This window comes from Diabrotica undecimpunctata, chromosome 7 (genome assembly GCF_040954645.1).
Source record: "Diabrotica undecimpunctata isolate CICGRU chromosome 7, icDiaUnde3, whole genome shotgun sequence".
Lineage (NCBI taxonomy): Eukaryota > Metazoa > Arthropoda > Insecta > Coleoptera > Chrysomelidae > Diabrotica > Diabrotica undecimpunctata.
In genome coordinates this window covers 149,417,748-149,561,926 of record NC_092809.1, presented here as the reverse complement: position 1 = coordinate 149,561,926, position 144,179 = coordinate 149,417,748, and the positions used below count along the sequence as shown (strand labels likewise).

Sequence of the window (144,179 nt, the reverse complement as noted above, 5' to 3'; positions counted from 1 at the left end):
GTGGAGATCCAGGAATTAATCCATTAGACGCAGCTTGCAAACGACACGATATCGCTTATTCGCAGCATTCATCTCTCGAAGAACGTCACAAGGCCGATAAAGAATTGGAAGATAGAGCTTGGGAGCGCTTCAAGTCAAAAGACGCTAGCATTGGTGAAAAAAGTGCTGCTTTAATTGTAACTGGCGGAATGAAAACGAAAAGAAAGTTGGGGATGGGATGCTCTCGTCGTGGAAGACGAGGACGTTACTCTTTTAATCGAGATGTTGTCTCAAAAATTGCAAAGTCCATAAAAAGAGGAGCATCGTTAACAGATACTGCTTTGACGGCTGTACGAATAGCAAAATCTATAATCAAAAGACTTGGTGGTCGTAAAGAAGTTGATGTTCCTCGAGTACTACCACTAAAATCTGGAGGTTTTCTACCTCTCATACCTCTATTTGCTGGCCTTTCCGCTTTAGGGGCTTTAGCGGGGGGTGCAGCTGGGGTGGCGAAGACAGTAGTCGACGCTAAGAATGCTCAAAAGAAATTGGAGGAGGATATTCGCCATAACAGGGCAATGGAACACATCGGTTCGGGTCTGTACCTACGTAAGAAACCGAGAGGTGGATTCGGCTTGTATTTGAAAAAAAACTTCCAATAAAGCTACCCAATCGTCCGCTATATGATGTGGAGATTGCACATTATGCGAAGATCCTTAAAATACCACATTTTCGGGGTGTTTTCATGAATGACGCTCTGCCTAGAGACGGTCCTCGACAACGAGAATGTGCAATAGTAAACTTGGATGTGTCCACACATAACGGAACACATTGGGTAGCATACAGAAAGATAAACAACAACGTAGAGTATTTCGATTCATTTGGTCATTTGAAGCCGACCAAAGAACTTGTTAAGTATCTGGGTGGTGCACGTGCCAACATTTCCTATAATAACCATCAGTATCAAACCTACAATCAAATTATTTGTGGACATTTATGCTTAAAGTTTTTATATAATGGAGCCTACTAAAAGTACAGAACTGCTTATGGACCATATGTTTCACAAAAAATGCTTTACAGAATTCAGTGAAGAGGAACTAAAATACATACCGCTAGATTATATTATACGAACTGTAGGAACTACAGAATTGTTAAAAATATGGCATAAATTGCCTGAAACATATCGAAGAGAATTTAACCTGAAGATACGACTTCCCTGCTTCGTACATTATAACAGACCGGATTGGAGGACTCACTGGGATGGACCACCTGATTCTCAAGCTTCATGTTATTTTTGTAAACTTGCTTTGGACCAAATAAAACTATTAAAGTAAATATTGTTGTTTTTCTAATATAATAACCTATTAATAGATTGACGTGAGTCAGTCATCATGTCGCAGTTGTTGAGAGTAGACAGCACCAATTACATATTCTCATTTCAACCTCCCACACCGATCGTGTTGGATCCGAATAAAGATTATGAGATAGCTCTTCGATTTTTCCATTCCTACAATAGTATACCAAACATTGAAAATACCAAGTTTTATTACTACAACGACAAAAACAAATTGCAGCAATTTGATATCCCAGATGGATGTTATGAAATTGCCGATATTGAAGAATACATACAACAGAAATTGGGTGCTGATAATGTGCTTAAACCAGAAACGATATTTAGTCTAAAACCTAACCATAACACGTTGCAGTGTCAAATTTTCAGCAAATATAAGATTTCGTTTAAGCAACCTGACAGTCTTGGTGCAGTATTGGGATTTTCTCCTGCAATACTAAATCCTGGACAGACACATTCTTCAGATCGACCTGTTAGGATTATTAAAGTATCTAGCATACGCTTTGAATGCAACATTAGTACCGGAGCCTTCGATGGTAACAGACCTGCTCACACGATCTACGAATTTGTCATACAATCAAATCCTGGGTACGCAATTGACGAAACTCCACACAATTTGTTGTATTTACCTGTTGTACCGCAACGAGAAATTACCAATATCACAGTGTTGGCTGTAGATCAAGAAGGACGACCAGTAAACTTTAGAGGAGAACAGAGCACATTGGTGTTGGAACTTAGATCAAGAGGGAAATGGGATTATTAATAAGACAATCTACTGCCCATAGTACACCATTAGTTGTGCAGCCGTCTAAGCGACAACATCTTACGTCCTCGTCTAAGCGGCAACATCTTACGTTTGCAAACAAATTGTTTTTACAATCACTTGGTTTTAAACTGAAAACATGACAACTATGTATGGAAAACGATCACGTTCAAACAGCATAATGCCTCCAATATTTGATATTTATCGTAAGCCAACGTTTGACGAGTCGATTCGAAAGGCTGAATACCGAACATATGCACCATTCATTAAATCATTCAACTGCAATGACATTGTAGAATTTAGCATCAATCAAGTTGACTCGTTCTTTGCAATGAGCGAAACCTTGTTATGCATTAAAGGATCACTCGCAATAAACGGAACTGGCGATGTCAAGCTAGCAAATAATGTGGGTGCTTTTCTTTTCGATTCGTGTACGTACAGCGAAAGCGCAAGGGAGATGGAAACAGTGCGGGATCCTGGTATCATAAGTGCTGTACGTGCCATGACATGTTACACTCAAGAAGATTCCAATTATATGGTTATGGCAGGCTGGAATTACCCTAAAGATCCCATTCTAAACGCTGCAGATCATTCATTCAACATACAGATACCTCTTAAACATATATTCAACATTTTCAATGATTACCCAATGATTACGTGCGGCCGTCAAACAATAAGACTAGTTCGAGCTCGAAACGACAACGATTGCATAGTTGTCAAAGAAAAAACTCAAGGCCAAGTTACAACTGTTAAGATTAACATCACTAACATTGAGCTTAGAGTCAAGCACATATTTCCCAATGATGATATTAAATTGGAGCTTATGAAATCCATTCAACAAGATCAACCTATAGTTATTCCATTTAGAAAGTGGGAATTACATGAATTACCTGCCATTACCAAAGGCGCTAGACGTGAAGTTTGGGCCGTTAAAACTAGCACATCAGTTGAAAGACCTCGTTATGTCATTGTTTTCTTTCAAACCAACAAACGTGACAAGAATTCAGCCGATCCCACCTTATTTGACAATGTTGATATTCAAAGTATCAGATTATCCTTAAATGGAGAATATTGGCCGAACGAGAGAATGCAGTTGGATTTTAGCAAAACTGACTACAATGAGGCCTATTTCAATTATACTGAATTCTATCCTAGCTACATACATTCCCAACAAAAGCGTCCTCTGCTCGATTTCTCAGCTTTCAAGAATCATGCATTGTTCGTCATCGATTGTTCAAAACAAGAAGAAAGCATGAAAGCATCCACTGTTGACGTAAAACTCGATATTGAAGCGAATAATGGTTTTCCTGAAAATACCAAAGTCTACTGCATTATAATTCACGATTGCGTAATGGAGTACTTCCCTCTCAGCGAAATTGTAAAAAGTCTAAATTAGATGCATAAAGTGTCAGTAGTACAAGAGCAGTCATCATGAGAGTAGCATTCGTAGACATTCAGGGATTCAATGTGGACGGATGGTTTGTTCCCAAAGAACTTACCATTGAAATAGGTTTTAAACGAAGCCATTACATCTTTTTGCCTCAGAAACCATTTAATGCGCTAAGTAATGAGGATAAAAAGACTGCATCATATGTGGAGAAAAAACTGCTTGGAATTCGATACTCTGATGGACAAGTAGAATTGTCCAAAATCAATGAAATACTAGAAACCAAGTTGTTGTATTCAGCAGATTACATCTACGTTAGAGGAGAACAAAAAGCAGAATATTTGGATAAGAAACGTCACGTTTTTGGAGTTTTTCCCCCTATTATTGATGTTTGCAAGTTTGATGGTACGTCTCGTGCTACTGGAAACGTTGGTCCTACTGCAAACCCATGTCATGCCACTGGATTATTTTCATGTACCGAAAGAAATGTGGATCGTCTACGTCACTGGTTTGCCAATAACATAATACCACTGTAATTTTTTATATGTATAAATAAATATATTAGAAAATTAAACGCTTTTTATTTAAAACACTTTATTGATCGAGTCTTATATTACATGAAGATTCTAATTTTCTCTTTACAATTTTAAAAATAATTTTTAAAATTAAGATAAATACAGATGCTAATATTACACAAGACATTGCATAGACATTGTCTATTTCACTTTTCATATGCTCGCTGGTGTTGTTGTTGACACCCATGGTGTTGGTTGAATACGTCTTAATGGATATGTAGCTGGTGGTAGTTTTCTACATGCGTAAATCCAGGTGTCTTGATGCTGCTGTAGATTCACCTCTCCCAGTTTCCACGTTTTGTTGTCAATATGCAGGATATCTAATTGTCTTGTAATTTGTTTAAAATCCTCATACGATTTAATGTGTTTTTTTAATTGATTAAGTCTTCTTTGAAATTCCATTACTCTATGTATGTACTCGAGGGGATTCATATTACTACTGAATATGTCCTATGTCGAATATCACGTTTTATGTCAAGCGACGCCTTGCGTTGCCATGTCCTGCGTCGAATTTGACATTTCACGTCGAATGTCAGGCCATTCACGTTATTTCACGTGGAATGTCACGTCATTTCACGTGACATTTTACGCCGAATGTCACATTCTGCGTCGACTGTCACGTCCTGCGTCGAATGTCATGTTCTGTTAGGCACTATACGGGAAAGAAGACGAATTGCAAGTTACTATTAAACTTTGGCAGAAGAATTCTCTGTGCCACCAACGCTTTCATTGACGTCTGTTAAACAGCCGCGCCCTTCATATCTACGAGATCCCAATGCAACGCGTGAAAAATTAAGGTACCGACCGCACATCTGGTTCGCGCACCGTACGACCCACCTAAAAATAGGATCGCGCACCGCGCTCGGACGTCACGAAATGCGACGTCTCTCTCTAACACATTGCTTTCCCTATGCTGATAGTCATGGCCGTCACGAACTGACGTCTCTCTCTAACACATTGTTTTCCCTATGCTGATAGTCGTGGCCGTGTTGTTCATCTACTGATAACATTTTTCTGCTTTATGTCCATATTTATGACAAACAGTGCACTTTGAAATGGTTAAGTTAATTGGTGGATTTATCGATTGATTTGTTGAACCGGGATCAGAAAATGTTTTTTGCGTACCTGCAGTACTTGAAAAAATTTCATTGTCATTATTTATAATTAACTTAGAAAAATTGTCATTTGTTTGTTTGAAATATTGTTGGTTTTCATAATCGTTTAAAATTTGCTTAATTTGAATTAACGAATTAGGATTTAAAGAGCGAAGCATTTGACACAAAGGTTCTTTTATGCCCGTAATAGCGGTCAGAATTGCAGTCTTACTGTGAAAATTATTTAAACATTTTTTCTCAACATTGTTCAAATTTGAATCGTATTTGATAACTGTATTGATTCTTATTAATTGTTTTTCAATTCTATCAACGAAATTTGTAGGTTTTTCATTAGAACGTTGTTTAAAATGACATAACTCAAAATTTAGACACTGCAAATCCAAATTTTCACCAAACTGAGAAAGGAGAGCATTTTTTATCTCTTGCCATGTCGAAAATTCTTTCGAGCCAATGAAATCAAGAGCTTTTCCCTCTAACCTGCTTTTTACAATAAAAGGAAAAATTTGCAATTCCGCTGGGTCAAATTTTGCAAAAATGAAATCAACAGAATCTATAAAATAATGTAATTTTGAAGAGGACCCATCAAAAACATTTATAAGCTTGATAGCTTTGTCACAATTAATATAATTATTAGAAGTGGTAGCGGAAATTATTGGCGTAGTTGCTGTTACGTCGTTAGTTGCCATTGTATTATCAAAAATAAATTAAACAATTAAAAAAAATGCAAATACTAGATATGATAGCTTAAAAGTTTGAAAATTGCGAAACAGAGTAAATAAAAAAATGAAAACAAATAAAAAATTAATATAATTCGACTAACCTCAAGTATTTCCGTGAGAACGTGGCTTTACACCGGAACTGGTCGAAAACGTTGCAGCGTCTCAGATCAAGTGGATTTACACTGGAACGGGTAGAGAAGGGGTAAGGAACGTTGTACCTTCTGGATCAACTGGGTTTACACTGGAACTGGTCGAAATTCTAAATTGTATGTAGTCGGAATGGTAGCCAAGATGTTGCTTCTTCTGTGGAAATACTTCACCGTTTCCAGGGTCGAGTGGCTTTTCACCAAAGCTGGTTGAGAAGATTTCACGAAGTTGCTAGTTGCGCCTCCCCAGAACTTCCGAATTACTTTGTGGCTTTACACAACAAGTGGCCTTACACTTGGAATTCTTCGAAGTTGCTTACGGGTTCATTCAGTTTTCCTTCCTCGTGGCCTTACACTCGGAACTCAAATACTAAGTCACTAATTCTCCAATTTTCCAATTAACGATAAAAATCGATTAAAAAAGGCTTTACTTTTTCTAATTGGAAATTCTACTGACTGCGCTACTTTTATTCTCTATAAAATGATGTGTGTTCGTTGGAGAATTAAATAACGTAACTCTGAATGAAATGCACAAATTTATTTAGATGTTAACAAGTTTAGGGTATAAAACTATACTAACTTAAGAATTACAAACTATCCTAAAAACCTCTCATAGTTCTTGATAATATCGTAAACACCTCGAGATACTCATCGTGGATGTTTATCATCTTCTAAGTAGTCTGAATATTGAGATAAAACACACACACACACAGTGGCGTGCTCGCCATAACATAAATCTACTAAACACCGCACTTAAGCTTACCACAAAAGTCCTAACCAACAAAATCGAAAATAACAACTTTATCAGATGAACAACATTCAGACCCGGAAGATGCTGAGTAGACGCCGTATTTTGTGCTAAGGTAAATCACAGAAAAGGCCATCGAGTATAATAAACTAGCATATATGTTTTATAGACCTGACAAAGGCTTTCGATCTCATCAAAGTCGAAGACATCTACACCTACTGTATATAATATAACCGATCTGCTAAATCGTGAGAACCTGTATAATGGTCAAACGACATCTTTGTTTCAGGGATTTCACGATGGTAAAGATAGTAATAGGAGGAAATATGAAGGAGATAATTCTCGAATAAGTATGCCTCTATTATGATGATCTCGAACAACTACCACTAAGGAAGTTGATTGGAAAACGGCTGATAAAATATTTCAGCAAAAATGGACTGCATTGATCATTGAATATAATGCGAATGTTACAAGGACAATCTGTCGAAAAGGAATATACGAAACGAGCTGCAGATGGATAGACAGCATACGAAGTAGCTGTGTAATATACACAATGGTACTGGGAGATACTGTCTGCACAATTAGCCAGAGGCTTTTCGGAGGGAGGAACCTGATCTCGTCTCTTTTGGAACCTGGTCATAGATGGTTGGTAGCTAGATTTAGCAACAAGAGGCAGGTAACTACATTAATGGTAGCCAGATTAACGTAGTCATTAAACAACCTAGGGGTAAAGAAAGCATTAAGGAAATTAAAAAACAGAAAATCACCCGAAGAGGACAAAATACCGAAAGAAAACCTAGTAGAACCAAGTATAGAAGACCAGATCTCACGAAACAACCACTAAAACTAATCCAAAAAATAACAGAAGAAAACAGAATTCTTCAAGAATGGAGATTAAGCATCCTAATACTTCTTTCCAAAAAGGGAGACAAATCAGACCTATAAAAGTAAAGATGAATTAATTTATTAAACACAACACTAAAATTATTAAAAACAACCAAAGTGATAATAAATAAAGTAAATAAAATTATAACACTAGCAGAAGAACAACAAGGTTTTAGGTCGGAAAGATCATACACCGACGCCATAGTTATAATGAGGCAAGTGCAAGAAAAATCATTAGAACAAAACAAACTGGCACAAATCATACACCGACGCCATAGTTATAATGAGGCAAGTGCAAGAAAAATCATTAGAACAAAACAAACTGGCACAAATCATTTGTCAAATTAAAAGACCCTTTCCACTTATTGTACGCAAGGAAGATACATTCAGGAATATGAAAACAATCGAAAATATCTACCAAAACAACACAATAAAAGTAAAAGTAGAAGACCTAACTGACCCTATTAAAGCTGGCAATGTGATAAAATAGGGCGATTCCCTGGTTCTTACAGCAGCAATACTAGTTTGCTCAATGAATGCTTATCGATTCGTTTTTTATCGAGTATATTGTCAGCCGTGATATTTTTAAAGCAGCGGCAACTCTCTTAAAAAATAATTATTTAATAGTAACTGATTAACAAACATGCATTTATAATTTTACCTCTTGAACATATGTAAGAGGCTCCAGGCATATCTAAAAAATATTACTAATAAATAATCTCAAAAATTGTAACGAAAATATTTTACCTACCATAGGGTAAGATTATGAGGGGTAGAATATTGGGGATAGAAATTACTGGGGGCGAAGACAGGGCAATTAAAACAAATCGAAACTTATGCGGACGGCACTCAGGGTTTGTTAGGGGAGCTAAGGTCATGGATAAGTAAATGACAAGGGGTTTGGAATGGGACAACTACAAAAATATGAAACAAAACGTCATGAATCGCTTGGGACAAATAAAACAAAACACATAAAGGAAACAGGAAACACCTCTAGTAATTTAAAAAGGACGCCACTTCGAGACATGTGTCCTAGCCGTTTACAAACTCTGTTGCTACAAAACTTACAAAATTGCTTGGAGGTTAACCTTGTTTAAAAATAAAACAAACTTTTAAAGTAAAAAAAAATAATAAAGCGAGCTGTCCTATGTTAACATTAAATTTAAAACAGAAAAATTAAAATGACAGCTAAAGTCAAATCCTAAAATTTACAATTTTGAATATTACAATTTTTTATCTTGTATGAAAGCAATTATTGTTATTTAAAAAAAATGTCTACATTACGTTGAAATTTATACACAAAAAGTTACCTGGATTTCACTTTATAACTTTAAGTTCTGAGGTTGGAAACTGGAGTTGAACTCTCTGGACACGAACACACGAACAGAAGGACTGCATCTCACACTGCGAATTGGATCGACCGTTTGAGGCCGAAGCCGACACTGAACACAAAACTTTGGACTCTGCCTCTTAAAAAACAGGAACAGGTAGAATTAGACTGCATACACATTAAATTGCTACTATTAACTGCTAATAAAATTATTTTCCATAACGTAAGACGAAGATTTCTATGAAAAGGGGCAAAAACAGAAAACTTTACAAATTAGATGAATAAATTTGGATCCACACCTAAGCGGACTGTCTTTTACAGCGACTCAAGTAAGAATGACGAAATTATCTTTAAAATTCATTCGCACAATCTTAGCATAAACAAAACATATAAACTGGAATATTTATTTGAAACGCAGAATATCCTAAAAGCGGTTTCGATCAAGGAAAATAATACACAAGAAATATAAACAACTCTAAAAATGGTTTACATTAACTTCGGCGACGTAAAGATGAATTGGAAAAATTCGGTGTTTTAATACGTACGAATGGGAAATGAAATTCACTAAGATTATTCTTTGATACTTTATCAAATACAGGGGGATTTCAATACATATCCAAAGAATTTAGAAATGCTACAAAATATACAAATACGTTTCCGTTCGACTGAACTATAGCCAGACTCATGTAGTATACAGGGTGAGTCATAACTATTGGGACATAGACTAAGGACAGGTTATTTGCACCAAAATATGGCTATTGGGCAAAATATGCCTTAATAAAATGTTGCTGAGAAAAGTTAATTTTTGTTTTTCGTTTTTTGCTAATAGTTTCCCTGTATATTTATAAATTGCTATCAAAATTGGCACAGAGGCATAATCTTAGACAAGAAATAGTATTTTATTTACAATTTTATGTTTTGTCATAGAGGTCGCCACGTGGATCATTCCTAATGAACAAATTGAGTCTAAACTTTTTCTGGTGAAACTTTTTAGTAATTTTTATTAGAAAATATGACGTAAACATCATTTTTACGTAAAATTGGTACTCTTGTTTAAACATGATAATTTCAACCGTTTTCGATAAAAACGCAGTCAAACTGCTTAGAGTCTTAAAAAAGGATTTCAAATATTATTTTATTTATAAAAAGTATGCTTTGAACTGTCAGATAATTGTTGTTGGTAAATGTCATTTGTTCAGAGTAAATTATTTTTGTTGTGACAGTGTAGTGTAATGTTGCATTTTTTAAAAGTAATCGTTACTTTTTTTGATTGAAATGCCTCGTCACAATCATTTTACTAATGAAGAAATGCGAGATATGATTTGCGTATACGCACAAGAAAATTTTTGCGGTCGATCAGCAGCCAGAAGTTATGGAATGTTATACGCAAACAGAAGGCAATCAAATTACAAAACTTTTGAAAGATTATATCGTAGTTTAGGTGAAACTGGGTCATTTCACACTAAAAATCGGGGTGGTCGACCGAAACAAATCACACCTAATCAAGAAGATGAACTTTTGGTTTCAGATAAATGAAAATCCTGAAATAAGTTCACGACATCTATCAGCAGTAACAGGAGTAAGTCAGTCGTCTATTGTTAGAATTCTAAAAAAAGAGAACCTCCATCCTTACCACTTCACTCCTGTTCAAAATTTACTTCCAACAGATCTTCCACGACGGTTACAGTTTTGCCAACGTATTCTGAATAAACATCGCAATGACAGACACTTTATTAAGAATATTATGTTCACCGACGAAGCAACTTTTACCAGACGAGGGGTTTTTAATTGGCGAAATAGTCATTATTGGGAAGAAGAAAACCTGCATGCTATTAAAGCTAGACATTTTCAGCATGAGTTTAAATTGAATATTTGGTGTGGCATTATAGGCGACCAACTACTAGGGCCTTATGTTCTTCCTCCGAATTTAAATGGAGATTCTTATTTACTCTTTTTGTAAAATACTCTTAGTGATATTTTAGATGATCTGTCACTGGATGTAAGAAGAAAAATGTGGTTTATGCAGGATGGAGCGCCACCTCATTTTTCATTAGCTGTTAGAAATCATGTTAATGACGTATTTCCTCGAGTATGGATTGGCAGAGTCAGTGATTTTCAATGGCCACACTCAAGTCTTGAGTACAACCCGCTAGATTTTTATTTTTGGGGACATATGAAGTCCTTAGTTTATGTTAATGAAATTAATACACGAGACGAACTTTGGAGATACATTCAAAATGCAGCTAATCTTATAAGGAGACAGAATAATATTTTTTTAGCGTCCGAAAATCCTTTATAAAAAGAATTAGAAAAGGCATAGAAATCGGAGGAGACCATAGAACATCTAGTCGTAGAACATTTAGTTTGAGTTTTTGTGAGTTTTTTTAAGTTAAAGTGTGTTTAGTTTTGATTTATCGTCAAAACGGAAACCTTACGTTAGTTGCAACTTTGTTTATTAGTTTGGTATTTGATAGTGAAATTGTAAATAAAATACTATTTCTTGTCTAAGATTATGCCTCTGTGCCAATGTTGATAGCAATTTATAAATATACAGGCAAACTATTAGCAAAAAACGAAAAACAAAAATTAACTTTAACACCCTGTATCTTTTTTCTCAGCAACATTTTATTTAGGCATATTTGGCCCAATAGCCATATTTTGGTCCAAATAACCTGTCATTAGTATATGACCCAATAGTTATGACTCACCCTGTAATGACAATTTTTAGATTAGAAAATATTACTTTTCTCTTTAACTTAAAAATAAATACTTACCGGAAGTAATCAAATTAAGAGGTATACTGCAAGGTACTTCGCTTCACGCCATATTATTTTGGGCCTTTGTAAAACATCAAACTGAACGAGAAGAAGTAATAACTTCAAAAATTGGGAACATCTTTATTTTTACCCGAGTATTTATATCTAATAAAATATAATACTTCTTATTACTTATTCAGATCTAGTAAAAAACATATTAACTACATAATCTCTGTTTTTAGGCTCTACTGGTGATTCATTAGTCAGATTGAGGCAACCAGGGAAACAGTGGCTGTTGGAGGGTATTAATTATTTTGGACCAACTGGCTGTAGTAAAGATATACCAATTGTCTTTACTAGAGTGGAACCGTACTTACGATGGATACACCAGACCATCAAAAATTAGTAAATGCCACTCTATTAAACGCTTAGTTGCAAACAATTTTTTGCTGTGCCCAGTTGTATTAAAATGAAGAAAGAATCAAAAAAGAAAGAACTGTTTTATAGAGTTAACACAGTAAAATACTAAATTTTATAATTTAAGCAGGCAAATACCGGTTTTCGGTTTTTTTAATCCAATAGGTTACAAAGTTACATTTACAATGCACTTTGGTTTGCGATACTTCATTCGACTCGATATCAATATGATCAAAATTAGAAGGTACTATAGGAAGAACATCAATATCAATATAAATAAAACCCAATTTTTAATAAAACCATTTTATTCTATTAATTATTATATTTATTTATTATTTTATTATTATTATATATTTATTGATTATTATTAAATATAATATAGCGTAATATTAATATATTATACATATTGCAATAATATACAATAAAAGTATAATATAAGTATAAAGAATGAAGTAATATTTTAAGTAAAAAAGCATTTAGCATTGTGTTGGCCAGTATTTTTTATGAAGCCTATTGAGAAAAACTCGTTCATATTATATGTTGATCGGTTAAGCGGCTTCTCTCATCTGACACAATATCATTCAATGATGCCACCAAACTTCCCAACAACGACATTTTTTTAGCTATATGTAAAAGCCAAGCCTGGCATACAGGTTCTGTTCTGCTCCCAGAATGAAAACGGATCACTTAATCTCGGCAGCAAAGGCTGCTGCAGATATAGAGTCAGTTTATTTGGAAAAGAACTTTGAATTCGTGTGTCCTGAGAACTTGAACTTGAATCACTGAAGACCAAAGACGGTTTGATTTTAAACTCACTTTGGCTTCTTCATTCTGGAAGGAGAAAGTTTTCCGATTTCAGTAAGGTACGTCCTAACTTCCGAGCCTAAATTGGATATAAATTGATATAAGGTTGAATGCTCAAATAAATTAACTTTGATAAAATGAAAGGCAGATATAGAGCACAGTTTTATTAATTAAATCTTGCCCAAGTACTTTCGCCTCCTAGAGCATCTTCAGGGGCATTTCGTCAAATTTGGGCTATCCAACAATCGTAGAATGTCGTAAACATAAAATTAAACATAAAATTGTACATAACACTACACTAAACAAGGACAAACAGTTTATAGTCGGTAACAGGAGAGAGATTCTCTCCTGTTTCCCTGTTTCCTGTTACCCTAACCATTTTAACTTATAAAAAATTTCCCAGATTCTTTCAAATGGGATTTAAAAAAAATAATATCAACATAAATATTTTACTTAAAAATAAATTGGATAATGCAATTCATCTTTTATTTTTACTACCATCAAAAAAAAAATTATCATGTATTACTTTTAACACGTTTGTATATTTGTATAATAGGTACATTTTAACTCATTTAATACTTCCTGTATGGGTGTATCTTTTGAAAACCTAAGGAAATCCTTGGAGATTCGTATTCGTAATCGGTACCTAATTCGATATTCATAGTCAAAACATTACTTTTGGTAATCAGAGAAACCCATTCACTCACTTTCAATGTCAAGAGTCAAGTGTAAAAAATAGATGATGTACCAGATCACTTCTTATGTAAATATTATGATTACAAATACCTTTTCAACGAAATATTATAAAAGTATTAATAAAATAAAATAAAATTTGAATTATGGTTTTGTTTTTAATAATTACTTAAGAATAATAATTATGATTGGGATCCAAAATAATACCTAACCTAATCCTAATCACCGTAAAAACCTAATAACCGGTTTTTACTTTAAAAATAAAAAACCGGTTAAAACTGGGACAAAAAACAACCGATAAAACCGGTTATTGCGATGTAAAAAAACCGGTTTTCGGTTAAAACCGGTAGGTTTTTCCCATCCCTAAGTAGTAGTTTGCTGGTACTAAAGAAACTTTCTGTATTTTCTGAATATACAAACACAACTACCTAAATTACGTTTTGCTTTTAACGTAAGCTCCTTGTTCCTTGTAAGTTATTTAGTTGTATAAATATAAATTTAAGTCTAATATTAAAGATTGTAAACAATATTGTATTAATATAATAAATTCAAACTATTAAATAAACTAAGAAGAAATTTAAGTATGAGGTGTATTTGTTCGATCCTATCCATTTCTTTTCTTCGATTTTACCGTTGAGAATTAGCCGAAGGAACTCATATCTTGGTCCTCTGATCATATGTCCAAGATATTCTAGTTTACGCCTCTTAATAATATTTAATAGAGTTCGTTGATGTCCCATTCTTCGAAGAACTTCTTCGTTTCTAGTTCTGCTAGTCCATGGAATTTTTAGTATCCTTCGATACAACCACATCTCAAACGCCTCGATTTTATTCATAATATCGGCGTTTAAAGTCCAAGTTTCACATCCATACAAAAGTACAGACCACACGTAACATCTTGTAAACTTTTCACGGATTTCCAAATTTAATGAATTATTGGATAATAGAGGCTTGCATTTTTGAAATGAGTTTCTTGCCTGTTCAATTCCATATCGAATTTCGAAGGATGGATCCAGATTTTGGGTAATCCAACATCCAAGGTATTTGAATCTCTGAACTCTCTGCAGCAGTTGTTGGTTTAATATTAGTTGGGTTGCGCCGATATCCACTTTACTGGTCACTATGTATTTAGTTTTATCGATATTTATCGACAGTCCCCAATTTGTGCATTCCATGTCAACTCTATTAATTAGCTCCTGCAGATCGTCGATGTTTTCAGCTAGAATCATAGTATCATCGGCGTACCGTATATCGTTAATTATTTCTCCTCCTATGATAATTTCTTTTTGATCTTTTAAAGCTTCCCTAAATAGATTCTCAGAATACACGTTAAAGAGGGTGGGAGACAGTACACAACCCTGTCTTACGCCTCGTTTAATACTGATTGGCTTTGATTCTCTGTTGTTGGTATTAATAATGGCTGCTTGGTTCCAGTAAAGTTTGGCAATAAGTTCGATGTCTTTCTCATCTAGTTTGATGCTCTGCAAGGCGGTAATTAGTCTGGTATGCTGAACGCGATCAAATGCCTTTTCAAAATCAATGAAGCAGATATATACGGGTTTTCTTACCTCCCAACATCGTTGAAGGAGTGTTTGCATAGAAAATAGTGCTTCTCTAGTTCCAAGGCATCTCCGGAACCCGAACTGCTCTTGACTATAATATAATATATTATTAAACTACTAATATAATATTAGTTAACAATAATTACCTTAAGTAAATAATATATAAACTTGGGTGATATGGGTTTTTCCATTCTAATTTAGTATAAAAGAGGATGGACCCTGTGTAAGGCAATTTGATTATGGAACCAACCAATACAAGAAAAAAAAGACAAACCATAGCAATGACTGGTATAAACGTCCCTAAGAACGATATACTAAAAAAAGATGTATCTACATTATTGTATGAAAAATGGACAAACAACAATGGGAGTCTAGATTAAGTTTAGACTGAATTTTTAAAAGAATTAAAATGGTATCGATAAAAAACGAAAACTAAAAATTAAATTCAATAAGTGTCTACAGACTCGAGAACTTTGAGTCAAAAGAAGACATACCGCAATTTTACGAAGATTTACAAATAGCAGTAGAAACAATAGCAAAAAATACTGCATTAATATTGGGAAGCTGTGATTTTGAGTGATTATCATTTGTACCGAAAACACAATATCATTTACAAGAATCTAATGAAATTAGACGGTGTGAAAATAAACAAGAGATGCCCAAAAATTAAAAGAGCTCGCCAGAAACAACCCAAAATAACTATCCCAAAGTTTAGAAGACATTTTATTATGTTTTTGGAAGTAAGTCACAATTTAAGTTCAAAATAAGTTTATTTGACGCTTTGATTTCCTTTTCAGAAATCGTTCTAAATAAAATTTAAAACCTACAGTATGGTAGAGATATGTAAATAATCTACTTTAAATATGGTCTCACGGATCACAGTTGTTGGACACATTTCTGAATGATATAAACGATAAAGAAGAGGCAATAACATTTACCATGTACAAGGAATATGATAACACACTACCTTTCCTGGATGTTTTAATCTCAAAAAGTGATACTGGATATGAGATTGACTCTAACAAAAATTCGATCTTAGAAGAAAGACATTTTCAGAATGAAACTGAATTCCTGTAGTTGGCTGTATACCGTGTATCACAAATTTTTTTTTTTTTTAATTTCTCGATAAAGGGTATACTAATTGAAAACCCTATTGGGCTACATCACAGTATGTTTACATCAACGTTTTCAGAATAACTATCATCAGTGCTATTCTAAAATAAGTATTACCACTTTCATTATAGCTAACGTGAAAGTTAAAATTGTGACCAAGGTTATTACAAGAATGTGGTTTATTACTAACTAGATTTACATGTTTGAAACCACTTAATATGTGGTTAAAATACTTTAAATGTAGTTGGAATACCTTTTAATTACAGTGTGATTTACCCTGAAAGTTTGTTGGAAAAAATGTGAACTAGGTACTATTGTGGGTGGATTAAAGATTGATAAAAGTTATGACTGTAGGTAGGCAGCCATATCTATACACATATCTGATTTAATGGTGTAATCAAATAATCAAATTTTAACATATTTAATCATACATAATTTTGGCTACAGTCACATTTAGGCACAGATCTTCGGCAACATTGATTGCTTTATTCAGACTTCCGTCCTAATATGTCATTTTAATCAGTTTCTATTAACAAGTCCTAGTCCTCACAGACACTTCATCTAAGGACCAGCAACCCCAGTGTAGTCCTAAATTACCATGTGGCCAATTCCGATTATAACTTAAACATCCCAGTTTTTTAATATCAAAGATTTAATTCAAAGTTATTCTAACTATATTTAAGGGGTCCATAGTAGAGTATACTCTGTATATAGCAAAATCTTTTTCATTTTCACGAAGTTTGCACGTGCTTTTTCAATTCTGACTCTTATTTCTGCAGTATAATCGTTATTTTCTGTGAATATCGTTCCCAAGTAAGTATATCTTTTTACTCTCTCAATCTACTGGCCGCCTACCCTTAATATTTAATTTGTGTTATTGTTTTTGCTAATTTTCATGAATTTGGTTTTTTTATGTTAAGAGAGAGTCCGTATTATCCACTATATCTTAATATTTTGTTCATTATTCTTCCAAGTCTTCCAAGTTGTTGGCTATTATGACTGTATCGTCGGTGTACCTATGTTGTTAATTGAACTTCCGTTCACTTTTATGCCGACTGTCTCGTTTACCAAAAGCTCCCTGTATGATTTCTTCAGAATAAGCATTAAACAATAACGGCAACAGTATTCAACCTTGCCTGACCCCTCTCCTTATCTCCACTTCTTCTAACACTTCTCTTCCAATTTTCACATTTGATCGTTGGCTGTAGTATAAATTTGATATCAATGTAACAACCCTCACATCCAGATTCTTGTTTTTTAGTACTTCTATAAATTGGTCATGTTTTACCTTATCGAATCCATTGTTGTAGTCTGTCAAGCATACATAAAGATCTCGATTAACATCCAAACATTTTTGGGTCAGCACGTTAAGAGAAAATAGTGCCTCTCTTGTGACCACTACATTCTGAAATCCAAACTGGGAATCACTAATATTTATCTCCAGCTTAGCGTGTATTCTATTATGGATGATTTTTAGCAGGGTTTTTAAGGTATGTGACATTAGACTGATCGTTCGATAATCACTACAATCTTTGGCATTTACTTTCTTTGGTAGACAAATAGATGTTGATGTCAGAATTTCACGTGAAATGATTCCTGTGGAATAGATTGTGTTCAGTAATAAGACTAAAAGATCTTTATTTTTTTCATTGACCAGTTTTAGCAATTAACTTGATATTTTATCTGGACCAGCAGCTTTATTATTTTTCATGGACATTACTGCATGCAAAAATTCTGACTTTGTTATTTTGGGTCCCTCGTCTTTACTCTAAATATCTTCATATATATTTTCCTGTCTCTGGTCATGGAATAATTCATCTATGTATTCTTTCCCTCTTCCTAATTTTTGTTGTCTCCACTAAAATGCTTCCTTGTTTGTCCAATAGTATGCTTGAGGTTTTTTGTTTTCTTGGCATTTTATAGCGAAATAAGTCTGTTTAGCTTCTCTCATTTTTCTTCTTATTTGATTATGCAGCTGTTGGTACTGAGTTATGTTGATATTCGTTTGCCTTCTTCTGTCCTTCATCATTTCGAAGATTTCTTCTATCATCCAATCTCCTTTCTTGCATCTGGTTGTTGTGAGTTCTCCGCGACTTGATTCGATAATTGCATTTTTAAAGAATTGCCACTGTTGTTCTACATCACCATCAATAATTGATTCCGGTGTGGATTCTAGATTTGCATTAATGCTTGTTTCAGTTTTTCTTTGACGTCTTCTGATTCTCATTTTTATATGTTTAGTAAAGGTATGGTTTTAGTAAGACGCAACTCCAGCTCTTATTGGTGTAAATGTTCGGCATTATTTCGATCAGACATTTCCCTGACGATGGCGATGGTTGACGATGAGGCGTTTCTAGTCTTATGTTTAAGATGTTTCATACTAAACAAAATCGAAAGTATTTTATACAGTTGAACTTGTATTAAAGTGTAGATTTTATTAAAGTTGGAATATACAGGATGTTGTATTTAAAATACCTAAAATGACTAATGATATCGAAGAAATGGTAAATACGGCAACGTTAGAACCATTAAATTTCAAATATTCGTGTTGCAAAATAGACATCTCTGTGTTTTTATTTAATTCGGACAATCCATTGAAGAGATAATTAAGCGTTTTCAGTCTTTTGGTTCACCCTGTATATATATATTATGTTAATTAAAGTGGATGATTCTCTTATTTATTTTAGAAACTAATAACAATCTTTTATATATAATCCGCTAAAATTTCCTAATTTCCTCAAAATATTTTTGGAAAAAATTACTAGTCTACATGTATATGATTCTGATTAGTTTTTAATTTCTTTCCTAATTATAGATTAACATAAATTATTTCTAATTATTAGTATTAACGAGTCACTTTTATTTTTATGAATTATTTTTTCTTGATACTTAATGTTTTGAAACTCACCGTTTCATATCGGCTCCTTCTTTAGCTTTTGAGTTTCTTAGAAGAAGAAATATCAGCTTAAAATTATGGAGAAAATTTATATCACTTGTAATTGGAAAATAAAACTGTATATGGAAAATATATGGCCACTAAAAAAATAAAAAAATGTGAAGTTTTGTATACAAAAATAAGTTGTCAAATGAGATTTCAAACAGTTGTCAAATATATATTAAGTAATTAAGACTTCCATCCATACATCCAATGGCACTACAGCCCAAATCGGGCCTTGGCCTCCTTCAACAAGCTTCTCCAATCATTTCGATTTACCACTGTCCTTTTCCATGGACGCGTTCCCAGGCAGTTCCTGGCATCCTCATCGACTTCATCTTCCCATCTCTTTTTAGGTCTTCCAACAGGTCTTTTTCCCTGCATTCTTGCATTTAGTAGTTTTCTGGGGATGCTATTCTCATGTATGTGGATCACGTGCCCTGCCCACTGTAATCTCAGCAGTTTAGTGTATTGTGCTAGAGTTGGTTCGCTATATGGCTCGTATATTTCTCTATTATACCTAATTCGCCAGTTGTTATTTTCATTTATTGGGCCCAGTATTTTACGTAATATTTTTCTTTCAAACACATCTAATGCATGTTTCACAACCATAACTTACTATGGGCTTGATTCTTGTTTTATAGACCTGGAGATTTGTTTTCAAAGATTGCGGCCAGATCTATTCCTAGGTATGTGAATCTATTCACATGTTCTATATCGTCAATAAAGTATTGTTGCGCCGGTATATCTGATCTGGTTTGTATGAGTAATTTTGTTTTATTTGTATTTATTGCTAGCCCTACTGTTTCTGCACTCTGTTTCAACTCAACGTAGGTTTCTTCTGCTGCATTCATTGTTCTGCTCATTATGTTTATATGATCTGAATATGCATCTAATTGGGTAGATTTGTTTGTAAGTATGATATTTCCGCTTACCGTCAACCGTCTTATTACATATTCAAGAACAAGATTAGAGAGCGTTGAAGCCAGTCCGTCGCCTTGTTTCAATCCTTGTGTTATCGTAAACTCATCAGTGATCTGTCCCTGAATTCATACCTGTGCTTCTGTTTCTGTCATTCTTATTTGCACTAGTCGTATTAATTTTGATAGTATGACGTCCATGTCATATTCCCATGCTTTGGCTAGTATTTGTTTAACTGTAAATAGTTGGTCAATGGTAGATCTCTTTTGCCTAAACTCTGCTTGATATTCCCCTATTATTTTTTCCGTGAGAGGTTGGAGTCTTCGATTAATGATGTTTGTGAGTATTTTGTATCCCTAACAAAGTAAAGAGATGCCTCTATAATTCTGACACAACAGTTTGTCTCCTTTTTTATAAATAGGGCAGATTATACAGTAATTAAGACTTATGATAAACTTATAGAGTATTACATCGAACTCTGAGCACATAACAGCCAAATATTTTTTGTGCAATTTGGACATTTGACTTATATACAAATTTCAATGTTTTTACGTAGAACCTAATGAGCTGAGACTGATCTATAGGTTATTAACGATATTTATGGTATTTGTATAAATAGTGGATGGCCTTTAGATCTAGGAGTTAGCTGATATATCAGATAAACAGTCCCCGACCAAACAGCGGCGATACAGGAGGGTGTCGTGGATATATCTAGGAAAGTATATCGTAAAAATTCTACAAAATCCAGAGAAAGTACCGTGAAATAGCGAGCACTGCCACGCTTAAATAAGCATAGATAAAACCTGAAAGCGTCTTACCATGTGCGGGTGCCAGTACGGGTGACTTCAAAAAGCTTCGGTCTCAAAATGGATCACTTAATCTACACTCAATCTAATTATCTAAAAAAAGGTAAAAGTAAAAGTAGTAATTAGAAAATAAAAAATTATTTAACTGCGATTTTTAACCATCTAAGTTATTATTGTAAAGTGGAGAGCTAGAATCTGGTTGTTTGTGATCGCACAAATGACATTAAACTCCCATTGCTCCTGAAAACTACGTACTCGTGTTAAATGTTGATTTACTTCGCTCCGGTAAGGCGAATTGTGCCTATTAAACATATCGTTTTTTGTAAATTTTGATTTTTGGCACCATATCTTGATTTTTTATCGTTACAAATTCAGCAAATCCTTTTCTTTAAACTTAGAACTAGGTACAAAACTAGGGATTAAATTTATGTGTTTAAAAATTTGCCAAATATATAGCATTCGTATACCTAAATCTTGGGATTAGCAGCATAGTAACCAAGAAAATTATTTGTATGATCATTATTATCAACAATAGACTCACTTCACGTTGTTAACCTTTTGTTGACAAGAACCAAAATGTATTAAAAGTAAATTTTTGTAAACTTTGTCTTCGGTTAAAAGTAAATTTTTGTAAACTTTGTTGTTAAATTCTAAACAAGTCCTTTCTATTACTATACCAGTAACCAAAGGTATTTGACAATTATGACATCTTCATACACGGTCTGCTAAAATAAAACAATACCAAAATATACTACATTCAACTTTAAACCACAATGTTTAAAAATATTAACTTTAGGTATAGCTAAAGTAAACAGCCAATATTAAAGTGGATAACCAATTGACAGAGGTAGTCTCCATAGATAGAGGAGTGAGGCAAGGATGCATTCTGTCCCCGGTGTTATTTAATATATACTCTGAATATATCTTCGAGCAAGCGCTAGGCGAACTACAAGAAGGCGTATTAGTCAACGGAATACGTCTAAACAACATTAGATATGCCGACGACGCAGTAGTTTTTGCAGATAGTCTGGACGGTTTGCAAAGAATAATGTCGCGTATATCAGATATAAGTAGAGAACACGGACTTGATCTTAATACGAAGAAAACAAAGTACATGGTAGTCAGTAAGCGCGAAATATTAAATATACAGCTTTTGGTTAACCAACATCCAATTGACAGAGTGGACAGCTACACATACCTTGGTACCAACATTACCATCCAATGGGATCACTCCAGTAAAATAAAACAACGCATAGGAAAAGCTAGATCGGCGTTCATAATGATGAAGTTTCTTTTCAGAAGTCACGATTTATCACTTGCTACCAAAATCTCTCTCTTTAGATGCTATGTATTTTCTACGTTATTATACGGAGTAGAGGCCTGGACACTTTCCGAAGCTTCTTAGGGAAAAATCAAGGTATTCGAGATGTGGTGTTACAGACGTATTTTAAGAATTTCATGGGTGGATCGTGTTACTAATGTTGAGGTCCTAATTAGAATAGGCAAGGAATGCGAGATTATTAACACCATCAAAGAGCGCAAACTAGAATATCTTGGCCATGTTATGAGGAATGAACAGAGATACGGCTTGTTGCAACTCATTCTTCAGGGCAAGGTATTTGGAAAGAGAGGACCAGGGAGAAGAAGAATATCTTGCCTTCAAAACCTGAGAAAGTGGTTTAATACATCGACAACCGGACTATTCAGAATAGCAGTAAGCAAAGTTGGGATAGCCATGTTGATCGCCAACATCCGGAACGGATAGGCATCGTAAGAAGAAGAAGAAGGTATAGCTATATAGATCACAATATGTCTGGTTTTGTTCATCTACAGGGTGGTTTCTGGATATCTAGTGTCCACTTTCAGCAATGCCGTGGATCTGGCAATGTCCTGTTGAATTTGGCGTTTGAGCTGCTTATCTCATAGTCTACATACCATCCACGTGTCAAATCGAAGGGCTAGAGCGAACTCCGCTAGTCCCAACACGTCCGGAATCGATATATTTCCTCTACCTTTTTATGTACTAGCTGTGCTGCCTTCACTGTTGCCTATTTGGTTTATAAATATCTGTTCTTCGTTTTCCTTATTTTGACTGTTTCCCATCATTGAAATCACTGGCTATGGTCTAAAGGACTGGCAGAGTCGCCATGAGAGGTTCGTTTCTCTATGCGAAAATCGACAAAGCTTTAATTTAACAATATTCACCAAGAAAAATACAGCTATTTCTATTTGCACTTTATTACGGTTTTAATGTATTTACATTGGTGGGTTGTGAAGCATGGGTAACAAAACCTCCGTGGTCAGCAATTCGTTCTTTCTACGGTTCTCTTTCCTTTCAAAAGCGATATGGTTTTTATATTATCCAAAACGGTGACTATTTTTTTGAGCCCTTCTCTCTATTCGGATTGGATTGCCGAATATAGACCTCTCCTAATTCTCGCCATTTATCTCTGTTGTTGTAAGACTTTTTCACATTGGTCCTGCAGTTATTTTAATATAGTCGCTCCAGCGCATTTGCGGTCTTCCTCGTGGTCTTTTGTCTTCATATGGCCGCTAATTCCCGATTTCTTTATTCCATCGCCCATCCTTAAGACGTTCGTTATGTCCAGCCTATTTCTATTTTAGTTTTACACAACACAACATTACAAGGCATGAGTGTGTCATGCCTAAACAGTATTATAAAATTACGAATGTACCAACGCGCGTCACACTCGTATCGACTCTCTCTATCTCTCTCTCTTTCTGTCTCTCTCTCTCTCTCTCTCTCTCTGTCTCTCTCTCTCTCTCTCTTCAATCCTGACCCGCTGGAAGAAGTGGAATGGTCTCCAAAGATCTCTGTATCCGGTCACTTCTATTAACTCATGTATAGGTCTTTTGCCTATTCCTGTAATTTGATGGATCCATCTTGTTGGGGATCTTCCTCGTGCTCTTCTGCCGTCTTACTTTCCTTGGATAAATAAGGTTTTTTATATTTTCTGTGTCTGCTCTCATATCATGTACAAAGTATTTTAATTGTTAAAGATTAACTTCGCTGAATAGCTGTTTGCTGACTTTTATCTCATTTAAAATTAAAATATTTGTCATGTATTTCCATGGAATTTGTAACATTCTTCTTCAACAGAACATTACAGTGGTGTCTATCTTTTCTTTCTGCTTATCGTAGGGTACAAGATTCACATCAGTATGTCACTATTGGGAATATTAATAAGTTGATCACCCTCACTTTTAGACTTCATGAAATTTGAGAATCCTTTCATATATCTTTTCTACGCCAACTTTTATCTTTGTTATCGACTTACTGTAGTTAAAGTTTTTAACTCTTTGTGAAAAAGTTTAATGTATGTTTGTAAATGAATGAGGTATTAACTTTAAAATATTTGTCCCAATCTGTCAAAATTTTTGAAAAAAAGATTAATAAATCAAAAAATGTAAAAGTATGACCTATAGTACCAAATACAAATATTGTTTCTAATCTTACTCAAACTTTAAAAATACAATAATATATAGGATATTCTATCTAAAATGGCAAAGTTGCTGTTCACTTCTGGTATAACCGAAAGTGGCATGCCTGTCAAAATATTTTTTTAAGTTAAAACTCGTAAACAACCTATATATTATGTATATTTTGTATGATTTATTAGATATTTTGTTTATCAGACCAATTGTTGCCATAATCATAATCGCAAAATGATGGCTTATTAATGAGAGGCAAAATCAGGATTCACAATTTCTGCTGTCTAGTATTTAATTCATTTCACTGTAAAAATGGAACGAATGTGTACATTTACTTGTTTTCTTTTAATATTTTTTTATCGCTGCATATCTGGTAAGTTAATTATGGTATTAGATATTTATTTATATTTTTTTTAAGTTCATATTACTATGTATAATTAATGCTTTAAATTCAGGATTTATAGATTCTTTACCAATATTGGCAAATTCCATTAATAACTCTATATAGTTATTAATGATACGTGATAATATAATGTGTAAATAATGGTTTGCCTCTTTTTCTTCTTCTTTTTATGTAGATATGACTCTGTCTGTCTTTCAATGTGCCTCCAGTAATTTGTCGTTCCATCGTTTTCGTGGTCTTCCTATTGGGTCATAACAAAACTAATCTCCTAAACTAATATTTTTCTCCTACTCCTCCCTTCCACTTCTTCAAGTGCCATCTCCGCGGCGGAGGTCGGCAATCATCATAGCTATTCGGACTTTTGAGACGGCTGCTCTAAAAAGTTTATTTGATGTACATCCATATCACTCTCTCAGGTTGCGCAGCCATGACATTCTATGTCTCCCTCTTTCCTTGGATCTTTCCCTGCATAATCAGTCGGAGCAAGGTGTATTTTTCTTCACGTGTAATATGTCCGAGATATTCCAATTTTCTGGTTTTAATTGTATTTAAAATTTCTATTTTTTTATTCATCCTTCTCAGAACCTCTTTGTTTGTGACGTGTTCTGTCCACGATATTCTCAGAATTCTTCTATACACCCACAGCTTGAATGATTCCAGTTTTTTTATTGATGTCGCATTCAAGGTCCAAGATTCCATTCCATAAAACAAGGTCGAAAAAATATAGCACCTCGCCAACCAAACTTTTAGTTTCAATTTTAAATTTCTTGTACATAGCACTTTTCTCTTTTGTTAAAATTTGCTCTAGACTTTTCTCTTCTGATTTTGATCTCCTGAATGTAATCATTTGTGGAGTTAATCATTGTTCCCAGATATGCATATTTGTCCACTTGTTCGACTGGTTCCGTTTATTAGATGATTCTCGGTATTTCCTTGAGTTTTCGATATTCTCATAAATTTCGTCTTCTTGATGTTGATTGTTAGACCGAACTCTTTTCCATACTCTGCTATTCTGGTCACCAGTCTCTGAAGATTTCAGCTGGTTGACCCTCAGGAGCGTTTTTCAAGATCTCTTCGGAGTAGGCATTAAAAAGAATTGGCGGCAATACACATCGCTCCCTCACTTCAGTACTCTCCCTACTCCTCCCAGTATTTTGCAAATCAACAATTCTTTATATTTTGTGAATAATTTTTTGACAATGAACATGCCCGAACTATTTTAACATATGCTCTCTTATTTTCGTATTAATTTGTGCCACATCTAGATTTTGCCACTTCACTCGTATCTACAATGATTCTCATTTCTGCCATATGCATTCGATATTTCTCTCTCTTTTTACCTGCTTTATATTGGGTTCCATACATTTTGTTAGTCTTATGGAATAATGGGTCTTTAATTTGGTTTCATTAAAATTTTTATTTCATACGACAGAACACTAGCTTTCTTTCATTTCATCCATCTGACTCTATTTCTACTAAATGCATCCTTATCTATTTCCTCGTTACTCTGGATCACCGTTCCTAGGTACCTAAAGCTTTTACTTTTCTCGACCATTTCACAATCCAAGGTTATCATTTTATTTTTAGTAACTCCAACTCCAACTCCTTTAATAACTATTTCCTGAAGAGTGAATCTCCACTATTTCACTTTAGTTGTAACTCCATTTTAGTATTTCCTATTACACTATATTATCAGTATGTATTCAGCATTGGGAAATGTTACCCTGTAGTTTTAAATTTCATAAGAATAAATAAGAACTAAGCAAGGACCCACATCTATCTATCTATCAGTCTCTCCCACATCTATCCTAATACCTGTTTATCACAATCTTTACATGTTCACCACGAACTCTTTCCTTATTGAGCTACCACAATTTTCTCGAGAGCTATTTTCACGTAAACGTCTACCACTAATTCTCCCCCATTTTTTTTAAATTGTGAATAAATAGATTTTTGGAATCATAGTTTATGAATTGTTATCTCCCGTGTTTTTGTAAACAGGTAGTAACTTACTGCTTATCCATTTATCTAGCATTTGTCTTACTTCTGTAATTATATCCAAAAAATACATAAACAAATGCCTGTAAACAGGCATTTGTTCTCTATGATCAAGTAACTGTTGAAGATCAGCTGGTAGCTTTTAGAGAAAAGTGCCTATTCATACAGTGTATAAGCTTAAAGCCTGCAAGTTATGGTGTTAAGATTTGGTCACTAGTAGATGTGGAAACAATTTGGCCCTTAGCAGATGTGAATAATTTGTAAAGTTACACTTGCAAGCAACCAGGACCACAACCTGAGAAAAATATTTCCAAAAAATTACCTGTTTTCTTGTCTGAGTTTGCCTTTTCGAAAAAATTTTCCTTGGTATCTTATGTACCAAAGAAAAACTAACTTGTCCATGTCCTGTCTACACAACATCAGGATAAGTCTGTTTCTGATAAAGAAATTAGAAAACTAAAAATGGTATTATTATACCAAATATTATTACTATAATTCCACCAAAGAGGCAATTGATAATGCCGATAAAATGATTCGGGAATACAAATGTGCTCAACGCCCTTCTCGCTGGCCTTATTGCGATATATATCTAAGTATCCAGCTAGCTATACCCAATATGCAACGGAGACTGGCAGATATAAAGAGAAATCCTCGCATTTATAGAGCAATTGTTGCATGTGGAATAAAAACTCCAGAACAGGAAAATCAAGCCAAAAGAGTCATTAAATCTAAAGAAACGGGGAAGATGGACTTTGTATCCTCGTTCACTTGATAAAAAATGAACTTTAAATCTGCTAACCGTAGAAAATTTATCTGCTTAAAACATTGAAGCAGTGTCAAGCATATTAAGTGTAATCCGCATTGTACTGAAGACAATCACTTTTGTTTCATTTTAATCGTTTGAATTTTTTTGTTTTTATTTTTTTTTCATTTTAACCCATTAACCGTCAAGGTATGAAATATGTAAATTGTTTATAAAAATAATATAAGGGTTAGTTATTTATGGTGTTTTAAAGACAAAACTGGATATAATTTTTTTTTAGGTTACAGGGTGTTCTAAAAAAATAATGTTGCGTTTTCGCATCAATGGCGGAATCTGTTAAGAAATTAATGAAATACACTTTTATGGATTATGAGATTTATTTCAAAATTAAAGATACAAAAGTAGTAAAACTAAATAAAATATTTGTAAAAAAACTATAAAACCTAATATTACAATTTATGGAAGCTGTCAAAACATGTAGAGTGTAAATGTACATTGCACTTCTGACACATATATATAGTTTGGCTTTTACATTGTCTGCATCTTTTTCTTGACTTTTCAGGGTGGCGTATTACGATGTGGTTCACTTTGTCAGTTTTCATTTCTTTCGGTATTTCTGACTTTGTTGGCCTTCCTCGTCCTTTGTATTTAGGAGCTGATGTACCCTCATCGTCGCTGGCTGATAATGAATTACTTTCTTCTGATTTTATTAGCGCCATAACAATATAAGAGCGAAACTCTAATTGCGATATTGTAGAGTCATTTGCCAATTTATAAATTTTCTATGCATTGACGATTGTACTGTCTATAGTATTTATAAAAAGAGGCCACCAACATTTCTTTCCTCTTGCTCTTATACGATAATTGGCTATGCCGTTATCGTGTAAATCAACACCCCCCATATTTTTGTTGTATTCTTTTATTAGAAATGGCTGGTCTACACTTACTTCTTTTCGTTGTTTTCTATCATACCGTTTTACTTGCTGAATTGGATTTATTGGTATATTATTTGACATCATAATAACGATTGAATTATCATTCCATTTAACTACACAAATTTTGGATTTTAAATCATATCTAAAATCGAAAGCACCTCTGCCCCCTTTTTTTTTAATCATTTGGGCTATTACAAGGAAATTTTTGGATTCTGTTTTCCCGCACAGTTCCTGTGGCGTATATGTTATTTTCAGTAAGATTTTGAAATAGTTTAAAAGACGAAAAAAAATTGTCAAAAAATATTCTGTGTTGAGAAGGAAATTCAAGAACTTTTAATAGATCTATAACAACATCTGCTCTCAGTCCCATATCACTTTTATGTTCTCGTGCTCCAGCGTATGGACTTAACTGAAACAAATATCCATCTTGAGAACAAAGACACCAAATTTTAAAACCGAAGCGAACAGGCTTCCCTTTGATGAACATTTTAGCGGAGTGTCTACCAAAATAAGGAACCATTTCCTCATCGACTGATAAATTTTGTGAAAATACACCAAACTGCAGATTTCTTTTGTATATTTTGTCAAATAATGGGCGCAATTTAGCAAACTTATCTTGCTTGTCAAGTTGAGCATTATCACATACATGTATATATTTTTTTATATTGCGAAACTTATTTCGACTCATGCAATTTTTAATTAATGGTACTCCCTTGTCCTCATCTCTGCTCCAATACATCTCCATTTGTGGCAACGTGTGATATCCTGACAAGATCAAAATAGCAATAAATTTCTTTAAATCAGACACTGTCATTGAAAAATCATGTCTATTGTTGTCCTTGGCATATTTTAAAGTGTATTTTAAAATCATGTCTAATAATTCCTTGTCAAAAAAATTATAAAATACTTCAACTGGTGATTTACCATAAAGCATGTCCTTTATACGTTGTTTTTGAATGTGCTCCTGCGATTCCGGAAAATTACTGTATACGGGGTCCCTTTTGCTCCAGTTTAGATTATATTGAACAGATTTTGCTCTCTTTGAAGTAGCCTGGCTTGTAGAAGGTTCATTATAATTATCTTCAAATTCATTTGTGTTGTCCTCAGCCATCAATTCGAATGTCCCAGCAGTGTCTTGAGGCTTATCATGGCCTATAAGTAATAAAAAAATAAAAGTTACATAACAGTATCTTATATAATTATACCGTATAATACCTTCCAATAAATCGTCATCTATTTCCTCTTCATCAGTAAGCTCATCGACATCTGGTGGTATTATAACAGCATTAATTTCGGTCTTATTTTGAATTTCTTCAATAGCAGCTTCCAATTCTTGAATAGTAAGAGGGCTATTCCGATCATAATTATCTTTCCACTTATTTTTGCCAGAACTCATTATATATGTTTTATCCGCAACAATACAGAGAAACACAATTATTGCTGTATATGCTTATACTAAAACGCTCTAGACAAGACTGAACTAGTCAAATACGGTTACACTCGATTTGTCACGTAGCGTAGGTGGTATTACCTAGAGACAGCACATTCCGCCGTTGATGCGAAAACGCAACAATAAGTTTGAATGCATGTAACTTTTTCTTGATAAAATTATTTAATTTTTTTGTATGGTTATTGCTAAATCTGTAGTTTATGCTTTATAAAAATCATATAAACCATTATATTATAAGCAAAGTGAAAATTCTACAAGAAGATTATATAGTCATGACGAATCATGTAAAAAACTGCTGAAGAAATTAATTTATAATAGATAAACAATTAATTATATTTGTTCTATAAAATATATTTCAATATCATCAAGCCTTTAGGAATTAAAACATATAAAGAATTTTCTAAAAACAAAATATTTAGTTGTATAAAAAAAATTCCTTTTAAAATGTTGCGTTTTCGCATCAACGGCGCTTAATGGGTTAATTAAGTTCCCAGATATATGTAAAAAGTTTTTTATTTATTTCTTTCTTAAAACATACCAACATTTACCTAGTAAAAATTACACATTTTCGTAACAAAATGGTAGGGTCACTAAAGGACCCCGCATATTACTTTACCTAACAAAATTCAACTTCGTTGTTAAAGGGTTAATTGTGACCAATTGGCATTGTCCCTTTTTTAAGTTTATCTATCAATACACTATTAATACAGCGAAAGTATTATTTCGCTCCAGCATACATTTTTTACAGGCCAAAATCACTACTGAAACATACAAGAAAACATTTCTCGTTTAAAATTGTATTTAATTATATAAATTTTTGTTACAGTTGTTATAGCTGAACCAAATCAAATAATTCCTGATACACAATGTGGATTTTCGGTAAGGAAACATATTTTTACAAAATAAATCTTTAAGTACTCGAATCGCACCGGAGTAGCGCCCAGCGGTTTTTAATTTGCAATTCCTTTTTTATTTATTTTATTATCGTAGGCTACGACGGATCGGTCGATCACACTGAGGTCTGAACAAAATAAAACCGACACAAAAAACTGTAACGACTGTAACGACACATTACTACGCGCGACCACACACTTTATGGAGTAGTAAAGGCCGTGCCATTCGGGTTTATTAATAAAATAAAATAAAATTTAATAAAATAAAATAAAAAATAATTCCATCAAAAATTGTTTGATGGAAATAAGCCACAATTTAAATGTAAAATAAATTTATTCTTGCATATTTTATAAAATAAAATAAAACACAATCTAATCGAATCGAATCGTATCGAATCGTATCAAATCGAATCAAATGGAAATTAACATAGATTCTAATCGATGATAGAATTAAATCAATTATCGAATTATATCGATTATCGAATCAAATCGAATCGATTCTTAAGTCTAATCGAACAGAATCGATTATGGAATCAAATTAATCAGATCTAATCTATTATCGAATCGATTATCGAATCGGTTATCGAATCGATTGTCGAATTGATTATCGAATAGAATCGATTATCAAATCGAATATTCAGAATTTCAAATCAGTAGTGTGCAACAAGAACGCTTAACTAGAATATTCTAGGTTAATTAGGTCTTCACTAACACTAATCTTGGAAACCCATTTTCTTAAAGATAATAGAGCAGGTAGGGGATAATGCAAAGAATCTTTTAAATAGAGGTAACTTTTCTTACTGTACTACCTCAAAGTAAAAGCTCTAGATATTTCTTTTGTAGTTCAACAAATTCTCTTCTTCTTTTCAGAGTGAAGTGTAATTTGGTTTGTGGTTAACACTTTATTTAATGAATTTTCAGCTATTTCAAATTTTTTGATTTTTTCTGAATATTCATATTTTTTGCTTTCTAGAGCCTCGACTGACTTGTTAAACTTTTTATTTTCATTTGACTCTTTTTCTTCAAATTAGTATGATCAACTATTAATTTTTCATAGTTGTTTAATAATTCCTTGTATTTTTCTATAAAATCTACTTCAGGCATTGAATCTATACTGTCACCAGTTTGTTCAAAAATTATTTCAGATTCATTAATAGTATATTGATTAGATGCAAGATGCAACAAAGTGTTGGAACTGCAGTTTTCTTTAAAAGGCATTTAGTAGGTAAATCAAAAATAAGTTACATTCAAAAATTATTATAGTCATTTTATTGCTTTTTTTGTTTTACCTAATAATTCATTTTGAAGATCTCTTTCACAGTCATTGTTTGTAAAAAGAACAGAGCATATTCTACTAAAATCAGGATTTAAACTATCGGCTCTTTTGCATCGATTAACCCATTCAGCTCTTACACTTTTCGACAATAAATCCTTTCCTTTTGACATGTCCTTAGTTTTTACAGTCTTAACATTAATATCAAAACCATATATGGCAAATCTTACCACCCATATTTTTAGACAAGTATATCGGAATATAAAACAATAAACAATAATTAAATAGGTTTATGAGACCGTTAAATCGCTAGTACAACAAAAAAATCGGCATCACGCAGAACTATTCTATAGAAAACAATAAGAAACGTCAACCACGAGTCCCTATGCCTACGCCACACTAAACACAGCGCATTTCTTACATTAGCTTTACAGTAACTCATTACTTTACATTACATAGGACAAAATCTATCCTTCCAGTTAAGCGTTCTTGCACAGTGCATAATCACTACAAGAAAAAGATCATTGACAGCATACATACGACATTATACATAACATATTATTGTACTTTCTTTTAAAAATATAAACACAAATGAAAAGATGTATGAGTTCCAGAGGAGTCATGCGACTAATTCTGATGGCATAAACTATCACTGGGACATGATCTGATTGGAAATTTTCGTTTCGTATGTTGTAATTCTGGGATTATAACATCTTCTTCTTCTTTTACTTCTTGGAGATCTTTTGATCTGTTTAATTCCGAAGCTGCCTCTGGTTAATTTCCTGGGAGGTAGATTGCCAACTATCCCTCCATCTTTTAGGTGGTCTTCCGGGAGGTCTTGAACTGGGCGGGTTGTTTTCTAGGGCAATTTTTGGAAGTCTATTCTCATCCATTCGTCTTACATGATTGTACCATATACTCTTACGCTGCATTCCCCATCCTACAATATCTTGAGTTTTGCCCTGCTCTCTGACGTTTGTATTTCTTACCCTGTCTCTTCTTGTTTTGCCCACTATTGTTCTTAGGGTTTTCATTTCGGCAACCCTTAGCACCTGTTTCGTTTTGTTGGTATCTTTGCGCACTTCTATGCCATATGTCTTGATCGGTCGTATGCAAGTCTTGTAGATTCTATCTATCTACTATCTGTGCGCATATACGGATTTGATCAGACTATCTCCCGCAGACATCCCGACAATGTGGATGCTTTGTTGATCTGACTCCTTAGATCCTTTACTGGGTCATGTGTGCTTGATATATCTATGCCCTGATATATGAATTGCATCACCTGTTCTATGAGGTTGTTCTCAACCACTAACTTACATCTGAGCGGATCTTTTGCTATTGTCATACATTTTGTTGTGTTGGTAGAAATCGTCATAATTAGTTGGCAGCTTATTTAAAAGAACTGAAAGAGCTGTCTCTAAAGATCATCTTCTGATTCGGCAATAATTGCTACATCATCTGCGTAACACACCATACCAATTCTTTTGTTGCCCATTCTATATCCGAGATTGAGAGATGTTATTTTGTTTATAATTTTGCCCATGAGTAGGTTAAACAAGAAGGGGCTTAAACTTATTTATTCGTTGTACTTTTGTTTTATACCTGGTATGACATTGTTTCCGATCCATGCATTAAGATCCCCGAATACGATAATTTTGTGTAGCATTTATGTTATCTATGGTGTTTTGTAGTTGCTGATAGAAATTTTCAGTTTCTGCTGTGGGCTTATGTGCTTATCAGATGTGTGTCATGTTACGCATATTTATAGAGATTCTTAATCAACTATCGTTTTTGTATTTGATATCTTCGATGCGTTGCGTGTATTTATCGTGCAGCAAAATTCTAACTTCTAAATGTGCTCTTTCTTGTTTAGCCTTTCCTCTGTATATGAGTGTAAACTCTCCATATTTTGATGTTCCTTGGCCTTTTTTCTTTGTTTCGAAGATTGCGCAGATATCAGTATCGTGTTTCTTCACTTCTATTATGATCTCCTGGTCTCTTTCGTTCCACGACGTTATGTTCCAGCACGTGATTCTTGTGATGGAGTGTTTAGGTTTTCGTTTACCAATTCGTTCTTCCGTTGTCATATAGCGTGTCGTCATCTGATAGTTTCGCCCGGTATCCGAGAATGTATCTTCAGTTCTATGAGCCAGTATAGATTGTTTACCCCAGGTAGGTAACCTCACCTTAGGGAACCTCCTACTTTGGCCGTGCTTGGGACCAGCATTATCATCCGATAAGCTACTCAATCCACCCATCAGACAACTCTGGCGGAGTTGGATTATAACATAAGTTACAAAATGTTTATGGTATTCTTAGCTAAATATTTCTCAGTTACATGTAATGGGAATAAAGTTCAAGTAAACGTTTCCTAACTTATGCTGAGTTAAAAAAAATATATGAGGACGACGATCAACTTAGTAATATTGATTAGGTAAATTATTTAAAGTCAGATCATGAAAGTTTAGAGAGCCATTATAGCAATCCTATAACTGAAGAGTATGAAAGTGATTATAATAAAGAATTACAGGCGTTGTCATTAACGTAAAGCGTTGGTGTTGCATTCTTCAAAAGTTCAGCAGGGATTCCTTCTGGTTCATAGGCTCTCTTATTTTCATGGTTTTTATGAGTTCGGTAGTAAGGTAGTCTCAGATGTTTATTTCTGATTTGTGGATTTGGTATTGGCTGGGTGTTTGATGGAGATATTCAAGTCTGGACTCTTGTAGTTTTTTTGCGTAGTTTGTTTTAAATTTTCTTCTTTAGGTACCGTCTCCTCTAAGGAGGTTGGTAATCATCACAGCTATTTTCACTTTTGAGATTGCAGCTCTGAACAAGTCGACGGAACTGCAATTATACCACTTTCTCAGATTGTTGAGCAAGGAGATGCATCTTCTTCTAATACTTCGTTTTCCCCGTATTTTTCCCTGCATTATGGTTTGTAGCAACACATATTTATCCCCTCTCATAACGTGACCGAGATATTGTTACTTTCTTATCTTAATCGTATTCATGATTTCCATTTCCTTTGTCATCTTTCTGAGGACCTCAACAATTGTTATTCGGTCTACCCAACTTATTTTTAATATTCTTCGGTAGGTTCACCTCTTTTTTTAAGGTCTAGGCCTCCACCCCATACAGCAGCACCGAAAACACATTATATGAACGTAATATTCTTATTTAGAGTTGCAAACTAAGGTCTCTACTGCATAATACTTTTCTCATCTTATTAAATGTTGCTCTAGCTTGTCCAATTCTCATTTTTATTTCTTCTGTATATTCGTTATTTTCATTAATAATTGTACTCAGATCTGTATTTTTTTACTTTTTCTATTGGAACCCCTCTTATGTTTAAAATGTCTTGTTGTTGTGTTTTGGAAATTGTCATAAATTTTGTTTTATTAGCATTGAGCGTTAGTCCGCTTTCCTCACTAGCATTTCCTACATCATCTAAAAGTGTCTGTAGATCTTGTATATTCTCTGCAATTAGTATAGTATCATCGGCATATCTGATATTGTTGATGGGTCTGCCGTTGACTTTTATTCCAATTGTTACATTTTCGAGTGATTTTTTAATTATTTCTTCCGAATATAGATTGAACAATAAGGGGATTCTTTTGTCCATTAGTTGCAGGATCTCATCTGTCATCCATGGAGTCTTAGCTTCATCGATTTTGTGACTACTCAGCGTATCTTAATTTGTTTAATAGAGTTTTAAATACATTGTTGTTTTTGGTTTGTAGGTTTGTTGTATTCATATTGATCCTCCTTAGATTTCGCTAGTTTTTTTCTATATTGTAGAAAGTTTTCTACTATTGCCTTTCTTTAAAAGACACACACACAGATAACACATTGGTTAATTTTTTAATTTCCAACATCCTTAACAATAAAATTTAGTCTTAAATTGTTTAATTTTAGAGGATTGATGAAAGACCAAGTGGTGGAAGAATAACATTGGATGGAGAATTTCCTTGGTCAGCAAGACTCCATTACAATAGATCAAAGACATCTTGTGAAGGTACACTAATTAGTAAAAGAATAGTTTTAACAGCAGGTCTATGCCTAACTAAAAAAACTCAAAGAAGACTCGGACAGTTGTAAGTAAATTATTAAAATATAACATATAACATAAAATCTTATATACTAAAACGCTAAGCCCTTTTCTTGTCCACCACTTTACTCAAAAACCATATTAGATAATTAAAATATTTTTTCGGAATATTATTAGTATTACGTATGAGATTGTCAAGATATACTTTTGGTACAAAAATTCACTTCCGGTTTTGAGATGACCGGAAGTTAAAATTTACTTTAAGTTTTAGACCCCACAATGTATATATGGATCAAAAGGTCTCGTCGAGACGACTCTAAATATGTACTTACGGTTGCAATCCGACACCGAAAGTGACTCTAAACGCGCATAAAACGTCAAGATAGAGCAAATCTGACACCGGATTCGTGATCAGCATGCAAAATTAACTGCTAAATGATATCCATGTCGACATTTGATGAACTAAAAATTTAAATATTTCTTGATATTTAATACACTTTTTACTTGCATTATTATTGATGAATGTTATGTATATTCTTGCTTATATTGTTTGTATTGATCTCTTGATTTTTCTCTCAAAATAAAAATTTTAAAAACTAAAAACTAAAAAAAAAAAAAATTAAAAAAAACTAAATGTCGAGTTGGTCCCCTAGTAATATACTGTTTTTTTTTTTTTATTTAAAGACCAATATTTATACCTTTTTATAACTGTGTCATTAATGTGTCGTAGTTTAAAAGTTGATGTTTGCTATTCGTTATACTAGGCTTCCAAGATCTTAGGCTTAATAGAAAGTTTTATGTCTTCTGTTCCGCACTTTAATATTATTTTGTGAGTCAGCATCAGAAACAGATATTTTCCTACTTATTTATTTTATAGCAGCATCTTTATTTCAGGAAATACTTACATGAGAAGGAATCTATATAAAGTCAACTGTTCTAACTTTTTATTAATATATGTAAAGTTAATTAACCTAGTCCTTTTTGAGTTTTTTGCTTCCTATTATGTTCCCTCACACCTTAATTGGATTAATAATCGGTGTTGCATTTTTTTCCAAACAAAACTTAATTAAGGCGATAGCTAAAAGTGTATTTTGAGAAAGAAGCATTCAAACATCCTAGTCCGAGGCTCGTCACCGGTTCTTTGAGCTTTTTTTTATATATGGCAGGCTGATAACCTAACCCTACAACCTTCCTCGTTTATCCGGGTTTGAGACCGGCAACATCACCCACCAAGCTACTCGATCCACCTAGTGGGCAATGCAGGCGGAGTTCTGAAAGAGGATGAGCAAGGATTTCAGACAGGAAGATCATGCACGGATGCTGTTTTTGTAATAAGACAAATAAAAGAAAAGTCGCTGGAATACAACAAACCAGCATATATGTGTCTGATATATTTGAAGAAAGCGTTTGATAGAGTGAGAATTCGCGACGCGATACATATATTATATGAAAAGGGAATATCACTGGATTTAGTAAAAACCATTGAGAATATATATAAAGATAACATAGCTATGGTAAGATGTAACGGAAAACTATCGCAACCTATCAAATATGAAACTGGCATTAGACAAGGAGATTCGCTGAGCCCAATAATATTTAATCTGATAATGGATGAAATCATAAAGAAAGTTAAAAAAAGAAGAGGATATAGAATGGGAGAAAAGGAAATAAGGATAATATGCTACGCTGACGACGCCATAATAACAGCCGAAAATGATAATGACCTACAAAGATTAATTAAAGAATTCGAAGATACGGCGCTCATATACAACATGGAGATCTCAACAGAGAAAACTAAAGCGATAGTGATATCAGCGGAACCGAGAAGATGTAAACTAGTCGTAAATAACAAAATAATAGAACAAGTGATGGAAACTGAATACTTGGGAATAAAACTGTCAAGCTACGGAAAAGTGGAAGAAGTACAAAAACAAGTGAACATGGCAAACACAGCAGCAGGATGTCTCAACAACACAATCTGGAGAAACAAATACCTCACAACGGAAATGAAAACCAGGATATATAAATCAGCAATAAGACCGATAATGATGTACACAGCGGAAACAAGAGCATATACGGCGAAAACACAAAGACTACTAGAAAAAACAGAAATGAAAGTCTTACGAAAAATATCAAACCAAACTCTAAGAGACAGAGTAAGAAGTGAGGAAATATGAGCGAGATGAAATCAACACATCGAAAGGATGACAGAAAATAGAATAGTACGAATAGCAAGAGACAAATCGCCAAATGGAAGAAGATCATTGGGACGACCGAGGAAAAGATGGTCAGACAACGTCAATTGAGGCTAAAAACCGAAGTAAAACAGGCATTTTTGCCTATTTGTAAAGTAGGAACAAGAAGAAGAAGCATTCAAACATTTAACATCCATGCCTAAGGTGAACCAACACTTGCATTTTTAAGTCTAACTGTATAATAGGAAACACCTTTATAAAGTATGTCCTTTTTTTCTTTTCAAATGAAGAGTAATAAAACAAGCCCTTCTTCTAGAGAACTTTGTTTACACTACATTATATTTAATATACATTTATGCTAAATTTCCTCACCATCTGGGTCATCATCACTACTCTCATTGTACTTTTCAGTCCGTGTGCTTTCTTGGTAAAAGTTTGTAGACGTTTGTACTTTCTTCTCTTAATTACTAAAACAATTCTCTCACGTCTTTTATTTTAGACTGATCAATAGAAACTCGAGGCAAAAGTGTAAGAGTAAGGTCAAGTGGCAACGTGTTAGCATATTTAAAAGGGGTATAGACTTCAAAGTAGGTTTTAGAAGCAGCCATTGTCCCATTGTATGAAGGTTTATACTTCAGCACGCGATACTGTTGTTAAACTCACAATCTTTATTCACAGGCTTTAAAAAATAAGGAAAAAGTGCTGCATCCCAGTCATATACTATAGAGGAGTCATGTTTGAGAGAAAAAAGAAGGAGTTTGTCTGCACTGTACGATTTTTTTCTAGGTAGACTTTGGATTCCTCGACATCTTAAACTCTTTTAAAGGCCTATTAAATAACCCCAAAATTTTTGTCGCACTTACTAAAGAAGTGACCACGAACAGGATAAATATATGTCACTTTGACTATGTATAGTTTTGACATACAAGAACAAAACCGCAATAAAGTCTGATTTTTATTTTAGCCTCCAGCTGTATCTGATAGAAGAACAATATGCCTGGTATTAGGATAATCTGCTAATTTATTGTTAATACAGTCAAAGATGAATAAAGCAACACTATTTGCTCTCTTTTTACATTGAGATGCTATGAAGCAATATACATATGATGATTCATCAATATGCACGTGTATTTTGAATACGTACATCCATAAAACATTTTTAAAGAACTGTTTGTTAATGGTGAGCTTTTGCAACGGTAGATTTTGTGCGTACTCAAATTCCAGAATAAGAATGCCTCTATCATCTGTTGCCTTTCTTAAGTAATCATTTTCTTAGCTTGGAATATGCCTCCAGTCTATCTTTATGGAGATTATAGTCAACACAGCATTCATAATTCCGGTTCTTCTCTAGTTTGATTTCACACTCACGATAATAATCGCATGTGTCAATTTTCGGTTTTTTAAACGTAAAATTAGTTTCTGTAAAAAACTTGAAATAGGTCTTGTATTTCATGGTAGGATTTTTCGCAGTAGTGTCTTTAAACAACTTTTGAAACTGCTCAAAAATGTTCTTAATCGTTAGGTCTGAGTTGTGGAAGTACAATATGTTTTTTTTTCCAGATGCGTAATAACTTTTTTTATGTGGAATAGATTTCACATTAAAATGTTCTAAAACAATAGAATAAAAATTATCTGAAATTTTTCTTTGCTTTCCGTGTTTTCCACGTTTTTAATCAAGTGGAGACTTCTCAACAAGTTTTTTGTGTAATATTCCTACATGCATCACTCCTACTTGATATAAGTCAACAAACAAGAAACGGCACACGGACACATCACAACCAGAAGTTTTAAGCTTGTATTTCCAGTGATACTGTCTGGTAATTTTGGAATTTTCTATCTTTTATACCTTTCTGGAGGCTCCCCTAATACCATACAACCTACTAGAAGAATGCTTGTTCTTTTTTAAACCAGTATCATAAAAAGAGTCAAATAAACGCTTTTGATCTTGCAAAGTTATTCTTGCAAAACATTTTTTCACACAACACTTACGGACAACAGAAAATACCTTACCCTGTACAGGTTTTCCCGTAAATTTTGTCCACTTTGTCTCTTAGATTTTGCCACGTTTTCTCTCTAATATTCTTTCTGAACAATTTTCTTTTGTTGATATAAGGATGAATGTTCAAATAAATGAACTTTGATCAAATAAAAGGCAGATATCGAGCACAGTTTTATTCATTAAATCTTGCCCAAGTACTTTCACTTTCTAGAGCATCTTCAGGGTTATTTCGTCAATTTTGGTCTATTCAACAATCCAAAACACTTTAAAAAATTTTAACTTTGTCCTTGTGTAGTGTAGTGTGATGTACAATTTTATGTTTATGACATTCTTTAATTGAATCGGTTATTTCGAAAAAGCCACAACTCCAGAAATGTTAATTTTGCAGGAAACGAAAAAAAACGTTTCATTTTGGTATTAATGAAGATATCTTTCTCTTTTCGGAGTAAAGTCTTAAAATGTGATGCATGACGAAGTTTCATTAACAAATCCAATATAAAAAAGACATAGGTACACTGTAAAAAATAATTTAGTTTTTGGAGTTGTGACCTTTTTCAAACAACCACTGATGATTTTATGAATAATAATAGAAAACTCCAATATTATTAAAGAAAAAAATTATTAGGTAGCAAAAAACATGTTGAAGGTTAAGAAATAGTTTTTTACTAACCTTCCTCTGGTGGTACATGACTATTAGTGGTAGGCCATAAAATCAGCTCATTATAAAAAAACATTTTGTCTTCTGGCACTTATTGTACAAGTTTTTTGATGTTGTCCGTTTTTTTCGAATAAATAGGGATTTTTTCTGTGTAAGCAAACTCTGTTGGCAAACTAGGACAAACTCCAGCTGGTTTTCCCAAGGAAAATTCATGAAACATAAGTCCATCGATAAATGGGCGTACTTTAACAATTCCTGGTTTTTTGTTGTCATATTCGAACTCATTATATTGAGAAATTTGAAAAGTTGTTTTCTCATGTTTGTTTTTTCCCATAGGAGTCAATGGAGAGTACGGTTTTCTTATAATGCATGGACCACCATTTTTGAATCCCAAAATTGTTTTATTTTTTACCAGTTCTATAGAAAAAAGAGATTTTTAAATTAATGGAGATGTGGCCTTTTCAAAATAACCGATTCAATTAACGCTAATTAACAAAACTGTGCTCGATATCTGCCTTTTTTTTGTTCAAAATTTTCTTTTTGGCATCTTTTGACACATTAACTTACAGTTTAAAATATAACATACCCTCAATCACATTGTCAGAAATTCACCAAAACGGAGATGATTAGAGGCACAAATCTTTCTCAGCTGTGCCAAAACTTCATTAAAAAAGTATTGTTCCAATGTAAAAAACCGTAATATCGTAGAAACAATTGAAAGACTGACTGAAAACAACATAAACAGTTCAATTCTGTGTTCTCCGGAAGACGGCCCATAGGTCTATAGGCCCTTATTCTAGCCACCGCCTCAATTTATGAAATATTGTATTACTTACTTTCACTGTACAAATACATGCTATACTATAATATTACACAATCTAATTTAAAGTGTTTTTTTTAGAGTGATGGTTAATCTTGGAGATCATAACTGTAGACCTCACAAACAATGCAAAGACGAACATATAGATGTACCTATTGAAAGACTGTTTATCCACTCAGAACTTAAAAGTGAAGGACCAATGCCTCAAAACAATATTGGTATAGTAAAATTAGCTCAAGATGTAGAATTTAATGGTAAGTTTGTATTGGTTTAAGTTAAAAGTCTATCTGTTTGCAAATGGTAACTCATTACAAAATAAATGCTTTTTTAAATTATAAATAAATGGCAATTGATTTATGCCGATGACATGGCTCTAGGTGCCCAAGAAGAAGACTTAAAAATCGCCGAAACCACCATAGAAGCAGATCTAAACACCAAAACCAAACCCATCGAAGACTGAAATAACAGCTTTACATCTTAACAACCACAAGGCAAATTACAGACTAAACATAGAATGTGATGGAATCATTCTAAAGCACAGTTCGAACACAAAATACCTCGGTGTAGCTCTATATCGTACCCTAACATTTAAACACCATTTGGAAAACACTTAAGCAAAAATCTTCTTCTTCAAGTGCCATCTCCGCGGCGGAGGTCGGCAATCATCATAGCTATTCTTACTTTTGAGACGGCTGCTCTGAAAAGTTCATTTGATGTACATCCTTACCACTCTCTCAGGTTGCGCAGTCATGACATTCTACGCTTCCCTATGCTTCTCTTTCCTTGGATCTTTCCCTGCATAATCAGTTGGAGAAAGGTGTATTTCTCTCCACGTGTAATATGTCCGAGATATTCTAATTTTCTTGTTTTTATTGAATTTAAAATTTCCATTTCTTTGTATATCCTTTCCAGTACCTCTTTGTTTGTGACGTGTTCTGTCCATGATATTTTCAGAATTCTTCTGTACACCCACAGCTCAAACGATTCCAGTTTTTTCATTGATGTCGCATTCAAGGTCCAAGATTCCATTCCATAAAATAAAGTCGAAAAAACATAGCACCTCGCCAACCTAACTCTTAGTTCCAGTTTTAAATCACTGGTACATAGAACTCTTCTCATTTTGTTGAAATTTGCTCTAGCCTTTTCTATTCTTATTTTTATCTCCTGATTTTAATCATTTGTGGAGTTAATCATTGTTCCCAGGTATGCATATTTGTCCACTTGTTCGACGTTGGTTTCGTTTATTAGAAGATTCTCGTTATTTCTTTGAGTTTTCGATATTCTCAGTGTCGTCCGCATATCTAATGTTGTAGCAAAAATAAAGACTCGCAATAACATTATTCAGAAATTAGCAAATACATCATGGGGGTCTAATGCAGAGGTCATCAGAACGAGCGCTCTGTCCTAAGTATATCCTACTGCAGAATATTGCGCTCCTGTCTGGCTAAACAGTTATCACAAAGACGACTAGACGCACTCAACACCCTAGTTCAAAAATGCCAACAAAACCCAGCACTACCGATAAATACTGACAAAGCTGAGCTAGACCAAAGAGAGTTAAGACTGAAATCCAGACATTCACCTACTAGAACTGCTACAAGATTGGCTGATTTCACTACTGAGGAGCACTGGATAGGCGAATGGAATCCAGATATCATAAATCTCATAAAAAACCCTACAATTAAACCAGACGGCTTTTCTCTTTGTCGTCGTGAATGGTGCAATCTGTCATGGAGTTTGTGACAAGTCTCTGAACCAGAGGGGTATAAATGCCAGTCCGGGATGTGACAAATGCAGCACTGTTGAACAAACAATTAACGACATCGTCTTCGAGTGATCAGCCACCAAGTTCATTGGCAGTCTTCAAGAAATCCACCAACTCACTCCCATGGCAAGAGATTGGCTTCGAGGCTGTAACGTCCGACTTTAATAATTTTTATTTTATATGTTCTATGTTTGTAAAACTGCAATGTGTAAAGTTCATACGAATATATATATACCTAACAAGGATTGTGAGTATAACATCCTAGTCGATAACATTCATAAATATGTTGTTGTTTCCAAATAAAATAATTATAAGGAAGTGTAACACTACTTTGGCAAAGAGAATAACGTTGGTGTTTTTTTTTTATTTTTACATGCACTCTTTTTATTAAATAAAATATTATGGTATTTTATAATGGTGTAACAATATAATCAAGTTTTTTTTACCAGAATAATGCAATTTTTGCCGTAACATACGTCATCTTAAAAAATTTCCTACCTGTTGAGTGATAGTGGTTTGTGGAGTAAAATGTATACTAGTTCCGTATGGGGCAAAACCTATACGATCAATAATACTAAAAGAAAGAAACAATCTTCAAATAGGTAAAACCCAACAAGGACAGCGAACAAGTGTAACGTGACATATACCTTCGATAACTACACACTTAACTCAATGGAACGTGCAATGAGCAAATCTACGTTAAAGAGATTCTTGCAAAAAACCAATTTTACCCAGAACGGAAAAGCCAAAAAGAAAGTGGTTACAGAAAGTTGCACAAGTTGACGAGTTTTATTTTTAGTATAAATATATTGTCATATTCTAATATTCGAATTAACTACAATTGAAAAACATGTACAGAAACATTTGAAATATGTGAAAATCAAAAAAAAATACGGTATAAAATCAGTTGCATTAGAAACTTATACAATCCGCCTTTTTACATCTGAAGATAGAAGACATAATAAAGAATATAATCTTATTTGTTAATATTGTCTTTGTTTCTTCGATTGCTTGGTTATTCCAACTACATAATTATTTTTATTTATATCGAGATTTCGAATACTGCAAAAGAAGACCTTAAGAGAAAGATAACGAATGTCAACTCAGAAATATTCCCTAACATAGAATCCTTTGAAATGAAACAAGCTATAGTACAACTAAAGAACAATAAGTCTCCGGGTCCAGATGGAATACTTGTAGAAATGTTTAAGGACGGGAATGAAATTATTCTCGAAGAATTGAAAAAACTTTTCAACGAATGTCTTCACAGAGGAGAAGTCCCAGATGATTGGAATGAAAGTTTGACAATACTTCTCTTCAAAAAGGGAGACAGGGGAGATCTCGATCTCAAGAACTATAGGCCAATCTCCCTCCTGTCCCAAATGTACAAATTGTTTATGAGAGTAATAACTAATAGGTTAACGTCGAAGCTCGATAGCTATCACCCGGTAGAGCAGGCAGGATTCCGAAAAGGTTACAGTACAGCGGATCATCTTCTTACAAACAGAACTCTAATAGAGAAAGTCAATATCACTTAAACTTATATATTGGCTTCGTTGATTATGAAAAGGCATTCGACTCCATAGAACTTTGAGAACTTAATTCATCATCTGAACAGTTTGCCAATTTTAAACCTCTGGAATACGTTTCTGAATTACCTTCACCTGACTTGGTCTGTTTTCTGGGACGGTCTTTTTACAGCCTTTTGTGCTTAAAGCTTTACAAATATTTCGTTTCACTTTTTTGACTGCTGCTGTTGTGGGGGTTTTACTACCTATAGTTTGATATGGAAGGTGTTTCGTTTCTAGTGTACTAGTTAAAATGACATTTTTCCTTGATTTCCGTCCACAATTTTAATTATTTCTGGGAGCTGCTTTAGGAAAACCCCGTATATCGAATCGGATAATAAAAGAACTTTTGATATAGAAGGTATTTCAAGACATGAGTTCGGTTCAGATTCTTGGTTTGTATTATATAAAGTAGAATCTATATTAACTGAAGATAAAGATACAGATGCATTTTCTTCGTGATTGGTAGAATCTCTTAGTACAACCATAGCTTTTTGTCTGTCATAGTTTTCAAACTCATCAATCTGTCTGTCAGTAATCGATGATAATAGAAAACCAGTTTCACTTAAAATACGTTTATTAAAAGACTAGGTACCTGTAGACATGAAGCCGTTCATAATATTTTCAAGTGTCATTGATTTTGAGTGGATAATAACAGCACATTCTGCTATTTGGTACAGTGTCATAGGAACGCCGGGATGGTTAAAAAGCAATGAATCAATCGCACTATTGTAATAGTTTTTAAAGGAAAAACCGGATTTGTCCAAAGGCTGTATCTTATTGATTGTATGTGGGGGTAAGGTTAAAATAATTATGCCATTAGCTTTTGTTTTTTCTGCTATTTCCAAAGACATATGGGATTTGCATATATAATAATGTCATATATTAATAAACACGGGTTTCTTTTTTAGCACTAGTATGCTTAATAAAATGATTTCATACTTACGTGAATAGTTCGGCGGTCATCAATTCACTTGGATTAGTCAGTCCTAATGTTTCTGGCGGAGCAGCATTTAGCATAATCGTAACAAACTTTTTACGAGGAAGGACAATGACCGGAGGTAGAAATGTTCCATTTGCTCGAATTATTGCACAAGTAGTAGCCAATAATCCTCTTTCGGCAGTTGTGCACTGGTCCAGCTGTTTAACATCTTTTTGTGCCACAACTTTATATCGTCGTTGGTCAGTCGTAGTAGCAGTTTCGTCTAAATTGTAGATGCAAATATTTTCAACAATTGATGGATATTTTACTTATATTTTCTCCAAATTTAAGACAAATCTGTCACCATTTGGTTTCGTAAATGAAGTAAGCCTTGATAGTGAACATCCTGCTGGTCTTCTGTGGCCTAATGATGAACTTTTTTTATAAATGCCCTTAACCAAACTTTTCTTGCATATTTGTTGGCCTTCCAAAATTCTGGCATAGTGATTTTGTTTTAAGTAGCCATTTTATATGCCAATTCTCTGACTTTGAGAGTATTCAAGTCACTTTGCTACAGTTCTCTTGATATAATACATATAACAAAATATAACTAATGTTTGGTCTTTCACCGACGTATTTGACACAAATTTGACATTCACCGACAAATGTTAACTTTCATTAATTTCAGTTTTTACAATCGATATATTTATATATTTTTTTTGTTTCTTTAGTAAACTTATTATTTTAATAATTAAATATTTTTAGAGCATATAAAACCGATATGTTTACCAAAAGTTGACGAGGAGGTTGCAGCTGACGATTGGGTGACAGAAACTGGTTGGGATGTACACAAAAACAGAAAACTTAAAGTGGATTTGCCTGTAATATCCAATAAGGAATGCTCGAAGCTATATTCTAATAGTCGTATACCAATATATAATAATCAGCTATGTGCAGGTGGAGAAACTGACGATTCATGTGTTGGTAAGAAATAAAAAATTGAATTACTCATATTCAATATTTGAACTAAAATTTCCAATAAGTATTGTTCTGAAGCTATTTTCTTGTGGCATTTTAAAATAATTACTATGTAAATGGGAATAAGCCACAATTAAGGCTTAAAGTAAGTTTATTGAAGTTTTAATTTCCAGTTCCGAAAATCGTTCTTAAAATACAAAACATTAGTAAATTAAACAAATTTTGTTTTTTTCTTACTTGGTGAAAAATTCCTCTAATAATTTAGTTTTATCTGACTCATTTATATTGACAATTCAGATATACATTATACATTTAAAAAGAAGATGAATTTAAAATGATATTGCCAATATCATTGTACCTAACCCTGTAGGATTGAAGAATTTTGTCATGACGACTGTGTGAGGGGGAATTCCACTTGATTTTCACATGTATGAAAGTAATGGCAGATTTATTAAATCCAGCTTGGTACTTACACCAGAACGGCTGAATATCGGGGGAAGGGTTATTTTAAAACTTAAAGATACTCTGCCAGTAGGAGTATCTATTTTTATTGACAGATATTTTACGTCAAAAGTATTGATTGATGCATTACATTCACGGAAGCTTTATGCAACAGGAACACCAATGAAAAATAGAATACCAAAAACTGATGTGACATTTAAGACAGATAAAGATCTAAGAAAGTCAGGAAGAGGCTCCCACGATATGCCCGTTATCAAAGACAACAAAATAGCTGTTACAAAATGGTTTGCTTCCAAACCAATATATATGGCTTCATCAGCGTTTGGAGCTGAACCCTTAGGATTGTGTAGGCGTTGATCAGTGAAAGATAAAAAATACATAGGAATAAATCGTCCAGCAGTGATTAAGCACTACAATGAAAGCATGGGTGAAGTAGATTTGCTGGATAGGATTATGTCAAAGTACCCTATGAGCAGTAGAACAAATAAATGGACAATACGATGTATTTACCCCTTTATTGATTTTTGTGCTGCAGCTAGTTGGCTACAATACAAGAAAGAGTGTTTACCTGCAGAAACTCCCAAAAAACATAGTCAAGATTACCTGTCATTTAAGTTTTTGCTTGCTAGATCGCTCTTGTACTCTAAGAACATAAGTAAACCCACATTCAACGAAAGTGACGAAGAAAATGAGAATGTAACCAGAAAAAGAAAAAAGACAGCAGCAATCTCTAATAAACGCTTATGGTCAAAGGAATCTAAACACCTCCCAGAATCAAGTCAAAAATCAAGATCAAAATGCAGGTATCCTGGATGCCACAACCTGACGTTTGTCAAATGTGCTCGCTGCAAAGTTTTTTTTATGTTGTAGTGTCAATAGAAATTGTTTTACTAAATTTCATCAATAAAAATGATAAGTGAATATTAATTTTTTTATTGTCAGTTCAGACCCAACGTATCATTAGTAATAAGACAAATTTTGAAAAAACCAAAAGGGTTTATTTTTATTTTTTGTTTTTTATGATAAGTTATCCCAAATTGTAACATTCTTTTGATTGGCAACAAAATAATCACTGCAATTCATGTTTGGGCTCGAGGAGGATATGCACCAAACTAATAAATAGGTCTTAACACAGAAATGAAATAAGCATAGTTGATTGTTGGCGATTGTGGTTGATAGAATTAATACAGTCGCTTCTCTTTTATGGTTATTTTATGACGTCAGGCCCCTCCCAAATACATACATGTTTGATGTTGCTTTAAAGCAACTCCCAGCGAATGGGTTAATATAAAATCTTTTTACAGATTAACCAATTTCAGTTGTTTTCTTTTTCTTGCGGAAATATAGTAAAGGGTCTCAATAAAGAGTATTTAGTGTAATCAGAAGAACACGCGGGACTTCGGACTGGACGATTCACTATTGACCTCATTTTCTCCTTAGCCCATATGATAAAAAGAGGATGGCATGCGATTAAAAAATTAATATATTGTTCGTCGACTTGCGGTGCACAAATACAGATAGTACATCTGTACAAAAGTACAGATATTAATATAGTTTTTTAAGTAGTATACAATCAAACCACAAAAAAACACTTGGCAAACAGCAGCGTAGTAAAAAAACATAGTTTATTTTACTTTTGAGTGTATATTTTTGCTGGTAGGTACATTTTAATGGAAATAAGCTACAATTGAAGTTTAAATTTTTTATACAAAAAGGATTTCTGAAGTGGAAATTTATAAACTTAATTTTACACTTCAATTGTGGCTTATTCCCAATAAAATAGTAATTGCTCTAAGATGCCACAAGAAAATAGCTTCAGAACAATAACAATAATAACTTATAACATTGCTCATATTTATCTAAGCCAATCATTGATTTTAGCTATTTCGGGAGGATCACTAATGTCAAAAAGGAAAGATGTTCCTAATCAGTGGTATTTAGAAGGAATTGTATCCGCGGGACCTAGGCAATGTGCTGTAGGAGGTCTTCCTAACGTTTATACCAAGGTACAACCGTATTTGGACTGGATCCATGAATACATTGGGAAATGAATATATCTCATAATTTAAATTATATCAATATAAATCGAACAAATAAAAACACTGATTAAATTAAAGCATTAAACTTGTAGTATGTTTGATTTACGTGAGATCAACCATAATTCTAAACATGTATTTTGTGATCATTAATATATTTATTTCTTATGTTTTGGTGGTTTAATATTATATTTACACAGAACAACTTCTGATCGATCAAAAACGATTAAAACGATCAAAAGAATTGCAGCATATCCAGGTGCTGATATTGCATCCGATCATAATCCGCTAATAGCAGATGTGAGGTTAAAACTAGCAAAAATTAAGAGAACAAATACAAACACCAGCACGCCTATAAATACAAGAGAACTAATGAGAGACGAAAATCTGAAGAAGAGTTATGCAAATCAAATTAATCAAAGAATGCGAATAATAGAACAAAATGATGATATCGAAGAGATGGTCAATGATATTAAACGAACGATTCTAGCAGTAAACAGGGAAGTTAAAACACAGATCAGAAAGAGAAAGCATAACGAATGGATGACGGACGAAATTATGGATCTAATGGAAGAGCGAAGACAACATAAACAACAACGTAATTAAGACAAATACAAACAGATACACAAAGAAATTCGCCAGAAGGTTAAGAAAGCAAACGAACGTTGGATGGTGGAAAGGTGCAACGAAATAGAACAATTGCAGGAAAAAGGAGATAGCTTTGGACTACATAAGAAGATCAAAGAAATATCGAATATACAAAAAAGCCACCACAGAACAAGAATACGCAACGACAGAAACGAATACATAGAGTCAGAAGAGGAGATAGCAATGGCGTGGAAAGAATACGCAGAAAGACTTTTTAATGACGAAAGACCAACACAACCAACGCGCAAACTTCCTTCCGAAAACTTATCAGGGTCATCAATAATGCGAAGTGAAATAGAATATGCAGTTAGAACCACAAAGATGCATAAAGCAACAGGTCGAGATGAAATTAATATAGAAGCATTAAAACTACTAGACGAGGAGAACATCGAAATCTTGGTAAAGCTGTTCAATAGAATTTATGATACTGGTTACATTCCGCGAGAATGGCTGCAGTCATCCTTTGTGATGATTCCAAAAACAGCTAATGCCACAAAATGCAATAAACACCGCTTAATCAGTTTAATGAGTCACTTGCTGAAACTCTTCCTTAGGATATTACACTCAAGAATGTACAAGATACTAGAAGAACTTAGCGGGTCAACACAATTCGGTTTTAAGGGAGGACTAGGAACAAGAGAGGCAATTTTATGTTTGAACACCTTAATACAAAACTGTTTAGATCAACGAAAAGATGTCTACCTCACCTTTATCGACTACGAGAAGGCATTTGACAATCTTAAACATGATATCATGATGGAACTACTACATAGGGCCAACATTGACCAGAAGGAGATCAGAATTATTCAGAATCTATACTGAAACCAAATGGCAAAGATGAGGATTGATCAAGACCAATATACGGATGCATTTGAAATCCGAAAAGGTGTCTGCTAAGACTGCATACTCTCTCCGATGCTTTTTAGTTTATATGTTGAAAATATATTGCTGGAAGCATTAGAAGACACGGAATTAGGCATTAAGGTGAACGGCATACCAATTAGCAACCTACACTATGCGGACGACACAGTGATTATAACTGATAATTTGGAAGATCAGCAGTTATTACTTGATAGGGTGAATAGCATAGGTAAAAAATATGGCCTCAAAATCAACATTTTAAAAACGAAATATATGGTCATTAGCAGAAACCCTCCAGAAAACCCGTTAATATGCATAGGTGACGATCGCATAAAACGCGTGAAAACTTTTAAATACCTTGGCACCACAATCAATGACTAATCGGATCCACAACAAGAGATAAAAACCCGAATACAAATGGCAAGATAAGCTTTCGTGAAATTCAGACCGCTCCTATGTAATCAAAACCTAATTTTCGAAATACGCTACAGAATGGTCAAGTGCTACAAATGGTCCATCTTGCTTTATCGCATGGAAACGTGGACTTTGAAAAAAACATCTATAAACAAACTTGAAGCATTTGAAATGTAGTCATTGAGAAGAATGCTGAGCATACCTTGGGTGGATAGAGTTCGAAACTATGACGTCCTTAAGAGAGCCGGCGTGGAAAAAGAACTCTTTGAATTAATTAAAAAACGCAAGATTGTTTACCTTGGGCACATATTGAGAGGAGCAAAATATAAAATACCACAGTTAATCCTACAAGGGAAGATCGAAGGTAGGAGAGGAGCCGGCAGCAAACAATTATCCTGGTTAAGGAATATTAAAGAATGGACAGGAATACACAGTACAGGTGAGCTGTGTCACGCCGCCAAGAACAGAATTCTAGTAATGAGATAGTCGCCTACGCACTTTGGTGTATGGCATGTTAAGAAGAAGAAGAAGAAAAACTTCTAAAGGTTCTATTTTTAACTATTTTTCAGTGATAAAATTATATAAATTGATTTATTAGTATTCACTGAACAGCAAGAATACGGTATAATAAAGACGAATGACTATAATATAAACAAACATAGCTCCTGGTATTACTTTACAAAAACAATGTTACTATAACAGAAAGAATGTAAATCTCTGCAATTTTTACTTTAATCGCTTTGTCTCGCTTTTTTTTCTGATGAAAAAACTTTAATCTGGTAAAAAAAGGATCTTGTTTTATTAGAACATTTATCTGCTATTAGGTATCTTTCTCTATAAAATAAGTTTAAGTATATACAGACATACTAAATCGCACCATGATAAATTGGCAAATTGTCTCAATATATGCTCAAATTTGTTTTTCAACTACTACGCTCACTAACTCTGCATATAATACCACCCTGTCCAAAGTATTATGGCACAGGGGGAAAGTGTTGTTTTAAGCGATGGTTGCGTAAACTCTTCGACGGCCCTAGTACTGTAAGGGCACCCTGCCGTGACAGAAAGTATTTCGTTCTAAGGCTACGATCTGAGTGCATCATATACGGTCGACGGAATCGGCCGACTTGCTCTGACGAAATAGTGGTCTTACTGCACATTTTTCGGTCAATATTACGTGAATAGTAACTAGTTGTGAATCCAAAATAAACCAAGACGAAATACTATTGTTCGAAATCCCAATATTACACGTAATATTATTAGATGGCCATAAAATGAATAAGTAAATTCCATTTTTTTTAAGAAAGAGAAGCATATGGCGAGTTTCATACGTTATTTCCAAGGCTATTGGAACAAGAAAAAAGATGGTTTTAATACTTCCGAATGCATCCTGATATACTTATCTAAAAAATAAAGATTTGCACGTACAATCCCAAAGAATAGTTTTAAATATGTATGAAAGTTTGAAAAAAGAAAATATTGGGATGGCTGATAATGCAATTGTTTCGAGAATTCATGTATTAACAAAAATCGGGTATAAGACGATATATACAATTATTAAATTAGGCACTGTTACAGATCATTCCTTAAAACGAAAGCGACCAAATAAAAAATTGGGTAGGATTGACACTGCTGCAAAAGACGTTATTCAGCGAACAGTTTACAATTTTTACAAAGAAAATAGAGTGCCTACTTTAGAACTGATTCGTGAAAATTGAGAGATTTCCCTGAATATAATTATACATCTTTGGAAACACTGCGCGAGATTTTGATAAGTTGTGGATTTAAATATAAGAAATTAGATAATCGAATGGTAATAATGGAATCTCGGCGTATTGTTGAACTTCGACGAGAGTATTTGAGCAAAATAAAACAGTATCGTAATTCAAACAGAGATATAATCTATTTAGACGAAACCTGGTTCGATACGCATGATGTTGTCAAGTACGGCTGGGTTGACAACACAAACAAGTGTGCGTTAAATACACCGTGTTCACGAGGAAAACGTGTTATTATTCTTCATGCCAGAAGCAAAGATGGTTTTGTATCTAATGCATTGCTATTGTCGGCCAAAAATATAACAAAGTCTTCTGCCAATTATCACGAAGATATGACGATTTATTTGAAAAGTGGTTTGTTGAACAGCTCTTGTCCAATATTCCGCCAAATTCAGTGATTGTTATGGATAATGCGTCGTATCATTCCCGCATATTAAATAAAGCACCTAATAATAACACGAAAAAGGACGAAATTTTAAAATTTTTGCACAATTGTACAATTTGTACATTTTGTACAATTTTTTTTTAAATTTTTGTACCCCCAATGGTTTGGGGTACCGTAAAAAAAACGATTGCGAAAATATAATCAGTCACCAACATTAAGCGCAGTGGCCATTGAGAATATTCGAGAAGTAATTAGTGGCATTAGTAGCGATGTGTGGAAAAATTGCGAAGCTCATGTTGTAAAAATAGAAAACGAATATCCTGTTTTACCGGCAATAGCGCCAATAGTTATCCAACCTGGGAACGATTCGACTTCAGAAGACTCTGACGATTCTTTTTAGTCCTTCTAATTAATTTTTTTACAGCTATCGCGATGCATCTTGAACACTAGTATTCATCATTATACAGTGTGTCGCATTTAAGATGAAGACACCTCTATATATCAGCTTAAACGCGGCTTACTGCGAATCCACAAACAGGGTAAATTTTCGATATTTTGCTTCGCGTTAGAGAAATCGGAAAAACTTATTTGGAAAAGTTGTTCCACTTATTGACTGTAATCCTGACTACAATTGAAGATCTTATTTCCACATATTCCATATTTAAGTGTCTTAAATCCATATAATGAAATCCATGAAATTACAGATTTTCATACAAATTTATTGTTTTGGTACATATAACTTTATTCTAGACTTGAAGAAATCTATAAAGTTTAAAAAAAGAAAATTAAATCTTATCTAATATATATATATATATATATATATATATATATATATATATATATATATATATATATATATATATATATATATATTAATCATCTTAAATGCGACACACTGTATAAAGTCAGAACAAAAAAAACAAAAAACAAAAAAAATTTAAAAACAAAAAAGAAAAAAAATAATAAAAACAAAATGAAAAAAAAAACTAACTTTATATTCTTACTAGTAATATAGATACCCAACCCTTTCCTTTCCTGGCAAGGAGGGCTCATACCTCCTCGTGGTCCTTGTTGGACAGACAATATTTTGAGATTTTCTGTCCTTGCTGGATAGACAATCTTTTAAAATTTTCTGACAGAATGCGCCATTCTTTTTTTATACCTTTAGTAGTAGTTAATAATATATGTTTAACTTTTTTTTTAATGCCTTTATTTTTAAATATGTTGCAATAATGCGTAAATTCAATTTAATTATCAAATAAAACCTCAAACCTCGACTAAAATTATAAGATTCCCTGGAACTACTGCTTTTTTTTTAACTTCCGCTGATATACGAGTATAACCTCCATGTCTGACGGAGTTACTCCTATCAATTACGGAAGCCTACAAAAATATGGTACATATTTATTAATAACTAAAGAAGGTAATTTGATATGTCGTTATCTCCAAGAATAACCATTGCTCAAATTTTAATGGTTAGTATCTAGGTTTAAAATAACAAAATAAGGTATAAAAGACGTCAGAGATTTAAGTTACCTTTGATAATATTTTGGCGCTATCATTTATTTAGTTACCGCAATGAGTATTATGACGAACTAAAATGCAACGTGAAAATAATCAAGAACCATGATTATATTATACCTTTGGTTTACCATTCAAATAAAGAAAAAGTAACATTATCAGTAATGACAACGAGAAACCTATTAGTATTCTTGATTATTTATATAAACATTTTACTAACTATAATTATTATAGTGAGTTTGGAAAAAAAACATAGATTCTACCAACCACCAAAATAGGTTGGGGTTTGTACAAGCCATTAGATAAACAAATAAAGCAAATTGTGAGTACCAAACAGCCGAGATAGAAGATAGAAGTACCCCCGCCAAGCCTGGAAGAAATTATCACGGCGATAGAAACCCTAAAAAATGACAAATCCCCGGGACTAGACAATATTGATGCAGAACTGATTAAAAAAGGAGGGCATGAACTTAGAACTAAAATACACCAATTAATGAAAGAAGCCTGGGAACAAGAAATAATGCCAAAAGAATGGAGTGGCTGTATTATCGTGCCAATACATAAAAAAGGCAGAAAGGATACATGTGGCAACTACAGGGGAATCTCACTAATCGGTACTACATATAAGATATTAGCTTCAGTTGTACTAAAACGATTACTGCCATATACAGAGGAAATTATTGGCGATTACCAATGCGGCTTTAGGCCTGGAAGATCAACAATCGACCAAATATTTACTATCAGACAAATGCTAGAAAAGTATTGAGAATATAATAAAGAAGTACACCAGATCTTCATAGATTTCAAACAAGCATATGATTCTATAGATCGCTTTAAACTCGCAAATTAGAATAGGAGGCAAAACTTCAAAGGCTTTCGGCATAAGCACCGGACTCAGACAGGGAGACCCGCTGTCCCCATTACTATTTAACCTAGCATTGGAATATGCAATGCGAAAAATCTATACCAGAGTCAAACCAGACATAACTGCCAGAGGAGCAAAGATTATTCTCGCATGATGTAGATGCAGTAGCACAGACAACACTGGAAGTTAAGGATATAGTATCGAACTTTGAAGAAGCAACACTAAGCGTAGGCCTGAAAATAAACGAAGAAAAAACTAAATACATGGTCGTATCAAAAAAGGAACGACAGCGAATAAGACAAAACATTACCATAAACGATCATAATTTTGAGGTGGTCAAAGAATTCAAATACCTAGGAGCAACAATTAGCAGTGAAAACACAGGAGAACGGGAGGTTGAAATACGAATACTGGCGGGAATAAATCATTCTTTGCCATTCAACATCTAATGAGGTCAAAGCTTCTCTCAAGGCGTGCCAAAATCCAAATGTACAAAACCATAATACGACCAGCAGTGACATATGAAAGTGAAACATGGACATTGAGAAAGAAAGAAATCAATAAGCTATTAGTATGGGAACGCAAAATCCTGCGAATTATATATGGTCCTTGCAGGGACAGCGTGACAAATGAATGGAGGAGCAGATACAACAATGAAATAGAGACTCTCTTCGGGAAAGGAAACATCGTAAGATACATAAAAGCCAATAGATTAAGATGGGCAGGCCACGTGGTACGGAGTGATGACGACAGACTGATTAGCAATGTGTTTTGGGAAAGACCAGATGGTAGAAGATCGACAGGAAGGCCTAGAAAAAGGTGAAAAGACGCAGTCAGGGAAGACCTGGAGAAGATGGAAGTAAGGCCATGGGAAATAATAGCACAGGATCGGAATCAATGGAAGGCAATAGTAAACGCGGCAAAAACTCACGAAGAGTTGTAAAAGCCAATGATGATGATGATTAGATAAACAAATGTGTATTATTTCAAAAGATAATATAATATAAAAATAGTCGATTAATTACGGCTGTCGCCGCTTCTCCGCCCCCAATTTCCATCTTTTTCTGTCATATGCAGTTGCCTCTTCTAAGTCGCTTGCCGCTATTGCTTTATTAATATTGTTGCGTCAACTTCTCCGTGGTCGTCCTCTCTTTCTTCTTTCAGGAGGAATCCATTCCAGTACTCTTCTATGCCATCTGTACTCTGGTATTCTTTTAACATGTCCGAACCAGATTAAATGTTTTCTTTCTATGTCATCTTTGAAATTTTCTTTCCATTTTCATTTCGTTTCTTATTTTTTCAACTCTAACTCTGTCCAGTTTCGATCCACTGCAGCTTAGTCTCAGATATTCCATTTCTCTCGTCATATCGTCATAAGTTTGTTTCAATTAGCTTTGGGACGTCCCATACTTCCGAACCGTAAAGTGTAATACTTTGGGCTATACTACCGTAAACGTGTTTTTTGGTTTCTCGTCGAATTACTTTTTGCCAGAGAAGAGAGTTTAAGGCACGGGTCGCTGCTCTACCCTTGTTTATTCTTTTCCTGATTTCATCTGCGCTATTTCATTTTTTGTTAAAAATGACTCCCAAATATTTGCAGGATTGCATGCCTTTAATTTTGTTGTCTTCCAAGACTAGGTCACATATTTCATTTGTTCCCACTGAGAGATATTCACATTTTGTCATATTCATCTTTAGACCTGCCACCTCATATTATTTTTGCAGCCTTCTTACTATACAGCTAAGATCGTAGCTGTCTTCTGCAATTACTACCTGGTCATCCGCAAAGAAAAGTGTATATAGCATGTTTTCTTCCACCGCTATTTCCATGTTTCTACATCTTTTTACACATTTCACTAATATATATATATATATATATATATATATATATATATATATATATATATATATATATATATATATGTTCGGATAAATTTCCGCGGTCAGATAAATGAAAATTTCTTAGTTCTCGGGAAGAACCGCGTTGAGAATTTATTACTCGACGTTTCGGCACCCATTTTGAAGCAATTTTTAAGATGGATACGGTTCCGTTCGAGTTCGGGGTCTAAATTTGCCTACTCTCCTTACTCGTGACGTACCAGTATCGTGTTCTGTATGTCAGAACATACTGATAAGACTATACCCAATTTATCATCCCATCCTACACAACATAAATTACAAGGATTACAAAATAAATGAAGAAATTAAAAATGCTACAAACTAAAAAAGTTTGTCAAACAAGTAGAACGAATCTTTTAAGAATTACAATTGGAACAAGAATATAAGGAAATGACCGCCTTATTAAGCAAAAACGCCGCAAAAACGACGTGCTGCGTTGGAATGAAGACATTAAATAATCTGCAAAATCAATCAAAAACCACTAAAAAGAATAACAACAAAGAGAACTGGAAGAAAAGAGCTATGTTCACCTATACGAATAAAACAATGATATATGGCAGTGGTAAGTGCCGTTGTCCTGCACAATAAGGTATCTGACTAAAAGAAAAGTATAAAATAATATTGTTATAAAGTATGGGCTCTTATGAATATCTTTCCCGAAAGTTATATTCTTTCTGTAAATTATTTTACAACTCCTAATTAAATTTGCAAAATAAGCAAACAAATTTTGCATTAAAGTATTAAATATATAATATACGGACAGCGTTATATGCCAAAATTAATTTAAAATTTATTCTGGTTATTCTGTGACTATCAATATTTTTTTCCCAAAACGCATTTCTCCATTTTATGGCTTAATTTTATTAAACTTGGTAATTCGTTTTATAAAGATCACTTTAAATTATGCTATTAATTAAGCATAAAAGTAAGTTCAAACATTATTTTTGTTAATTAATTACTTTAGTCTAATTTAATTATGTCATAAATACATGTTGCAAAAATATATTGAATATAATATTTTTGCTTAATTAAAATAAATCATTCTCGATTTTGTAATTTGAAAAGGCGTTATTGTTTCAAATACAATTTAATTACTGATTGAATTTTTTATGAACACATGTTTTATTTAAATTATTTATTTAGTAATTAAAATAGTTATCAGTAAAATCATTTTCATGGTTGCAGCCTCGTTTGTTTTAGGAGTCCGATTATTATTAAAAAATATAAATTTTGCCCTGTACAGGGTGACTAAACGAAAAAGAAACAGAACGATTTTCAATAATGTCTAAATTTTAGAATAATATTTAGAACATTCATCTTTTATTGACAATATTTTACGGTACTTATGACTCCACTGCTTTCTCTTTTAAGTAAGGAAAAGAATCGCCGTGAAATATTTTAAGTACATTGATTCTTTTAAAACTACTGTTGCTCTTTTTTCAATAATCCCGAAATGGTAAACTTATGACCACTTCTGAGTGTTGACTACTGCTTAAAACCATCGTGAAATGCTCTAATCTTAAATATGTGCTTGCCGAATATATATGCTGCAATCCTTAGTTATTTTATTGACATAAAAACAGGACTTGCTCGATTGAATTTAAATCCAGAATGTATGGTGGCGAATAAAATAATTCAAACTTAACTTCAACAAGATAATCATTCACTATTCATGTGTGACATAGTGATATGAGGATATAAATTACGATGCATTAGCACGAGTATACTGTTTGTTGAGAAGCTTTTTTCTGTAAAAATCTGTCGCCTTGGCATTGACTTTGACGCTTTCCATGGACCTCCAACCGCTCTATTTTGTAATCACTTTGATCGATATGACCAAACAACTTTAAAATTCTAGAGTAAACAGTACTATACAGACGCTATTTAGGTTTAATTTTATCTAGAACCGAGACATTCGTGTCCTTAGAATTTGAAGAAGTCGTCTTCATGTCCACATTTTAAAATCATCTATGTATATCTGTCTCTTTCAATGTACATGTCTCACATGCGTAGTAAAATAAAGAAATTATGATTTTCTTTTTGTTTTTCATAGTAATATGACGATTACTTCATACCTTGTAGTTCAGTCATTGCTACTGTGGCTAGTTGTATGCGTCTGTGTATAATCGCTAGAGCTCCAAGACATTTTATAGGGGAGACCACCTCGCACTCCGCAATAAATCAGGTTTCAGGAAACTGCTGATGGCGATCTATATGCACGATTTTGGTTTTGCTGCAGTTTACTGTGAGTCAAAACTTTTCAAAACTTTCCAATTCGATTTTTTTAATAAGTTAGTAATTTCTTCTGAAGTAGAGGCTAGAGGTGTAGTGTAGTTTGCCAAACAAGTTAGATATTTTTACACGGCATAGGTATACTCCTTTCTCCAACCATCCAAAACACAGCGCAGTATAATCTTTTAATAGATGTTACGAAGAGAAAGCGCATCCTTGGATAGGAAAAAATTTAAAATGATGCATATTTCTTTAAATACATTTTTTTTTAGAGATAATGCTACTCTACACAAGAATTGTACTGTAAGCAGACATAATTTTCAGTTTTTGATACACTTTTAATTTACAGTATATTTTCACCCACAATCAAACAAGATGCTCTTAAATGTTTGGGTTAAATTCTTGAAAAGTATATCATCGGACCATACTTTCTCCAATAGTACATAAACGGAGAAAGTTATCTACATTTTTTGGACAACCAATTGCCGGAATTATTAGAAAAAAAATATGACGCTCCAGTCAATTACAATTATTTAGTAAATAAGCATTAACATAAACTTTCCTGGACGAAGAATATAAAGGGGAGGAGCTAGAAGGTAGCCCTCATGATCTCCAGAGTTATACAAGGTTGCCTTTTTCTGGGACTACTAAAGAAGGTACATAAGAGAAAATTAGAAATAAATATATAAGATTAAACAGAAATGTATTATGACTCTCTGGCAAGCAGTGCAACCACCGACCAAAGTATTGCTATCATAAATCAAATGCCTTGGACTGATCACAAAGTAAATATCAAAGCCCTTGTGTACAGAGCGTGGCAAACTACTTGGGATCACACTGCTAACAAACTCAAAGAATGTCTAAGTCAAGTAGGAACCAAACTCATCTTATCGAATAATAGAAAAGACCAAGTCATCATCAACCGACTCCGAATAGGACATACTTTCCTTACACACAAGCATATCTTCAACCAGGAGGCTGCTCCGATGTGTACCAAGTGCAACACTCAGTTGTCAGTGAAACATATAATTGTTGAGTGTCCAGTGTACCAGAACGAAAGAATTGCGTGTGCCCTTAGTGATAATTTAAAAAGTATACTAACGTCAAATTTACAGTCTTTATTAACCCAGATATTACTACCGTCCTTTTAAAAGGCAGTGTAAATTATGCGTAATTTAGGTTAGTACAGCTACCAACTGATAGATGGCTCTAGATGGAGTGTTTTCCAGAGCCAGCATTCGACAAGTTTTAACGATTTTAGTGCGCGCACATGCTGTAATTGTTAGGTTATCTGTGTAAATTGCCAGGTTTTGGACTACAAAATAGATGCTTATAATTGGAGGTAAGCCTAGAATTAAAAAACTGTTATTTCACGGCATTGGCATGTGGATTATTGTATAATAGGGACTTATGTACGTATATTCTTGGCTCGAATAGTTGTCACGTTGTTTCAAAGGCTCGCCGCTTGGGATTTCATTTTGTTCTTTTAAAAGGACGGTAGTAATTAGTACTACCAACGTGCGTATTGTTTCAGGAGGCCTCTCAAATTGCATGAGCTATTAGAAGAGCTTGATTCTGAGGAAATCCCAGTCCCTCCAGATGGTTTGATCATATTTCCCCAAGAAAATGCCAATGATGATGTCACCGATTGCGACTCCGGCGATGAAGAACTAACTACAATAAATAATTTACCAGGTAGTCAGTTGAGAAACGATGTAGAACTTGTTTTTGACAACGCGACTGAATTACCACAAGATTCTGTGAATTCCAGCCTACCAGAAGAAGATTCGGATGATGACAATATACCATTGGCTTTGTTTCTTTCCAAGGAAAAGCTGCCCCATCAATTAAAGAAGAGAATATCTGCCTACTGGATTCAAGGAGACTTGTATCAACACCCTGATTGTACTTACTGGAAAACTCAATTTGGACCGAAAATTACTCAGTCGCCGATGGAAATTTTCAATTTGTTTTTTGATGAAGTCATCAATTTGGTTACCGAATACACTAACATCTACGCAGGACAAAGAAATCTTTTGAACGACATTACTCAAAATGAGATTCGATGTTTTATAGGCGTTTTTGTATTGAGTGGTTATGTGGTTGTGCCGAAAAGGTACATGTACTGGGAAAATCGTGACGATTCGCACAACGCAATGGTGGTAGCTGCTATATCTAGGGATAGATTTTCCCACATAATGAAAGTTTTGCATGTTTGCAATAACTTGTCATTAGATAAATTTGATAGATTTGCCAAGATGCGACCCCTGTTCGACGTAATAAACAAAAAAATTTATACAATTTTCCCCTTTAGAACAACATCACAGCATAGATGAGGCAATGGTTCCGTATTTTGGTCGCCATCCCACAAAACAATTCATCAGGGGAAAACCAATCCGTTGGGGGTACAAAATGTGGGTAGGAGCCCTTCGTCTGGGATACATAGTTTGGTTCTCTCCTTACCAAGGTAGTTCCACTACAATACCTGAACAATATAAAGTCCTTGGATTGGGTGCATCAGTAGTTCTATCCTATGCAGACAGATTGAATGAAGTATGGCCTCAAAGGCGATTCCATCTTATTTTTGATAATTATTTTACTTCTATTCATTTACTGCATGAGCTAAAACAAAGAGGCATATTTGGTACAGACACTGTAAGGGAAAATCGCACCATGAAATGCCCTTTACCCTGTTCATCTATTATGAAAAAAACTGAACGTGGTAAATACGAGTATCGTCTTGATAAAAATACAGGAATAGTGGTTTGCCGCTGGCATGATAATAATATCGTTTCTATTGCTTCCAATTTTGTACCAGTAATGCCTTGCTTCTCTGTAAAGAGATTTTCACAAGCAGAGAAAAAACATATTCAAGTTCCTCAACCAAATATTGTTAGAATATCCAATAACTTCATGGGTGGCGTTGATCGCAGTGACCAGAACATCAGTTTATATCGAGTGTCCATAAGAGGAAAGAAATGGTATTTTCCCCTTTTTGCTCATTGCGTTGATATGGCTATTCAAAATGCGTGACAGATTCACAAAACTCAAGACGGTAAACTGGATCAACTTGAATTTAGAAGATTTATTACAACTAATATTTTGGAATCTTTTAAAAAAGAAACAGAGCGCGGACCTTCTAAGCGGAATTCGAATTCGGTAGCCAATTCAAGATATGACGGTATTAACCACTTGGTTCTTTATCAAGAAAAGCAATCGCGATGTGGATATTGTCACAAAAAAGTCCAGTTTTTTGTGTGAAAAGTGCAAAATACCTTTACATCCAAAATTTTGTTTTAAATCCTTTTATTCTTTGTAAATTGATACTAATAAAATATATATGATATCTGGTACCGTATATTACTACCATCTTTTTAAAAGAACATGTCAAAACTTGACAGGTATCGTCATAAAAAAATATATGATTGTGTTTTTTTGGTTCCATATGCTATAATTTCAATGAAAATTCGAAATTAATTCAAAATGTTAACAATAAAAGTTTCAGTAATATCTGGGTTAAGCTATCTTAAAATTACTAAACTATATACCAGATTGTAAAAAATATTTTTTTTTATGTAACAATATGTACCGTAAACTGGGGTAACTTTGCTCCACTTTTAGGAGTTATTAAAGGAATTGCGAGGAAAAGTGTATAAACTTTCTACTAGTATTATGTTTTTTTTAATAACTGATGAAGAAGGTATACAATGTAATTATTGTATGGTATTTTTTATTCTAAAAATAATTAATTACATATTTTTTTTTTAATAAAAAGTGGAGCAAAGTTACCTATAGTGTGGGGTAACTTTGCTCCACCTCATAAAAGCATGAAATTTTGTATAGTAACATATAGTTGGAGCAAAGCTAATGGGTTGCTTGTATTAACCTTGCTCCAAAAATATTATTTGTGCAAAAAAAACTAAAAAAGAAGGCAGCATATTCGGCTTAGTACTTCATCAACATTCAGGGGAAATATTCCGCATTTTCGAAACCCTTCCTCTAAATTAGATTTGATTTGTGGACCAAGCAAGTCCATCACCTTTGACAAAAATGGAGGAAAGTGTTGCTTCTGTATATTAGTGTTGCGGATGCCATCTTCAGTACTTTTCAAAAGTGACAAAATTTTTCGTCAGGCTATTTTTAGGGGCCGAAAGAAAGCCACGTCTAGAGGTTGCGTCAAATGTGTACTGTTTGGAGGAAGACAAATTAAATGATTGTCGTTTTCACGACAGAGTTGAAGTGCATGTACTGTAATATGTGAAGAGAGGTTGTCGTATAGTTATACGTTTTTACAATTCAGCTTCCTAAACATAGGTACCAACTGAAATTCAAGCCAATCTGCAAAAATATTTGCATCCAACCATCCGGAACTGCTAGCGTTGTAACGGCATCCTTTTGGCCCATTCTCAGCCCAAGTAGTCCACATTTTAGCAGCCCGGTAATTAACATAGGATGGTAAAAGTTCACCTTTGCCGTTTCCACAGAACATAATGGACACAGAGGTCTTTGAAGCGTTTCTAATTAATTCTGGATACTTGCAACCTCTCTTGACAATGACTTTCTTTTTGCCGGGATCAACAGTGAGATTAGTTTCATCACAATTCCATATATTTGTTGGAGCAACGCCGCCTAACTCGACTGCCAGATTTTCGAAAAAGCTTCTCAATATGTTTTCATCAACTCCTGCTCGTACACGTTTAATATTTTCTGCAAAACGTAGGGAAATTTCAGGATGTCTCACCATAATTTTTTTGATCAAATCCTCTCCAGGGAAGTTATCCTTGAAAAATTTGACATCTCTTCCACAACAGTTTAAATAATTTTTGATAATGTTTTTCAGTTCCCTTGCGTTAGTAGGGAACCCATACTCTCCCATATAAATCAGGCAATTGACAAATTGGTTTTCTTCGCCGGGAGTAAATACGTTTTGCCTCCCTGACGTTTTGGAATGTTTCCCTTTCAGTTTATTTAAAATGGTCCTTCTTGGAATCTTATATTTTTCTTCTGCTCTTCTGTGTGAGATTTCACCTCTTCTTATTTCATTTAAACACTCTTGTAGGGATTCTTGTCTATAGTCAGCATAGCGCCGTGATCCTAGTACTGTTTTAGGTGTTCTAGGCATATCTGTAACAAAAATATATATTAAACATAATATATATTTCGGGGTAATTTTGCGCCACTTTTTTGGAGCAAAGTTACCCCGAGTCACCTGATAATTTGTAAAATTAGGTTAGAAAAAGAAAAGTTTATCATTTGTTCATTTATAAGTCACAATTTAGTAAAAAAGTTGATAAACAGTATACACTTAACGCATACACAAATACTTGTGAGATAATAGCACAACTTTCTACACACACCAAATTTTATACGTAGTTATTACCGAAGTTTTTACACCACCACCTTCTCGACTCGCTGTAGGCATGTAAATGGAAGAGCAAGTCGATGCTGCACATGGGGAGACTTTGTCAATAGGCAACCAGTAAAACGGCGACGCGCGTTTTGTGAAGACGGTTTTTAATTTATAGGTAAATTAAAATGAAACTTTTTTTAGTAATGGAGCAAAGTTACCCTGGCAGGGGCAAAGTTACCCCTGTTTACGGTATCTTACTGTTTGTGCATGTCCCCCCGCTAATAACCCTTGGTGGTTGATGCGGGTATATTTGTTTAAATAAAAAAAAAAGAAATGTATTATGTAAGAATAAAATACTAAAAAATTTTGTTTTTGACATTTCCGGAAAATTTATTAAAACGTATTTTCACTACAGCGTATATGAAGTTTTTACTGTTTATTTCTTAAATATAATAAAGTTTCATCAAGTAACTGTCGAATACATGTCTTCGTACAAAAATGTTATAGTTAGTTTGACTCATTCTTTTGAAAATCGCTTGCAAGTATGTATTGACGTCGAGAGAGGTCATTTTGAACGTTTATTAATTCAATGATTTTCTTGTTATTTCTGTTAATTAAATGCATTATTTTACATTTAATATTGCATATTAAAGGTCACTTTATAGTAATTTGGTACTGGCATTAAATTTAGATTTTGTGTAACGATTTTGATGCGAATGCCTATTATCTTCATAGTCTATGATTGTCAAAGCTTTAGCTAATGTCTGTTTTTATTATTGTCCTACACACCAGCAATCCAAACTACTTGGGTATTTTAATATCTAAGCCAACATTAACAAATTAAGGATCAGTCTAAATTATTACGTATATTTTTCGAAATTATTTTTTATTCAATTTTTTACGGTCAAATCTATGGGAGAGTGGAGCTCCTTCAGACATAAAAATTTGAACTGTCATATCACTCTAAATACCTCACCAAATAAAGAAAAAAAATATTCATAAAATACATTGTTCACATACCTTTCACTGTATATAGGCTTTTAATATTAAGCCCTATGTTTGTAAAAAAATCAAAACCATTTTTTGGGACAGCTTCAGGCACAATTTAAAAAATGGCAACCTCATATAAATGTTTTATAAATTATTTACTACAATATTTAAAACTATATTATGATACTTAATCAAACTCCTTATGCATATTGAAGTTTTCCAATGAAACTGAAAAAGACAATAATGATTTCTATCGCTTTGTACCCTGCTCAGAAGGAGTTGGCAAAAGGGAATTTCTAATAAAGAAGCACCAGAGATATCTGGTAAGATGGGGTAATCTTCAATTTTCAATTCACTCCTGTCAAAATTTTGCTGTGGTTCTTCTAATACTTTATCATCAGAGTTTTTGCCATTTTTATCATCAATTGTCTTCTCATTCTTCTCATTTTCAAAAAGAGCTTCTTGGAGCTAGTATTGAGTTTCGATTTTGGATATCCTCGTATCTCCTCAGGACTTAAATAATAGCCAGGCTGCTGAGAGGGCATAGGCGTATAGTTTTGGCAGCTTGATGTTGATAAAGTGTCTACTGGTTGCTGAAAGTTTTCGCTTGAAATTTAGGGAGATGAGGGTGGTTTTTCAGATTCTAAAGTTGGTAGTCTGGCAGCTAGTTGGCATGTTAGAGGTTTATCAGTTTCGTCTGGAGGATTAGGTCACTCACTGACCAAACTGGGAGCAAACATATCGTCGGTGAAAATGTGCTTGTCAACTGAAAATATTCCTGTTTTTTTGAAAGAATTTATAATGCTCTGTGGTAACATGGCACGGCCATGTGCTATTCCAACACATGCGGTAACCTGATAGATTCCAAAACGTTGGCCTGGGTTAGACTTCAACTATGAATCAATTGCAGCATTATAACATGTTTTTAAAGGTTTCATCAATCCCACATCCAGTGGTTGCATCATGTGGGTATAATGAGGTGGAAATGTTAGAATGTGCATTAGCTCTTGCTAGTTCTATTGCCTAAATTAACAAATGGCATCCATGATTGTCGCAAATTAGAAGCATTCTTTTCTTTTCAGAGGAACCTGAACATTTTATAAAGTGCTGCATGACATGAACGAAATTGGAAGTGGTCATCCAACCTGACTGATGAGCCAAACCCAAGGTACCGTTTGGTGCTCCATTTATCATGGCTCTTGAAGTGCACTCTCAGAAATACTAGAGCAGGAGGTATTGAATTTCCAGCTGCATTTATAAACAAAACTGTAGTAACCAGAGTTCCTCTCTCACCACTTACAGCAGCTGCTACTTGTTTTTGGCCTTTTTGTGAAATCACACGAGAAGGTTCTTGGTTAGTTTCAGTTTTTGATTCATCCATATTCCGAATCCTGGATGAATCACAGAGTTCTAGTATCTTTGGATTAATTTTTCATAATTATTAAAAAAATAATTCACCTTATGTTTGTTAAAGGAAATTGCACGTGCAATACTGCATGTTTCAGCAGCACGGAGAGATAATCTTGATTGGCGTTTCATAGAACCGTATAGCCAGTCCTTTTCTACCATTTTTGGAGCTTACCAGTTTTTAGGACAGTCAATATTGTTCATTTTGGCCATCTCATGTGCTAGTTTTCGAGTTTCTAGATTGTTAAGACCATAAAACGTTTTTGAACACTTAATTAAATATGCCCCAAGGTCGTCTTCCTGTTTGTCAGTAAAAACCTTTCTAGTATTGTTTCTTAATTTCATATCATGTTTAGCAGCATTTCTTAACGATTCGCCATCTTGGATGGCCGCTACACATTCTTTCATAGATTTGGCATCAAAATTTCCTTTTGATTTTCTTCCTTCCTATTTCTTACCATCTTCAGACTATCTGCAACAAAAAGAAACCCTTTTTACATAACTAATAATGCATCCGTAAACTAATTTTCGAAACCAAGTTCAGATTTCTGCTTTAATCTGTGCATTTTAAAAATTGCAAGGCAAAACAGACGTTGATAAAGATGTTATTAGAGACATGGGATATCTAAAATTGCATTACACAACATATTTCCTCAACCAAGCAAAAATCCTTAGCGCATTGGTTTCTCTTACTCATAACAGTAAATCGAAATAAAAAGAAAAGACAGTTAAGATTTGATTTCACGTACAGTGCGTTTGTGTATCCGCTTATACGTATTTCACCCTAAAAGGGATCTTCGGATCGGCTATTCACAACCTCACAAATTTACAGAATTACCATCATAAAACCATTTTATTATTTAAATCTTTTCTGCGGGCGTATTAGCAGACATGTTGTTTACAAAAATAAATTAAAAATCTATGCTATTATTGCTTTAAACAACTAGAGGATAATGAAAAATTATTAGCGACGTGGCAACGGAGGCTCGTGGAAAGTCGACGGCGCGCAGTGTTGCCATTTATAAGGTGTATATCTAATTTAAAACTTAACTAACTGTATAAAGAATGCTTAATAAACAATAAAGTATAATAAAATAACATAATATTATGTCTACACTAAAATACAGGGTGTTTCATTTTAGGGAACAGGACCAACGACTTAGGACTTGGACCAATCATGTATGCCAAAATTAAATTTATTGTCTTTAATTTTAGACATTTTATGACATTTTAGGACATTTTATTGTCTTAAAAAAGAGAAAAGGAAGACCGAAAAATAGATGGAATCAGGAGGTAGAAAAAGATATGGAAGAAATTGGACTACAAGGCCAGAAAAGAAAAATGAATAACAAGAAGGAATGGAGAAAAATCACATATCGAGCCAGAGAAGATCTCAGTACATAAAGAAAAGCAAAAATGAAGAAAGAACAAACTTTTTAAGCCATGGGCCTCTAAGGCCTTTAGTGCTATTGTATATATATATAATTTTAGACAAGAGTAGACTATATTAAAAATCGTTTAAACAAAAACAGATTTTTAATGTCAAATCAGCACATTTCTATAGGGTGTTGCTACAGTCACTACAATCAATATTGCTACTAAATTAATAAAAAAAAAAGTAATTATCTTTTAACTTACCTCGTATAACATTGCAAAACCTTATATTGCAGAAACGAGAACAGTTCAAAAATGTAAAAATATTCAGGTGTTTTATCAAAAAAAAAGGAAAAGTTTGTTTATATTTGAAAATATTTGCAATTATGGTACTACCTATGCTCCAACTTTTACCTAAATACTTTTTGTACATCATATGACAAATGAGTAATAATTGTACTTCCTCGCACTAATGACGCACCCTGTACATTTTTGGAGTCTCTTTTAAGAAGTTTTTGATCTGACAATCTATTGTTTACTCTATGGCTTACCCGTGCTAAAAACCTATTTAAGTGTACTATACTTGTCGGTAAGCTTAAAGAAAGTATTTTAATTAAAAAATCGCAATTTATTTTTATATATTTACATGCATTTTATTCAATTAGTAATTACTGCCGATAATTTGTTGGATTAATGTTATTAATAATTTAATTATTTAAGATTTAATTTTTTCTGTTGGTGTAATTTGTATAAAAAATTACCTTATTAGTAATAACTGCATTACTCATTATTTTTATATAAATTTTTATATTCTCAAGTAAATAATCGGTTTTATACAGCAATAATTCGATTAGCAAAAGTGTATACATATACAGGAGAATTTTAAAACGGTGTAGATTAACTTGATTGTACTAATAGATTACAAGCCCAAGGTACATTTTTTGGGGGGTCACTTGGCCCAATATGAATCACATATTATTATAAATCAGTACTACAATATATGTCATAATAACTTTAGAAACTATGCTATGAATTCTTATCTGTACTCAAAGCATGGGAATTTTGCTGTCAAGCGTGCGGCCTAATCTTGGCAGCTTCCTACGAGCGAAAACTGGTTATTTATTGTACACATTGTTCAAACCGCGGCTGATTTTTCACTATTGTGTAATAGTTTGTTTATTACCTTATTACCTTAGCTATGCAATATACTTTAAAATGGAAAATAAAAAAGTTATATACTATTCAGCAGTCAAAGAAATTTACGATGACATTTTAAACAAATCACAATAAATCAGTAAATTAAACTACTACTTTTTCATGGTATAATTACCAGTGAAATTGCTAATAAGATTATTAAAAAATATAATTTTTAAGATTTTTTATGTATTAACACAGTGTTCATCTAAAAAATAACGAGTAGATCACCAGTAAATATTTTAATTTAGCTATGTAATCCAAAACGATTTGGTCTGAAAACCCCACGAATAATATTACTTCTACTGACTCAAATACGAGGCGTGTTTTTTAAATAAGTACCGTTTTAGAATTAAAAAAAGACGTGCAAAGATATGGCAATAATTTTATTTTTACATGAAAGCCTGTACCTTAATCTACTTTTCTAAGTAATTTCCGTGAATATTGAGGCACTTGTATAACGTGGCACCAGTTTTTGAATACCCTCCTGATAAAATTCTGCCGCCTGACTTGTTAACCACTGCATCACAAATATTTTGACTTCGTTATCGTCTTGAAGACGCTGACCGCCCAGGTGTTTCTTCAAGTGCTGGAACAAATGGTAGTCGCTGGGCGCCAGATCAGGGCTGTATGGAGGATGATCTAGAGTTTTCCATTTAAATGATTTGATGAGATCTTTGGTCTGATTAGCCACATGTGGACGGGCATTGTCATGCAGCAAAACGATACCCTTGCTCAACTTGCCACGTCTTTTGTTCAGGATTGCACGACGCAGATTTTTTAATGTCTCACAATAAGACGCTTCATTGATTGTCTCATTACGAGGCAGAAACTCCACAAGCAATACTCTTTTTCTGTCCCAAAAAACTGTGCACATGATTTTCCGGGCAGAAATTGTTTGCTTAAACTTCACTCCTTTGGGTGATTATGAATGTCGCCATTCCATGGATTGTTGTTTCGATTCTGGTGTGACCTAGGCCACCCACGTTTCGTCACCAGTAACAATTTGGTCTAAAAAATCTTCACCTTCACTGTGGAAACGCTCAAGGAAAGTCAATGCACTGCCTAAACGTTGGGTTTTGTGCAAATCCGTCAACATTTTTGGAACCCAACGTGAACACAATTTCCGGTAATTCAAGTTCTCAGTAACAATGCGATACAAAACACTACGAGAATACTGAGGAAAGCAGTCGGACAATGATGAAATTGTAAAGCGTCTGTTTTCTCTCACCTTTTCGTCCACTTTCTGCACCAAATTTTCATTAACGACCGAAGGACGCCCACTCCGTTCTTCATCATGCACATTTGTGCGGCCATCTTTAAATGCTCTTACCCATTTCCTTACCATTCCATCACTCATAATGTTTTGTCCATAAACTTCAACGATCTCATGATGAATATCGATCGGTTTTACGCCTTTAGCACTAAGAAATCGAATAACAGCCCGTATTTCACAATCAACGTGACTCACGATTGTTGGAGGTATCTTAAACACTGGAGTAAACAAGTATACAATGAAGAATCAGACTGTAGTGGCGTCAGTGCGTAGACAAGAGATGTAGGTAACCAGCGCTCATGCGCGGAACGCCGACCGTAGCGCTGCGGCGGCGGAATCGCAAAACGGTACTTACTTAAAAAACATGCCTCGTATATGCTTGTTTTTTAAATTTTGCTTTATTGAAGAGGCAAATAAAACTAAAAGAACAGTACTTAAAAATACTGGAAAAATAATCCTGCATACAAATAAACTACACATACGTGACTCTCAGTTCGGATTTAGACATGCCTTGGAAACAAAAGAGCCGCGTGACTCAAACATCATTTCAAAATACCTTGATCACCAGTAAAAATTAAATCTTTGCTTGATTGACTACCAGAAGGCTTTTGAGAAAAATCGGCATAACTTAAATTGTTGAATAAACGTCAAGAAAAAGCAAATAGACGGAAAATATCGCCGCATATTTTAAAACCTTGGCTGTGTCATGTCATGTTCTTTAACCCTTGTGTGCATACCCGGTTACCCGCGTACCCACCACGACACATTTTTCCATGTAAGTTGATTAAAATTTCACTTTAAACGCCCGAATCGTTGTTTTAACTCAATTGTAAGGCAATGGTGCTTCTTCTTAGGGTGCCTGTCCGTTCCGAATGTTGGCTATGATGACTTTGTTAGTTGCTATGCGGGATATCTGTGTTGAGGTCTTTCTATACCATACTAGCTCTCAGGTTCGCAAGCCAGGATAGTCTTCTTCGTCCTGGGGCCCCTTTTCCTTCAATTTTATTTTGCACAATGCATTGAAGTAGCTCGTATCTGCCTTGATTTATCATTATATGTCCCAAGTACTGCAGCTTACGGCTTTTCACGATGTTGACCAAATCCGCAGTTGTGTTTATGCTCTGTAGTAGTTCTTCATTGGTGATTTTGTCTATCCATGGTATCTTCAGGATCCTTCTGTATGACCATAGCTAAAAAGCCTAAAGTTTTGATAGAGTTTCCGCCTCTAATGTCCACGTTTCTACTCCTTACAGAAGCACTGAGTACACGTAACATTTAAAGAGCCTTATTTTTGTTTCTAGGGTGAGATCGTGGCTCTTGAACACAGAGCTCATAGTCAAGAATGCATTTTTTACCTTTACGATGCGACATTTAATCTCTTGGGTATTGTCCCATTACTCATTACTTATAGTTCCCAATTAGTTGTATTGTGAGACACGTTATGTTTTCCTTGCTGATGATCATTAGCTTAGTTTTGCTGGTGTTTATATCCAGTCCATATTTTCTACTTGTTTGTGTTTTGTCCATTAAGTTTTGCTGTATTGGTATTTAATTCTAGTTTCTATGGTATTTAAAAACACTATTGTATCATCTGCACACCGCAGGTTATTAAGCTTGACTCCATTTATTGAGATGCCTTCATTAATATCTTTTAAAGCCTCTTCAAAAATGCGCAGTATATAAGTACAGATTAAATATTAGTGGTGAAATTATGCACCCCTGTCTCACTCCCCTAAGATTTTGACCTGATCTGTATATTCTCCATCTATTCGGAGTAGCGCTGATTGATTTCAATATAGGTTAGCTATTCCGTCTTTTCCATCAATCCCTGTCCTCTTCAGCACTTTCATCATTTTTTTCATGCCTGACTCTATCGAAAGCCTATTTGTGGTCAATCACGCATGCAAAAACACTACAGCTGAGATCTATACATTTTTGAAACAATGTCTGCACGCTAAATAAAGCTTTCCCCGTACCAACCGCGTTCACAAATCCAAACTGATTGGGCGCAATTGTTTCCGCGAATCTTACGCGGTCTACCTGAAACTGGTCTATGTCTCATATATATGCCATTTTTTATCCTCTTTATTATCTCATACACTGCACTTTTTCCGAGTTCAGTCAATTTCACTAATTTTTTAACGTTTCAGACACCCTTTCTATGCAAATATTCCACCACTTTTCTTCTTTCTACTTGCGACATTATTTCACAAATCTTAAGTCTGTTTACAAACAACAATATTTGACAGATGCTGTTGTCATGCGATTTTGTCCATAACCTATTATCGGCACAACCTACTTGATGCATTACTTTTGTCTTAAAATGTTACAAAAAGGAAATCTATTAAAATTAGGAAAAATATAAAATTCTGGAGACTTGTTAAACGGACTATAATTAAAATAAGGTATATTATGAATTATACTTACGATTTTCGTGAACTAAATACTAAATAATTAAGGGTACATTGTTAAAAACAATATTTCCAACAACACACAATTTATAAGTACAAAAATGAAAAATTTATAGGTTAGAATTGCTTCGCCAAGTAAACATTTATAAGGGACGGTTAGTGCCAAAAGAACGTATCGCCGGTTTACTTTACTACTTTACAATATTTAATTTGAACCCAAATAACGTAAGCGCTCTTGCTTTACTATGGGACAAAACAATTTTGCACTTTATACATACATACTATCTTCTTAAATATTAACAGTAGCTGTTCCGTTTCTATGGCATTAAAGTTTTAAAACCTTAGGCATACTTAAATATCGAAATCGAGCAAAATTCAATTTTGCCAATTTTGTAGTTACGATCAATAAGGTTGTAGCATTTGAAATTTATTGGAATCCTCTCGTATATGTGTTAATTGAAATCCCCTTTTATATGCATTATAATAACCAAGGATTTTTTTAATGTTTCTTAGTTCGTATCCTTCAATTTAAAGCCCAAATAATCTTTCGTTCTTTTTAGGTCGCCGCCGTCGATAATAAATCATTTTATTGTTTGTTTATGTCACAGGCGCAAATTTTTTCGATATTTCTTTGTTCAAACCGCCCGATATTGCGTTTTCAAATTAAGAATTTACGTCTTAATTTCCGTTGTGTCTTGTTTATGTGTCTTCAACCCAAAGCGTTTTGTTTATTCCAACTTATGCGATAAATTTTTTAAGATAATTTCGTCACTTTCGTTGGAGCCGCGGTGAAGAGCGGTGATCTCCAGCGTCATGTCCAAATTCACGTCGAATTTGTAGTTTTCTGTTTTGTCCCTTTTCAGGGAAATCTTCGTCTTACGTTATTGAAATCAATTGTAGTAGCAGTTAATCGTCTAATTCTACCTGTTCCGGTTGTTTAAGAGGCAGAGTCATAAGTTTTGTGCTCAGTGCCGGCTTCGGCCTCTAATGGTCGATCCAATTTGCAGTGTGAGATCCAGTCACTTTTGTTCGTGTGTTCGTGTCCAGAATTCAACTCCAGTTCCCAACCTCAGGAACTTGTTTTTGTGTTATTGTGAAATCCAGGTAACATTTTTTTTGTGTAAATTTAAAGTAAAGCAGACATTTTAAAAAAAAAGTAATAATTGCTTTGATAACAAAAAATTATTTGTAATAATTAATAAGTTGTAAATTTTTTGGTTTAACTTAGCTGTCATTTTAATTTTTTTTATTTGATGTTAACATATGACAGCTAGTAGCTTTATTATTTTTGATATTGATTTGTTTTGTTTTCTTTAAAAGAACGGTTAACTTACATGTAAATTTTGTAAGTTTTTGTAGTATCTCCAACTCCTGGAAATTGTAAACAGATGACACATGTAAGTTTTTTTTGTATTTTTGTATTTTGCAGCTACTGTTATTATATTTTTGTATTGTCTTAATTTTGTAATTGTTTGTGGTGACACAAAAATAAATGTTAAATTTTGTTTCTTAACATTTTGTTTATTCTTTTTTTTAACTAACCTTTTTTTTTCGAGTTTCCATTTGGAAAAGATATGTTTTTTATGTTTAATAATTATATCTCAAGTTACAACTAGTTGTTGTAATAGTTATAATTAGGCACCTTGAATTAGGCGCTCTTTATAAATTACTAGAGGTGTTTCCTGTTTCTTTTTATTTTGTCCCAAGAGATTCATGACCGTTTGTTTCATATTTTTGTACTTGCCCCAATCCAAACCCCTTGATATTTTTTTACTTATCCACGACCTCAGCTCTCCAGCAACCCCCTGAGTGCCGTTCGCATATGTCTCGATTATTTTGCTTGCCCTTCTCCACCCCCAGTAGTTTCTTCCCCCAATTTTCTACCACTTGTATTAATGCCCCGTGTGGTAGGCAAAATATATTCTTTACAAGGTAGGTAATGGAAAACAGAAATACGGAAACATTAATATTCACTGAGCTTGAGAAAGCATACGATAAAGTAACTCCAGAGGTCTTGTGGTGACTACTCGATAAGAAATGCGATAGTCATAGTTTACGTGACGAAAGAGAGGTGTAGGAAGCGCTAATAATGTTCATGTAAAATTAGGATTAAATTACGACCCATTGCTAAAGTTGATCGATTTTGATTAGTGTTGATATGAGAATATGGAACATCTCAATATGTTATTTCTCAGTATTTAATATAATGAAATATAGGGCGAATTATTTAATTTTTTTATTGCAGACCGAGAAGAACTTAATATTTAGCTATTAGAAATTCGCCTCGTCAAGTCACACTTACTTCATATAAATATACAGCCTTTCTTCACACTTAGAGCGCCCGTCGGCAAAAAAATTTCTGATAGATAGTCTCTCCAAACTTTGAATATTGCATCATTAGACCGAGTCTGACACGGTTTCCCTCTGCGACTTTTTTGGTTCTTGGGCGCTTTCCTCTAATTTTCCCGAAACATTTCACTCATCAGACAGGACAGTCAAAAACAAGTTCCGCCAGAAAATATGTAAAGTGGTTTTTGCAACTGTTAGTGCAAATATCCTGAAAAAACAGTTCGAATTATAAATTTTCGTATGTCGTAAATGGAAAAATTAAAAAAAAACAAACGGGTGTGGCAGTCCAGTGGGACTGCCGATGCCGGTAGAAGTTACACTTCTATACACGCATTCGCCGTTACAAATTTATTTGGGAGTCAATCTGCACAATCATTACATATGTAATGCTATAGGTAAGACATAGCAGAAAGAGAAACAGAATTAATAACAACTTACTAACAATTAAACATTTGACCTGTAATAGGAGTATAGTAAATGAAGGATTAAATCAATATTTTGATGAAAATGTATATTTTTATTTTCATATATGTATGAAAGGAGTTGAATGCAAAAATCTTTTACACATACTCTGCAGTAAAATTCATTGTTTATTTTGTTATTAATATAAAAATACAATACAATACACTGCAACATAATTTAATATAATAATACAATACAAATTAAAATGCAATATTCATAAGTATTTAAAAATGACAATAATATACATAAAAAAATACACTAGAATACAGTGCAACATAATTCAATATAATAATATAATACAAATTAAAATGCAATATTCATAAGTATTTAAAAATGACAATAATACACATAACTTTTCTACTTACGCATGTGTTTAATTTAACATGTAATATTAATAAAAAAGTTTTCCCCGACTGGGAATCGAACCCCGGTCTCCCGCGTGACAGGCGGGGATACTGACTACTATACTACCGAGGACATGACACAAACGTATTTCAAAATTCTCCCGCGTGACAGTTCTGGGTCATACAGTGATTTATTGAGATTATTATTTTGAAATACAAAAGACTAATATAATTATGAACATTTAATAAATAATACAAAACATATCACATAAATAATAATATTAATAAATATTTTATATAATATTAAATATATTATACAAAAGGAACATTTTTATATTCGAGAGAGGAAGAGAGAGAAAATATATCTTCTGTCTCTCTCGTGCTCATATCTTACATATATAATGATTTCACAGATTCACTCCCATACAAATTTCCAACGTGGAGCGCGCGTATAGAAGCATAACTTCAAAAATCAGAAAATTGTAGGAAAACTCACAAGAATCAAAAAAAGTCGCAGAGGAAAATCGTATAAAACTTGGCTTAACGAAGCGATACCCAAAGTTTGGAGAGAGTATCATAAACTTTTTTAAATACGGGCACTCTAACTATCGCTTCTTCTTCTTCCTATGCCGTCCCCATTAACGGAGGTTGGCGACCACATTTTTAAAAGATTCTCTGTCTTTTGCAACGTGGAATAATTCGTCTACAGTCATGTTTGTCCAGTCTCGAATATTTCGCAGCCATGACTTCCTCTTTCTACCTATTCCCTTTTTGCCATCGACTCTACCCTGCATGATGACCTGCAGAAGACTATATTTATTATTTATTTATTTATTTATTTACTATCACTACTGTATTATAAATAAATTTTGTAAAATATGATAGCTTAGTTAAAAAAAACATTAAAGAGAACTAATAATATCAGCTGATTTATTATGTGATTGCGGTTTTTTAGAATATAATATGTAAATAAGTACAACATTATTCTAAACATTTATTTTATTTCGCAAAAATTTGTTTATAATTAGATAATTAAAAAAAGTTATGCCTGTTTTTAAATATTATTCTAAGTTAAACAGCACATTATGTTTTGATTCATTCAACTTTTATTCCTAATTTAACTTTATATTTTTTATTTATAAAATAAAAACAAGTTTGATTCTAAAAAATCTTAATATTGCGTAATATGTTTCTCATCTGCGTTGAAAATTCAATGACTCCTTCGCAAAAATCCCCCTAGATTAACAAGCAATTTTAGATTTGGTCTGATTTATTACAACCGAAGAATCACTGGAATTCCAAGAAGTATTTGGTTTGGAAACTTATTGCCCTATCTAAGAGCCATCATTATATACGAGGTTCGGTTCGTAATATTTTGATCAAATAATTAAAACAATATAAATAGGAAATTAGTACATTTTTACCATATCGTCGGCGATCTGATAATACCTGCCATATGCGAAAACTTAGTTTTTGCATGAAGTTTTTTACTTTTTTTTAACGTTACCAATTTTAAAATCGTTTTCACCTGACCGTATAATTAATACAGTTAAAGATTTTATTATTATACAGGTATTCTACATATTTTTAGTTTAATTTTTTAAAAATATTAAAAATAATGTCAGATAGCAGGTTTTGTCACAGATTTTGTTAGGGTTTGCAGATACTGCATGATACTTATATTTTTTACTATTACCTGTTAAATGGTGTTTACAAAAAAATGTTTATTGAATGATTTGTCAAACTTAACTATCTAGTTACAAAAATAAAATTAAAATAGCGTTTAGGTACTATTTCTATCTTGAACTGTTTTTTTAGAAGTTCGATGTGGGGTTTGTATTTCTTCCTTTTGGCCTTTTTAAGAATTTTCCTTTGTATATGGGAGAAGATCGTAAAACATGCGACATTCTTTTGATATGACACTCTTCAAATCTTGTAAGTGACGCCATTTTTTTTGAGTGATTGCCAAACGATTGTTGTATAGCTTTTTGTAATCTATATTGGTTTCAATGTTTTTGGGTCTAACAGGAAGATGCTGAAATTCTTCGTTAAAATTTAGTTTAGATTGAATTAGTCCTTCGGGATTATACCATAAATCTTTAATGTCTACAACAAAATTATTTCTACCAGGTTTGATTGTGGAGTACTGCTGCAGTTCTGATCTGGCATAATCTTTAAAAAAATCGTAATTTGGTTCAATAACTTCATATGGATCAGATTTTATTCTAGCCTCTTTGGACGCTTTAACATAATAATTTGGTAACTCAATAACCCTATGTTTTAGTTTTCTTTCAATACAGCTATGTACAGAGTCACATTCCATTTGTGTGTGACCTTTGGTAAGATATTTTTGCGTAACTGAGACTCTATACTTAACGGTAAAAGTAAGACGTGCGTTCGCCATAACATTGTTTCGGTTTTGAAATGTGCAACCGTCTGAGTAAATTACGATAGGTAGATTTTCTCTCAAGCAGTGCCTCTCTAAATAATCCATTAAACAAGAAATAAAAGTGGAAGCCTCCAAACCGCACTCTACTTCTGTAAACCAGTAACAAGTAGCTTGATGAGTTGTAGTGTTATATATGGTAAAGTTGTGGCATCCCAACTTTGTTTTGAAGTATATTTTAGTGGCATTTAGTGAAAGTGCTACTTTTATAGCTTGCAAGGCCATACAGAGCATAATACATTCTTTCTTATGAGCTTTAGACTTATCTTCACGTTGTTCATTTCGAGCACTGTGTTTCTCTTCATACGTTTATTTCATACCTTCTTCTTCTTGACGTGCCTATCCGTTACGAATGTTGGCGATCATCATGGCAATCTTTATCTTATCTGCAGCAGCGCGGAAAAGCTGCACAGATATTGTATTGAACCAGATTCTGAGGTTCCTCCAACATCCAAGATGTTCTTCTTCTTCCTCGTTTTCCAAATATTTTCCCTGCAGGATTGCTTAAAGGAGAGCATATCCGAATTCATTCCGCATAATATGAGGACCTCCTCATTTTGACTCGGGCAGTCCACGGGATCTTAAGCATTCTCCGATATATTCGTATCTCAAATGCTTTCAGTTTTCTGCACATATCTTCGTTCAAGATCCACGATTCAACACCATAAAAAAGGACAGAGAAGACGTAGCACCGTAGAATTCTTACTTTTATACCAAAAGAGGGATTGTGACTCTTGATGAAAGAGCCCATCCGATTGAAGGTGGATCTATCTTTTCCGATGCGTGCTCTAATCTCCTGGTTGTTGGTCCATTCTTCATTTATTATGGTACCGATGTAGTTGTAGTGCGTCACTCTTTCTACAGGGGATTGGTTGACGTATAGTTGACCTTTTGTAATTCTTTTCTTGCTAATTATCATAAGCTTTGTCTTCTTAACGTTTATTTTGAGTCCATATTGTTGACTGTAATACGTGATTTTGTTCATAAGAACTTGTAGGTCTTCTAAGTTGTCCGCAAATATTATGGTGTCATCTGCATATCTGATGTTGTTCAGCTGGTAACCATTTAGTAGAATACCTTTTTCAGTTTCGTGCAAAGCTTCGATAAATATTTTTTCAAAGTACAGATTAAAGATTAGAGGAGACAAAATACAGGCTTGCCTCACTCCACACATGATTTTCACATAGTCTGTGTGTTCACCTTCAACTCTGAGATTTGCTGTCTGATTCCAGTCGAGACTTCTAATTATTGTTAGATCTTGGTTGTTAATTCCTGTTTCTTTTAGTATTTGCATTATCTTGGCGTGCTGTACTCAATCAAGCGCTTTCTCGTAATCAACCAGACATGCGTATACGTCGCAGTTGACGTCTCTGCATCTCTGGAATAAGACTTGTACTGAGAACAAAGCCTCTCTAGTACCAACAGCATTTGTGATCTCGAACTGGTTGGGGGAAATTTGACTTTCACAGAGCTTGTAGATTCTCCTATGAATTATCTTTAGGAACAATTTTAGAAAATGACTCATAAGGCTTATAGTACGGTAATCTTCGTATTTTTTTGGCTCCTAGTTTATACCGCTTCGTCGATATTATTTTTTTCGTGTTCAATGCATAAGTCGCAACGATCTTTTTTGAGGAAAAATAAGGAAAGAGTCATATCCGTAAACACTTGTTTAAATTTTTTGATGCCCACGAATTGTAAATGTTTTTGTTTGCAAACCGTAACATAAAGATTATGCAACTGTTTTATCGTTGTAAATTTTTGTTCCAAATCTAGTTTTTTGTATTTTTTCTAACATAGTGTGAAGATTGTTTTGGTAAACTCTCGAAAAATATTTTTAAGTTTCTGTTACTCTCTTCAAAAGCATTTACTTTGTAGTTTTTGTGTTTTCTGTTTATATTCCTTTGAGATTGTGATTCAGTAGTTCCGACTACACTATTTTTCAACCAACTCTCTACTGTAAAACGTCCTAAACCAGTGGTATTAAAAACATATTTCTACAAACTTGCACTAAACTATTACCATTATGTAACCTATAGATTATTGTGTTTCCGTGTTTGCTTTCTTCTGCCTCTGTCGTCGTTCTTGAAGGTAGTTGGAGACTTACATGTCTTGACACAAACACTTTCCTTTGGTCCCACGTCATATTCTTCCAAAACCCGGTAAATATTTTGTCTCTAATGTCTTCATTAAAAGTATTACAAAACCTCTTCTTGGATTTTAAGCACATTTTTGAGGCACATCTTTCTCCTTTAACTCGAGCTGGACGGGGAACATTTTGTTTAAAGATCTTATTTTGACGTGACAACGTCTTAAATTAGGTTGTGGCTCGGAGTCATTCATGAAAAAGTGTAACGCCCGCTCACGTCTGTTACAGTGAGTCACCGAACGAGAGAGAGGCCCGCCGGACCGGCGAATGACTTGCGTCTCTCTCCCACTCAAACATGATCGGTCCGCTGCGCGCGCAGCACTAGAGAATTAGGCGCGTTGAATCGGTGCGTGCTTCCGTGCTTGTGTCTCTGCCGTTCAAGACACATTACAGCAGAAACACTTCCTTTCATTTCATATTTCTCCTATCATCGTCCTATCCTCAACAAAATCACTCAAATAGAAATTAGTTAAGTTTAAGTTTACATGTACAATGTTTTAGTAAACAAAATATATTTCTATAGTTAAAATTTGTGCAATTCTTATTTTCATTCAATTCCTTGTTCCTATTGTGCAATTTAATAATATTCATATCAATAAATATTCTACCGAGAAAAAGACGTTGTCACGTAAAATCTTCGCCCGTAAAACCGACTTTACAGGCAACCGATTTTTTTTATCACAAGAAAACCCTAAATACACCTCTCCTTTCATTCTTAGTTTTTGGTTTTTTACTCTTTTTCACTCATCTGGGTCACCTTTATATTTTCTTTTTCGACCATTCAGTTATATCGCCTCACTAGGGTTTTTGATGTTTCAACTACATTTCTGCTCTTGGCATTTATTTTTTTCGGTATCATTACAAATGTTGACAGTAGTCAGTCTGTTGGTATATGTCCTGTTTCCTATATTTTATTAAAGATAAAAGAGGAAGTTTAGAAGAGGATGTTTACCCTTATCGTCGAGTAGTTTGATTATTTCGCTTTAAATTTCATCTGGACCGGTTGCCTTCCTATTCTTTGATAGCTTTATAGCTATTTCGATTTCATCGAGTATTATGTTTCGACCAGTCAATATATCTTTTATTTGAATTTCTGTTCTATTGTCATCAAACAGCTCTTCAATATATTGTTTTCACCTCTCTAATCTGTCTTGTTCATTGACTATAATATTTCCTTGTTTATCAAGTAAACCACTTGCAGTTGATCTATATGTTCCAGTTATTTCTTTCACTTTTTTGTACATACTTCGTTTTCTGCAGTTCTTCTAGTTCAAGACATTTGTTACTGTATCATTTTTCTTTTGCATCCTGGATTTTTCTTCTGATTTCTTGATCGATTTTATTGTATTCTTCAGTGTTTTTATTTTTCTGTTTTCGTCTGCTTTCCATTAGTCCCAATATTTCATCAGTCATTCATTGTTGTTTGCGCTTGTTTTATACTTTTTAGTTGTTTCTTGCATAATGGTTTGATATGATTCCAGTGGCCTTCGGCGTTATGTGTTTTTTCCGTTTTTTCGAATTTCTTTTCTATCTCGTATGTAATTTCATGATTATTATTTCGAATACAGTCAGTGTTTATTCGTTTAGTCGGTTGTTTACGTTTTACTTTTTTAAGTTTGAGTTTTAGGCCACTGATTAATAAGTTATGAACTGAGTGGATATCGGCTCTAGGTAAAGTTTTAGTTATTTCGGTACCTTTCGGTAATTGTATATAATCGATCTGATTTCTTATGATCTTCTCTTTAGTATCTGCGGGTGACCAAGTATATAAATGACGCTTGGGTAGTTAGAGAATGTATTTGTCACACATAGATTGTTCTCTACGCAGAATTCTACAAAACGGTCTCCCCTGTCATTACGTTGTCCAAGTTACCTGTTATACTTATAAGATTTCAAGACCATATTCTAATTTTTATAAATGTAGTGTCGTTCCCCTAAAATAGTCGTCACCCAGAACGGAGGCTTAGTTAACTTCCCGAACATTTTCGCTATCATTTTAGTATATTTTTTATTACAATGGAGATCTTTAGATTTCTATGGCCAAAAAGATTTTCGGATATTTGATGCCTGGATTCCTTTTCTATCAGTATCATACCCTGTACGTTTTAGTCAACACACCACTAATACAACACAAGTGCAATAATACCCCACACCGACTTGTAGTTTTTCTGTATAAACCAAGATCCCTACTGTAAGGACTAGCCTATAAGTGAATGTATTCTTGCCCGTATTCCACAACTAGGAGTAACAAAATTTTGTATTACTGTGTTTCTATCATAACCATCCTTGTCTGTATATTAAAAATTCGTCTAAGGTGATGTATAGATTTATTCACGTTGTTTTGTTTGCGTCATTGGTTATGTTTGACCAGTTTATCTTATGTCTTTTTTTACAATGATAGCTTAAACAGGAAGCTAACAGGCAATAGTTTCTTAATATGTCACATTAATATAATTCGAAATATAAAGATCTCACCTGGTATTTGATAGTATTTACACCGGTAATGAAAAATTGAGAAGCTCTTTATTGGGAAACAAAACATTGCAGATAATGGAAGTGGGTAATCACCAATAGATAAAAATTAGACTTTCGATTTCAATATTATTCATACCTATCATGATTTGCGCTACGCAGCGTGTAATACAACCTTTACAACATTTTATTGAAACGTTTACCGCGAAATTCTTTTTACTTTGATGATAATTCTCTTAGTGACGTCAGGCAACTACCCGAAAATTATGAATAAAATTCTTGTCGGGTTTTAACACCGTTCAAAAGATTCAATCTTGTCCGAAAGAAAAGTAGTGTTGAGTAAATAGTTTCTCAGGAAATACTAGTGCGGATAAAATTATGCAGCGAATTACCGTGGGTGTTTGTTTATACATTTTATTTTCAATAACTTGTGGTAAGTTGATAAATTTTATAACTCAATATTTAATTAGGTATGATATGAAATGGATTTTATTGCTTTATTTTCGATAAATATTAGGTAAATTTAAAATAATCTTTGATTTCGTTTGCTACTATGATACAGTGTATATTGGTGTCAGTTATTTTAGCACTAGGTAAAAAATATAAAAACGTTTTAGAATATTTTAATTAATTTGTTTTAGGTTTGATTCTTATACATTACTTGAATATAAAAATTTAATTAATATATCCTAATATTTCATTAGTTTTTCTCCCAATTAATATTAGTTTCTTGGCGTATAATTCTTTTAATAGTGGGTGTATTCTACTTTAATAATAACACCACTTTAACTTCATAGCTGTTTTTTTAAATATGACATTATACATATTAAGGCACTGTAACTTTAACAAATTAAGTTTATTAATTATGATATTATAATCTTCTTTGTTTAACCCCATTACTGAAACTGACTAAAATTCGTTTCCAGCAATCCCATCAATACTTGATATAGTTTCTTTGTGACATTTTATTTGATTGATGTAGTTATCTGTTAATTAATAAATATATAGATTAATATAAATGTTTATAAAATGTTTTCACTCGTTTTAAAGCTTTTTAACTTTATTTGAATCTTCTTCCTTTTCGAAACTCCTTATATTTTTCAAACAGGTATATTTCACAGTCGTTTATTTTCTATTCTTATACTCAAGTTTTGCTGGTTTTCAATATTTAATCTGTTGTTGTGTTTTCATTTTTTCCGTCGCGTATCCGTGCAATCTTCAATCTCTGCTCTCTTTTCTACGTACCGAATAAATTAATTATCAGAATGTAACTAAAAGTTCATCAAACAACATTTAAAGGGTTTTTACCCATGTATTTAGTGGTTTCAAATATGTACATCAAGATAGCACTGATGATGGAATAGTTATCCGGAAAACATTCTGTGATGTAGCCCGGTGGAGTTTTTAATTTTTTGTGATACATTGTATACAGCCAAATACTGGAATTAAGTTTCCTTGGGAAATAAAGTACACTACCTGGTTTATTTTTCTCTCTGTGTCAATCCCATTGATGTGTCTGTAGAAGTTTAGTTTCCTATTTCGAATTTTGGATAATATAGATACCTGTGTTAGACTTTTTTGTTATCACTTTTTACTCAGTCCGATTTTATTTTTTGTGTTACCTTGTCAACTGTTTCATTTCTTTTTTGAGTGTTTGTTAGCCTTTTTAAAAGGTAGTATTAATAATGCTCTAGGAATACTTTATTATATTTTTGAGGAGCTGAGGTAGAAAACTCGCTCGTTACCCTTAAACTTAAGTAAAATAAATTTTTTTGCTTGTAAAATATTATCCTGGTCTCAATTAAGAAACTAAGAATAACAAAATAAGAAGCAACCAAATAGAAAAAATAGTAGAGTTTTTGAAAATTTTAAAAATATTATTTATTTATAAAACTTTTACAAAACAATATTATTTATTATAAAAACGTAATGTCAATTAATATTAAGGCCAAAAAAATGTTAAATAGAGAGCCCATTAGCATCCTTTAGTATTTCAATGTGTCCTTCCTCATTGTTTTCTTCTACACCTTCTTCAACATTATTATCCACAATGGGGACATAAAACTGTCAATTATAACCAAAATGAGTACTAAGGAGTTTTCCTACATCTTTAATTTTTTTTTAGTACAGCTGGAATAATCTGTATAATTTACTTTTCCTTTTTTAAGATTGGTTTTTGGACGTCTAGATTACACCTGTAATTAATTTCACACTTTACAGCTTGTGGATGACTTTTCTAAACGTTTTGCAGAGTACATAAAAAGATTACTTACAGCAGGTTATTTCTAAATCGGTAAAAAGATAATCAAGTGATATTCCAAATTTTTTTAAATCGATTTTCCTTATTTTAACCTATTTCAAAATGCCTAACTTGTTCTACGGTCAAAACGTCTAAACATGCAACATAAGATTCTATTCACAAATTTCAAATTTAATTAAAAATATTTAGTTTCAAAAAATATACTTTAAGAACAATATTCGGAAATTTCCTTTTTAATAATCATAATAATTTTTTACCTTTATAACCAGCTGTTTAACCTCTAGTAAATATTATCAAATACTTTTGTTTAGGTCATGACAACCGAGATAATGACTATCTTGCTTTTGCGGGCATTGGCGGTGGTAGACTTGTAATTGCGGCATTATTTTATTCGTAAAATGAATTTTATATACTTATTTAATTTTTACCAAACATGTCCTTAAATTTTTAATTCAATTTATTATATGTAGTAGTTGATTTGAAATGATGAAAGAACTGGACGTAGGCCTTCATATGAATAACAGCAAGACCAAAATCATAACAAATACAGATGAATACATCACAATGAGGATCGGATAAGATGAAATAAAACAAGTGCAGGATTATACATATCTGGGTCAAACTATAAAACTTAACAAAGAAAACCAAGCAGCAGAGATAAAAAGACGAATTAGACTGGCATGGGCGGCGTTTGGCAAACTAAGCTACATTCTTAAAAACCAAAGATATCCACAGCATCGTAAGACATCAATGCATACTCCTAGTTCTCACTTATGGTTCACAAACGTGGACATTTACAAAAGCAAACATGGATGAAATCATAAAAACCCAAAGAGCAATGGAAAGACAAATATTGCACATAAGACTAATAGATAAAAAGAGAAACGAGTGGATAAGAGAGAAAACAAAAGCGAGGGATGTTAGACAAGAAGTTGCAAAATTGAAATGGAGATTTGCCGGACACAATATAAGACAAAAAGAAGACCGATGGAACAAAATTCTTATAGGTTGGAGACCGTGAGAATATAAACGAAGCAGAGGAAGGCCCCAAATGAGATGGGCAGATGATATCAAGAAGCACGTGGGTCTAGGTGGATGACTGTAGCGACAGACAAAAAAGAATGAAAAAGGATTGGGGAGGCCCATGTCCAAAGATGGACCAAAGAAGGCTAATAGATAGAGTCGTTGATTTGTAGAAGATGGTAGGATCATAATGTTGTCAGGCTTGGTTGCTACATAAGTATTCCTTCCTTGTCGGTTGGAAATGTCCCAAAACTATAAATTATTATTAAACCTTCCGCCGGTAACGCAAATTCTTGTAAAATTGTTGCTTACTTTCTTACAAATAAATAACTTTGGTTCTGATTTTCTGTTCATGTTTTAATATGGCTAAATATTTAATCCAACTATTTAAATAATTATAGAGTACGAGATCATTAGTTTCTTTTTATATTGACATACAGATCCAAAAAAGCTTTTAATTATATGAGACCAATTAGCCTAGCCGTCATGTTTCTAACTGTATCATAGGATTTTAATGTTAATTTGGTGCATACTATTATTTATAGAATATCTGTAGGCAATATACATTTCCCCGAAATATCTTTTATCAGTAATTTCACCTTTTTATCATCATCACGGAGCTTTAGCCTTTAAAGAGCCTTGACCTTTTGCTCTGTCCCTTGCTTGGATGTTTCAATACCGTTGTTCCCAGCATCATGTGTTACTTCGTCCATCTACCTTCTCAGCTTTAGTATATCCCGTTTTCTCATTTCCAACTGTTGCACGGTTGAATAAAATTTCACCTTTTAATCCTGGCCAGTAGGACACAATATTTTTAGAATCAGTCCCAATGTTACTATAAAATTTATCATGTTTTCTCAATCTTCCCAATTAAACGCAATATGCGAGGTGTAGCATCTACTGATATGTGATTTTCGACATATTCTTTACCATTGAAATCAATCCTTCTCGAAATTGGTATCATACGATCACCTTTAAAAATTACGTCGTCATTTTTTGGTTCCTATTCGGAAATATCAAACAATTTTGTCAAAAGTTCACATATTCACCCACAATTTGTAAAATTACTTACTTACTACTTGGTTCTTCTTTATTTAGTCTGCTGATTATTCGTTCTTCGTATTCTTTTTGTAGTATTATCTTTTAGTATTTCTTAGTTAAATTGTTTTCTAATATTACCTTTAATTTTTTTATTGATACTTGAATAGAACTTGTTGCCGTGTTACTATCCATTCATTATACCGCCTTCAGTACCTCATCGTTTATTATTTATGTTCCGTGGTCAATATTTTACTTTTCTCGTACTATCTCCATTTTATCATTCTTAAACGGCTTTTTGATACAATCCTGGCATCTTCCTTCAATATCTAAAATTATTTTACTGTTTTTTAAAGTAGTTTGTTTGATTTTTTCCAGTAGTATGTTTGATTATATTTTTCTTTATTTTTTGATGAATGTTTGAATTATGATGTTTGTCTACCAGCTACTTAATCTCTTTGCAGATGACAGTATGTCGTCTTGCCTTCTCCTCTCTAAGCTTCCTTCTTATTTTTGTACGTAAAATTTTATACGTGTTTCTTTCTCTGTTAGTTTTTCTTCTTCCTCAGCTTTTCCCTTTTCAGACGTTGCTGTGCCTTCACCTTAACCATTCTCTCTGCTACACAGTCCTTCTATCTTCTCCCCAGTTTTTCTGTACCTTTAATTCCATCAATATCTAACAGCTATCTATACCCTTCGTCCCACGTAGTATTCATTTTTACGTCTGACATGATCATTGCAGTCCTTGTTCTTTTTTTTGAGACTGCAGTCACACTGGATCTTTCCCTTATTAAGTCGTTCGTGATCCTGAGCATTCTAGTAATTTTCATTTAACTGCTTTTACCTTCTTTTTCTGAATCTTCTTTATAGGCCATAGTTCACTGCCGTACACCAACGCAGGGCTCACCACACTCTTGGATATCTTTCATTTCAGCCTTTCTCTGATCTTTTGATCACCAAGCACCCCTTTTATTTTCTTAGAGTTAAACCAACCACCCAAATTGAAGAGGTAGGACTTGATAAGTCCTACCTCTTCAATTCCCCTTCTTTAAGTATCTAACTTATGTTATAATATATTTTTGCTCTCCTCTACTAACACAATATCATCAACAAAGAGCACTTACTAAGGAGAATTCTTCCTTCCTTACTTTCTTTGTCAGTACATCCATAACAATAATAAACAGGTAGGGACTCAGTGAAGGGTCTTAATGTAAATCAACCGTCACTGGAAACTTTCGGTCAATCCGACATAAGTCCTTCTTTTGGTGTACGCTTACTCATATATATCCTTTACGAGCCTTACGTACTTTCTAGAAACCCATTTCTCTCTCATAGGTACATCTCCCTCCATAACTCTTATTTAGGGACTGTGTCGTACGCCTTCTCAAGATGTATAAATACAAAATATAGATTTTTCTTTTTGCTGTAGTTCTCTACCAACTGTCTCAAAGGCATCCGTTGGTCTCCTTCCTGGCATAAACGTAAACTGTTTTTCTCCTTAACATCAATGTCTCTCTCGCTAACCTTCGCTCTACGGTTGTCTCACAGATTTTTATTGTATGTAACATTCACTTTGTGTTTCTGTACCAGCTGCTTCTTTAGTTTTATAAATACCGTTGCTTTAATATGATCCAGAATCTCCTCGATCATCCATACTCAGTAGGAACTATTTCTGCAGACTGCGTCCCTCAGACTATCAATTATATTGCGCAATATTGTAAATTGTGCAATATAATTAATCGTCTAGGGCTAATATTGAAGATTGTGTAATAATTGAACAAAAGTTTGAGCGACCTTAATTTTTATTGTGTCATATTTTTCAAATGGATCGAAAATATTGTTCAGTTCGTATTATTGTGCAATATAATTAAACCTTTGGATATAAACGCCTTTCAATCTTATACAATGAATGGATTAGATAATAATTTTATGGAATTTCATTATCTTTTATATATGATAAGGTAGTCAATTTAATTACTGATGACCGCTCTCGTTACGAATCCCCAAACCAAAGTTTCGAATAAAATCTTCTTCACTTTATCTTCCCATTTTAGCATTTGAATCACCCATTACTATTGTAATTTTACAAATTTTAGTTAGTCCTAATGCTTGATATTCGTAGTTATTATTGCTAGTTATACCAATACAAAATATAAGAATAAAAAATTAAAGACAACCTAAAATGCACTGAAAAAAAGAAAAAATTTTAAAAATGTTAAAATTTAAAGTTTTTTAAAGAGCTGAAAACAAATTTAAAAATTTTAAAATCTGGGAAAATAGAAGAAACTCTGAAAACAATCGAAGGATACATTTTATGAACTACAAAAAAACTGACAGCTCTAAATAAATGAAAAAAAAAAAAGAATTACAAACTAACGTCCAATGAAAAAAAAAATAAGAACGAAACATATAACTGAAATTATACAGACATTGAAAGTAAATAGCAACCGTAAGACTTATTTCAATATGTAATATCACAAAATAAATATCAATAGTAAAGATTTACAAAAATATGATAAAATATTGGAACTATAATTATTTAATGCTAAATATGACAATCTCAAATACCTAGAAGCAACAATAGATGATAGCAATAATGTATTGGAAACACCTCCACGTAAGGAATTTTTAGAAGTTATAAGAAATTTAAGGCAAAGAATTTTAACGAAAAACCTGTAAAATATTAGTAAAAATTTCGAAATAAGAAAAAATACCACTTCAAATCACGCGTCATAAGTTTCTAAGGTTATAAAATGATGTCTCGTGTTTAAAGGGTAACTGACATTAGTGTCCTTAAAATGTTGGTTATCCTCAGTAGAAAATCGTTCAAATTTTAGCCTGTTCATAAGAGTAATTATTGTTTTGGACACATCCCTAGTAAAAGCAAAATCATATAGGGCAACGTCTGCAAAACCAGGTGGCTCCTTAACCCTTTTTCATTCGTGTTATCCCCTTGTCGTGGTTTGACAATCATTAAGTTCTGTTAAATAATACTACAGCACATATTTTAACCTTAAGAAAAATTTTTTTCTTCGGTAAATAGAATGTTTGAAACAATTTGAAACTTGATCGAGCCTCTCTGTCATTTACTAACAAAAGTAATACGTCGTTCTTGGTTCCTTCCTAGAAATATATACAGTATACGTAATCGGACCAACATTCGTTTTATTAACACTTTTTTTATTAAAACATCTAGGATCTTTTTATATTTGGGATCATTGATTACAAACACAGGGTCAATACAAAAAGAAATAATACATAGATGTAATTCAACAAAAGTCGCCGTAGGAAAGATAGCCAAAATATGGAAGGACTCTCAAATTTCACGAACTTAATCAACTGCTTAATATTCCCAATACGGGTATAAATTTTCGACCTTACGACAAGCGAAAAGAAGAAAGATAGACGCCACTGAAACGCTCTGTTGGAGAAGAATATTACGGATTCTGTGGACTGACCACGGGACAAATATTTCAATTTTAAATGAGATAAAAGTCAGCAAACAGCTATTCAGCAAAGTCCAACTCCAACAATTAAATACTTATTAATTAAAATACTTTGGATACATTATGAGAGCAGACACCGAAAACATGAAGAGACTTATTATCCAAGAAAAGGTAGAAGGTCAAAGGTCACGAGCAAGTCTCCAACAAGATAAATCGATCAAACTACAAGCAAATGCAAAAGACCAATACATAATTTAAAAGAAATGACCAGAGACAGGTCTTTGGAGACGGATAATACACTAACTCACGATGACCACTACACTACCTCCGAGGGTCAAAATTGAAGAGAGAAAGAGAGAGAGAGAGAGAGAGAGAGAGGGAGAGAGAGAGAGAAAGAGAGAGAGAGAGAGGGAGAGATAGAGAGACCCACTTCAATTACGTGACTACTGAGACATAGTTTACTTATTTTAACATTAGCAAAAATTGAAATATCCCATGCTAATTATACCCCAACCGAGTTTTTCAAATTAATTTATTATTTGGCTAGTTTTCGTACAACTTGGAATGGGACGATTTTCAAACCAAACTACAAACTGTTAAGAGAGCGTCAATCAAATAATAATATATATTAAGTTTTAAAAATAAAATATTTTTGTTCAACGGACCGTACTAACAATTTTATTAATTTTCGAAAATATTATTACTCTAGATAAAGGTGTAAAATTTTGCATCGACATTATTTTGTGTTATAGTATAAACCATGGTATAAACCTACAACTCTTGTATACAATAAAAATATGCAATATTTCTCATAAATTATTTGTAACGATAATTTTATATCCGTATTATAATACACCAAGTACATTTACATTCCCAATAAATATATTTATACTTAATACAGGAAGTATATATAACGTAACAATTTATTTCAGTTGAAACAATACGGTAGTTGTAATTTCTATTTTCTTCTAAATCCGTAATAACTTCTTAGAAAAATGACAGCAGTTTTAAGTTCGAGATAAGTTATAAATAGATCAGACTAAATGGAATTTAATCTGCGGTTTGACTAACTGTAATCAACAGATGCTTCAATAAAATTATTATAATTGATAATTTTAACCCCATATTATCGCAAGGACGGATCCATGACGGGAGCATGAACTTTTTTTGGATGGGATATCTGGGGTCTGGGGGAAAATGTATAAAATTATGGTTAAATTGGTGAGATTTAAGACACTTTTCACACATTTTTAAGTGCCGTGAAGACATTCAAAACTTATCGTTAATAAAGTATTTTTATTTGCCTAACAACGAAAACTCATTAAATTTAAAGAAATATATGTAGTTTTGTTTATGAAATTAAAATTATATAAATAAAAGGCGAAAGACAAAAATTATTCTTGTACACTAAAGCTTTAACAAATTCAAGTTGTTTGGTTCGCTGATGTGCAAACAGCTGTATTACTATTTCACTGTCTTCTTGAAGGAGGCAAAGAAGTGAACATGAAGGAGGCAAAGACCCGCGACTCAAGTTTACCCCTTTGTTGCCCTCAGCTAAGTCTTCAGTCTTCTTAACGTAGAGAAGGGCATCTCTTCTGGAGCCACACTGACCAAAAAAGTAATAAAAAAATGTATAGTAATATATTCTCGTATTAAAAATTAAAAAGTTGATAAAAAAATATAAACTAGCAATGTCAAATTACTTTAATGGATAGGATAGTTTTTCAAATAGTTGAAAATTTGCGAGCAATTTTGTTATATATTTAAAATATATTTGAATAAAAAAAATTGGAATAATGATTTTAATACACCTATTAGTTCTACCTACAATATATACGACTACAATAATTTACCAAACAAATAATCAGGTCTGTTTAGTTACTTTGTAAGAGTAGCCAAGATTTTTAAAAGGTTGTGGAGTATAGGAAAACTTGTTACTTCATCTGGAATTTTTCCGTTTCTCTCCTTTTTATTATTCCAGTGATTTCTCCATAAATCTAGTTCACCTTAAAATTACAATAATGCATCTCTGTGTACTACTACTGACTATGATAAGTAAAAACTGTTCAACTCCTTTTTTTCAAATCTTTTAATAGTTCCACTTTTTTTTCTCCTTGAAAATCAGTTAGGAGTGGGAGAATAATGCCCCGTAGCATCAAGCATTCCAGTAAAGTGGCTTGTAGTCTTGACTTTAGATCGGTACAAAAATTGTCTAAAAGGGCCACCTGGATGAGTAGCTCTCTTAGTCTGTTTACTCACAAATCTAGATAATTTCACTTTAACATCCAATTCGTCTGCTAATTCTTTAACTTCGGTAAACATCTTACTAAAACTTTCTTCGCAGTTAGATCTTCTACGAACTTTTACGAACGACATTGCCGTTACGAACAATTGTATTTTTTATAATGTAGATATTATTTTCAGTACATAATATATCTACACTCATTGGCAAAATTAACGGAACACCTTAACAATGGATCATGTTAGATGTCTCGAATTTCCTGAACCTGTTGTCCGATTTAAGTGATTTTTTTAGTATGTTATAGTTATATTATTTAAGAATATCGTTGTAATAATATTGTTGCTAGACAGCTCAGTGTCATTTTATACCGGGTTAACAATCATAATGTGTTTTTTCCTTAAAGTTCGGAATACCCTGTGGAATATTCGAGCATATATAAAATATTGAAATTAAAACTTAATTATAGCCTCAGGCTTTTTTAACATTTTCTTTTTTGATTCATTTGCTTGTGTTGGATAATAAAAAAGTTAGGTACTTTAACAACTAGCCATGTTTTTCATCAATAAATTCTCATTTTCTGCTTAGTTTCACCGGCATATTTAAAGGAACAACCATAAAATCTGAGTATTTTCTCTCTAGTCTATATATTGTTATTATTGTTTAGATAATATCATAATACGAATGTTGGTGAAGTATTTTGAATTTATATTACAATGGTAGTACAATATGAAACCTGTTTAAGAAGAAATGAAACACAAAGATGTCAGACTCAAACAAAATACAGATTTTAAACACATTAACTTTATTGTACAGTTTGAACTAAAATTGTTTTTTTTTATGCATTTTATTTTGGTTTTAATAGCGTGTATTTCCCCCACGAACCCTTTCAACTGCATTTATTCGTCTTCTCATACTTCTGATAACGCTATTGATCAGTTGTTGAGGCAGTCTCTCCCATTCCTCAATCAAAGCAATTCCGACTTCCTCTCTATTTTGAATAGCAGGAACCCGTGCCCCAAGTTTTCTGCCTAGCATGTCCCACACATACTCTATCGGGTTCAGGTCTGGGGAACAAGCTGGCCAATTCATCGCTTTTATACCCACTTGTAATAAGAAATCTCTTACACAGCCCGCGACGTGTGGGCGCGCATTATCCTGCATTAAAATAAAATTTTTCGCCAATATATGGTGTAAAAGGTACCACATGGTCTTGGAAAATATCTCTGATATGTCTATCTGCTGTTAATGCTTTATCATCAATCACCAATAACTCTTTTCTTGCTCCCAAACATATACCGCCCTACACCATAATTGATCCTCCACCAAAAGGTACGGTCGTAGTAAAATTAAAAGGAGCATTTCGTTCCCCTTAGCGTCGATACAATCTTTCTCTACCGTCGATGTAATTTACACAGAAACGGCTCTCATCCGTAAAGAGAATTTGACTCTAGTGGTTATCATTTCAATTTTGATGTACTCGACCAAATTGTAGTCGTACTAAACGATGGTGTATCTGGAGTCTGGGAGCTTTTATTGGCACATAATATGACCGGCTTTTTTAAGTCTTCTTCTTACTGTGCGCTCACTTATGGTGATTCCACGAACATTTTGCAAAAATTTTTTGGTTTAAACTGCCGTTTGACGCCTACTACGTAATATTTGCAACGTTATAAATCGATCATCTACAACCGTGGTTAAACGTTTTCTACCTTGTCTCCTTCTTCTTACATACTCCCCTTTTGTCTCCACTTTTGTTCTAACGGGGGTTCAAAGGGGTTACTTACTTACACAACGATGGATGGTTGATGGTGATTTACCAAATATTCCACCAACTTTCCTGTACGTTCGACCATTTTCCACCATTGTTACGGCCCTAGCAATATCAGTCGGTAGTAAATTACCCATTTTTACTTACTCTTTGCAATAAGAACACCACTGATTAGAACAAATCAAAAGAAAAATCACATCCAACAAACTTAAACAAATTAACTTATCAATATACTACAAGTTTGTACTTGTTATCAACAGACAGAACGACTGTAAAATGTAAAACACAATACAAATAAACAAATTAATTTGACATTTTGACATTTAAGACTTTCTTGTGACAAGGAGCATTCAAAGCAATGTAGATATACTTAGTCTATAAAATACAAATATAAAGAAATATTGCATTAATAACTTGTTTCTTTAAATATGCCGGTGTGTATATTAAATTGATAACTTTTCATAGCCTACTTTAGGCTTGTTTATTAAACTAAGCAGACAATGAGGATTTATTGATGAAAATCATGAGTAGTTGTTAACGTACCTTACTTTTTTATTGTCAAACACAAGCAAATGATTCAAAAAAGAAAATGTTAAGAAAGCCTGAGGCTATAATTGAGTTATTAATTAATTTCAATATTTTATATATGCTAGAATATTCCACAGGGTGTTCCGAACTTTAAGGAAAAAACACAGTATGATTGTTACACCCGGTATAAAATGACATTGACCTGTCTAAGAACAATATTATTACATCGATATTCTTAAATAATATAACTATAGCATACTAAAGAAATCACTAAAATCCTACAACAGGTTTAGGAAATTCGAGACATCTAACATATCCCATTTTTAAGGTGTTCCATTAATTTTGCCGGTGTATATATATATATATATATATATATATATATATATATATATATATATATATATATATATATGTATATATAAATATTTATTCGTTGACTATTTCCTTCATACCTACCTGGCTGAACATATTTGTTTCGAAATATCTTATCTGTTATATTTTATTATAATTTTATTTTGAAAATAAAATGCATTGATTTGTGTGTCTTAATTAGGATATTTCAAAATAATTTTGTACAGAAAAATAAATGACCATAACTATATATTCTGATATTTATTATATTTTAATCAGAGCATACAGAAAATGTGTCGAAATTGTTTTGGTGATTGATATTTGTAAATTTTAGCTTTTTATCAAGCGCGATATTTAGGTAGTTACCTTGACTAGTCCATTCAATTGGTGTTTTAAGCACAGTTAGTTCTGTGTTCGGAACTAACTGTTTAGAGAAATCCGTTTGTTCAACTCTATCAACCTTATTTTAGGTTTGACAGCAACTTGTGCAACAGAGACAAAATGTGAGTTAGAAGACAATTGTGAAAATAGCAGTCTCGATAGAATTAGACGAAGTGTAGAAGACAAAAAATCTACAAGTAAATATTAAAAGTTTATCTTTATACAGTGTATATTTTTTTTTGCACATTTAAAAAAATTCAATGTTTCGCACTTGCAAATATAGCTTTTTAGCACAAGCACAAGCATTTGAAATTTTTTGTGTTATTTTATTTTAAATCATCTATTTGGGATCATTTCCTACTTTATGGTATTTTAGTTACACTGCTTGCATTGCTCTTGTTTTATAACATGCATTCTTTTAGTGTTTAAAAAAGAACTCATATTAACTAGTCCAGCTTCCAATCAGAAATATGTTTCTGATTCGGTTTCCTTATGGATTCCTGTTTAATATGGATTCCTGTTTAAAAACAAAGTTTTTAAACCTTTCCATTTTTTCCTCTCCAACAATCTTTTTAAATGTTTCGAATGTAATTTTACTGACTTCCGTGTCTCTATCTTGTTCTTTTGTCTTGCCAGTGCATTTGAAATAATCAATTGCGGAGACATTCCAAGGGAAAAGCCCACAGGCACGAAAACCATTTCTAATATTTTCTGGTTTTATATTATCAACTACTGTTTTTAAAACTGCAGCAAAATTGTCCTTTGTTACAACTTCAGTAGGGTGCTCTCTCCGAAACTTTAATAGAGCACTTTTCCATCCTTCTTTTAAGTTCTTAAAGCCGGCCACATCTGCAGGTTGCAAAATTCGAATCAGTTAGGGTACAGAGCAATTCGAATTATCTGTAGCTTTGTGGATAATTCGGTTATTTCAAAGGTTAAATGTGTGCTATGACCAACAACGAACAACGCTATTGAAAATTTGATGTTATTTTTGCTTAAGTAAGGATAAAGAATGTTTCCTATATATTCGTAGAACAGCTGATTTTTCATCCAACCGTTATCACTGCATCCAATTCCCCAGGTGTCAGGTACAGATTTAACAATTTCAGCTGGCAGTCTTTTGTAAGCATAGATAATCATAGGTGGGGTCACAACACAACAAGCTGAATATGTAAACATCACTGTGATATTGTTTTTTGAATAATGTAGTATTTCATAAACGTTTTTGGCTTCTCTTGGTAAAAGAACTTTTTTGTTCTTTGGGCAAAGCTAAAAACAGGTTTCGTCTCCATTGTAGATTCTGCTGCGATCCTTAAGAATCTCAAATATTTGTTTTTCCTTTAAATAGTCTTCTACATTAGTAAACCAGTTTCTTATGTCTGCTTCGGCTACAACTGAGCTAGCTGCTGTTATTCCTTCTGCGCTTCTTAGAGTTATATTTGGATGACGTTTTAGCAAGAAGTGATACCATCCTATTCCTGGATGGTTATCTTTAAACTGATTTTCTCTAGGGGCTGCGTCAAGGAAATATTTCACAGAAGCTTGAATGTCTTCCATTCTACATGGAAATCCTTTCTTGTATGAGATCAAAATCCATCTTTCTAGATTTGCTTCTTCTTCTGAAGTTAATACTGGGTTAGGTCCAAGAGAAACTTTATTATTAAATCTGACACTTAACCAGAACTGAAGTGTTGCTCGAGGAATCTGATATAACTTGGAAGCTTCTCTTTAACTCTTACCATTTTCAATAGACTCTAAAGCCTTAATTCTATCTTCTTCTTTATATTTTTTTGCTAAGAAACACCTTCACAGACCTTTGGCATAATAAATTCGCGCGTTTTTTGTTATCTAAAAATGTTTGGGGCCTAAAATTTGATCAGTTACAACCTTAGTTTAATATTACGATTAACTTTATAATGAATCAAAAACAAGTGTACAATCCTTAAGAAATTCGTAAGATTTTACCTGTAAACAACTAAACTGGCGACAGCAAGAAGTAACCACGCCCTTTAAGCACTTTATTGTGACTGTAGCCAGACGAAACTTTAGGTGAACATTAAACGACGTTAGCTGTAGATTTGTTTTATTTCAGTAACAGCAGATATTCTTAATATTTATAAATTTATGTTAACATGGCCAATCACTATAGCATGGTCAACGACTGTATCATTTACCATAAAAGAAAATAAAAAAATGTAAAATATAAAAATAAATACTACATACTTTCCCAAACAGCAATGAATTTTTTTTTTCTATAAAATACTTACTTTGATGTAAAAGACCGTCTAAAAACGTGGTTTTATTTTAAAAACTAGACGTTTCCACTTGCACATAACTTAAAAAGTATTAACATATTAAACAAAAATTGTGGAATAAAAGTTGCTTAGAATTAGTCAGTTCATCGATTCCTGGACTATTTTGAAGGTATCTTTTTTCACCCACGAGAAGAAGAACCTAAATCAAAATTTTAAAGTAGATCCGTTGTGACGAGGAAAATTTCACTTCAAAATTGGTCATTTACTGGAATTTAAATACATTTTTTTATTTCTTAATACATTTTTATTTTTTTTATATTCTTAATTTGCTAATGAAATAAATTTGTTTTATTGTGAATTATTTATGAAGTCAATTATGAATGAAGTAATCCCAAAAATTTTCTGATATCAGTGATTGTTATTAAAACCCAATCATGCAAACGAGAATCAGTAGTCATAAGGCTCTATCGTGCATAGACATTTGTTTGATTACAAATCATGGTAATAACCGTGCTCAAAAAAAATCTGCTGGTTTACCATTCGCCAGTAATGCAGCAATCTCCTTACTTAATCCTCTAATTTGCTCCTTACTTAATCGTAAATTCTAGTATTTTTTTAAATTTACCTTCTACGGGTTGCTAATTTGACGACAAAGACACAGTTATATTCTGCTATGGATTTTTGTCATTCATGGATAACTGTCATTGTCATGTCTGAATCTAAATCATTTAACACATCGTTTCTGACACTTAATTAATTAGGTTCTTCACCTAAGTCCGTTTTAGGATCAATGTTCGATTATATAGTACTTGGGTTTGGATTTAATTTTACTTTTTTCGTCGGTATAAACTTTCGTATGTTTCTATACCTTCTGAATCCGAAGTTGAGCTCGAATTTAATTCTGAACTGAACATAGTCGCTCTCAGAAGCGTTAAATGGTCCCCAGTAATCTTTGTTGGAGAATTCCCAAAATTCTGGGCTGTTTAAGAAGTTTACTTTGAGACAAAGCTGTCTTACGTATAGACATCTAAAAATACACATAATTAATATAATATCTATCTATAAAACTATAATAAAATATATGTAATATATAATATATTATGGAATATATATATATATATATATATATATATATATATATATATATATATATATAATATGAGTATAAAGCAACTTCACAAACTGATTGTTGATTGTTGACATATTCTAATATAGGTTATGTTATGTGGCGCCGGACCAACTGCGTACGACAAAGCGGCCGCGCTTCACCGATGGGACCAACGTTTTTTTTTTCATATGGTGGTCCACTAGAGCTCAATGTAAAGTATATGTTCGGCGTGGGGGACAAATGTTAAAAAATATGTCTGGCAGCGAACGTGTTAAATGTGATTCTACTTGTATATTACTTGGAGATTCACATCAAGATATATATGTTAACATTAATGCTTTTTCTGTTTCTTCTGCTCACTGTTTCTTTACTAATTATTAATGCTTTTCAAAGTAACTAAAAAATGGGGATAGTACCTTTAATAAAAAACAAAATGTAGCTAATTATAATTATTTTATTAAACAACAGCATGGCCAGAGTCACACTCTCCTACAAAAGGAAATTCCTCCTCCGATCGACATCTAAAGAAAGGATTAGAAGACTCATCTGATGATACTTTCTCTACCCCTGTACGGAAACGACAAAATCTGATTGCTTTTAATGAAAACTACGAATGTGACGCATGTAACTCAATAGATATTAATACTAATATATTTGGTGGACAAGTCCAACAAATTGGAGGTCCTGGATTTATATATTATCCTCCAAAGGTCTATAACTATACAATTACACAACAACCAATAGTTGGTAGCTACAACTTTACATTTCCAGTTCAGGGAAGTAATATCTATTATCCTTTAGTAAATGCTAGCTTTTGGAAATTATTTGAGCTTCCTTATTTTAATTCTTCTTTTTTTGGCGATCTAAAATACATTTTCAACAACAGCTTTCCATCAATTTCTGGACCCTCTTTTCAATACCCTTTTTGGGAATATCAGGAAAACAAATATTATAACTCTAGTTGGATGCAAAGTAATTTTAGTTCCTACATTAATTGGATATATAATAATTACGATAATGTCATACAGATGTGCGAAAAATACCCATATTTTGCTTGGCCCAAAGATGCATATTCTTATTTTTCCTGGATAAACGGCAATTACTATTATTATATAATTAACGGAATAGCTAATAGGTTTAATGTATCACTTGATACTAGGTTTCCAGATATTATCAATCAACCAGTTATTAAATTTAATTTTCCAATTTCCATTAAAAGCAAGGTTTACTTGATAACTATATCTATTAGTCAGTTGATAGAAAATAATAAATTTTTAGTCAATGGCATACCTTCTGGTCATTGTATTTGTTTATCTCCCATATTAGGTAATGTGCCAGCAGGTCAGCAAAGTTGGACATACTTTTTATTAGATCATTCATTAGCTCAATATCTTAATAACCAACAACCTGGTTTTTGCTTTTGCCCTTATCACGTGAATAAAAACCCAAATTTAAATCTAGACATAAACGAAATTGTGATAAAACTTGAAACACAATCAGGAATTATAGGCGCTGATTTTAATATATGTTTATATTGTAAAGAGAAAAAGGGGTCACCACCAGTTTGGTATTATTTTCTTTTGAATCGTAATTCTATAAACATACCCAACGAAGTAAAATTAGGATTTTGTCTGAATACAGGAGGAGGAATCGGTAATATTCATCAAGATTTATATCCATATCCAGGTTTTATAATTTATCCGCCACATCAAATTATTGTTGCAGGTTATACCATAGAGCAGACCGGCTATTGCCTATGTCCAAATCCAAATTTGAAATTTCCTCATAATGCTAAATTATTTAACTATTTTTTGCGACCTCTTCATGGAGACACAATTTGCTCTTGTCCATATTCCAATGTAGACCTGTTTCTGCTACCTACTACTAGACCATCTCATATTATTTTATGCGCAGAAAATGTACCAAACATAAATATAAATGAAGTGTGGCCTCTTCTGCAACTAATAGAAAATGTTGAACTAAGCCAATATTGTATAGATGGGCAGTATTATCCTATCATTCCTAAAGAAACTGACCTAAAACCCCCAGTTGATCACAAAGAAAAAGATGAGAAACAACTCAACCAAATAGAACCGGGAATTTGCGTTTGTTTATCCCCGGTTCTAACATTTAACACCATAAAATGGTTTATTAATTTAAAACATGTACTTTCGCCCAATATAGAAAATAAAAAAGGATTCTGCTTTTGTCCTCCTGGAGACGCATCTGGTAGCACTGTAGTACCAATAAACATTAATGAACTTATTCAGCCTGGTACTTGTTTGTGTTTTAAAAGAGAAACTAGTTTAAATATTTGGATATATGTTCTTCTTAATGCAGGTGCAAGTGATAAAGGTTATGATTTTTGTATTTGTCCACCTGCTTGTAACCCATATATTTTCTCAAAACAAATGATTCCTGGTATAATACTGTATGAAACACAAATAATCATGACTTTAGACCAAAGATATATTCGTAGGCCTGGAGTGTGCTTGTGTCCTTCTGTAAACTCAAAAAATAAGGGAATTCACTACTCCTTATGGCCAATACTTTTTGATCAAACATTTGGTAATAACAGGTGCTTCTGTCCTGACATAGAATTTCCAGTAGCTCCAATAAGACCTCAAATTAATACTTATATTTGCTTATGCTCAGATAATAACAAGAAAAGCATTTTTTATTTAATAAAAAGTGACGAATCAGCCAATTGTCCGTGTTCCATGATACCTGACACCAGCTATAATTTTACTTTATTTCCACTTCCACTTCCCGAAGATAACCAAGGTATTGTACCAGATCTAGTCCCCTCTGAAGAAAAACACTTGATAGAGCCTGGAACGTGTGTCTGTTTATTTTCTATTACAGATGTAATCAACTCTCAGATTGAAAACTGGTTCTTTTCTAAACAAAGTAAATTTCTAATTGAAAATTATAACGGGCAAGAATTTTGTTTCTGTCCATCTTATCATATATCCCAAAATATAATCATAACTACTCCACCTGAATATATTAAGCCCGGATTCTGTTTGTGTTTTGAACGAAACAAACAAAATATTTGGCATTATCAAATTTTAAATCAAGATTTAAAAATCAGTTTAACCACTTCTGAATCTACATTTTGTTTATGTCCACACAAACCTGCAGTTAATATTAATTTTAACATTTCGATTTCTGGAATGATAGTATATCCTCCAATCGTTGATATGAACAAAGTATTTTACCCTGGAATCTGTCTTTGTCCATCAAATGCGCTTCATCAAACTAAATGTCTTTATTATATTCTATTTCCAATCAAGAGTACGAAACCCAACAACAACTTTTGTTCATGTCCTGCACAAGAACCACCTACTGAAGTGATACTTGATATAACTTACGAAATATGTCTCTGTCCAATAGTAGATTTTTATAATAACTACAAAAATAAATTTTATATTGAGTTCAAGAAAAAAAATAATGGTGGCTGCACTTGTTCAGTAGAGAACAATGGGATTCATGGATATCCACTGCCAAATTATCCGGATCAGTATCTAAATACTACTATTATCTGGCCACCACCATATACCCAATGGGGTACCTTACCACCAATAAAATGGTCTACCTATCCACCAATCAAATGGTCTACCTTAAAACCACTAAATTGGTCTACCATTTTACCACCAACATGGTCTACAAAACCATTCATATGGTCTACAGAACAACCAAAATGGCCTACAAAACCACTATGGTCTACAGAACCACCAATATGGCCTACAAAACCATTATGGCCTACAAAACCAACAAAATGGCCTACAAAACCATCAAAATGGTCTACAAAACCACCAATATGGCCTACAGCACCACCAACATATCCTACAGAAGTACCAGATGATAAGCATACAAATCCAGTTATATGGCCTACAACACCACCATATCATGTATCATCGAAAAAACCACAAACAAAAGTTCCACATACTACAGCAAAACCTAAACCAACAAAACAACCACCAAAACCGTGGGGTGACAAAATTGAGCCTAATTATTGCCTTTGTTTGTCTATTAAATTGAATAAGAATAATGAGATAAGTTGGTTATTTATTATAAAACACCCATCAAGTCACGCAGGTGGAACTAATGGGGAATATGGATATTGTTTTTGTCCGCCAACTGCTGTAGTTCCTTCAGAAGTTGATAACACTCAAAAACATAAACCAAAACCAATTCAAAAAAACAAATGTGTTTGTATGGCTCCCTATTTTACGATTATGGGACAAATTGAATGGTATTGTTTCCTTATTGATATAAAGTCACAGAAAAAATATGAGGAATCGGGATCTACTTTCTGTTTCTGTCCTTATGTCAATAACAATCAGCAACCACCAGACCAAATAAATTCTGGTTTTCCACTATATGTTCCAAATTATTATCCTGGCGTTACCTATTTATGTGTTTGTCCTACGAAAATCTCAAATTCAGTAAAATCTTGGATATACTATTCTTTTTATCCAATAACCGATAAATATTTCAATTTTGAAAATGGTTGTTGTGCTTGTCCGTATTCTAAGCCTGAAACTCCCAGTAACAATAATATTGCAACACCCGGAATTTGCCTTTGTTCAACAGCTGTTTATCCAGGAAGCCAAAGCTGGGCAACTTTCATTTTACAACAAGTTGATAGTAGTGGTAATTGTAATTGTAATAATGGTCATGTGTTCCTGATTTATCCACCACCATCTGTGTTCCCCCAACTTGATATTGAAATGAATACTATAACTACAAGTAATGGTTTTCAAATAGACATTGCAGTACTATTACCTGTAGGTTTTATTGGTGGACAATACCTTAACTTTTCAGTAAATGTCTTTTCCCAAATTTTGGCCAACTGCTTTCAAACTGCTTCCTTCCAAAGCAGTTCTGCAACTCCTCTTGTACTTAAAGCCTCTCCAGCACAACTTGGATTAAATCAAGTAAATACAGGTGCATGTTATAGACGATAGAAAAAGTATTTAAACAAAGCTGTAAACAAATTTGTATCTTATTCAACCAAATGAAGAATAAATTTAATGTTTAACATGTAAACATTTAAAATCTTGTATACAAATCGTTATTATAATAAAGTTTAAAATCTGCATTATATTACTCATTTTCCTTACCCTTATTATTAGTTTAGTAATATCCGCAAGGAAACTAAGTTCCTGTATTTGGCTGTATACCATATATTAAAAAAATTTTGAATAAAATCCTTTATAAAAAGGTATATAAAAAACCCAGATGGGCTATGTTAAATTGACAAAACGTTTTCGGAATAAGTATTCCATCATCAGTGTCCTAAAAGTATTTAACCACTTAATTAAAAAGAATATGAAATAATTTAAGTTTTGTCTAAGGTTAATGTAAAATGTGGTTAATACTTACAAGTTAATACATGGATGTAGCCACTAAATATGGGGTTAAAAACCCTTTAAAAATTACTAAATGAAATTTAGTTTACATTATGTCTAATTTAAAATTAAGATGGTAAAGCTACCGTTGGATTGGTAACATGGTGACATATGACTCTGCAATAAGTTGCAAGTCCTGAGACGGTATGTCTACGAGGACTTTAATAATGCAACAGATTGAAATGACAATCCTGCCAAGGCTATTGTTGTTACTGCGTATCATATGCTCTGCCCATCTGGGTCTATTGGCCTTTATATATCTGACTAGATTTTCTTTTTCGAACAGAGACTCTAGCTCGTTATTGTATCTGCCCCTCCATTCATTTGTCACGCTGTGTCTGCAAGGGCTATATATCATTCAAAGAATTTTACGTTCCCACACCAGCAATTTATTTATTTCTCTTTTTGTTAGAGTCCATGTTTCGCTTCCATACGCGACTGCTGGTCGTATAATGGTCTTATATATTCGGATTTTTGTACCTTTTTATTAGAATTTATATATTGTTTACGAGACTGTTTGTTTATGGAAATGTACATCGCCAGAATACAAAAACAAAACAACTCGACTTACCGCATATGTTAAACTTTTAAATGCCCAACATCTAGTGCCGTCTCCGCTTTATTTTTGTAATTTCGTAGTATGCTATAGCGAGGTAACATAAAACTTCACTTTCAGTTGAACACGACATGTTAGCTGTGGACGGTTGACAATTACTGTCTTGCTTGTGTGGCCGTCCAGTGGGACTGCCGGTGGATACACGCATTCGCCGTTACAAATTTATTTGGGAGTCAATCTGCACAATCATTACATATGTAATGCTATAGGTAAGACATAGCAGAAAGAGAAACAGAATTAATAACAACTTACTAACAATGAAGGATTGAAACAATATTTTGATGAAAATGTATATTTTTATTTTCATATATATATGAAAGGAGTTGAATGCAAAATTTTTTTTACACATACTCTGCAGTAAAATTCATTGTTTATTTTGTTATTAATATAATAATACAATACAAATTAAACTGCAATATTCATAAGTATTTAAAAATGACAATAATATACATAAAAAAATACACTACAATACAGTGCAACATAATTCCATATAATAATACAATACAAATTAAAATGCAATATCCATAGGTATTAAAAAATGACAATAATGTAATAATATTAATAAAAAAGTCCTCCCCGACTGGGAATCGAACCCCGGTCTCCCGCGTGACAGGCGGGGATACTGACTACTATACTACCGAGGACATGACACAAACGTATTTCAAAATTGACAGTTCTTGAAATACAAAAGACCAATATAATTATGAACATTTAATACATAATATAAAACATATCACATAAATAATAATATTAATAAATATTTTATTATATGTATAATATTATATGTATATATATCTTTATATAATTTATATAATATTAAATTATATATACAAACGGAACATTTTTATATTCGAGAGGAAGAGAGTGAAAATATATCTTTTGTCTATCTCTTACTCATTATATGTAATGATTTCACAGATTCACTCCCATACAAACTTCCAACGTGGAGCGCGCGTATAGAAGTATAACTTCAAAAGTTTTTTTTTCTTCCTCTTTATAAGCAACTCTGCTTGTTCATTGGCTCATTAATACCTCTATGGAGTTGTCACTCCATATTTTGTCCGATCGTCCAATATTTTTTCTACTGATTGGTGATTTATCTCTTGATATTTTGACCACACGAATCTCTCCTATGTTCGATATGTCAGAGTGTTAAACCCAAAGTGGTGTAAGTCATGTTATGTGCATTATGACAAATAGAAGATTTTGTTAAAATCTTTATATTAAATTACACAACAGATTATTAGCCCTTTTTTGTTGTACATTGCAGAAAGATCTTTGTCTAAATGGAATAATCATTGAAAATCATGTAGGTAGTTCTGTTGTTGTATTTTATAGGGTTAAAGTGACTTACGTTACTGCATTTGTAGAAACTCAATTTGTTTTAAATTGAAGTTAAAAAAAATAGAAAAAAATTAGGTAAAAATTTTATGTTTTACTCAAATAACTACACTAATACGATCATAAAGTTGTTTCTTTGCAATAAAACACCTCAGTCATGTTCAATTCAACTAAATCCAGTGGGCCTATATTTTGTGTTTCTGTTGTTTCATTAAGTTCCTGAAAGTAAGCATGGTTGATAGATGAAATGTATGAAAGCAAATCTAACATGTCCCTCTTCTTTTCCTTAGCCACAGGTCTTGGCCCAGGGTATAAATTTTCCAGATCAATTTGTCTAATTAAAAGTGGCCTTGCTGGTTTTGCTGACTTTAGACATAGAGCAGAAAATGGAAAGGTCTCGTTAAGAGTTTTCTTTTAATATAGCATAAATTCACTAATAGAATCCATTGCATCTTGAAACATGACAGCTGTTCGTTTGTGACATTTTTTTCATCTTTGTAATTGCTGCTTCAAGATTTTTCGTAGACGTGAAGTCTTGGCCTGAAATTTGTGTTACAAATAAAGCTTTCTTCATTTTTTGACTTCGCGATTATGAAGCGTCAATCTGTCGGAACATAAATGACCTTACCTCTTGCGTAAGATTCTATGGATCCAAAATCCATTTACAACAACTACAACAATAAAGGTAAATAATTGTACACTAATATTTCATTATCGTAAACTATGATTGATTGATTAATTGTTAGATTGACACAAAAGTTGAGAAACTGAGTTTATAGGTTATGTCATACTATTGACAAATGTTGATAGTGCTAAGTAAATTATTAGTTTAAATCACTCTGCAATCAATCGTAATTCAGTCGATTGAGAAGAAACAGCGCGTATTTCTAGTCAAACATTTAAAATAACAAATTATAACTTCTAACCTGTCAAAACAGGGCGACCAAACAAACGAACTAAACCGACCAATCACCACGCGCGGAGTTAGAATTTAACTGTGTTTAGCAAGAATTTCAAATTCCAATTTTAGTAAATGTTTTAATTTTCAACTTTACCATTTACATTTACAAATTTTAATTAATTTCAAATTTATTTAGCAAAAATTTGAACCTTCGATCTGAATAAGTGTTTTGATTTTCAAATTGATTCTTTAAAATTAAAAATATTAAAATATATATAATCAGAAGTGAACGTCACATAATATTATCTGTACTTATTATTATTTAATATGTAGGCAAATACATGTGACCATACTTGGTAGACACAATTGGAAATAGTAATTTTTTATAACTGAAAAAAATAAATATATAAAATACTGGTTGCAAACAATAACTGCAATGTTCGATATCTCCGCAACTAATTGATATATCGAAAAAATTTTCAAATAAATTTTGTAGAAAATAATAAGATCAATAATATAATATAAAATAAATCATCCAGGAGCTAGTATGCAAGACATTGGAATGTTACTATGGCAAGGACTCGGTCCGTACGTTCACAACAGCCAGTACGTGCCACCGTTCGTGCAAGTTGATTCTAGTATACCGATTCTTCTGTGTGGTGATTTTAACAAAAACGTAAATTCAGACAACTCGTTTCTAAATTTCATAAAATGTACGTATAATCTTGATTGCGTATCAAACGTTTCTAAGTCAACTACGTTAAAAGGAACAACCATCGACTTGACTTTCGCAAGACACATTACAGCAGAAACACTTCCTTTCATTTCATATTTCCCCTATCATCGTCCTATCCTCAACAAAATCACTCAAATAGAAATTAGTTAAGTTTAAGTTTACATGTACAATGTTTTAGTAAACAAAATATATTTCTATAGTTAAAATTTGTGCAATTCTTATTTTCATTCAATTTCTTGTTCCTATTGTGCAATTTAATAATATTCATATCAATAAATATTCTACCGAGAAAAAGACGTTGTCACAGTTGTTGTTTACAGGCAACCGATTTTTTTTAAATTTTTTATTAATTTCTTAAGTAATATAAAATATTTAAAACAACGACTTTTATTGTAATACCCAAAAAGAAAAAATAGCTTGTGGCCTACTAGTCATTCACTAAAAGTAATTTTAGTTCGCATCACTAGACCAAACGACCTTAATGTCGCTTGGTCTACTGATGTATAACACAATTACAGAATGTAGCGAAAATCGTAAGTCGACCAAAAGCCTTTTTAATTATTCTTTTTTCGCTTTCTTTAGCATTAACAAGTCACTATTTCCCACATAGAGAAAACATAAAAAACTGTCTTCGAAAACAAGAAATTACGACTATTGTAACATATACTGAATTTTAATAGAGTGAAAACTTTAAAGTCAAATATCTCAAAATCATATTTTAGCACTTGGTCTAGTAATGCATAACGCTGTCCATATATAATAATGCAACCATAACTGTAAGACTTCACAAAGATAAAAAATGTATAAAAGTCAAAAGAGGAATCAGGCAAGGAGACACGTTATCTCTCAAACTCTTTACAACAGTTCTGCAAAATGCCTTTAATAAAAAATTTAAGTGGAAGCCAAAGAAATCAATGTCGACGATGAAATGCTCTTTCACCTACGATTTGCGGACGACATTCAAAAATCCAAATCCAAATTCAGTTTATAAATATAAATACATAGGTCACGAAATACAAATTGATAAGGACGACCAAACTGCTGAACTGCAAAGAAAAATTACTTTACCATGGGCTGCATATGGAGCTCTATCAGACATATTTAAAAACAATATGCCACATTATTTAAAAAAGAGGACATTCGACCAATGTGTGCTTCCAGTCATGACGTAAAGCGCTAAAAAATTTTTCTTTAATCCACGCTACAGCAGCCAATTTCATATTTGTAATTTGATCACAGCAGACAGGCGGTTGCATTTTGTTTTGACTAGGAGGTTGCGGGTACGTTGAAACTGACGAAGGAGTCGTCTCTTTTATTTGATTTTATCAACAATGTGTTGAGGTAGAGGTACTTTTACGTGAACATCGCCTAACTGTTATAGGAACGTTACGAAAGAATAAACTTCATATTTCTCAAGTGCTCACACAATAAAGGTCACACGATAAAGAAGAAACCAGTGGTTAAAATATTTTAATGTTATCTACCATGTATTACAATGAAAACATTGATAATGAAACAGATAAACCAGATATAATTGAGCCCCTTAAATCACAAGTGGTGTAACTCCATTTTTCATTGATTTTAGTTAAGGTCTAAATTATATTCCGCAACAAGTATTTTATATTAGCAGTGTTACTGAGGATGTTTGTCAAGATGTTGAATATGAAACATTTATACATAACAATAATAAATAGGAACTAAAAGTTGGGTACAAAAAGAGAACAGAATATGCATCATCTTCCATTTCAACAGTAAATTTAATGTAAGGAACATAATTGTTAAACGTAAATAGTAACTTATCCACTCCATCTTTAGGTAATGCCAATATGGTATCGTCTACAAACTCTTTTATAAAGAGGACCTTGAAAAATAGAGTTGGTAGTACTATATCTAAAAATTCATCCATGACATATTATGTGGCAAGGATAGGACTTATTTTTGCTCCCATTGGTGTTCCAACAGTTTGTTTAAATATTTTGTTATCAAAAGTGAAATATGTGTTCTCAAACAAAAAGGTAACCATATCAAGACAAATTCTTTGGTTATTAAAGAGAAAATTAATATTTTGCAAAATTTATTTTTCTTAAATGGTTTAAACAAATCACTCTGTTAAACAATCTAAGCAACGAGGTACCCCAAATAATAAAAAAATAAAAATTAAAAATTTTCTTAATAAGAACTAGAGATTTTTTTTTATATGGCTTCGGCAGTTTGCCATACAGCCAGTTACATGATCTTTTAATCTCATTAGGCGCAGTAAAAAGTTTTTGAGTAATTTGCAACCGAATAGACTAAAATAGATAAATTTAAAGTTGGGAAATCAGTACAACATTTAACAAAAAGAAGAGAAAAAATATATATACATACACATATATATCCATAAACACATACAATTACATTGGTCACTCGCTTCACGTCCAGGTGCCCATCAGGACATTATAATATATAACATACACAGGACAACTAGGCCACGGTAAATAGGATTAAACATATAAAGGAGAGAAAACAAAGGTAAAAAGTAAAAACAAAATTTTTTTTTTAACTAAAGAAAAATATTACATTTGGTCAAAAAATCGATTATGCAATCGTAAATTAATCTATTTTGAGTCGCTAGGGCAGATAAAACGTTAAACGGAGATTTACCGGTAATATGAACTATATTATTGTATAATAAGGTGGATTCCAAATTATATTTGGCACAACCAAAAATTACATGATCTAGGTCACCTTCCACTCCACATTCCACACAGTTTTTATTCTCGATCGCATGAATCCTTGCAAGATGAGCAGGAAAACAAGCATGTCCAAATTCAAGCCAAGATATGGTTGGTATATAACGCCTAGGGACATTATAAATTCTGTGCCAATGTGCAACAGGGACAGTTGTGTGTAAAGAAGTGTATCTATTTGGGTTGGTAAAACAAAACTCAGACCATAGATCACTCCATTTATATTTTAAAACTGCCTTGCGAGAAGCAACCAAATCAGAAATACTGGGTAGATATTCTGTGGTATCCACTGAATAAATACTTAATTTGGCTAGTTGGTCCACATGTTCGTTATGTTTAATTCCACTGTGTGCTTTGGCCCATATAAATATCACATTTTTTTTTATTTTCCTTAAAGTGTTTAACTAATTTTTTAATTAATATTATGTAGGGATTGGAGTATTTGGTTGGAAAAAAAGGTTGGTTAATGGCTGTGAGAACTGACATGGAATCTGAAACAATAATAACGGAGGATTCCCTGTTAGAAACAAAAAGTAATATTTTTTCTACCTTCTCCATGGGGATGTAAAAGGCACATCCTGTACCGTCTTCTGATTTGGAGGCATCCGTGTAGATAGTACTGTAGTAATCCCAATTGGATAAGATGCTTGTTATAATGTTGTTATTTGCTCTTCCAGTGTTAACATAATTTGGTTTAATAAATTTAACGCCATAAAAAAGAGCTTCAAAATCATTTATATCTGTGTGTGATTTTAAATTAATAGCTTCATCAGCACAAACTGTGTTTTCTCTAAGAGCTTCACATAGGGTTGGAAAATTTTTCTTTATCCAATATTTATTCGTTAAATCATAATTGTTTAAATTTGTTAATTCGGTATAAAGGAAAGTGTTCTGGTGTTTAATTTTCAGTAAAAATTGTTCGGCCAAAAATGTCTTCTAAGAGAAATTGGAGGCTCAAGTGCTTCAACATAAAGGGGCTCAATAGGAGTTGTCTTCATGGCACCAATACAGATACGCAAACACTGGTTTATAAATATGTTTAATTTGTTTAGTAAGTTCTTGCTGGCAGATCCATATAACCAACATCCATAATCTATGATAGAGCGAATGTACGTTCTATAAAAAAGTAAGGAAGTCTGAACATCTGTTCCCCACCAAGTTTTAGTTGTCATTTTCAGAAAGTTTAGGGCTTTTTCACATCTATTTTACATATATTCTATGTGAAATTTCCATGTGAGCTTGTGATCCAGTATAATGCCCAAATATTTAATTACCTTTTTAAAAGGAATTTCTCGCTGTTTTACTATAAATGTTTCGATATTGGGAATATTATGTCTACTGAAAATGGTCATTGCTGATTTTGTGGCCGACAGCTGAAGGTGATTTTCTTTCAACCATATTTCTACAACGTTGTAGGTATCCATTAAAAATCCAAAAGCTTCATCTCTCTTCTTTGTTTCACAGTAAATGCTGAAGTCATCTGCATATTGCAAAAAATGTTTTTTATCTAAGATCGTATGTTCTATATTTATAGCGGAAAGAACAGTCTGGGGAGCTACATAATTAAAAAACTCATCTATTAAATCATCATTATGTGGCTTACCAATGTTTATTGTTTTACAATTCATTTTTTTTGCTTGTTTCCATATCATGCTAGCTGGAGTATTTTTGTTGAGATTGGAACACCATTCAATCCAACTTTATTTAGCTTTTTCTTTTAATGTTCGTTTAGTAAGTGCCATGCATTTTTGGTATGCAAGAAAATTATCTTTTGTGGGGTTTTCTTTGTATACTTGCAGTACATGTTTCCTTTCAGAAATTATGTTGTCACATTCTGCATCCCACCAAGGTGAAGGTGTTCGATTCTTGCACTTAAACGGTCTGTATTCTTTTAAAGTTCTTTGTGCCGCATTATTTATACAATTGATTAAGAATGCATATTTTTCTTTGGTGGTTAGATATTCTGCATCAGTAAAGTTATAAAAGTAGTCTTCGACAAACTCTTTATATTGTTCCCAATTAGCTCCTTTTAGGTTCCATCTATATCGCGGAATTGTGATGTCCTGCGGAATTTGCTGCATTGCAAGAGTTATTTTTATCATAAAATGATTCGATCCAAGTGTGTCAGAGTAAACTGCCCAATCTATATCACTAGCTATGTCCGAGGAGCAAAAAGTAACATCTATCATAGAATCATTGATTCCTGTCCTGGTAAATCACGTGGGTTCGCCAGTATTCATAACTACAAAATCACAATTATTGCTTGCTTCCATGAGTTGTTTACCAATAGAATCGTTTTTATGGGATCCCAAGTAGCATGATGCGCGTTAAAATCCCTACCAATAATACATGGAGTTGAAAACTGCGAAAAAATATTTACCCAATCAGTTGTGTTGGTTTTAATATCCGGTGACCTATAAACGGAAATTATACTTAAAGTTTTATTATTGAATTTAATATTAATACCACAAACAATAAGATCGACATTAAAATTGGAAACTATGCTTAATTCTAGGTGTGAAATCGACTTTTTGACCAAAATGCAAATTCCTGAAAAACCATCTTGTTTATCTTTACGAATTACATTATAACCTACGAAACTATATACTTTTTTGGGTTTAAACCATGTTTCACTTATTATTGCTACATCAATATTATTATTTACAAGATAATGCATTAGACTATTTTTATTCGAAACAGCAGAACGTGCATTCCACTGACAAATATTTAATGTCTTTGGTAATGGAGTGAAGGTTACTTTTTACATGTGTCCTCCAACACTTTATTTATTCCTGTTTGAATTAAATCATTATTCAAATTTTTGATATCTTCAATAGTATGAATACTTTTTAAAAATTCAACTATAAAATCTGCAATTGACTTTACAATGTTTTTATTATTTAAATTTTGATAATTTGGTGGATTATTATTTCGAGGCAGTGGTTGATTAGGGCCAAACTGAAACGGAAACATCGGTTGTGGAGAAGGAGTGTCATTAGAAATTCGACGTTTTTTATTGCTATTGCCGGTAGGACTACGTGTAAGATGGGTGGGCAAAACATAATTGCTATTATTCTTAAAATTTGAGTGTAAAAGGGAGTTAGAATTTCCAGACTTAGATTCAACTGCTGGTAAAGGCGGAAAATTGGAGTTGGATAAAATAGAAAAACTATTGTTTACAGACATACACCAGAATGAGATATTTCACAATATTCTTTTGCCTCAATAAAGGAAATATTTTGTCCAACCATAACCTTCTTGATTTTACGTTGTTTTTCATAATGAGGACTTTTCTTGAAATAGAAACGTGGTCATTTGTTTTACAATATAAACAGCGAATTTCTGAATCGTGACAAACATGATTTTCAGCTTTTACATTACTACACTTAATACATAACTCTTCAATATTTTTACATTGCCTAGAAATGTGACCATAGCGTAGACATCTGAAGCACTGTGTAACTCTGCTATAAAACCGCTCTACCGAAAAATAAACACTATTTATTGAAATATAATTAGGTAAGGTGTTGCCTTCAAAAGTTACAATAATGGTTTTTTTGGGGACATACTGTATATCACCATCCTTTTCTATTCTACGATGTGTACGTTTAACATCAACTACTGTTGAAGGAGATGTTATGTTATCTTAAATATATTTCGTTTCGAATTGAGTATCGATATCTTTTATCAAACCCTTAATTTCTAATAAATGATTTGGTATAAACGCTACAAGATCATTTTCTGATAAAAGAGGATCGTTTACTAAAGCATTGGCATCAGAACATGTTTTTAGACTAACGTTTATTCTATTTTTTCAAACAGATCTAATTTGATTAATATTCTTAACATTTAGTTTTTTGTGTAAGACATCTCCCACAAATAAGGGATGAAGACGGCCGGCATTTTCAATATTTTTTCGTTCGATAAAAACACAAATATTACTCAAATTATACTTATCTCCATTCCTTAGATTAAAAACTTTAGGTGTTTTGTTTTGTTTATAAATATCCTTTTCGTTATCACTAATGACCTGGCGACTGGTTTCAGTTGTTGCCTCAGAACTTAAAGTGGTATTCATGTCTTGTACAAGGACCGATAAATAATTTTCTGACTCCGCATCACTTTTAGAGTTATCTGCACTCATCGTCTGGTTAATAGTTACACCTAACGGCGTCTTTCTTTTTATAGCTTCCCCCATTTAGGGGGAGCTATTTACACTCCGTACACTATATTACAAAAAAAAAAATTTAAACTAGTTTACAAAGTAGAAATTAAATAATTAATAACCGATACCGGTAATTATCAAAGGTTTTGTTGATAGAAATACGTCTGGTAGCTAGCAAGTCTATCACTGTACTAAAGAACTAGAGATATTGCGACTTTTATAAATTTGAAATTATGAAATAAATTTTTGAAAGAGTAAAATATTATTTTTGTTTATTACATACTGTTATTACCAAATTTATCAAAGCAGTTGTTAGATACTTGTATCAAATATTGTCATGAAAAGAGCTGTTCATTTGCTAATTTCTCTGGTCTATAAAATTCTAAAACGGTAAAATTGTGGCTTTTTCTTAGTAAAAATAGTAAATTGTATTGGCATGCCACAAAAGAATGGCTACGGAATAATATTAAGGTAATTTAGAGGAAAACTATGACAAGTGTATAAGGTAAGATGGGGCAAGTGCATTATCGGGGCAAGTGCAGAACATTATCATAAAAACCTATCACTTTTGAAATATGGGCTGCCATCTATTATTTGGTATCTTTAATACCCGTGACAACAGTCTTTAACAACAGCGAGCTGCTTTATTACGTTTCACTGATGTTATAGGTACGGTAGTGTCACTTGTGTTTTGCAACTTCTCGAGCAAGGTCACTGATAAAAATTAATCCATTTATATCTACCGAATCTGTGAACATCTTTATTATTTTTGGTAGGTAAGTATCTTAGGGACAATAGTTTATGATAAACATAATATATTTTTTAAATATTTACTTTTTGACAGTTTTTATTGTTGTACCGCTCTTGCCCCACGTATTTTTAAAGTCGGGGCTAGTGCGGATAAAATTGTGGGGTAAGAGCGGCACATATTACGCACTTGCCCCAAATCTCACACAGTTTTTCTTTATGCTTTTAGTTCCACCATGGTGAGAAATTACATTCGCAGAAGTAGCAGGGGCAAAGGATATACGAAAGAGAGTTTAAAAATTGCACTGTCGGCAATTTAATCTGGGCAAATGACTTTATACCGAGCTACTAAAGTGTACACAATTCCAAGAAGTACTCTCCATGATCACCTTAAAGGTAGGAGAGGACAAAAAAGTTCCAGCTATGGAAGAACTCAGGACATTCCTCAACAGGAAGAAGAAAAACTAGCAAATGGCCTTCGTACTATGGAAAAATGGGGTTTTGGCCTTTCTAGAAAAGAAGTGTTGCAGGTTGTAGCTGACTTCGTCAAAGAGAATAACATTAAGACACAGTTTAAAGATGGAAAACCAGGAGAAGATTGGTTTCTTAATTTCAAGCGTAGACATAACCTCTCTATTAAAAAACCCCAGAGTGTTTGCTAGAAAAAAAAACCTTGACCCATTCCTGATCTACAACTATTTTGATTTACTTGAAAACGTTATAGAAGAACTTGGTTTACAAGAACGTCCGTCGCAAATTTGGAACTTGGATGAAAGCAGTTTTTGCACAGATCCGTCAAAAACAAAAATTGTCGGAAAAAGGGAAGCTCCATCCACAAGAACTATTAGTGGGCCTGGCAAACAAAATACAACTGTTCTTATCTGCTGCAGCGCAAGTGGCAAAAAAGCACCTCCGCTTATTGTCTTCAAAGGTAAACATGTTTGGGACCAGTGGACTGCTCCGCGTGGCACGGAGTTTTTAGATACTACCTACGCTGCCACTCCTAAAGGGTGGATGGAGACAACTGTATTTAGAAACTATTTTGAAAACAGTTTTTTAAAGTTTATTGGTTCAGAACGACCGGTATTAGTAATTTACGACGGACACGCGAGTCATCTTGGAGGAGATGTCATAAATATAGCTGTTGAAAACCATATTACGATACTTAAGCTCCCTCCTCACACCAGTCATGTACTCCAGCCCTTAGATTTGTGTGTATTTAAATCACTGAAGACCCGTTGGGATGCTAAACTTATTGAATGGCAGAGAAGAAATGTGGGGGCCGCTGTAACAAAAAGTATGTTTTCCAAGATGATAGGAGAAATATGGCAGGAAACCAGGCCCGAAATATTAGTGAGTGGTTTTATTAAAGCAGGAATAGTTCCGCTGAATAGGAATATTATTCAGCAAGATTTATTTGACCCAGTGGCTCTCCAACGTTGGCAAAAAACCCGTAACGTGGCTAGGTTTGATGGTCTTGACTTAACTTTGGCTAGTACATCAGCAAAAAATAATGAAAATCCAATCACAGTCAAAGCACAGTCAACTTCCAGCTCGACAGATATACAAACATTTCAAGAAACTGAGAAGATTCTGGATGTTTCATTCGAAGAGTTGTTATTGAGATCAACCAAACGTGAAAACAATTCTAATTCGAAGAAAAGAAAACGCGTGTGCTTGGGTGCAGAGGTGATAACAAGAGCCGATGTTGAAAAAATTTTAAGTTCAAATACAACAAAAAAATATAAACCAGAAAAAAAATTAAAAAGATTTACAAAAAAAAAAATTGCTGAAAGCAGTTCCGAAAATGATAATAGTTCTTGGTACAGTGATTCAAGCGAAAACAGAATTGTTGAATTTGACGAGCTAAGCAAAAGTGATTTGAAAGAGTTTGATGAAAAAAACCCTACTGACAAACTTACATTTACCAAAATTCCTTGTAAAAAAGAAAATGTTCAAATATGTTTGTTTGGTGAAACAACTGATCAATGGTGATGAAGCCGAAGTAACAGGCTTGAAAAGGCTCACAAATAAGTGCCATTTTATTTTAAAACCCAACGATGTCTGCACTATTCTACTGTCGGACATAGAAACAAAACTACCTGTTCCAAAAATATCAATAACTACTGATTACGAAAAGTATATTTTTGAGACTGCACCTGAAGTGTTTGAAGCATAGCATAAGTATTTTTTCCAATTATTATTATTTTTTGTTACTGTTAACAGGATTTATTCATTCTGGTACGTTTAGTTTATGTTTTTATTTTAAATAAATATTTTTCAGTCAAAATATCTGAAATTGTTTTGACTCTCTCCTAAAAAATATTTCGTAGCATTTTTTTCTTAATATTTTATTAAAGTTAAGCATAAAGAATAAAAATTACATATATGTAGGATTTCTGCACTAGCCCCGTATGGAACACTTATTATTATTAGCAAAAATAATGGCACATTCTGCTCTTACCCCGGATCAGTGGGACAAGTACGTAACATGTACTTGCGAAAAAAAATCTATAGGCAAATTTGGTAGGTAATGTATTTTTGTTATCTAAATAATTTTAATTGGTCGGTTAATAATCACAATTATACGACAAAAGTTTAAAAAAATCTTAATTTGAAAGAGGCAATTTTTGTAGTTAAATGAATATTAACTATGAATTTTTTCGTTCGCACTTGCCCCATCTTACCTTACCTTCTTTTCCGATAAATCTAGGTTGATATGGTTGAGTTAGGTGTTACGATGATATATGTAAAATTAGAACTAAACAATTATATATAAAAATTAGAACAAAATGGGCAACAGATTCATCGTCTATGTAAATTTTTTTTTAATTAAATATATTATACAAACATCGTCTATATATGATTTATTTTGTAATGAATTATTCTATTATTTACTACTGTATTTTTTTTTTTATCACTAATCTAAATCTTAATATATCTTTTAGGATCCAAATTGACAACAACAGACTGCAAAACTGTATTCAAATTGTTTCCAAATATCACCGATTATACTAAACACAGATGTGTTACACAAAATAAAATTGTTACATGCTGTCCCAGCTGGCTTAGTATGGCAATTAATAGATCAAAAGAATATCATACATTTAATTTTAAAACATTCAGTGAGCCCATAAATAAAAACTATTTTAAAAGTATACAAAGAATAAAAAGGGGAGCTGTAATTGAAAACAATAATGTTTATAGTAATAATCCAAACAGCTTTTACCCCAAATACAGTGTTTCTGAGAGGTTATCATTGAGTCCGACCAGTCGATTTTACAGAAGAAAACCAAGCAGTTGGAATTCTCCTGGATCTTACAACCATAATCCATATTATCCACGTTCATATCCTGTCCAGCCTTCTTGGTCTAATAACAATCCCCAAGATGACATAGATATTTTACATCCTTCAGATTTCCCTGATAACTATATACCAGTCTCAAGAAATAACCAACCCATGGCATGCGGAAGAAATAGCCAAATTCAGAGGAGTCAAAAGATCGTCGGAGGTACCCCTGCTGAATTAGGAGAATATCCGTGGATGGCACTCCTGCAATACAGGGGCAGAAATCGAATTGTTAATGGATGTGGGGGTACCCTTATTTCCGAAAGATATGTTCTAACGGCTGGCCACTGTGTAGACAATCACACACTCAGACCGAGGAAATTGCAATTGTAAGTTATTCATAATATAATTCACCTAAGTTAATTTTTTTTATTATGATAGTATAAGCTAAATATGAGACATAAAATGAATAATTTTAACAACAAATCATTTTTTACGTATACCAGATATTTCTGTTTGTGGATTTAAATGGATTTTAGTGCTTGATTCGAGTTTTATTTGGGTCAACAGATACGAAAATTAAAAATTTGTCTTCGCTGCGCTATTCATGCCCTTCTTCTTCTTCAAGTGCCATCTTCGTTCCGAAGGTTGGCGATCATCAGGGCTATACGTATTTTCGAAACTGCTGACCGAAACAATTCGTTGCTGCTACAGCTATACCATTCCCGTAGATTCTTTAGCCAGGAGTTTCGTCTTCTTCCCATGGACCTTTTTCCTGCTATTTTCCCTTGCATAATTATTCGAGTTCATATCTTTTGCCTCTTGTAATGTGTCCCAAGTATTGCAGTTTTCGTTTTTTGATCGTAAATATCACTTCCTTTTCTTTATTCATTCTTCTCAAGACCTCGACATTTGTGACTCTCTCGGTCCCACTTGCTGCCCACTCGCTTTATATTTTCAGTACTTACGGAGCCTAATAACGATTTTCCTGAGCAGTTTTTAGTAGTTATTTTTTATATTATAAAATATAAGCTTAAAGAGAATCCATTTCTATACTTTCTATCTGACCAAGTCTGCATTATATCCCGTTGAAATCTAGGACTCTAAGACTTGCCGTGTAGAATAAATGGTTACTCCGACCGAACTTTGTTATGCCGACGGAAGGCTAATTAAATCAAGTGTCTTCTAATATGCTAAATCCGCACAGTATATTAATAATAATATAAGTATTTAACCCTTTAATGACGATTTTTATTAAATTAAAAAAAAAACAGCATTTTTGTGAAATTTATTTATTTTAATATATTCTTAAAACTGGCTAATTGGCTATGCCAAAGCCATTATACAATAAAAAAAAAAAAATATTCTTAAAACAAATTCCAAACATTTTCCATTTGAATGGTGGTGTTTCTATAATATTTTTATGATGAATTTGAATTTTAGTAAATATCATATATGTACTTAGTTTTTTTTTATAGCATAGTTATCGCATGTAATATTCATATTCTTTACTGAAGGTTGAAGCTGTTCCGATATTTTTGTCACCAGCGCAATATTATCTGCATATCTAATGTTATTCGTTACTTCCCCATTGAGGATTATTGTTTTATTTGCGTTCAAAAACTTGCTGGCAAATGTGATCATTATAGACTGTTAACAGTAGTGGCGATAATGTACATCCCTGTCCCATTCCTCGTGATATTCTTCTTACGTCTGAAACTTCATGTATTATCATTTAGCCTCAGAAGTCCACTGCTAAACATATCTATCTATCTTGAGCAGCTTTCATTTAGTTTTTATTTAGCCTTTTTAAATCGTCAGCCCATCGTGTACGTGGTCGACCGACGCTTTTCTTTTCTTTCCTTAATCTCCATCCCAATAATATATAATAAACAATTAACTAATAACCTATTTGTCTATCGCTCATCTATCAGTCTAGCTATCTATCTTGTCCATCTCCATTTTAGTCTGGATAAGCTTTCTATGACGTCAGTCATCTTGGTTTTTCTTAAGATCTTTCCTTCCTGTTTTGTCTCGCATAGTTATTCCTAACATGAAACACCTGTTTGGTAGCTGAGGATTTGGTTATGGTTAGTGCTTCCACTTCGTATGCCAACACTGGAAGGTCGCATTGATTACATATTTTTCTCTTCAGGCATGTGAACAGCTTACTTAAAGTTTCTCTCAGTTTTCCGTATGATGTCCACCTAAAACTGATTCTTCTCCTCAATTCATGGATTTGATTATCCCTGCCAATCATAATTGCACGTCTAGAGTTTTAGAAGAACAACAATGACAAGAAAAATCATAGAAATAAAAAATGAGAAAAACGTCACCGTCCGAGACAGAAAGGAAATAAGCGAGGCCATTGAAAAATTCTACACTAAATTATACTCGGCAAATACACAACCACAACAACGACGTACTGAACGAACAATAATTAACACCGGCTCAGAAGAAATACCGGACATAACCGACTATGAAATAAGAATGGCCCTAAATCAACTAAAAACGAATAAATGTCCGGGAGAGGATAAAATTACAGTCGAAATGTTGAAAATCGGTGGAAGAAAAATAGAACAGGTATTAAATATTTTATTTAATAAAGTAATTGATGAAGGAAAGATTCCTCAAGAATGGTACAACTCCGAAGTCATTTTACTATTCATGAAAGGAGACAAAGCAAACATCGAGAATTACCGACCAATATCCTTGCTCTCACATCTGTATAAATTACTTACTAAAATCATAACCAACCGCCTAACACATAAGCTCGATTTCTATCAACCTATCGAGCAGGCTGGATTCAGAAAACATTTTAGTACCATAGACCACTTGCACACCGTAAGAACACTGATAGAAAAATGCACCGAGTATAATGTTCCAATTCATATGGCGTTCGTCGATTTCCATAAAGCATTCGATTCCATCGAATTATGGGCAGTGCTTGAATCTCTAGAAAATGCACGTATAGATTCAAGATACACTAACAACAGGAGACACCATCTCTCCCAAACTATTTACCCTTGCTCTAGAAGACATTTTTAAGAAACTAGAATGGAACAATAAGGGTATCAACGTCGACGGATCATACTTAAACCACTTGCGATTCGCAAATGACATAGTTTTAATAGCCGATAATATCCAAGAACTAAATGATATGTTACAACAATTAAATGCAGTTTCAGGAGCGGTAGGCTTAAAAATGAACTACAGCAAAATAAAAATACTGAGCCGAGACCAGACAAATATAACAATACAAAATCATACCATAGAAAATGTTGAACATTATGTATATCTAGGTCATGTTATCAAACTAGGAAAACCAAATCAAGATGCTGAAATTAAAAGAAGAACACAACAGGCATGGGGCGCTTTCGGCAAATTAGCATATATCTTAAAAAACACCTCCATTCCTGTAAACTTAAAGAAAAAGGTGTATAACACATGCATACTACCAGTTTGTACTTACTGCTTGGAGACAGTAGCCCTTACCAAAAAATCTGCTAAAAAATTAGAAACAACGCAAAGAGCAATGGAACGAATCATGCTTTGGAATATCACTAAGAGACAAGATTAGAAACACCGAGATAAGACGTAAAACGAAGATTAGAGATATTGTGGAAGAAATTGCAAAAATGAAATGGCGCTGGGCAGGTCACGTAGCCCGATATAATGACAACAGGTGGACACGGAGAATTCTAGAATGGAGATCAAGGACGACAACAAGAAGCACCGGAAGACCTCAAAAAAGATGGGTAGATGACATAAGAACAGTGGCAGGCAAACAGTGGATTAGATTGGCGCAAGATAGAGAAAGATGGAAGCAATTGGGAGAGACCTACATTCAGGAGTGGATGGAAAATGGTTGACAAAGAAGAAGAAGAGTTTTAAAAACTTAAGAGTTTTATTTCTTTCCCACCAATATTGATGTACATGTTAGGTACCAAATTTGTCATTATTTTTTCCTTGATTTTAGGAATATTTGATCGTGCTATGTAGACTTCTTCGTTTGGATATCGTGTAGTGAGGGAGTACACTTGAATGATCTTTATAATTAAAGCACTCTTGTTGAGATTTGGTTTATTGATACAATTATGTTGGCAAAATTTTTTTGTAAATAAAGAAACCGACGCGTCTGACTTTCTATTCCTTTTCCATTTTGTAGTACCATAAATAGCCTGATGGGATTGTGATCAGACTTGTTTCTTACTTCACTGGTACCCACAATATTTCAATTCACGTTTAAGATTTCTTCCTCCATTCCTTCGAATCTTTTTTCGGTAGAGAGTGACCGAGCATTACGTATAGCGATGTCAGGGCATATCTTTTTGACGCACTTTGAGTAGGTTTGTTTTACAGTGATCGAGTTTTTGGCATTTAAACACGGTGGTTTGATTGTATTGAACTGTTTTTATAAATTTATTTATTGACTTTATTTACTATAAAATGTTCTACACTTTATGAGTTTTTTTAACCACATTTATTTATTTAATCTACATAGAAAACACTTAGATATTAATTTATTTACACTTATATAATTTATTTAAAACATTCACACCGGTTTCAATTTAAATAGCCGCAAGAACGATTTATTAATCGACACTTGTTTTCGACTGTCCTTTTAAATCTCAAATCGTCCGTTTTATACCTGATTTGTTTATCTAGAAATTTCTGCTGGCTTAGATCGGAACGCTGGTATATTATTAGATCCTCATCTGAAAAGTTCCAATAGCAGGTATAAGCGGAGACCCGGTATGACTCACATTCATAGTAACAGTATGTTGATAAGTATTCATATTTGTTCCCACGAATAGCTAGGGACCATTAATGAATTAGTGTAGATCCCCGCTTACAGGAACAAGGCTACTATTCTACAATGGAATTTCGCCCAGTGTCCCAAGATAATAAAAACTGCTTTTATTTTCTTTGATTGAAAGAAAATATAATTGCTTTTAATTAAAACAGATTATAATTAGAGCGATAGTCATGATGTAGGAAATTTCACTTTCTCAATTCTTATATTTTAAACTTATTCTTAGTCAGGACTGCCACTAATAGTAATTAATATGTTTTTTGCTTTTCAGGTTCCGAATTATTTTGGGGGAACACGACACTTCAATGGATTTAGATTGTTTAACTTCTAATCTAATATGTGCTGATCAACCGATGATATATACACCTAATAGATTTATTTTGCATGAGGAATTCGACAATGTTAATGCTGTAAATGATATAGCTTTAATTGAACTAGATAGGGTTGTTTTATTTTCAGGTAAATAATAATTTGTTATTACAAATTTGTTTTTAAAAATATAAATTTTTAAATGGGTAAAGAATATTTAAATTATCGGCAATTTTAAATACAGAGGCTGACAAATGTTTTTGGTTTTGAGACTCTAATTTAGATTTGAACTGCAGAGAACTTTTCTTCTAAAATTTTAATATGACACTTGCGTAAAATTAAATACTTCACAATAATTTCATTCAGAATTTCTAAAAATCATGGGAGACGAAGGAGTAAAATGGCTTACGACAACGTTCAATAAAATCTATGACCTGGGAAAAATCCCAGAGAGCTTTTTAAAATCTACATTTATTGCTATACCTAAAAAACCTAATGCAAAAAAATGCGAAGAGCATCGTATTATTAGTCTAATGAGAAACATTCTTAAGACCTTCTTAAAGATAATACACAGTAGAATTTATCAGAAATGCGACTCACAGATCTCACGAACGCAGTTTGGATTCAGGGATGCGTTAGGTACAACAGAAGCTTTGTTCGCGGTTCAGGTATTATTTTAAAGCTTTATCGACTACCAGAAAGCTTTCGACAGAATCAAGCACGATAAGCTTATGGATATACTAAAGGCAACTGATCTGGAAACAAAAACCTTCGAGTAATCAAGAACATATACTACAACCAATCAACAACCATTCGGGTGAAAGACCAACTAATAGAAGAAGTTGCAATAAAGAGAGGAGTACGACAGGGCTGCATACTCTCTCCCTTATTATTTAACGTCTATTCGGAACACGTCATGAGCCAGGCCTTAGAGCATATCGAAGTGGGTATTCTCATAAATGGTGAGCGCCTGAATAACATCAGATATGCAGACGACACCATCCTCTTTGCAGACAGTTTAGAAGGTTTACAGACACTAGTAATACAATTGTGCAGAATCAGTCAAAAATACGGGCTTGATTTTTAACATCAAGCAGACAAAGTATATGGTTAGCAGTAAGAAGCATATTCCACCTAGTCAATTACTGGTATATCAGCAACAAATACTCTAAGTGCCCCGTTACTACTATTCAGGAACCACCATAAATGACCAATAGGACCACTCAGTTGATATACAACAAATAATTGAAAAAGCCAGGTCAGCATTTATCAGAATGAGCAAGATATTTCCGAGCCAAGACCTACCCTTAAAAACGAAAATCTGTTTATTGAGATGCTACGTGTTTACAGTGCTGCTCTATGGGGTTGAATCATGGACACTAACCGAGGCATCCATCGAAAAACTCGAGGTGTTTGAGATATGGTGTTATAGACGGATCCGTAAAACAGCGCAAGCTAGAATATCTTGGACATATAATGCGAAACGATCATAGATATAACCTGCTGCAACTTATATTACAGGCAGAGGTCTACGGAAAGAGGGGACCAGGAAGAAGAAGAATATCTTGGCTCCAGAACTTACGAAAATGGTTTTCGTTGACCACTTCAGGACTATTTCGAGCTGCGTTCAATAAAGTTAGAATTGCCATGCTAGTAGCCAACATCCGTAACCAATAGGCACCACAAGATGAAGAATTAATACACTGTTGCGTACACTACTAACAATTATTAGTAAAATGAGAGCCAAGATTTTAAAGTGGCTGACTATGAAAGACTCAGATTTATCAAATTTTTCGAAGAAGGTACCAATTCGGTGTTGAAGTAAATTGAGTAAATCTTCTTCTTCTTCAGCCTTTATTCATCCATTGTTGGACATAGGCCTCCTCCAATTGTTTCCACGCTTCCCTATCTTTTGCAATTTTCATCCATTGCTTTCCAGCTACAGCTGTTATATCGTCTATCCATCTCTTTTTGGGTCTTCCCACGCTTCTTTTTGTTTCTCGAGGTCTCCAGAATGTCACTTTATGAGACCATCTGTTGGTGTCTTGTCTTGCTACATGTGCTACCCATTGCCATCTCAATGTCGTTATTTTTTCCATGATGTCGGTTACTTTAGTTCTTTGACGTATTTCGGTGTTAGGAATTTTGTCTCTGAGGCTTATATTATTGAGTAAATAAGTATCGCGAATAGCAGTGAGATTATCCCTCTTACGACGTTGAAAATTGAATGGGATGTTACTGCTCAAATGCGCCAATTTATAGGCAATTTGTTTCAAAGGTTATTAACGGACTTTTTGGCGACAGTAACAAATGTTTTAATAGGCATTTTTTATCGTCTTCTAACTTGTAAGCTCGAAGCAGCAAAACATTTTTTTGTAATAGATTTTAAGACAGCTTTTAGTAAATTATAAAGACAAAAATTAGAAATCGGTGGGATTTATAGCTTTCGCTAGCCCTCCACTTCAAAAAAATCACTGTCATAGAAAAACTAGAGCGTGCCTTCACTACGATTTATAAATCGCTGAATTATAGCAATTTTCCGATGGATGATATCGAAACTACTTGTGTGATCGCCTTTTGCTTAGGGCGAGAACTAAACGAGGAGAACATCGTTATTGGATTCATCCGTTAACAAATCAAAAAATTTTTAAAGCACACTTTTACATTATATTTGATCAATAGTACTCAAAATAATAGTACTTAAAATCAGAATCAATAGTAACCCCCAACATTTTCTGCAGTATCAACAATAAAAATACTATCTTTCTCAAATACGGTAAAACTTTCAGTAAGGTTGTAAGTTGTATCTGTAATTTACAATAGATAGCTTTGCGAAAATGTCTCTCATGAAAAACACAATTTTTGGAGTTGAGTCCTTCTTGCATAACTACGTTTAGTTTATAGAATGTTTGTTTGATTTACGGTTTATATTTTTAAAGTAGTAGAGTATTGTTAAAAATAATTAATTCTATTTATATTTTTAGACTTCATCAAACCAATATGTTTACCATCCAAGGATTTCTCTTACCAAACAGATGATTTAGTTACAATAGTTGGTTGGGGACGCGTTGCTACAAACGGTAAGTTTACTAAAACAGTTTTCACAAGTTGAAGGACAACTATTCGATGGTTTAAACTCTGATTAGAAAACAAAAAGTTCAACATAGTAGTATAAAATCGAAATTGATTTAACTTTCGAGTTAAACTAGAATAAGCCTGTATGTAACGCATTAATCTCCGCATAAGCAGTACTACAAGAGATATGAGACCTTACGGCTCTTGCTTTTTGAAAATTACTACAAAATTTAAAACAATTTTCACCATATCAAGAAGAAAACTGCTTGAGGGAAATGGATGCCAATGAGAAGGGAGGAAGATTACAAGATATACAAAAAATTAAATCGAAATGTAAAAAGAGTAGTGAAAAGTAAAAATGAGATGTGGGATCAAAGATGTGCAGAGTTGGATAGGTATAGGGGTGGAACAAGAGTTGGGCAATCGTGGAAGGTTATGAAGTGTCTCCGGAAGGAAGAAAAAAAATCTAACTTACAGTTAATAGATCTGAAACAGTGGAAACATCATTATGAGATCTTACTAAGAGGATAGATGTAAATTCCAAGAGATTCAAATGGAAGAAATATCCGAACATACAAAAATAATTGAGATAACAACCGGAGAGTTAAGCGATGCCCTCAAAAGATCGAAAAACGGTAAAGTAGCAGGACCTGGAGACATCCTAATTGAGTTGGTAAAGTTTGGACTAAAAATATTACATAAGATCTTGGTTCAACTATTTAACAAATGCTTAAAGTGACAAAATATCCCTGATGATTGGAATGTTGGATACATCAGCTCAATATTCAAGAAAGAAGATAAACGCAAATGCTCTAATTATAGGGGAATAACTGTTATCAGCTCAGTGGGGAGATTGTACGGTCAAATAATGAAAGAAAGAATAGAATCAGAATCTTCTTCTTCTTAGTCGTTAACCTGATGCAGGTATCGTGATATCATGAAGCTATTAGCTAAATTTCCCAATGTTCCTCCACGTTTTTCTATCTTCTGCCATTCTAGCACATTCTGACACTGGAGCGCCAATGGTAGCAACAATATGGTCCGTGTATCGTGTGGGAGATCTACCTCTATTTCTTTTGCCTTCTACTTTTCCCTGGATGGTAAGTTTTTCAAGACCATTTTTTCGAAGGACATGTCCAAAATAGCTTATTATTTGTTCTGATATTTGTGTTCTTAGTCTTTTCTTTATGTTTAGCTGGTCCAGTATGGATTCATTTGTTCTTCGGGCCACCCACGGTATTCTCAGCATTCGTCTCCAGCAGTACATCTCAAATACATCTATGTTCTTTTTGTCTTTCTCAGTAAGGGTCCAGCATTCCGATGCATAAGTAAAAACTGGAAAAACTAGACTTCTTACTAGTCTCATTTTTGTATCGGTAGTTATTTCATGGCTTTTCCAAATTTTTGTTAATTTTGCCATAGCGCTTTTTGCGATTGCTGACCGCCGCTTTATTTCTTCAGTACAGCCTCCTTTGTTGGTTATTAATGAGCCCAGGTACACAAATTTATCTACAACAGCGATATTGTTTATCATGACCAGATGATTTTGATTGTTGTTAGCTCTGTCAATTATCATGATTCTCGTTTTATCTCTGTTTATTTTAAGGCCCATCGTTAAGCTTACGTCTTCTATCCGTTGTAGCAGGTGAATCAATTCAGCTTCAGAACTAGCGAGGATAGTAGTATCATCTGCATATCTCAAGTTGCAAATCTTCTTCCCGCCAATGGTGATGCCACCGTTCCAGTCCTCAGTAGCTTTCCGCATTATCCATTCACCATAGATGTTAAATAGAATTGGGAATTTAAATATAATCAGAATACAAAGACATAGAAGATCAAAATGGATTTCGTGCAGGAAGATCATGAGTATGTTGATGCTATTGCAAATATATACAAAAATGCAAGAAGTGTCACTAAAGAAGGAAACTTTATATCTGAATCATTTGCAATAACAAACGGGCTTAAACAAGGATGTTGTCTATCTCCAACCTTATTTAAAATATATACTCAGTCATCGCTAGAGCAGTGGAGAAAATAAGTATCCGGAATGGAAATAGACATAGGCGGTGGTAAATATCTAACAACTTTATTTTTCGCAGATGATCAAGTAGTCGTAGCGAATGATGAGGAAGACAAGGACTACATATTTAGAAAACTAAAAAAAGAGTATGAAAAATGGAGCCTCAATATAAATATGTCAAAGACAGAGTATGTTAAAATAGGAGATGATGAAGAAGATCCAGAGTTAGAAATTAGAAACACAAAAACATGCAATAAATATAAATATCTCGGATCTATAATATGTAAAGAAGGCACTACCAAAAGTGACATCGAAAACAGAACGCATCAGGGAAAATAAGCGGTAAACATTCTAAACTCTCTACTATGGTCTAAGAAACGAAATTGATAATCTATCGAACCTTGGTAGAGCCTATTATGACTTATGAAGCAGAAGTTTGGCAGATCACGAAAAAAGAAAAAGAATAGAAGTAGTAGAAATGGATTTTCTAAGGAGAGCGTGAGGTGTATCCAAAAAAGATCATATCAGTAACGAAGATATTAGAAGGAGGACACATACTATATATTCTAATAACTCTTTACGTTAGTACCACTAAGTAATGAAAATCTCTTATAATTGTGATGTTTCTACTTCACATTTAACTCTTTGGAAAAGCAAGCAAAATATTAAATTTTAATAATGCTGTGTTTCGGTCGAAGAAAGAAATGCTGACACCACGAACATTACTCACGAAGGTCACGGATATCGTGAAAAAACTACAAGAATGAAATGGTACTGAGTCCGTCATCTAACCAGATATGATCATAACAGCTGGATACGTAGAAAGACCTTCAAAGAGATGGGTACATGACTTAAGAGCAGTGACAGGCAAGCAGTGAATTAGATTGGTGCAAGAAGGAGAAAACTTTTTGTATTAGAACAGAAGTGCTCGATATGGTTCCAGTCTTTAGGTGACAAAAACTTGCCTAAGCAACTTAAATTTTTTCTTGATAAAATCAAAGTATTGATGACCATTTTCAAATATGTGAGTGCACAATTAACTTTGTTATTGTGGTTAGAACTTTGAGTAAATGTTATTCTATTGATCACAAAATGAAATTGTTTTACAATATTGAGGAAATGGCGTAGCAGACTTATACTATGTGTGTCCTATGTAATTAGGATTATGTTCATATTTTTTATTAATTAAACTACATTTAATAAGAAATTTATCAGTGCAGTCTATAGTTTGCAAGAGGGCTAAGAGCAGTTGTAGGCTAATGAACAGTTTGGTAAAAGTAAGGAAGTTTTCTTGAGTATACCTAGTAGTTAATATTGTTTGTTGAGGTCCGATCCATGGCCAAGCTTTGTTTTCCTCGATATCCGAACTATTTACTGGACTAGATACAAAAGAACGATTTAAGGCGATTATATAAAAGAAACAACCAAGATCCAGCCTAGTTGGAATAAACGATCTATAAATTCTTCGTAAAATTTTTTCTCCTGCTTCTCACTGATAATGAATAGTTAGTAGAAATAACTTAGTTTAAAAATAAGTTATCTAGAAAGAAGGTTTTGTGAGGAACAGAAATGAAGGGTCTATGAAGAAAACCACGAATGTCACAAATTAACTTAAATTGAGTTAAGTACGCCATCTAGTAAGTTTTGTTAATATGTATGTTTGGACATTTAAACTAAGGAAGAAAACAGTGCGTGTCACGAGTTATTACAGTTCTTAAATACCCTATATCGGTAGAAAACCGTGCATGTCCCCGCGTAAACGGCTGAAAGACTGAATGTTCACTTAGCAGCGCCAGAAAATGTAATTGGCATCCTTGTCTTGCAAACGGTCGTGTCAGTAGTAAATACATCGTTATAATCACGTGCTTGTGCAGTTCTGTTTGGTTAGTTAATTTATTTAAAACAACCCATTTCTGGTATTCTTCAATTAGTTTTCTAAGCATGTATTCCATGTCATCTTTGTCATTTGAGATTATCACCTGATCATCTGTAAACTGTAAAGTATATATGTAATCCTGATCGTTCAATTGTATACCCATTCCTTTGACTTTCCTTTTCCATTGTTTCAGAGCTGCAGAGATATAAATCTTAAATAGAGTCGGAGAGATACAACATCCTTGTCTGAGACCCTTAGTAACTGCAAATTTTTCAGCTAAGAGGTTTCCGAATTTCATTTAGGAGTTTGAACCATAATATAGATCTTTGAGAGCACTAACCAATGTTTGATGTATGTTTGATGTGCCCAGGACTTCCCATAGTTTATTTAGCGGGACTGTGTCATATGCCTTCTCAAGATCTACAAAAGTCATATGTAACTCTCTATTTGTCACAATTTTCTTTTCTATAATTTGTTTAAGACAACAGATGTTATTGTACATGAACGACCTGCTCTAAATCCTCCTTGTTCTTCGTCTTCAGACGATTGATAATCTTCCTCTATCAGGTCCCGTAGTATTCGACCGTATAGTCGACTCATTGAACTTGTGACCGATATCCCTTTATAGTTTTTACAATTTCTCCTGTCACCTTTTTTATATATTGGGGTCATATATGCTGTTTTCCATTCATCTGGTGTTGGATGTCCAATAATGTATTCGTTAAATATCACCGTTATCATTCTGTGTAATTTCTCTGAGCCATTCTTTATTAATTCCGTAGTTACTCCCTCTGGTCCACTTGCTTTCCCATTCTTCATCCCTGCTATAGCTTTTTGAACTGTGTTGATATCTATGGTAATATGCTCTCCCAGAATTTCGATTCTTGATGAATTCATATCTTCTTTAAATTCGTCTCTGTTCTCATTTAATAGATGTTTGTAATAATGTGTCCAATCCTCGAGATTTATGGGATTTAGAATCACTTTCTCGTTAGTCGGCTTCTTAACAGAGTTTATAAACTTCCACGCCTCAGTGATTTGTCGTCCTCCAATATAAGATTCTATCTCTCTGCACCTTCTATCTCATATCTCATTTTTGGAGGTCATAATTATCTTTCTAGTTTTCTTCTTCATTTCATTGTATCGGTCTTTGTCTGCGTCATCTTTTGTATTCAACCACTTATGGTATAATCTTTTCATTTCTGTTACCGCATTTTCGACGTCCTCATTCCACCAAAGCTTATTACTAATTTTATTTTGTCAATATTGCTATTTGTTTTTAATAACTAACAATTTACCCTAACATTTAAGTTCTACCCTACTTTCTCTTTATATGTTAAATACTAAAAATATATTTATTTGTTTCAGGTGATTATAGTTCCACGTTACTAAAAGCAACACTACCATTAGTGGATAAAGATCTCTGTAACAATCGCGGAGTAACTTTAAATGATGGACAAATGTGCGTAGGTCTTGGTAATGGAGTTGATACATGTGCGGGTGATTCTGGCGGTCCAATGTTAATGCAAAGAATGGAAAACCTCGAATTAGTTACCTACCAAGTTGGAATAATTTCGTATGGATTTGCTAGTGTTACATGTGGCACAGCGCCATCTGTTAATACTTATTTACCATTTTATTTAGACTGGATTAATAGGAGTCTGGATTAATAGTTAACTTAGTATTATGTAAATAGATCTGAAAACCATGAACATTAGGCAGTGGCGAAGGAAAGTATCCGAGAGGGTAGAATGGAAAAACGTTGTTAAGCAGGCCAAGACCCACAATGGGTTGTAGCGCCATTATAAGAAAGAGTATTATGTAAATATTTATTTTATTTTTTAGGGAGCTCAATTGTACAGGATAATTTATTAAATTTTTTTTATACAACTGTGTTATTTATTAAACAAGACTAGTTTTCTCGTCAATGACATTCGTAAATGTAATAATTTTAAATTTATTTGTAATCTTAAAAGGTACAATTTTCATATTACTTTTTCCGAAAATACTTTGTACAATACTTGGAGTTATTATAGGGAGAATACTCCTAGACAATTTAGACTAATTTGATTATAGAAATGAACAAACTAAAATTTATTTGAGTAAAATTATCTATTCACCTTTTGCAGTACATGTTGTCCCTTTTAAAGCTTGACAGAAAGTATGTACAAATAGCGCTGTGGCAGTACGCGCATGATTGACACAAATAATGGCTTATCAGTATATTTTTACAAATACTTAATATACCAAAACAAGAAACACAAAAACAAATGTCATCACAAAACAAGAAACACACATACAAGTTAAAGACATAAGAGTATTAAGAGGACCGGAGTGCGGAACTGACCACTATATGGTAAGATCAAAATGTTACCTACAGTATCGACCTCGGCTACTACATCAAAATGACAACCAACTAGCTCTATCAAAACCCCTGGAATCTAATCTACCTAAATACAATATTGATGCACTGCAAAACGACTCGACATCATTCTTATAGAAGCTGCGACTCAGCCAAAAATTGGCAAACCTGATCTACTCCTCAGTCCAGAATACCTATAAAGAGATAATCAATAAAATCAATGAAGCAGCTTACGAAGCGCTCGGCACAATCCAAAAGAACAAAAAGAATACTCCACCACATTGTGGTGGACAAATGACATCGCCAATGCAGTACACAACAAAAAACAAGCATATCAAAAGTGGTAAAAACAAATGATCCAGATGATAGACGAACATATGCAAGATCAAACAGTAACTAAGTAAAGTAAAAAATTTAGTAACTAAAGCAGAAAATATTTCCTGGGAAAGTAAATGCGAAGAACTCAACAAATATATAGGGTTAACAAGATCAAAAGAAGCATGGAAAACGGTAAAAAATCTGAGAACAAACAGAAAAGAAACGAGTAGAATAGATTTAATAGAAGAAAGATCTTGGATCGAACACTACTAACAACTTTTGACTGAAACAAGACCTCAATTCATGAACATCAGTACAACAACATATGGACTGGAATTCAGTTAAGACGATAAAATACCAGTACAGGAAGTCGAGAATGCAATACAAACTCTAAAAAATCGGAAGTCATGCGGACCACAAGGTATACCAAATGAATTATTAAAACATAGCCCACAAGTATTACGGGAATTACTGGCGTATGTTTTCACCTTATTCTATTATGGACACGACTTACCACCGGAGTGGACAAAAGCACATATTAACAACATTTACAAAAAAGGAGATAGAAAGAATTGTTCAAACTACAGGGGGCTAAGTGTCATAAATTCACTCTCAAGACTGTATGGAAAAATAATAAAAAACAAAATTAAAAAAGAGATGACAGATGTTGAAGAACAGAATGGCTTTCGTGCAGGCAGTATATTCTCTCTAAAAGAAGTTATCGAGAAAAGATTAGTCCACAACCTTTCAACTCATATAGTCTTAACAGATCTGACAAAGGCATACGATAGTGTACCACTTTTAATGCTTTGGGTAGCAATGGAAAAACAAGGAATAACCAAAAAAAATATACAAGCAGTACAACAGCTTTACAAAAATATGAGGGCAAACAATAAAACTGGAAATAGATTAACTAGAGAAATTCCTATTAGTAAGGGCCTAAAGCAAGGCTGCTGTATAGCACCTACACTCTTCAAAATATATCTAAATGAGGCACTCTCAGTGTGGAGAAAAAGTGCTGCAATATGGGCATCCCAATAGGAGATAATAGATTGTACACGATACACTTCGCTGACGACCAAGCCATTCTACCTGAAGATGAGAGTGATGTAGGCTACATGCTTAGAAAACTGGAAAATGAGTATACCAAATGGGGCCTCACAACAATTAATATACAAAAAACTGAGTACTTAGTTGTAGGAGAAAAACCAGAAAGCCTACAAATCGAAATGGGAACTATAAAACCAAAAGACAATTTTAAATACTTGGGAGTCCAAATAACATCAAAAGCAGGAAAAAGGGAAGAAATACACTCCAGGATTGGCCAAGCAAGATCAGCCACCAGACAGCTACACGGACTATTATGGAATAAAAAAATAACAAAAGAAAATAAAAGAAGAATTTATAAAACAATAATAGAAAGTATTGGGCTCTACGGCGCCGAACTCTGGGAAATAAACCAAAGAAAAAAATCAAAAATTAAGGCCATAGAAATGAACTATTGGAGACGATGTTGCCAGCTCCCTAGACTTGATAGGGTGAGAAACGAAGATATTCGGAGAGAAATGAAAATCGATCTAGACATAATAGACACAATCGAAGCCGAAAGACTTAACTGGTACGGACACCTTCAGAGAATGCCTGAAAATAGATGGCCAAAAAAAATAGAAGAATGTACTCCGCCAACTAGAAGAAAACGAGGTAGACCAAGACGATCCTGGAGAGACGATGTCGATGATGCAATGACCGCCAGAGATCTAACAACTGAAGATTGCTTCGACAGAAAACGCTGGAAATTAGGATGCGAGAAGCAGCGCCAGCTGTAGAAGACTCGCTTGTTATATATTATATATACTTAATATACCGGCCACCTTAAAAGGCCTACCTCTCAAAAAATAATTAATAAATTACACTGGGCGTAAACAAATTAACAAATTAAATTGTTAAAGTTTAAACATTTAAAGTAAGAAAATAGTTTAAAAAAGTAGTAAACACTTTAATACGTTTTATCAGTTATCTCTGCTTTGTGTTTATAAAAAGCGGGCTTATTATACCAGCTGCTCTCTTGGTAAGACTCTTTGTAGTACAAAGAGTAACCACTCTGGATAAACCATCTGGACCAGGATAAAGAGAATGAACACGGCCCATCAACCAATTTATCAGGTGCTGTCTCTTATCCTTTATAAGGACTAAATCTCCAAGCTGAATATTTAACATGTATACCTTCCATTTTTGTCGGCTTTGGAATTCGGATATATATTCCAAAGACTATCATCGCCAAAAATGCTGACGAATCTGCTGGAGTCTTTGATATTGATGAAGTTTCCCAGGAATAATCTCTGTAAGGTTAACTTCTGGAATTGATTTCATTGATCGTCCAATCAAGAGCAAGAGTAATAGGGGTAATGTCGGAAAGATCAGAGGAGATAGGAGTCAAAGGGCGAGAGTTTAGGATATCTTATATCTGAACAAGAACAGTGTTGAAATCTTTATAAGTAAGATGTGAATTTGAAATAACTCTTTTCAAATAAAATTTCATAGACTTAGTACTTGATTTATAAAACCCTCCGAAATGAGGTAGATATACTGGTATAAATTAATTTATTTGATTATTTGCAGAAACATCTGATATATTGGATTTATTGATCTTAAGAAAGTTACCTAAATCCTTAAATTCCTTATAAGATCTTCTTCTTCTTCTTCGTCTAGCCATTCACGTCCACATCTAAACATAAGCCTCTTCAAGTCTTCCTTTCCATTGTTTTTTATTGTACGCTACTTGTAGCCAATTTTTCCCGGCAGTCCTTTTCAGATCATCTGTCCATCTCATAGGAGGTCTGCCTCTGGGTCTTTTGTGTTGGTATGGTCTCCAGGTTAAAATTGATCTGTGCCATTTGTTTAGATCGCTCCTAGCTACATGTCCAGCGTATTCCCATTTCAACTTTAATGATTTTTGCACCACATCGGTGACTTTGGTTTCCTGTCTTATCCATGTGTTTGTTTTCTTGTCCTTAAGTGATATACCTAGCATTGCTCTTTCCATCGCGTGTTGAGTGACTCTAAGTATATTCATATTCTTTTTTGTGATTGTCCATGTTTGTGCCGCATAAGTTAATATCAGAATAATGCATGCATCAAAAACTTTAGATCTAAGATGTAATTGAATTTGTTGATTTCTAAGTATATAGTTCAGTTTACCGAATGCTGCCCAAGCTAACTTTCTTCTTCTTTTTATTTCTTCAGTTTGAATTTCCCTATTTAGTATTATTTTTTGTCCTAAGTATAATTCCATCCTTATAAGATGTTGCTGTACAATTCAGTACTATAATTATTATGTGTATGTTGGCAACACATTTTATTTTTATTGATGTCTGATGACTTACTTGACATTTGTCACTGGTATCTGTACACATTACACTTGTACTTGTAAAACAATAAAACTTATGTTTTTTCTAATTTAATATAATAACAGTGTTATTATTATTAACCTGCGTAAACATAAGATCCTATGAAATATGTCCCATTGTCAGACAAAATCCAAACTGGTTTTCCATGTCTATAGTGTATTTTTATGTACATATCTTAGACGGTTTTAAAAACTCTTTTTCTCTTTTGTAATTTTTAAAAATTAAAAAAAATGTGAATTTTTTAAAACCCTTTTTAATGTACGCCAGTCAGTTCTAATATAGTGTGTGATAAAAGAGGTCACTTTTGTTTACATACACATAACACTTTATAACACTGAAATAATTCATTTATTTTTTAGAATTATTCAAAGTAATTTTTCAATTAATCTTGAGCACGCCCATGTAGTGGTCCGAGCTACCAGTTAAAATTATGCTAATTACTCTCTCGTTCATAAAAATAAACTATAGATATAAAAAATTTTAACGTAGATATAAAAGATTGAGGTAGTCAAATCGATAAAATGAGTGAGGTAAAATTAATTAAGACGAAGCCCTAAATGATTTAAAATTTCCTTTTCCCAGGTACCTGTAGTTTCTTTTGTGGTAATTATCAGTTGTTGCCCTGGAAACCATCAGGGCCTTCTAACTTTAATACCACAAATTGGTCGCATTGCTCCTGTAGTGATCCTTTCCCAAGGTAATTATGCTCCTTTTCTAACTTGGCTGCACCGCACTGAAGACGACCAATAGTCAGAAATACGTATATACTGTTGCCTTCCTTTAGTTTTCTGTTTTGCGAGACATGCTACTACATTTTACTCTTATTATTCACTCGTACATAAATTGTACTATTTTTTCTTAAAAATGAGAAAAAATATCTTTTTGGTCGTTAATTAGTCTTAATTTATGTGTTTTTAATCCAATCTAGAAGATTATATAGAAAACTAGAAGATGATATGAATGATACTCAGTTTGGGTTCCGCAAGGGTTTGGGAACGAGAGAGGCATTGTTTGCTTTTAATGTCCTCTCTAAAAGATGCTTAGATATGAACCTAGATATTTATTTCTATTTCATCGACTTCGAGAAGGCATTCGACAGGGTCCGACATGAAAAACTAATAGAAATACTGAGAAACAAAGATATAGACAGACGAGATTACGAATCATTATCAATCTGTATTGGAATCAAAAGGCCAATATAAAGATAGAAGAACAAAAGTCCGAAAATATAGATATAAAGAGAGGAGTAAGACAGGGCTGTGTTCTGTCACCATTACTGTTTAACGTGTACAGTGAAGCCATATTCCAGGAAGCGATAGCGGATCTGGGTGATGGAATCTCTGTAAACGGAAGAGTAGTAAATAACATAAGATTCGCTGATGACACCGTTATAATGGCAGACACCCTGGAATCGCTACAAGAATTGGTAAATAGAATTAACGATTATTGCATTAGATACGGACTAAAAATAAATAAGAGAAAAACTAAATTTATGATTGTCTCAAAAACGCAACATGGAAATGAAAGATTAATGATAGAGCAAACCCAAATAGAAAAAGTAGAGACATATAAATATCTGGGAACCTGGGTTGATGACAAAAATGACCAAAGCAGAGAAATCAAAGTCCGAATTGAAACTGCAAGGCAAGCATTTGTGAAAATGAAGACAATGCTTACCAACAGAGACCTTCAGTGGGTTCAAAGGATTACCAATGCTGAGGTACTACGACGTCTAAATAAGGAGTTAGAAATTATGAACAGCATAAAAAGAAGAAAACTAGAGTATTTGGGTCACATAACCAGAGGAAAAAAATATGAGCTGCTGAGAATTATTATGCAAGGAAGGATCCAAAGAAGAAGAAGCATAGGAAGAAGACGCATCTCCTGGCTGAAGAACCTTAGAGAATGGTTTAACTGTAATTCACTACAACTTTTCAGAGCAGCAGCCAACGAAGTGACCATAGCCGTTATGATATCCAACCTCCGATAGAAGATGGAACTTTAAGAAGAAGAAGAATCCAATCTAATAAATTAATTGTCAAATTTATCTTTGGTTATTATATCGGTCGTTAAGGTGTTAATACTATAAAAAGAATAAAATTATCTCAAATTTTCTTTATTTACCCCAAAACTATTTTAAATTTAATAATAAAAGTCTATCTAATAAATATATTTCCAAGAAATATAACACACTACGCCTGTGCACATATAGAAGGTGGAACGAATAAACTAAAATATCATATTTCTCTCATTCCCATTCTTTCTAAGAACGTAAATATATATAGACCAGAGGAATGTTGATAAGTTTACCGATGCTTCAAACTATTCAATGAACTTGTCGAACTATAAGCTCGTGAATCGCACCAATTTATATTGTTACGTTTGCAAATTTTATGGGACTTATCTTACTTTTTCACTTATTTACATGGGCGAAGCATACACAATAAAAATGATCCCAATAAGAATTTACTTCTGAGATTTAGCACGGTTGCCGTTAGCACTTTGTTCAATTTGTAGATTAGTCACCTTTAATTGAAAATTGTCGGACTATATTAAGAATTTAGCAACGGTACATCATATGTCATAGTGATTACTTTAAACCAGTTATGCTTTTTTAAACAGTTTATTAAATTTAAATATAATATAATAATATACAATAAATAACGTAAATATGTGTATTGATAAGTTTTTTACGTTAAATATATTTTTTTATGTATAATACTATAGAATAAAATACACAAGTATCAAATATACTTTACTTCGCCCTGAGAGTGGCAGCTATAGTGTATATTAGTCTTGCTCCCTAAAATAATAAAATGGTATAATTTAATTTTTACTTCAATCCATTCTAAAGCAAATTATTTACAATTTAAATAAAATTGCAACTTAAAGATTACAGTGGGTGATTGAATAATTAAAACCACTTCGCAAAATTCACCTTTTTGTTAAATAATAATATGTACTAGAGCTATAAAGCATATTTCTGTCCTTATTCTTTTTCACTGCGATTTGTCTACTGTACATTTTTTAGTGTGATTTATTAAGTTTATCTTCTTGGCATACTTTCTATGTATTTCTGGCATTTCTCGTTATGTTGAATTATCCTACTTCTGCGCCATTTTTCTATTAAGCGCTCTATCAGCCAATGCTTTGCTGTTATAATTTTGTTAGATATTTTTTTCTTTATTAGCTTCCAAAAATTTACTATTGGATTAAAGTTTGGCGAAATGCCAAGCCAGTCGAGCACCTTTATATGATTGTCAGCGAGTAATTTTGTAATGCATAAACTTAAAAATATTATTTAGAAACCACTCCTGGACCATGGAATCTCAAGTACTTGTCCTGTGGCATTGTTCCTTCTACAATGTAGAGTATACCTTGACCGCTTATGTTGAACCACACCATGACACTTACCGAAGTGTCTTACCGTCCTTGTAATTCAATCTGCTTTATATTTTTCTCCAGCTCTTCTTCTGACAAATTTAGTCCCATCTAGGATAAGCAAACCTGAAATACACACAATAACGCAAAAGTCTAGGGATATTTTTATAAATAGACGTATTTTGTTTATCTGTAATCAACTTAAAAAAAGGAATACAAAATTTTTAGTTTAAATTGTTCTTTAATATGTCAAAAACCATAAACTGAAAAAAAAAACAGAAAATTGGTGCAACAATAAATATATCGCAAATCACCCATGTTTCACATACCACCATAAATTGTCAAAAATACGAAATATAAACTTAAAATAAAGTATGGCTACCACGTTGGTTTATCTCAGCTCTACATCTACTGTTCATGCTCCGAATCACATTGTTAATGTCTGCTTGAAGTAGTTGTGTCCATTGTTCTCTCAGAAGCTCTTTTAATGGAAACTCATTGTAGATATTGCCCATACGTGGAGTAATTCTTCGTTGGAGCATGTCCCATATATGCTCAATGGGATTTAAGTCCGGTGATTGTGCTGGTCACGGCAATACATCAATACCCTCGTTATCCAACCAGTTTGTTACAATATGCGCAATATGTGGTCGAGCGTTATCATGCATAAAGTAAAAATTTTCTCTAACAGCAGCAACAAACGGGCGCACAACATGTAAAAAAATAGTGTCCTAATATTGCTGACTTGTGAGAAAGCCACGTGGGAAAATGAGGTCAGTTCTTCCGTCAATCATGATTCCGCCCCATACGATTAATGTACCACCTCTGTATGCATACACTTCTTAAACATGTCGTAATCGTTCTCCATTTCCAGTCATTGTCAGTCCAATTCTAAAACTCTTGACACCAGGTTAATCTTGCAGCGCGATTGCCTCTAGATGGAGGTGGACATCTCAATGGTCGCCGACTACAAAGATTGGCTTCATGGAGACGATTCCTCACAGTACTGCTGCTAATTGTTACACTATGTGCAAGCTGTAATTCATTAACCAGCTCGGGTGCTGTGGTTGTTGCTGCCTTCTGGCATTTAAAATTAAATATTGATCTTGAGCGACGGTTGTAGAGCGATTATGCCCTGAATGTTGCTCGGCTGGACTCCCAGTGTCTCTAAACAGACGCCACAAATGACTTACGACGCATTGGGAGACACACAGCTGGGCAGCAACTTGAGTTTGTCGCATACCAGCTTGAAGGAGGCCCACGGCTCTATTCATCTTGTCCAACGTTAAATGTTGTCGTTGCATGGTACTAAACAAAACATAAAAATGTCGATTTTTTTGTCCCTTATAAAAAGAGAGTGTCTGTAACAACAATTATTATAGTGCAAGAAAATGTATATGGTCATGAAATTTCTGTCATTGGTATTATCAAATTAATAAAATATCCTTAGATTTCTTTAAAAAAATTATTACTTGTAAATTACATAAAAGCAAAACAATCTAAAGTAATTTTATTTAACCGCTTCCAAGCATCAATGGTGTAAACTTGATGATGTTTAGCTCGTTAAAGCGTTTTTTCATCATGGTTGGTGTGACGTGTTTTTTTGCAGGACGATAGGTCGAAATTGGTTATTATTATAGTAATTTTTTTTATTTACATACATTATCGCATCAACCTCTGAGGTTATTAGCGACATAGATACATATACATTAGATAATTTACTTATAAATAGTGTTGCCCAAAATCGGTCTTAGTCTTACAGTCTTGGTCTTGTTCTTGCTTTTTCGCAAGACCAAGACCAAGACCAAGACCGCCTAATT

The 144,179-nt window shown here is 33.4% G+C and overlaps 3 protein-coding genes across 3 annotated transcripts in view; all 3 read left to right on the top strand.

The window, feature by feature from the left end:
- The window catches only part of LOC140446674 (CLIP domain-containing serine protease B4-like), a 36,658-nt gene extending 22,426 nt beyond the window's left edge, over positions 1-14,232 (top strand). Inside the window, exon 5 of the mRNA XM_072539267.1 lies at positions 11,997-14,232. Coding sequence (XP_072395368.1) covers positions 11,997-12,160 — 164 coding nt within the window. The 3' untranslated portion in view covers positions 12,161-14,232. The remainder of the gene's footprint in view (positions 1-11,996) is intronic.
- A 10,458-nt stretch (positions 14,233-24,690) lies between these two features.
- Positions 24,691-134,781, top strand: LOC140446673 (uncharacterized). The gene is made up of 13 exons (XM_072539266.1): positions 24,691-24,831; positions 30,834-30,886; positions 36,092-36,270; positions 41,978-42,150; positions 46,917-47,135; positions 49,473-49,637; positions 58,360-58,560; positions 117,903-118,124; positions 118,231-119,187; positions 120,455-121,184; positions 125,883-126,070; positions 128,905-129,000; positions 134,260-134,781. The coding sequence occupies exons 1-13, from the start codon at positions 24,771-24,773 to the stop codon at positions 134,559-134,561; spliced, it is 3,546 nt and encodes a 1,181-aa protein (XP_072395367.1). The 5' UTR covers positions 24,691-24,770; the 3' UTR covers positions 134,562-134,781.
- Positions 84,980-105,964, top strand: LOC140446029 (uncharacterized). The gene is made up of 3 exons (XM_072538532.1): positions 84,980-85,047; positions 97,581-97,688; positions 101,323-105,964. Exons 1-3 carry the CDS (start codon positions 85,008-85,010, stop codon positions 105,825-105,827), a joined length of 4,653 nt encoding a protein of 1,550 aa, XP_072394633.1. The 5' UTR covers positions 84,980-85,007; the 3' UTR covers positions 105,828-105,964.
- Positions 134,782-144,179: the final 9,398 nt, after the last annotated feature.

Bases quoted from the DNA above. Each gene is read 5' to 3' on its own strand.
- LOC140446673 (XM_072539266.1), top strand. From the start codon at position 24,771: ATGGAACGAATGTGTACATTTACTTGTTTTCTTTTAATATTTTTTTAT. The intron at 42,151-46,916 runs GTAAGTTTGTAT...AAATATTTTTAG, and splicing joins TCAAGATGTAGAATTTAATG to AGCATATAAAACCGATATGT. The intron at 118,125-118,230 runs GTAGACATAACC...AAAACGTTATAG, and splicing joins TTGGTTTCTTAATTTCAAGC to AAGAACTTGGTTTACAAGAA.
- LOC140446029 (XM_072538532.1), top strand. From the start codon at position 85,008: ATGATACAGTGTATATTGGTGTCAGTTATTTTAGCACTAG. The intron at 85,048-97,580 runs GTAAAAAATATA...ACCTTATTTTAG, and splicing joins GTCAGTTATTTTAGCACTAG to GTTTGACAGCAACTTGTGCA. The intron at 97,689-101,322 runs GTAAATATTAAA...ATTAAACAACAG, and splicing joins AGAAGACAAAAAATCTACAA to CATGGCCAGAGTCACACTCT.